At 40.5% G+C, this 144,179-nt stretch overlaps 1 protein-coding gene across 2 annotated transcripts; it reads left to right on the top strand.

Moving 5' to 3' along the window:
* The first annotated feature begins 12,786 nt into the window (after nucleotides 1-12,786).
* On the top strand, nucleotides 12,787-103,245 carry CHRM2 (cholinergic receptor muscarinic 2). 2 transcript variants are annotated; one of them, XM_077178321.1, is made up of 4 exons: nucleotides 12,787-13,121; nucleotides 13,375-13,531; nucleotides 94,519-95,951; nucleotides 99,162-103,245. In XM_077178321.1, exons 3-4 carry the CDS (start codon nucleotides 94,558-94,560, stop codon nucleotides 99,181-99,183), a joined length of 1,416 nt encoding a protein of 471 aa, XP_077034436.1. In that variant the 5' UTR covers nucleotides 12,787-13,121; nucleotides 13,375-13,531; nucleotides 94,519-94,557; the 3' UTR covers nucleotides 99,184-103,245. The 2 variants fall into 2 exon arrangements, with proteins under 2 accessions (XP_077034436.1, XP_077034437.1); XM_077178322.1 differs by having other exon boundaries at nucleotides 12,788-13,531; nucleotides 94,519-103,245.
* The last annotated feature ends 40,934 nt before the right edge of the window (nucleotides 103,246-144,179 follow it).

Genomic DNA, 144,179 nt, shown 5'->3' on the forward strand with positions numbered 1-144,179 from the left:
TCTAAGGCTGACTTCATAGAATCACAAGTTGATGTTCTGACACTTCTCTGAGAAATAAAAGACTTTTTTCAGAGTTCTCCTCTTCACAGGGAACAACAAGAACAACTTGTGAAACATTGATGGGTGCCACAAAATGAAATTGGCCTTCTCCAGCTGGTTTTAATTTCCACAGTAAGGGCACACACAACTTCCTTAGTCCTTTGTGAATTCATCTGCTTGAGACCCCATGTGTGGCCATTATTCCATGAGCTGCCACACACAGGGCAGCCTCAAGTGGCATCTGTTGTATTTACATTCAAATATTTTCTCAAAGGAAATGATAACCTGTAGTTCATGTTAGTTTTTTAATCAGAAGTCCTGGACAAGCACTTTCTCTTATAATAAATTTAGTTTTGCCAGATTTTAAACATTAGAAAAGAAGCTCCTTTGTTTAGAAAAAAAAAAGGAAAAGCAAGTAAACAAATAGGAATCTGTGAATGCAGCAAATTTCCTCTTGATTTTCCCTTGTACTGAAAAAGGAAAAAAAAAACAATTCAGATGTCCTGCCCAAAGTTTGGACAACCTGAGCCCAATGGTCTAAAATGCATTAGCAGACATCTAGAGCTTGGGATTTCTGCATCACACTGGCTGGCCAAAAAACTATGGCTGGCCAGTGTTGTGGTTTTAGCCTGGCAGTTAGTTTAGCACCACAGAGTCACTATCTCACTCTTTCCACCAACCAAAACAAAACAAAAAATAGGAAAAAAAAAGAAAACCAACTTTAAGAAGACAAAGCCTAACAATATAAGCAAGTGGTGCAAAAAAATCCAGTAACTCACAACCATCCAACAGATTCTCAGTCTGCCGCCAGGAAATGTCAATCCTGGCAAACTTCCTCTGCCACTGTATTTATTACTGAGCACAACACAGCTCAGTAATATTGGAATATTCCTTTGATTAGTTAGAGTCAACAATCCAGGCCATGTTCTCTCCCAGATTGTTGCCCAGAATAAAGAGTAGAAAAGGCCTGGATTCTGTGTCAGCACTGCTCAGCAATGACTAAAACATCCAAGTGCTACCAACACTGCTGCCATCACCCATCCAGAACATAGCACTATACAAGCTGCTATAAGAAAAACCAACTTTATCACAGACCAAGCCATTATTATTATTATTATTATTATTATTATTATGTGGGCAGAAACTACTCAGCAAGAAGTCCCAAATCTTCTTGCTCACAGACACACACAGAGGATGAAACATGATCTAGTGATATATAAAGACCCAGAAAGATTGAGCACCAAGGGTCATTCTTTGCCTGGACTCTTGTAAGTCAGTTGCTGCCCTTGGCTGCTGACTGAACTATCTTTTATGCACCTAAAATCTTAAACTTCTACAAGAAGACTAGAGGGCTTAGGTCCAAGCTCTGGAGTCTGCAGGTTAATGTTGTACAAACGAGTTCATTTTGCAGGGCTAGATCTGGTTGCTTATCCTTCAGAGACCCAGAGGATGGCTTGGGATGATGAAAGAGAGTTTTTGTTCTGTTACTGTTTCCCTGTATATTATTATTGCCTAGAATTGAAAAGATTTTGGTCCTCGTTCCCCAGCATGTTTTCTTTGGGCTCAGTTCAGGTAACAACTTGTACAAAAATCCTGGGATTGATATAAGGAAGTTTTTTTCTGGTATTGCCATTTTCTTTCTATAAAATCAAGCTCAGTGTAGATCTCAGATGGAAATCTCTGACAGAAAGGACCATTAGAGAACAACAGGAATTCTGTAAAATCTGCTTTAAAAAAGAGGAATAAGCAAAATCTCACACTACCACAGCTAAGACATTAAAAAATGACATTTTCTGATGTATTTTTCTTTCATTTTAAAGAACTGTATAAACAACATGATCTATTTCTGCTTACTGGTACAGTGAAAGGATCCTAAATCAATGAAACAGCTGTACAGAGATGTAATACTAATTATGAACATGAATCTAATGTTTATGAGTATTTGGCCATGTAAATTTTAACTTTGTTGAACCAGAGACATGAGTAGGAGGAACAAATAGCCCACCCATTACATGAAATAGATATGTGCCTCTCTGCTCCTGTCTTAATAATTTGTGCTGTGATATCTTTTCCACCTGAAAACTTCAGTTAGTAATGCCTGACACCCCTTTCAGGGGGATGATCACTGGAGTGAATTCTTAAAAGAGAAAAGGAATCCAAGAGAAAAGGAATCCAAGAGAGATCATGTCTTTAGTAAGTTCTTCAGGTTTTAAACAACTAAGTTGACAAGGCAAAGCCCAGATTCTCAGTAGCAGCTGCTCTGCTCAGCAGCCACACACAGAGTAGATATTCAGCAGTTCTGTCTGGAGCACAAGAGCTGTATAACCTGCACTTGAAGGAACCGTTCTGAAATCTGGCATCAAGTGAGTATCAAAACAATAACTCTGACTCCTGAGCTTATTCTTTACTTCATGAGGTCCAGGGGAGAACATAACATCACATTCAGGTCCTTTAAACCAACACTTTTGTGCAGAGCACTGAGCACTCACTTGGGCATTCTCATGAACTATTTTCATGAACTAACTGATGGCACCATTTTACAAAAGTTATCAATATCTAGGTTTATCTTGCATATGGAAATAGGCATGAAAAGGTCTTCTGTAATGGTTTACAGAGGTAGCCTTTTTACTTGGGCCAGTTTCTGTGCACAAATTCAGCTGCAATGCTAAGTATAATCTTTAAAAATACACTATACTGGGTTTGACAGTTCAGGTACTCAGGAATATCTTTTCTTGAGGAGACGAATCAGGAACAGAATATTAACAGTCTCAGCAGCTTATTAAGTTTGCACCAGAGAGGGACTTCTAAAGGTTCTAAAAAATATTGAAATGCTAATATTTCAAGTGGAATAATTGAATGCAAATAAATTTACTCACCATGTTTGTCATTAAGGTCAAAAAGGGTCTATCTATTCACTCTGGAAGAAAACACATACTTTCTTCTTCTTAAAAGGCATATACAGAGTTTCACAGAATCATCTGTTGTCTCTGCAAGTGATGCAGAAGGAAACTGTCTTAATAAATGCTATTCAGTTGTTGAAATGTGTGGTACAGCAAAGAAGAGTAAAAATTAAAATTATTTGGTATTTCTGGTAGAAAACATGGCTTAATGAAAGTCCCATTTGATTAAATAGTATTTGACCTAGCAGAAGTTCCACATGATAGCTTGAAATGTAAAAAATCCATGAAAGGAACAGGATTTTCAGCTATTTCTCATTCTAAGGATTCACAAGAGAATCAGACAGCCATGGATACAAATCTCTGTTCCTGTGTAAGATTGCCACATGCTGTGATCTACAGTCTTGCTGGATCACCAAACAGTATTAAGTATTAAAAATGTGACTGCAAGACACATTCTAAAAGTGCTCCAAAACTAATTTAGTTTGCTGGCTGAGCTTGACCCCACATGATTCATTGCTCTTAATAATCACTGCAGCAGTGTGGAACTTCATCTGAGAGCTTTCTCCTTCTAATTTAAAAGCTTATTAGAAAGGCTGCTTATACTTGATTTAATACCAGCTTGAGCTACAAAACTATTGTCATGAGAGTCTGTTCCTTCCAATGCAAATCAATTCAGCCAAAAACTTAATGCAGAGGAATGTGAAAACAGGTAATTGTAAGCAGTACAATATAGAAATACTGACAGAGGGTCTATAAATGTTGTGTTTGTTGAGTCAAACTGAATCAGAAAATTTTGTTACTGTTTTTTATTAGTATTGTCATAATTAAATATATCCTATTGACAAGAAATAACCTAAAACCATAGAGAGAGGCGAAGAATGGCTTCTTATTGCCATGTTTCATAGACACATTTCACTCTTTCTAGGTGGGAGTAGTTTTCAGCAAAATACAAAAGTAAATCCTCCAGGATGCTTAAGAATATATTGAAGTTCTTTTTGTGTTGATAAAGAAGATGAGGAGATAAAAAACATGGCAGGATTTTTAACTTCAATGGAATGACAATACTGGCTACAGTTCAAAGCTGCTTCAAGAAAAAGTATTTAAGAATAAAAAATTGAGTTAGGGGATATTTGAAGTGAACTGTTTCTAATCTTACCTTGATTTACAAGCTGAAGGTTGAGAAGCTGTAGGTGCACAGGTGATGTGAGTCAGTACAACTTCAGTGCAACTGCTAGAAGTAGGAAGAAGGGGAAGTCTAAGCAACTTCATTTGGTTGGAGTTTTATTCTTTTTCAAAGAACAAGCAGATAAGATAGGAATGATGTAATAAAGGAAGCAAGAGTGGGAACTTAGCACTCAAAAATTAGTAATAAATGAGTTTGCAAACTGGTTCTGACAAAGGGACTCCAGTAGCAGTTCAGAAGAGTGCAGTGAATTGAGAATGGGTTTTGTGTTGGGCTGGAAGCAATAGAAAAAGTGAAGGAAATTGAATGCATTAAAAAATTTGATGTCTGAACAAGAACACAGTTAACAAGCTCAGTGTTGAAAAATAAAAAACAGTAGATGCTGAAGAAGAAAAAAATATATGCTGTTGTATTTTTTTAAGTTTTTCAGTTAAACATACCAGTGACACAACTATAAAACAAAACAGGTTAACAAATGTGTGTTCAGAGCTTAGCTAAGTAAATAAGGCAGAAGAATGTTAAGCAACAAGGTTTATGTTGATTTATGAAATATTGGGCAATTATATTAGAACATTATACAGATGTTATACAGACCATTTAAGTGGTGTGGTTTCATCCAGAATAATATCTTTAATAAAATGGAGTTGTCTCAAGAAAGAGGCTGTAAAAGGGGAGCAGAAAGAGGGAAAAATAATTGCCATGAAGAAAGAAAAAACAGAGACACTTGGCTGAACAGAGGGCGAAGGAAAAAACTGGAATTCTAACCCTTCGAGAGTAGGGACATAAGAAAAAATACAGAAAAAGTAAAGATACAATGAATCATTCCAATCTGGGAATTTGCTTTTACAAGATGGGAAATCACTGGTTTTGATACTTCAGACAAAAACCAAAACATTGTGGGGCCATCAGTTGAGGTACTAGGTATCAACTTCAAAACCCATATAAGAAAATACTTTTTTCACAGACCTTTGAAGTGTAGAACATGTATTTATACTGTAGTTCTCAAAGCCAAGGATGACCTTGGCTCTGAAAACTTCCCAAGGTTCAAAGAACAGGGTGTTTCTAGATGTATTACCAATATCCTAAGTTACAAAATTTAATGCTAAGATAAACAGGAGAAGAGACAACAAAAAACATGCAGGAGAATTTATGCAACCATAATTCTCTGTGATTTGGAGGAGCCTTCTAGGAGGAGGCAGATTTTGTCATGTCTAAGTGTTAAACTGCTTGGCTCTTTCTGCAGAAATACCTGAATCTGGCCATCACTGGAGGAAGTTTGGCTAAATTTGCCAGCCTACAGATTGGAAATTCTTTCCTTTACTCATGCTGTGAGCCTGAGACAAAGGTAAAATCTTCAAGAGAAATTCAAGCTGTGAAGGGGAAGAAGTGAAGAATGTAGAAAAAATAGAACACAAAACTCAGGTTTAAGAGTAAAGCAAATAAATGGAAGATGTGTTTTTAAGGCCATATCTGCAGAGGACACTGGAGTGCAATGGTTCAGGGGTTGAAAACAGAGCAGGCACAACAACATGGAGCTTTATCTGACCCATAGAACAGATACTTATAGAATATTGTGCCTCATTGCAGAAACACCTCTGACACCTCAGGACTCCTGGCACTGTGTGGTGCAAACCCTTTGGTGAGGGTGTCACTCCCATCACCACCAGTGGGAGAAGGGAAAAGGCTAAAATAATGTCATATTATTCCTGAGCATAAGAAGTGATGTCTGCCCCACCACACAGAACAAATAAAGCTGCTTTCACTCTGGTTCAAAGCAGCAACTCACTAGACACTGAGGAGAAGGTGCTATCCAGCACTGTTAATGCTTGGTTTTAAATGGAATGGCTGAAAGGGTTTTGCTATTATTGCTTGAATTCTCATCCCAGCTGAGTGTGACCAACATGAAGTTAAGCCATTTAATCAGGCAATGTCTTTCTTCTGCAAGCATCGGTGCTCCAGTAAGTGACAAAAGGCACAAAACACAACATTTTCAGCAGGAGAAAACAAGAATCTCATAGAAAAATGCTCAAAAGGAACATAGAAGGTAAAGTTTCCAATACCCTCTCCCCAAAAGAAACTGAATTAATTTTCCTCTTTGGTTTTTTTTTTTTTGTTTGTTTGGTTTTTTTTGTTTGGTTTTTTTTTGTTTTGGTTTGGTTTGGTTTGGTTTTTTTTTTGTGTGTGTGTGTGTTTGTTTGGTTTTTTTTGCTTGGTTTGGGTTTTTTTGTTTTGGTTTGGTTTTTTTTAGGGTGGATCTAAGCTGCTTGCTGGAGTAAGCTTTAGCTTACTAAAAATCTTTTCAGGATCTCCTAGTTTAAGAATCCTGTTTCTGGATGTATGTCTTTCACATGAGCTTCAGATAATTTCATTCCTTGTGTGTGCTTGGGTGAGCAGTTATCAGTATCAGATCTGTGGCAGAATCAAAAGTTCAAAGGGGAGGTAGCTACAGAGTTACACTGCAGGAGAGCTTCCTGTGTGGGCTTGAGGGCTCAAAAAGCAGACAGAACCCTTGACTTCATGCCCTGGGAAGATGAGCTATTGGGTCTGTTTGTAAAGTAATGTAGGGGGAAAAAATTTCCCCCTGAACTGTGACCCTCTTTAAACCTCTTAATCGAACAAACAGTCCTTGGTGCCTCTTTGGAGTCACTGGAGCACACATAAAGCTGCCATCAGTCTGGCTGCTCTGAGAAAAAATTGTGTTTGAAATACTTCTTGGTCTTTTTCCCAGCTAATTAAAATTAAAAGAAGTGCATGGCCAGCCTGACACCTACTTTCCTGTGTCCACACATCATCCTTGTGTAAAACATGAGTGAAGTGGGCAGGTTCAGCAATAACTGAGGCTCTCTGCAGAAAAATTCCTCTTTTGCAGTTATACAAGTATTTATTTAAGTCTACATTTAGGAACTAGGAACATACTAGAAAATGAGTTTTCCTAGTGCTGAACTTCAGGTTACTGTGTTCTTCTGTGTGTTTGAACTTCTCCTGAAATATTCAGGAACCATCTGAATGCAGTCCTGACTAACATGCTCGAGGGGACACTGGGAGGTTGGACTAGGTGTCCTCTGATGCTTCCTTCCAACCCTCCCCATTCTGAGATTCTTGGACACTCTCAAAGGCACAATGAACTCTTCCTCATTTCCAGCCACTGCCTCCAGCTCGTGGGTACATGGAAGGCACAGAAACACCCTTCTCCAGCTGCCTGCAGGGAGTCATCCTCCAGGGAATGTGGGGCTCAGAGCTGGAGATGTGGCCTTAAGGGACGTGCAGCTGAATATTGGCTTGTGCTTGCCTGGACAGCAGCAAGACAAATACGAGCAAGGGACGTTTGTGCGAAGGGGGATGTGTCTCTGTGTCTGTGTGCACGGACTCATGGGCACAGGGACACACGGACACTGGAATTACGGACACGCCGGTGCCGCTCTCCAGGGTGCTGCAGGCACAGGCTCCCAACTCCTCCGTCCTCTTCAGGGTTTTCCCATTTTCTCCCCATTAGAGACACTTCAGGATATGAACCCCTGAGGTTCAGGTCAAGGAGGGCCTGGTTTTCTATGGCCAAAGTCAAGTAAAGCTTTTATGAGGCAGAGAATTCACTGCACACACCTGTACACAATTCAGAGAGAATTTTATGTAACTCTTTGCCTTTTAAGAGCTTTGTGTCACAGCTCTAAAAACAATTTAACTTACCATTAAAAACAAAATCATATCCATGTTTGTCCCCTTGTTAATGTTTTTTACCTCCTATATCACATAAATTTAGGCAAAATACTTCCTTCTTGTTTTCTTTTTCCTGAAACAAACATTTCTGTCTGTAATCTGATGTCTGACAACCTTGAACATATGCTATATCATGATTATCAGTCGTTGTCTTCCCAAATCTGGACAAAGTTGACACTGATTCTCAGCAGATATATTTTGCAGCTTGTTGTGCAACTTGTTTCAGATCTGCCCACATGGCTTACTGCAGCATTTGCAAGGAATAATTATTCCTACACAAAACAAACAAAAAAACCACCCAAAACCAAAAAACCTAACCAACAAAAACTGCAGTGAAGATCTGCAGTTGATAGGGGTTTATTGCTGGGATGATAACTACGTGCATGCTTATATTAAAAAGTGCTCCATCAGTTTTGCTGTGCCTAGCAGAACGCTCTCCAGATACTGTGCTTATCCTTAATAAAAGAGTAGATTTGATTTTCCAGTTCGCCACCTAGCTGCCTCACAAGAGAGAGGATCAGTTTGGCTCTTAGAATTAGATCCTGAGTCCCATCTAAGCCTGTTGGGAATTTCCACTGCATCCATTTTCATCTGATTTGAATAATTCCCAGTATGTTGCGCTTTGAGACACAAAACAAAAAGAGTATCATCATTCAGGGGAAATGGAAAAGAAAAGATTGATGATTTTGTATTGACCAGGCAGTTTAATGTAGCTGGTAGTTGAAAGCAGCACCCCTCTTTGCCAGCTGTTCTGGAGGACTCTAAAGTTTGAACTGAGAAGAAACTAAGATGTTCTTTGTTCCTTAGCACTAGTGAGATTCAAGCTACCATGTGTTAATGCTTCACTGCCTACCCTGGCAGATCTAACTGTGCTTTACAACTCTCCAAGAAATGCACTGCCCTAAACATAGCTGAGGGATTACACATCATTTTCTGTTAAAGGTTTGGCCATCAGTTTATTTAACTCATTTAATTTCCTCATATCTGTGTCTATTAAGAATTTATTTTCACATATTCTGGCTTGTTTTTTGTCTCAGTTTGGATTTGTTCCTTTCTTTCCTCTTTCTCTCTGTGTTCCATGCTGTCAGGATGATTTGCAGTTCCATTGTCCCACTCTCGCCACCATTTTCCCATCATCTTTCAGGCACCTGCCTCCCCCTTGCATTAAACCCAGCTATCCACTGCAAGGCTGGGAGTAAATAAATGTAGAAGTCCAAGGGCCTTTCACTATTTGCACTAAGAATCTGTTTGCCTGGTGTTTTCTTGCACAGAGAAATTAGGGCTTCATCCTGCTCTTCCCAGTCCTGTTTGCCTAAAACTGCTGGTAAAACCTCACAGGAAAGAGGTGCTCTCCATACACATGGCTCTCAGAGCCACTTCTTTCCCCTGGGAGGTGACATGTCCACCTCCAGCAGACAGCGGGGAGAGGACCACACCTCCTAAGGCAAATCAAGAATTTTGGTTAGCAGAGCTGGCTGTTCCCTGGCCTTGCTCTCTCAGTCCCCAAGAAAGCTGTGTGCTGGCTGGGAAACAGTCACCTAAGCCATGGAGAACATCTTGGGGGGGAGCTGAACAATCAGATCCCCATCCACTGGGCATTGGCACATCTAAGCATGCACCTCCCTGCTTCCCTCATCCTAGGAAATTTGGCAAGCAGGAAACAGCCCTGGCTCTAGGTGGACATGAAAGCTTCTGGGAGTGAGAGGGAAGTCAGTCTGCCCTTTTCTCATACCCTCTCTAACACCAGCCTCGTGGCAATGGGATGAAGCAGCATTCCCCCCACTGAGAAGAGAGAAATAGGAGCTGTGGGAGCATGGGGACCACCTGCCCAGTCCCTTATAGCCTCCCTCTCTCTTGAGGGAACCTTGAGCTTCTGCAGATATCTCTGTGACCCCCAGCTGCAGATGAGAGCTGAATCAGGGAGGGAGCTCACTCTAGGAATACAATAGAAAATGTCCCCTTGGAAGTGCCTGCCAGGGACACCACTCCTCTCTCTCCACCCAAGTTATGTATCCATGGGGACAGGGGACCAATCCTGCCGGGGCAAACCCCAACGAGGCAGCTCCACGCCGGGAGAAGGAGCCATTTGGGACACGTGTAGCCAGAAACAAGGAGAGCCCCCAGCAAAGTCTCACTGGAGATCACTGGGCATCTCTGGATACGGACGCGGTTTCCTTTGGAATAGCCTCCCTGAAAGTTGCTGTCTCCGCCTGCGCTCCCCGGGAGCGACTCCCGGTCCCTCTGCAGGGGAGGGAAGTTCAGCATGAGCAAACACGCGTTTCCCCACGAGCTTGCTTTTTGTTTCCTCCCAGAGAAGGGCTGAGTGCTTTGTTCTGTGGTTCCAGGACCAATTTAACCCCACTGCGGTTTAGAGCGCTGTAAATTACTCGGCTCCCTCGCCCTCCCTCTCCTCGCAGGAGCCGCGGCCGAGGGGCGTTTGGAGCGGCTGGGGAGTGAGGGGGATCGGGGAGAGGGATGTGTTTTAAACGTTTTAAGCTCAGAAGCGGCATTTTTTTTTTTCCCCTCAGGAGGCGTGTCTAGCACGTAGATCTATAAAGAGGAGAGCCGGCAATGACGGATGCTCTGTCAAACTTAAAAGGTGCCAATTACCACGGAGTCACCGGGTGCCATCACGATGTACCTGCCGAGGTTGATTGAGAGCCGGGCTCGGGGAGGCAGCGCTGCTCTCACGCGTGTCGGTGGCGGGGGGGAATCTCCGCTGACAAGGCACGGAGGAGGTGAGGGTTACACGCCAGGGGTTTTCAGGACCTGGCTTTTATTTCCTTGGGAGATCACCCTTGCGAGGAGGCGAGATGCTGGCCGCTCGGGCGAGGGGATGTCCCTGCAGCGATCCGTGACGGCCGCACGGCGCTGAGCAGCGGCACTGGGGAGCCCCCTGCAGCTGGGCACGGCCACCTCCTGCCTTCACTCACAGCAGCCGTGCTGCTGGAGCCATCCCCGCACCTCTGTCCTGTTCTGCAGCGCAGGGACACAGCCTGGGGAGTCCCCAAGACCGCCGGGGTCATCCCAGGGCAGGGACGCCCCCCGCTCCCTGCTCGCCGCTGTGGGAAGGGCTGAGTCGTGCTCGCAGCCGCTGAACTCTAATTAAATCTCCAGAAATAAACGTGCACAATCAAACACTCGCTGGGAGGGAAAGAATAACAATAATGATAATAATAAGGGGAAGAAGAAGAAGCAGGCGTTGTGACTTTTGAGGCTGCTGGCCATCCTGATTAGCGAATGTTAAAGTGTGTTAAGTGCCAAGGGCTCAGAGACAAGCGTGGGAGGTGCAGGGGTGGCCGGGGCTGAGGCTCTGTCTGGCAAAGGAAGGGACACCCAGACTGTGGAGGTGGCTGTCCCTTGCCCTGGCACTTGAAGTGAAGACAGCAATCAATCCCATGGGGCTGTGGCATGCTTATGGCATGCTTCCCGCCTCCAAATATCAAAATCAAATATCCAATACCAAATATCTGATGCCAAATTATCATCTGAGTGGCTGGATATCTGTCTTCCAACTCTGCTGTGAAGTCCAGGCAAAATTTTCTGTGAAAGCTGAAAAACCAAGGGGCAGAAGTCAGGTCTCAGGTGCCTTGATTTTCATGAAAAGCTCTAAGTAATCCAGCCCTTAAATCATGTGAAAGTGCTTTCACATAGAGAAACACAGCCTTGTTTACTGTACTTACACTGTACCTGTATAACACAGCTACCTCCAAAATTCAGAGCTCCCCATCTCCAAATTAAGCTGGTAGTAAGGAACAAAAAAGATCATTTAGTTCCAACTCCACTACCATGGGCAGGGACATCTTCCACTAGATCAGATTGCTCAAAGCCCCATCCAGCCTGGCTTTGGACCCTTCCAGGCAGTAGCCCTACAGGACTACCCTGAAGGCACATCACCCTCTTTGGGGTAAATCTACCCCTAAGACCCTTCCAGGAGCAACAGCTACATGCACATGAGTCATGTAGACAGCTCTCTTCCTGCAGCAGTCTCAGGCCAAGAAATATTTGGAGGAGTGGAGGTTGGAGTGGAGAGGAGGGGAGTGCTTGGGCTGTAGCTCCTTCAGCCTTTCAAGACAAGAGATGGGGCAGGGGAGGCAGCAGCCAAAAGCCTGGATTGCCTTCATGAAGTCCACTTCTCTTTTCTGCACTTAGCACTTCCCCCCTGCTATGCTTTGGACAATAGATGAGATGGGTTCCGCTCTCCTGCTTCCCACTCCGACAGCCCTATCCCAAGGGAAAAAGCAAACTTCAGAGCACAAATCAGTTCTGGTCCAGGAGAGAGGCAAATAAAAACAAAGAAAACCTAAAGATTTTTATATCAAGATTACATCCACAGAAGTGGCAAGTTTTCTTATACAAAATTAACACTTCTTAGCCTAGTGACAGTTAGTTAAAGAACAATTCTTTACACCCTGTGAGAATTAACTCTTGTTCTCAGAATGTACCTGTTTTCCCTTATTTGTCATTGTGCAAAATGTGCAAAATTTATTTGTCAATGTGCATGAAAATTTCAGAACCACAATCAGTTTAAGAAACTGAACTGGATTTAGTGTAACAACATTTTTCCACAATGTGTGGACCTCCGATGACTGCAATAATCTAAAAGCAAGATCTCCGTGTCTCTTTTTCCTCCCACATATTGCTTTTACACTTACAGCTATCAAGGAGTTGGATTAAAAGAAAAAACAAGAAAAGAAAAAATAATCAGAAATAAAGAGGAGAGTATTGCAGGGAAAGATGGGGAGAAGGTAATTGAAAAAACAAAAAAGTGGTTCTGATGTGCAAATTGTAGATAAAGACTTATGATGAGAAAGAGGGGAGTGCCTGATGAGGAAGACGGGAGAGTGTGTTGAGAGATAACAAGAACCAGTAATTTCTATTCAGCAAAGCCACCAAATCAGAGAGCGGTGCGATCTTATTGGAGGAGAGCCTTCAACAGCAACTAATCCTGTCATATTGAAAGAAAATTGTAAATGTTCTCTGCAGAAATTGCCTTCCCATTGCAGCTAATCGAGCCCACTTGGCGCTCGCACACATCACACACCCCCGCACGCCCTCCGGGCGGGCAGCGAGCGGACCCACAGCCGCGGCAGCCGGCAAGGACATCCACCCGAGATGCTCACCTAGGCAAAGCTTCCCTCGCTCGCCACCAGCCCAGCCAGGGCGGCAGCTCACCCTCACTTCCCCACCAGCTCTGGGGAAGTGTAAATTATTACCGGCTCACTCACGAGTCCCGGCTTCACCTGTTTTTAATTACTCCAGTTTTGTCTAAACCTTTAAGTCAGGTTCGATAGCACTATTGCTCTATATTTTTTAAATGTTATTTTTTTTTTTTTTAAAGCTCAGCTTGGCTGAACTGAAGCAGCGACTCCCGAGGGTGTGCGTGTATATGTGTGTGCCTGTGGGTGTGGGAGGGCGAGAGGGAGCGAGAGACAAAAACTCCATCAGCCCGGACAATGCCACCTCTCGTTTAAAGCTCCCAAGCTGTTATTCTTTCCCCGCACTATCACGGTACCGAGCGCTCTGTGTTTCCCCCAGCCCAGCCCCCCTGGCTCCTGGTGGAAGATATGGAAGAGGAAGATAAAGCCGCTGGCTGCGGGCGCTGACGGCGCGCAGCCCGCATGCCTCTGCCGCCGCCGCTCCAGCGAGCCGCTTGCAGCGGGATGAGATGCAACTTCTGCTAATTGGATCACAGGTAGGAAAGCTTTGCTTTTTACTGACGTTTCCCCTCTCTTCTTTTTTTGCTTTTTTCTTTCCATCTTCTTTTTTTTGGTCTTTTTTTTTTTTTCCCTCTTGGCTTTTCTTTCACGTCCTCTACCCTCCGCCCCTTCTTCGCCGCACCTAGGATTTCATCCGCTGCTGTCATAGGAAAGCTCCCGCCAAGGAAACAATGTCTAAGAGACGAGCTTTTGCTTCCTGGCAGAACAAGCAGAGCAGACCATAGGGAAACTTTTGCTGAATGGGTCACAGCTGAGCGGGCCACCGGTGAGAAGCAGCGAGAGGAGATTAGGCAAAGCGATTGTCCCCAGCACAGAGCCCTTGTCTGTCGAGTTTCAGTTGCGATATTAATCCCAGAACCGAGCCTGTCGTGGCATAGCGGGAGAGACACAGTAGAGAAACCTTCACATTTTTCAAGCTCCGTACACAGGGGGGTTTTATTACAAAAGCTACATTCCGACACAGGCTCATCTGCCGGGCTGCCGCTCCCAAATCCCGCTGTGACATGTTTGCCGGCGACTCCTGCAAAATGTCAGCGGGAGCGGGAGCGGAGCCGTCCCCGGGGAGCGGAGCCTGCCCGCGGTGCGCGCTCGCTGTCGGGCGGGACGGGGCGGGCGGGATCGGGATCGCTGCCCTGCGGGCCCAGGAGGGATGCGGGGTGCCGGGGAGGGAGCTGCCGGCGCTTCCCTCGCCCCCCGAGTCCCCGCTGTGCCCGGGAGCAGCTCCCGCTGCCCCATCTCCCATGTCCTGCTCGGGGAGGGGAGCGGGCTCGGAGGTGGGAAGGGTCTGGGCTTTCCCCGGCTCATTTCCGGCCCCGCTTCCCCGCATCCTTGCCCTGGCTTCGCTCCCTGGAGCAGGGAGCAGGGTGATGCGGGAAAGGATGGGCCGGGGCCGGCTCGTCCCCCTGTCCCGGTCCCGGCCGTGTCTCCGGGCTCCTTTTACTTTCGCCCGTGCACCACCATGGGGTGCTTAGGGCCAGAAGGAGCGAGCTGACACTGAGAGGGAACTCAGATCAAGCTGTGGGAGAAAAATTTCCACCCAGAAACAGCCCTGGGGCATCGAGGTGCTCGTGCAGCCCCACAATAAGGCTGTGTCGGGGACTCTGAAGGGACTAAGTGCTTTCTGCTTTCAGGGCACTTCTCCTGGCTTTGTGCCTTCCCACCGGGCTGCCCCGTGGCTTGGCGGCTGCCCCAGCACCAGGGTGATGGGGAAAGGCGGGCTGGGAGCTCCTCTGCTCTCCCCTGCAGGGCAGCCGCCCAGCCCCAGGGCCCTGATGCCAGGTGCTCCTGGAGAATGGCTGTGCCCGGCCCATGAGTGAGTCCTTACCCCTTTACTGGGTGAAGAACAAGGGACAATTCCTCCCACCCCTGTAAGATTGTTTATTCTTACTGTTTTGATTTGCTAAAGTTCCTCCCAGGGCAAGGAGATGGCTTTTCCAGCTGGAAATTCTTGTTGTAAATCTAGCCAGAATGACATCTATTCCCAATTTTATGTGTCAACCAGTGTGTTGGCACATTGGCTTGTCCTTGTCCCTTAAGGAAGATACTCTCTTTGCAGAAAGAAAAAGGCAAGGACAAAAAAAGGTCTAACCTCTGCTTGACAGCCTGTTCTTGCAGCTATTTGGTGGATAAAGCAAATCCACAAACTATAAAAAAGGATAAGGAAGGTTAATACAGGAGAGCAGAAGCATGCATGCTGTCTGCCTTTATGGTATTGCATCACTTGCAATCACAACCCCTGTCTGAATACACACCAGCTTTGATTGTGTGGTTTATGACCACCAGCTGCTCTCGGTGATTCATCTATAAACCTCTTTAAGCTACACAGAATACAGTTCCTTGTTCCTTTAGGATCTCTTGGAGTGTAAGTTTGGTTGAACTTCCCCTCTGCAGGAGCCTGGACTGTTTGGCTTTGCACCAGGAGAGTGAGAAGTGCAGTAATCTCACTGGTTTGTTGTGCCCCACTGAGCTGCCCCCTCAGCACTCTGATTTCTGCATTGTAGTCCACCTGGGAGCAAGGCACAATATATGGGAAGGGGGGGTCTAGGATATCCCCAACTTGTTTTGGATGGAGGGCAAAATTATAAAAAGGAGAAGTCATGCTTTTCTCCCATCCAAACCCAGGATTTTGAGTAGTGTCCTCTATCCTAATGGTTGTAACTGCATCTGGGCAGAGCTCAGGGAGGCCTGGACCATGTGTGATCAAGGATTTCCTGAGGAGATGGAAGGCACAGCTGCCTGGCTGTGCTCTGTCACATCCATCCAGGATGGAGACACAGACACTGAAAGGAGGAAACTGAGGCCATCAGTTAAAAACAGAATCTATAAACAAAACTTTTTTTTTTCCCTCCTAGGTGTTCAGCCCAGTGCCCGCTGCCACTTTGGTTGTCACCTCTGGGCTGAATCCCTGCGTGTATGTCATGGTTCTCAGCTACTCCAAATGCTTGCAGCCCGTTTGGTGTCTCATTCAAAAGTCTTTTGAGGACACCTACTATGAAATCCCTCACTGTTGTTAATATAATCCCAGGAGGTTGCTCTGTCCCACTTCACTCCTGTAACCCACTCACCCGTTCACCCAGCTTTCCCTTCTCCGCTAATATCATGACCTACATGCAAAAGATGTATTTTCTGGTCCTGTTTCCATAGCAATGCAGCACGGGGAACTCAGACAAGCCAGTAATAATGAAGCCAATTCCCTTTCTGTGAAATCAGGACCTCTTTGAAAGTTGAGTTCAGTTTAAGGCAAAGTAGGAAGCCGCGGAGAGTTTTATTTCCATCCCGGAGCCCAGGTCCCCGCGCCCTCTAGTGCCAGAGGCAGGCGAGGAAGAGCATCCCCGGGACCAAGGAACGTGAGGCTTCATAGCCAACTGCAGCGCAGGAAGACAAGCAAGTGGTGTGAGAAAAGGACATTCTTCCATTCTTCCCAGTGTCTGTTGCCAGTCAGGTCTGCTAAATCCCAAGCTGCAAAAAAGGGCAGCTAATGCTCAGTTGATTCAACTGATCCTGGTTTGGTCACTCGGAGATTATGGCTTGGGTGGGTTATACTGTGGAGTAAAACGTGGGAAGAAATTGAAGCTGGGAAGCTCAGACTATGTCTGACCATTTTTTTGGAAATTTTGGATCTCTCTGGATTTGAGCTTCGCAGCTTGAAGCCACTCTCAGCTAATTTTGAGAGATTTGAAGGCACAGAAGAGGATTACTCACTCGTGAAACTGCTGCCCTGACCTTCTACTGGCTGTTTAGGTGGGTGGATGGGATAGGCAACAGTAATCAGGCTAAGGAAAGCTGAAGGGGTTCAGATGCAGCTCATATGATTGACAGGGATAACTTTTCCACAAATGCTTGTAGCCTCAAATCTTAAAAAGCTTAAATTGTATGCTGGCATTTAATGTATGGTAGCATTAAATTGTGTGGTAGCATTTCAAGGCCTGTTAGCTCCATCTCAGAGATTCCCATCTCTAAGAACCAGGCTGCACAAAGAGCCAAGCACTGAGAACTCCTGAGGCTAAATGGGACTCCACGCACACCACCCACCCATCTTTTCCAGTTCCTCTATTTTGGCAAAGGTAGCTTTCAGTTTTGCCAGGGTCTCCACAGCTTTTCCTGTGTCAGAGCTGCCCAAAAAATACAGTTCCCTACTTGCTTGTCCACATCCCACCAGCTGACTGCCAAACACCTGTGCCTAGCAGATTGCATTCCCTAGCTCTCCACATTAAATCGAGGAGGGATCCCTTGCTGACTTATCCCACCAGCTTCCTACACTTCCCTGATTGAAGTGGGCAGAATTAAAAGTTGAGACCACTCCTGAAGTTGCATTAAAGGGCTGCCTCCTTTTCCCATACACCCTGAGCTTGCTGCTATGTTGAAATGCTTTAGGCTGTGGAGCTGTCAGTCGTTTTGGACTGCCTGTCCTACCTTATAATCTATATTATTACCTATGTCTAACACCATCTATTCCCCATAGGAAGGGTTATACATCAGTAGATCTTCCAAAGAATATTCTCTCATATAGCACAATTTGAAGTTCCAGGAGGATAGCATAGGGTGAAGTGAGTTTCATTTCGTTTCCATCAAGGACTTCTTAGAGAATGCTTGCCAATGCCACTAAGATGTGCAGTGGGATTTCAGCAGTTCACGTGCTTCATATATTTGTTTTTAAGGATATGATACAGGTTAAATGAAACCACATTTAGGGCTAGCTGCTTTGCTCAGAGTCTTCTGCATGTTTTCTGTTTGACAAGATGATTCTTTGAGTCCCATCATTCCAGTATTTCTTGAGACTCCATGGGCTAGATTTTGATCTTAATTACATTCTTTCAAATCAGGGATGCCTCCAGTGATTTTAATTGCGTCTGCTTTATTCTGGTGCAATTGAGCTCAAAATTTGACTTTCACAGAAACATAGCAAGTATTGTAATTAGAATATGCCAGTGTTTTGACAACTGTTCATGGAACAGCTCTGTTTCATCAGACTCTGCTGAAAGGGAAATGCAATGTGATAATGGGCATTGGGAATAGCACGGGGCACCTCTTGCAGTGATGGCAATAAAGATCTCTGTGAGAAGTCACAACATAAATAGGCGAGAAATTCTGTAAATCAGCATTTTCCAGGATTTCCCTAAGCTCTTAGAAAAGCTCTGAGTAAATGTAGGCATGTTTTCTTTGATTTTGGTTGCTTGTGTTTTACAGTTTGGTGTTTGGTTTTGTTTGGGGTTTTGTGGCTTTTTTTGAGAGAGGTATGAGACAAAAATATCTCCATAGGTCTTTCTTCTGAATCATTGTCAAAATTAGTGTTGGAAACCAAGGTGATTTAAAAGAATTTTCTTGCTTAGTGATTTCTCTGGCTCAGGATTTTCAGGTAGCCTGAGTATATAAAGATCTCATTATTTCTGTGCAGACAGGATGATCTTCAAACATGAAGATTAGATCCTTTTCTTTTGTAATCTGTTCCACCTCGTGAGAAACAAAAATTAGCAAAAATGATACATGGGGAAAAAAATAAGTTTCTGATATAGACCATAGCATTTTCACAGATTCCTGAGAAATTTTCTCTCAGCTTTGCAGTGAATTACTGATGTCTATTCTAAACTCATCTGTCTCATGCTCAGTCAATTAGAAAACAGAGCAGTCATATATTGAAAATTATTCATAACTTTGTTCATGAGTAATGGCAACAAGCTTATTCTGCTATTATTTCTGAAATCCTTTAAAGCAAGCCAGTGACCAATGATTTATTCATGAAAATATTCGCACGTTTCAAAACTTTCATGAATGTTAGCATGAATAATTAAGGGAATTTGTGTTATTTGTTCTCATTGCTCATTATTTTCCTATTCAAAAAGGCATCAGTCATCCACTTACAGAGCATTAGAACATAATGATTACAGTATTGGATCAGACAGGTGTTTTGTCTCATCCTGTAGAGTGTTTTGATCAATGTTGGTTACCAAAAAAGGCAGGTGTAGTTAATGCTGCCCTAGATATCTGCACTGCCCTCAGGTAAAAGGTTTTTATACCCATCAGCTTGGGTTTGCTCTCTACCCAGAGATCTTTTCCAAATGACAAAAAGATCTACTCACCTCCCTCCCCAGGTGTAAACCTCTAGAGATTTTAGACAAGCTGCAGATGTACTCACAGGCCAGATAAGCAGCTAATCCGGTTTTGCGTCCCAGTGAGTTCAGTACCTTAGTGATAGCATGTAGCAGGCAATTCAGTAGGTTAATTAAATATTTTCCTTGGAAAATCATATTCCAGACAACCTTTGTTCTATTTAAATTAGTTGTCTTTCAGTGTTATTGATACCTCTCTTTTATGTTAAATGAAAAGACCAACTGGAACAGCCAGTTCATTGTATAGGTGTCACTCATTTAATCCCCCATTAGAGAAGAAAAGAACAATAAAGTAATTTCCATTTTAACACCTCTTGCTCCTCCCATGCTAATGAAAGTTTGGGGTTGTTTGGTTTGTTTTTTTTTTTCTGACCACTGCTGTAATAGAGCAGAATAGGGTTGTTCACTGTAATGCCATAATGAGTGGCCACAGCTGGCTTAGAATCCAGAAAGGCTTCCAAATCTTTCACTCTACCTGTGACTGTTCTGCCTCAGCCAATATTAATTTCCATTAGCTACCCAAATGTTAGGTTCTCCCAATTCAATTAACATACTACAAAATACTTCATTTCTTATTCTTTTTTCCAAGAGCAATAATTTCAGTAAAGAAGTTCTACGTTCTTGGACAACCCGACTGATAATATTTTGCTGTGAAAAAGGATCACTCATGTGTAGCTTCTCTTTTCTCTTTCCTAACCAGCTTCCAGCTTGTAATAGTAATTTTCCTATTCTATCACAACTTAAATCTGTCAAAGAATTTAATGCAATATAGAAATACCTATATATGTAGGCTTGTCAGGTTGGTTTCTTGGTCTTTTAACTTGATGCTTCAAAGAACATATATCAGACAACATTTTCTTAAAAAATCTATGATTCTTTTTTATCCTCTCCTATATGTAAATCCAATTTTTGTTAGTTTCAGTCAATTAAGGTGGAAGTAGAATGAGGCTTTTCAGTATATAATACCTAAGATTAATCCTGTGCCTGTCCTAAAGATAGGTATGTTTGTTGCTACCCCCTGTCCTTCTGCAGCGTATCTGACTCCAGCAACAACTTGCATATTTTTGCTATCAGCACAGCCACTTCAATTTCAAATGCTTTCCAAACCCTTGCATATATAGCCATGAGGTCCTTTTGATATGCTGCTGTTTAGTTTATCAATTTGTTCCATTGTTTCCCCTTTCAGAGTTTCACGTTCTGACAGCTCATGTGCTTCCTTGTCTTGGAAAAGAAATAGGTCGAACATGGATATCAGCACAGCATCATTTGCACAGAAGATTTAACCAAAAAAATAATTCAGTACCTCTGCAAAGTCCTTTTCCTCATTAATTATTCCAAATAGTCCCTTGATGTGCAGTAGATCCCACTGGCTCCCTCCTGAACTGGCAGAATTTAAGAGCTTTGAGAAATGTCCTGCAGTTCCTCTCTCTGCACACACCCCCACCAGCTCTTGTCAGTTTGTGCATCCTTGATCCTCTTCATTTACAGCTGACATTTTGTTTGTGTTTTATTTTAACTCCCTCCCTTAGCCATGGGCTTCACCAGACATGAAGTGTCATTTCCACAAATGTGGTTGCTTGGCTCAAGCAACTTCTTGGACCTTCACATTTCACAACAACTTTTTTCCTGCCTTCCCTTCCAGTTTGCTTTCCACATGACCTCACTGAATCAGAAACTGTCTGTTGTTTTGAATCTGTGGATTTTACTTTCTCTTTTGTTCTTTTTTTTTTTTCGTTTTTAATTTCATTTATTTCTGCCTTCAGTACTTTTTAAGCAGCTCACTAATTATGAGCAGTTTGTCTTGCATTCTTAATGCAGTAATAGGTTTATTATTTTTCAATGTTTTGACTGTTTCATGTCTTCAGCTATTTAGTTAAGAGCACCTGCTCTTATGTTCTCCACTTATTCTGAAAATCCCTTAGGAATTGGTGGGGTTTTTTGATCTGTTGGTACCATTTGACTTACCAACACACAGGTGGGTGGACTCACTGATGGTTGGTTACAATTTTATTAGACATTTTGATACCTCTTTGATGTCTCTCCATAACAACCCTTTGAATACCCCAGACATTTCCTGGAATAAGGGTGCTAGTGCTTGACTAAGGGTGCTAGTGCTTTGTGCAAGCATCAGGCTTGAAGTAGAGAGGATATTTTTTCACTTAGCACACTGGACTGAGACCAAGCTGATCACAGATAAGCTCCTGACCATGCCACCCACCTGCTGCATGAGTTTTGACACATTCCTGTGGCCTGACACAAAGCCTGCTGAGGTCAGAGACCAACTCTTGTTACCTTGGGTAGGCTTTGGCTTGGCATCCTGAGGCAGGGACAATAATTCTTCCTGGTCCCATGACAGTGTTGTAGGGATTTGCTTCCCGCAGATTGTCAGATAGTGAAGTTCAGCTGTGGTGCTGCCAAATGAAAAAAAAGGAACAGACAGACTCCATACAGAGGGTTTTTCTTTGCACTGGAATGTTGGAAAATTGAGCCTTTAGGAGATGCTTAGTGGGAAAGTTTCTGTTCAGGAAAGGAGGATAAGCTAAAATGTTCAGTATCCTCCAACAAAAAGGTACTGAGGCTGCAGCTGCTCCAGACCTTGGTGAGAAGTAAAAGAGAGATGTTTTCTCTGCTGTTGCTTTTCCATGCTCAATCTGATCCCCTGATCCATTACTGGCCTCTTTCACCCACACAAATTTCACTTTTCTAGCACTGTATATTCAGCTGATGAAAGCTGTCAGAGCACGAATGACATGAAAGGAGAGGCCACCACCACAGAAAGTGCTATATTTAACCTGGCAATGTCATGCCTTCTCAGGATGACCTTGAGCCCTAACACTGAGAATTTAAACAGGGAATCTTGGTTGTGAAGCTTCTTCCTTTAGCCAAACATAGAAGGCTCTTAAATATGAAGAAAAGTGGGAAAGAAGTAAGGTAAAATAAGTTTTCCTTCAGCTTTTGACATTTGTGATAGCCAGCACACTTAACTGCCACTAGAAGAGTACATGAAGGGCTCACTGTTAAATTCTCATTAGAAATGTCTGTTTGATGTCTGCTAGTCATTTCCACAATCTGATCCACTGAGAGTAAATGTAGGGATTTTTACTGAAAGGTTTTGACATCAGAAGCAGTTTCCTGCAAGAAATACCCTACTGATATTAATTATTTTGCTATGTGCTTCAGTAAAGGGGAAAAATCCCAAAAGTACACAATTGGGAAAAAAAAGTAAGGAAGGAAAAAAGAAAGAAGATGAACAAAAGCTTTTGTTATGTTTTGTCTGAAGAAAGCCTGTAACTATCTCTCTCCCTTTCTTTAGCAAAGAGTGAGACTGTTTATCTCCTACTTTGAAGCACAGGGAAATGCAAAATAACAGGTTTAAAAAAGCCCAGGTAAGTCAGGCACTGCCATCCTTTCTGAATGACAGATTTGACAATTAATATTCCACATTATTGTCTTCAATTCCTCTTAAAAATCGAAGTAGGGTGTGGAAATTACACATGGCTAAAAAGATGAGGAGTCATTTTCTTGTTAGTACTTTCAGAAAGTAGTGACAAAGGCTGAGTTCCTGGTTTCCCCACAGGTTGCTGACATGGCCTTGGACAAGCTCAGTAACCTCCTGTACCTCAGCTTCTAACATGGAAATAGTATAAAAAAAAACATTTTCATTCTCACAAGCTTTGTCTGCTCTTCCTGTTTAGATTTTTAAAGTGTTTGGCAGCATTTCTGGAACAGTCAGCACTAAACCTGCCCTTAAACATACCTAAATTTGGGCATCCATAGAAAGAAATGAATTATATATTATCTTTCAAATGTTCAGTCGCTTTTTATTCCATCTGCAAATTATCTAATAGCATGGGCCTTTGGGGAGTCAGAGCCTTTCCACTGACCCCTGGTGTTGCTGGCACAGGCAGCTACACATGGGATGGTATCCCAATTTATGCTGGGGTGGTGGTACCACTGTGTGCTTGTTCCCTTTGCTGCCACACACTTCTGAGAGTGTGGGCACTTCTGAGCAAAGTGGGAACTCTGGCTCAGGGAGAGTTGCTTTTGTAGCCAGAATCATCAGGTGAGCCCTCTTCTCTGGACAATGCTCAGCCTGCTTTACTTTCTGTGCTCACCTGAAATTTTTTGTCCTTCTTGGCCAGGTTCTTACTAAAACCAAAACTACTGTAAGACACTAGGGAAAGTTTTCCTGAGGGAAAGGCAGGTGCAAAGCTGCAGAGAGAAAGCACTTAGCCCCACAAACCAGCAGCAGCAGGATTTACCCACTTTGGGGACACAGTGGCAGCCCAGATATCAAATGTGCTGCTCTTCAGGGAGAGTGTGATGGCGCTTGCAGGGGTCCCAGGATGAGGGAAGAGACGAGGATCTGACTCCATGTTTCAGAAGGCTGTTTATTATTTTATGATATATATTATATTAAAACTATACTAAAAGAATAGAAGAAAGGATTTCATCAGAAGGCTGGCTAAGAATAGAATAGCAAAGAATGATAACAAAAGTTTGTGGCTTGGACTCTCTGTCTGAGCCACCGGGCTGTGATTGGCCATTAATTAGAAACAAAAACATGGGCCAATCACAGATGCACCTGTTGCATTCCACAGCAGCAGATAATCATTGTTTACATTTTGTTCCTGAGGCCTCTCAACTTCCCAGGAGGAAAAAATTCCCAGGAGGAAAGGATTTTTCATGAAAGATGTCTGTGACAGGAGAGTCACAGACATTGGCTCTGGCTGCTGTGGACAAAAAGTGCAGTTTCTAAAGACTCAGTCCCACTGAAGACTGTCTGAATCACCTTTTCCTGGGGCACAGGCAGGCTGGGCATTCTCTCTCAAGGGGAATGTAGCTATCAGCATGTTCTGTGATGCTATGACTTGAATGAGCACCTTGCCCTCCCTGCACCTTTCTCTTCTCCACTGTTTAAGAGTGGGAACACCAAGTTTCCTCAGTGCAGGTCAGTGGGCAGGACCAGCTGAAGGTGCCCTGATTTTGTGCTAAGGATGACAGCATAACAAATGCCTACAGCACAACAGCAAAGGAAAAAATGCATCCTCTGTATTTTCTGATATTCTTTGGGTATGTTCAGGTTGAGTCAGCTAGGAGACTCAGAGACTTCTGACTGTACACCTTAGCAGGTGAAAAGTTCTCAATTTAACTTTTATTCCAGTTTGAGTAGATGGAACAAACAAAAAGGTCTTCAGCCCTTTCCTTCAAGGCAGGAGGAAGCTGTGGTTAAAGCTGTTTCTTAACCCTCTGGCAGTGGTGTTAATGCAATACAACAAAAAGAACAAGGCAAAAAGCCCAGGAGAGCTCTCCCTCTTTTTTTTCTTTAAGAACTTATTTCACACGAATAGCTCCAGATCAACATTTTATTCATTGTACATTATTGCCCCTTAAACAAAGGAACAAAATTAAAAACACAACCAGAAAAGAAGAAATTTTTTTGCAGCTGAACACATAGAGAAGAGATGATAACTAAACAAGAGGAATCACTTGCTTATTTTGAAGGTCTAATAATTCCTCATTGTTAGGGATCACAGCAACATATTTTTGTTGTGCTGACACCCTTATCTCTTCAACCTCCTGTGTTCTGCCATGAAGCCAGTTCCTGCACTGCAGCTTTAAGGAGTAATTATCACCCTTTCCTGGCTAATGATTCGTTCTTGTAGAGGCCACCTAGAAGCCTCCTGTGGTCGTCATGCCAACTCTCTGCCCCAGTCTTCTTTAACCCGCTCTTTTCTGCTGCAATGCTCAGCCACAGGTGGGCTCTGAGGGGCATTCGGGCTGTGCACAGCCCAGCCTGCTTTCACAGCATCCTGGACACTGAAAGGGCGCCCAGCATCACCGAGCGAGCACAGACGCAGGGATTTTAAAGGCTGCTGTCTCTTGCTCAGCCCGTGTTCCCTGCCATGGTGTGAGAGGATTAGGATGTGTGCTGAGTGGCAGAGCTCTCGCTGCTCTGCAGTGAGCCGCCCTGGGTGCTGAGACTGCAGCCCCAGCGGAGCCTGCTCCAGCCCTGTCAGCTGGCAGCACCTCGCTCTCTCTGGCACCAGGGCTGGACAAGCTCGGCTCGGGGGGTGCTGATGAGGCAGGCATGAAAGCAGAGGAGAGGTGCTAAAAGAGGCCAGCACCTCAGAGCACTCAGATGCACTTGGCTCTGGTAGGAGCCCAGGTGTGTTTCCAGCTACCCCTCAGTGCTGCTAAGATGTCAGTCCTTTTTAGAGGTGGAATCGATTAGCCAGAAAGTGAGAACATCACTGTCTTTGCTTTAAAGTGGTGGGCATGGCTCAGCGGGGAAAAGGGAGGAGGACTGCGTGTTGTCTGATCTCCCACCATTCCTTAAACTCTGAATTGAATTGCACTGCGAGGAAAATGAGAGCTGATCTTTGCTGAGATAAGCGTTCTCAAGTAAATTAACAAAACAATGACAGAGCTATTTGTGTTCCTGTAGGAAATTGTCATATGGGCTAGGGTGCATCCTGCAGGCTGAATGGTGCAGGAGCAGAACCAGCTGCCTCAGCTCAGGAATACTTGGGATTTGGTACAATATCTATTTTGTTTTTCTTTTGCTGCTTGCTGAAATGACTACCTACAGCCCCTCAAGGGCAAAAGAAAAAGAAATCTGTAAGAACCTCTCCATATTCTCCACAACAGAGTACACACAGTTGCTCTTATCACTATTTATACATAGATGAATATGTTATCTTCCACAGTGAGGAATGAAAGGATTAATTGGAGAAATAATCTGAAAATCAAATGCTTCTTTCCTTGATGTTTTTTAAAAGGATAGATTTTGCCAAAGCTGTGCCATGTTTATTTTTAATAGTCTATTTAATAATCTATTAATAATCTGTTTAATAATCTATTTAATAATCTATTTTTAATAACCTCTAATTAAACATCTAACCAAAGAGAGCAACATTTTTACAAAAACAAGTTAAAGATTGATTATTATATGGAAAGCAGTGCTCTGTTTTGGATTGGGAGAAGAGAGAAGAAACTTTCTCTCTTTGGTCTACATCCAGCAGGTTGAAAACAGAGAACTCTTCAGTTCAGTTTCCCTTTTACTCCTCCACCCTCCATACTCCTCTTCCTTCCAACATGCACTTCTCATTTCTCTTTTCAGAGACACAGCCTTGTCAGTCCCAAAATGACTTTGTCTGCTGTTTGAGTCTTTGAGTCAATGAGTTATGATCACCCATCCAGCCCCATCCACACACAGAGCTACTGATTTTCTTGGTTTTGCACATTCACTGCAGGAGCACCACGCTGTTTTGAGCAGTTTACAGTCTGTCCCTCCTGTGGGGTGGTCTGGCTGTTATCTCTGCCCTCTCAGCCTAAGGAAGAGGGGGCAGGACACAACAAGTTGTTAGGCTTGTGAGAGAAATTGTGTGTCTTCCCAATAGCCTGCAAGAGGGCTGTGTGAGGATGGGCTTTTCTAAGCACAGACATCCCCTCAGTCTGGGTCTCAGCAGTCACTGGTCCCATCAGACAGCTGATGCTTTCTTTTGCTTTCAGATCATTGAAAATAAAATGACCTATGCTGAACAATCTGTTAATTGTCATTAATTTGTCCACTGGATATTTCCCCCCTATATTTTAAATTGTACATCTGCAAGTGTGCTGGCTAAGCTTCACATTCTGATTAATAGTTTCAATTATTATGTCAAGGCCAAGAGATTCTTTAAAGCTTTTCACATTCAGTATTGAGAACTTGGTACTTTTTGTGTGTGACTGTTGACTTAACACATGTGAACCAGCTTCCCACCTCTAAATTAATGGTATCTGATATTTGTAGGCAGAAGCTGAAGGTGCTCTGGACAGGCTGGACAAGAGCTGCTCCCTTTTGCTCTAGGAATTGCTCCAGAGCAGCACAGCTGAAGGGAGAGATTGCAAACCAGAAATATCTTGGAGAAAGGACAAACCCAAAGGCATGGGCTGTTCAGCAGGGGCTGCATTTATTGTTCCTTGCCCCACATCAGATAATTATTGCAAATCACTGGTGGCTGACTCCATACCTCAGCCTGTTCTTGATCACATCTTGCAGGAGGATCTTTTGGTTCAATACCTGTGAACATAACACTGATCTGTTATGGTTTAGCATTATTCTGCATCATCCACATGCCTTTTTAAAGGCACTTGCCTTTAAAAAGATATTAAACTGCAGGTCTACACTGTGGGTAGTAGCAGAAACTCCCTTTGGGCATGTTTTCCTTGAGTACACCAGGACTGCTTCCACACAAGACAGAAACTCTGCTGCATCTTCTCCATCCTGGAAGAGGCATAGAGTTCAGTCCACTCCAAAAGTGCAAACCTGGCTGGCCATGTGTGTCCCAAGGAAAATGTGCGATCTTAAAATAGACTTGGCTTCCCTGGGGAGTTAATTTTTGTCTCTTTTTGTCTCATGGTCTCCTTCACTTCAGCATTGGCTGCTCCATCATCCCCTTTCTTGAAAACTTTGAAAAAACTTGCTCAGCAAGCAAAGGGATTCCTGTCTTATGACATTTCTGCTGCTTTAGCACTGCCTTTTTTTGTACCACCTGCTGTCTCTTCAGCTCATTTTAGGATTGAGGCAACTGCTCTTTTATTTGCTTTGGGTTGTATTTCACCACTGAACAAACACCCCAGAAATGTTTGTCACATCAACTGCTCCACACTGTGAGTGATAGTCCCTGGATCTGGCACAAAATACTAAAGGAATGAAATAGTATCTAGTCTGAGCAAAGACTGCAAAATCTTTCATTAGCTTTTCACCCACATTTGTTAGCATCTCCTCTTTTACACAGAAAACCTGTTCACACATGCTGAAAATATAGGGCAGCACATTTGAAAATATTTGCAAAGTATATTTTACTCAGTGACTTTCTTACTGTTAAGCAGCAGAATATGCACAGTTGCTGAACTAAGAAATGTAATGCATTTTTAAGAAGTATTGGTCAATCATGTGGAAATAGACATCACTCTCAAGTATGATTAAAATTACTCGTGGTATCTATGATTAAAATTACTAGTGGTATCAGACCTCATGTGCCTGATTTTACATTGATTACTGAGGTCAGAAAGCTCTGACCTCAGTAATCAATCAACCTCAGAGATCTTTCCACTTAATAAAAGGCTGTTGATTATTGAGGAAATTGATTTTCAAAGAATTAAATATAGCTACTGTATTATTTTATATGGTATTTTATAGTAAATAATAGTATTCTTTATTTACTACATAATTTATTATATATATATATATAAAAGTCAGCTTGTGATTGCTGTACTTTTGAATAGGGGCATTAGTGATGTCTGCCTACTTGGAGGTTCTTATGTTTCAAAAATGTCTCAGAGCCATAAAAAATGCCCAAAAAGAGCATGGGAGCCTCACAGGGCCCCAGGGACCTGTAAATAGACAGCCAAGTGTGATAAGTGGCAGGGTTAGATAAATTCTATTTGAGACGTCACTTCTAAAGAGTCTGTTCTTCATTTGTTGCACTTTGTTAGCAAAGCAGAGCTTCTAGAAATCTATTTCAATGCATCAGAGTAAACAAAAGCAGCAGGAAGAATAAATGTGTTCTGTCTAGTCTCATGCTGATGCCAAGGGGCCAGAACCCAGATGTCCTGACCCTGAGTTCAGCCCCATGCTCTTATTATTGGACTATAATTTTACATGAAGCTTTCTTTCTTTTCTCCTTTTATTTTTTTCCCCGGGGTGCTGGGGGGTGGTGGTACATTGTATTTGTTCACATCAGCCAAGGCTGAAGCAAAAATATTATGTATAATTACAGAGCAAGGCAGGCTCATACGTCACCCATCAGCATTGTCTCATGGCTGGTATTATTCTCTGTTCTTACTCACCCTCATGTCACTGCTGCCTCTCTTCCCACCTCGAAGGCTGAACTCCTCCTTCCTCTGACAGGATGTACAATAGCCAGAGCACTATAAATCAAAGCCTAGAATCAGGAGAATTAGAACAGATTGGAAGTGCCAGTTCCTCAAGAAGGAAAAGAAGGAAACAAGGCAGCAGGAGATCAGAAGAGTGATTGCAGCTTCATTACAAGGGCTGCTCTACCATCACTACAGGTTATTGCCTGTCACAAACTGTTTTTATTTCCCAGCTCCTGACTGGTGGAGATCTTGATCTGAAATAAATACCAGCCATCCACTTATTTTATAAATCTCCTGGCTGTGATCACATTTAATATTTACTTGTCACCATTTTTTCAAGTAAAATCTGATTTTATACTTTTGGTATCTTTATTGTAAAGCAGCAGCAGAGAGGTTGAGAATTACTGAGGAGCTTTTACAGGTCCATGTGCAGTGGGACTGAGAGGGAATGAACTCAGGCAGATCAAAAGGCAGGATAAACTGTGATGGGTCTTCCATGCAGTGGGATCAACATAAACTCCTTTCTTAATCAGGTCTGGACATTAATCATACAAGTGGTCTGCAATACTGAATTTTTAAAGCTTTCTTTCATTAATTTATTTACTAGTTAAAAGAAAAAAAAAAAAAAAAAACAACGAAGGAACCATCCAAAAATAATCTTATTCTGTAACATCAGGTTGAAAACTGAGGATTTCAACAAAATGTCATCGGGACTTTCAGATTTCAAGTAAAAAATGTCTGGAGCAGAAAGAGGTGAAGACAGTTTCTTCCCTGAATGCTGAATCTTTGCTAAGTGTTTGTGTTGAGAGCAGATCTCCATACTGACTTTTCCATGGGGGGCAAAGTCATCTCTTTAGGATAAATAATTTTTTTTTATTTTAAGATTCATGTGTAAAACAATAACTGATTTATTTTTTTTTAGCAATCTATAATTGTTAGACCTCCCATTTACACAGCCAGCTCAGCATGCCCAGGTTTGTTTTATAGAAGTTGTGTTTGGAGGTAACTTGAGCACCATTTGCAGCTTTGCTCACAAACTCATGGGCTGGCTTATCCTCCCTGTGCTCTGCAAGCAGCCAGGTCCTTGGGGTTATACTTTTTGAGTGGCTGCCATCTCTAAAGCATCCTCTGTGGTTTTAGTTTTAGGTTGAGTGAGTGTTCTTCTCCTGCTGACACTTTGGACGCTGTCACTCTCACAAGTGGTCCCTCAGAAGAAGTTAGGAGATTTGGAGGAGTAACAGGCATTTATTTGGGCCAGAACTGCAGCATTTGAGTCCTGAGTGGGAATGAGGAGCTCTCTGACTGTCTCCAAACAATGAGGGAGAGATGCAGCTCTGATTTCCCCCCTGTGTGCTGTAATTCTGCACAGGAAGGCTGCTGGTGGCACGGCACAGGAACTGTTCTTTCTGAAACATGCAGGATGGAAGGGCACCTGTACAAGCAGCAGAAAATCTGCAGGGAGTCAGGGTGGGCTCACTGTAAGAGCTGGCAGTGAGCAGTCTGCTTGGGTTTGTAGTTATGCATTTGCACTGCTCTTTACTGCTGAAGTTTTGTGCCCCAGTCCCATTAGTCAGGATTTTGACATGCAGCCAGTGGAAGACAAAATATTCACTCCTTATTTTAAAATAAGTTGTTTGAGACTGAAATGATCTGATTTTGGTACTTTAATGAAGTGTCCCAGTGCTGCTTTAGGTTAACATTTCATTGTCTGGATAATTGTCCTGAACAGAACAGGCTAAGCTGAAGTCTCATTGCAATAACAGGAACAACAAAAAAATAAAAATCATCAGGTTTGCTTCATGAACCTGTTTCTCACCTGAGATGTATTTTCAGTGTCTAAATGGAATTGAAGAGTTAGATTTCAGCTATGCTTCTCTCTATTGAAAGTCCAGATTTAGAATGAAGTATTACCATTTTAGTGATTTTTTTTTTACCCTTTCTCTTAACATTCCTTAATTAATTTTTAAGGCTCTGAGCTGACACCATATTTGCAAGCTTTCCATTTCCAACTGAGTCTTCTTTCTAAACAGTCTTACTCTTTCATTTTCAGTCTTTATAGTATTTCTTTATGTATTAAACTTCCTTATTAGTATATATATTATAGAATTACTGCTGTCTCTAATGAAAACCAGTATTTTAGAGCAGAGAGAGTTTATTTCTTTTCAGATTCAGTAATTTCCTATGCTTAAGAACAAGAAAAGACCTATTTGGAGAGGAAGATAAAAAAAGAGAACAGCTCCAACTGTCAGTACCTGCCATTTATTTGTATTAAAAAGCAATGACTGCCAAAAATTACAGAAGGTCAAGAAAGTTATTGCTTTAATAAATTTATTAAAGAAGTTTCCTCAGTAAAATATTTGATTTTCTATCAGCTAAAAATTCTAGTGGAAAACATCTGCATAGATTAAAAAGAAACAAAACAACAAAAACTACTAATTGCTTCATTAGAAATGCAAAAGAAAAAAAGAAATGTAAATCCATATTCTTGGGTTTCAACAGCTTGTTGAAACTCTTTGCCTTTAATTTCTTTCATTTTAAAACAAAGCTTTAAGAACTTTGCTGAGTGTTTTGGTTAATATTGTTTTGAGGGATCAAAGTACCAGCTCAGCAATGTGCAAGGTGTATGTGAAGAAACCAAATACAATGACAGATCTCATTAGTGGGGAAAAGGAGAATGAGCAGATATAAGCCTTAGGAGACAATGGCAATTCTATAAAAATATACTTTTCACTACAATGAGGTAGCTCACTACATGATAACTTTGTGACCTAAAAATTTGGGTTTTTTCTACAGGAGAATAGAATATGTATCTGGTTGGATAGGATCCATTTAAATTTGAATTTTTTTTGGTTGGTTGGTTTCAGTTTGTTTTTATTTTTCTTTTTTTGACTAGGCCATTAGGAGAATTTCTTAGAACAGACTTTGTTGGCTACTTTGAACAGAAATACTTTTTTTGTGCCTGCTGGGGGCTCTTCATGTGTTTGGGCCAAGTAGGCAAAGAGCAGGTTAGGCATGAGTTTGCAAGTAAACCTTGTTCCATATTTTCCTGTCAAAAGTACTGCAGGATGATTGCCTTTTTATCAATATCACCATCAAACATCAGTGTTTATTTGGGATGAAATGTGATCACAGTTTGTGGCAGGGCTTTGATTACCAGGCAATTCCTTCAAATTGTCACCTGGTTCAGTTTTTTTTACCACATGGAGACTTGGAGGAGCCTGGGCAATTCATGGACAGGACAGACCTCAGCACTGGAGAGAATAACACTGAGGCAACCTTTTTTGGGTAGATATATTAAAAAAATTCTACTTCATTAAAATTGTCTAGCTTACACAGTTTTTTTAAACACGATTCCAAACCAATTAATTGTGCCTCTCTGTTCTGAGCTAAAGTGAGCACTAATGTGTGTCTTATCTTTATTGTATGGAAAATATACAGGAAAATAAATGAAAAACATCACAATAGTTCCCAATATCTGCCCCATGGAGAATGCAATTTAAAGATGAAGGAAGGGATTTAGAAGACAACTTGAGATAACAACTGTACCCTTGCAGCAAAGCACAGACAGATCAGTTGACTGAGAAATGAACAATGTTAGCAAACAAAGATAGCTGTTTTAGATGAATGTACTGGGGATGGATACATCCCACTGCTCTAAGCCAAACTCTTGTTTGTCTCTTAAACTCTGCTTGGCTGTCAGTCATTTCTTCTCCAGCTGTCTTCCTCCTTACCCATTTTTTTGAAACTAGATTACATTTTTGGCTGAGGTTCACAAAGAGTTTGATTATGTTACTTAATTCACTAGTTTTGGGGTTTTTTTCTTTTTTATTTTCTGGGAGCTTTTGTCTGGTTTTTTGTTTGTTTGTTTGTTTGTTTGGGTATTTTTGGTTTTGGTTTTTTGTTTTTCTGTTATATTTCTGGTGCATGATCCTTTTCCATTCTTCCTTTTCATGTTTCAGGAGCTTGTTTTAATACTCATACACAGGGATTTTCCTGTTTTTTTCCTACCTCTGCTTTCTCTTTTCCACCTCCCCAGCTGATATCTAATTCCCTGTATGTTCATCTGTAGAGACATTTGCAGAGTAAATGAGATGGCACAATCTTATCCTCCCATCCTTTGCAGGCTCTGAGTGTCACAGAGGGAATTCTAAAACTGACTAAAGTAGCTAGAATTTGGTTCACAAATGCAGGGCTTGATTTTTATTTTACTTTTAATGCATTCTCTTGAAGGTACAGTACCAACTTAATTTTCATTTTCTGCCTCTCTTTTATTCTACCAGCGTGGAGGGCTTTGGGATTCCAGCTCCTGTCACACAGGGTGATTGAAAGAGACCAATCCCAGGATAATTTACAACTTGTTTGCCAGCAAAGCTGCACCAGCTTGGTGCATTTTCCATCATATCCACAGGTAGATGCTGGCAAAAAAGAGCCCAGCCTCAAACCCACTGCTATTTCTCACCTCCACAGTGCTTGGAGCAGGCTCACCCCAGTGTCAGAACCCTTGCATTTGTATTTCTTTTAAAAATATCTGGATAGGAGCAGAGGGTAAGAGCAGAGTCTCCTCCATGCTGCCAGCTACCAGTAAGAGCAATAATTTGAGAGGCAGCAGACAAAGAGCAGACAAACAGCCTCTGTCTGCCTGCTCCCAGCACCCTCACACCTGCACTGTCACCTACCAGCAGTGTCCCCAAATGCAATAATGCCAGGAACACTAAATCAGGAGAGACTGGCAATTGCAGAGAGACTTCAAAGGCCTCCTACATGAAGCACTTAATAAAGAGCCCTGCAGGGCAGCCTGTGCCTGGAGCAGACATGAGAGCCCACATGTGCCTGCTTCTCTTGTGCCATGGTGCCTTAGCAGAGCTCTGGAGCCAGGGTGCTTCCAGACTCCTGGGGATAAAACACACCCTTGTTTGTGTGTGCCTCTCTGAGCACCTCTGTGACCTGGCAGCTCACAATGTGCCCCAGCAGAGGTGGTTTTGGTCCCAGTCACAGACCCCTCAGATTAAAAAAAGCATCTTTCAGCTGTAAAGATAAATTATTCTCAAAACCCAGGCTGCTTTTGGAAAAAAATAAAAAAAGACAATTCTGTTCTTTATAATTTTAGCAATTGTAATTTTCTTTTTTTTTTCTACACTAGGAGATAATTTATAGACAGATTTATAAACAAAACCAGCAAAAAAAAAAAGGCACAAATAAACCATCTTATTCTTTTATCTTTCTCTTTATTGCTACTATTATTATTCTCTTCTTATTTTCACTCTACATATCTGTGTGGATTTCCTTGAAGTGTTACTGAAAAAGCTCCTGAAAGGCTTAGAAGAAGTAAAATCTTTAATTGGAAAGCCCTGCTTGCTGCTCCAACTCAGTAGCATTCTTCAGAAGGAGACTTTTCCTTGTTAATGCTGATGTTTGAACAGAAATCTTTTTGTCATCGATGGCTGCTTGCAGCTGGCATCCTTTTATCCAGGAGCAAGTCTTACACTTTACCCTGAAACTGCTTAGAAAGTAGTTCTGTCTTTTAATTGGAAAAGGAAAAGAGTTCACAAGAAAACTGGAGTTTGTGGGCAATATGAAAAGCCACACAGAATTACAGGAAGCCTTCAGCTGAGGAGAACAGCTTTGAGCTATGTTGGGAAATTACCTGACAGCTGGTAAATATCATTTCTATATGACACATTATTCTGCTTTTATTAAAGCAAGAAGTCTGGAAAATTACTTAAAGCCTGGCATAGCAAAAAGCCCCCAAAAAGTAAGGATAACCAAAATACCTTTAAAGAGTCTCTTTCTCCAGAGTATTACCATGAGGATGCTTTCTGTCAATTACCACCTGCTTTCTGACAAGATGCAAACTATTTCTTGGTATTACTTAACTGGTGCTGTGCAGTGCAGTTCTTCAAAGAATTAACATGAAGTAGTAGAAGCAATTGATATCTGCTCTGATTTTTATGTTGGTGCACACTGACCTGAGTTAAATTAATTTTTTTTTCCTGATTTTGTGTACTTTACTGGGCTGTTCTCTCCAGTTACCTCTGATATGCACAGCAGCCTGTTCCAAAAATACCATATTTCTTGGGAGCTTCAGTAGTAAGAGAGAAAATCATATTTCATTCCATTTACCTGGGAAAAATCAGTTCTTCTAAAGCAATGTTTCAACTGGTCAAAAGAGCAATCATCATTTTCTGAAAGCAAAAAGTAATAAACCCCTCATCTTCCAGGGTTTTATTCTGCTGGTGGTGGTTTTTTCTTTTTGTCCTGCAACATATCACAGCCCTTTAATGTAATTTTGTTTTCTTCATTTTAATCAGTTTATCCTTTAACTACAAGATTTCTCTGCCTGCCTGTCTTTTCCCTTTAGCTTTTAGACAAAATTATTACAAAGTAGGAAAACCAAAAGAAAAACAGACCAGACCAAAAAGTTGGATCTCTAAGCAAGACCATCTCAAAATGAGAACATCCTGCTGGAGATATTTCTGTTCTGAAAGAGCAACTTTCCTTTAAGATAAATGTCTGGTTTTTTTGTTTAGTTTGGTCAGTGTCATTTACAGGGGAATGGATCATACACTGTATATCCATTTTTCATGTAATGCATGGTGTAGTAAGCAGCATTTGAGTTTTATTGGGTGGTACTGCTGCCCCTTAGACTGTTCCTTCTCTTTGTGACCTGTCATGAGTGATGTGTAGCAGACTTACAGAACTTAGGAGCTTTCAGATGCTGGCAAAGCAGAGTGTCTCCCTGAAAATTAGTCTAATTTCCTGAGTTTGGCACTGCAGCAGAAACACAAGGCTGGGACACAAGAGAATGAGAAGTGCTCTCTTACCTTTCACTCTGACCAGTTTCTTTCTGGCATCATGAGTTTTTCACAAACACACAAACCTGCACAAACCCATTGCACAAACAAGCAAACAAACAAACACACACCAAAAGTAACATTAGAAATAAAACACCAAAGCCTTATTAAAGCCACTTTTCAGACAAGATGTAGCTGTCTATTAAAGCTTGTGCTCCGTTCTTAATGGATCAGAACCCTAGTGAAAATCTGACACCACGGTTACACTCCTGTGAAAAATTATCCTCCACTTGTGAGGACTGATGCCCTACCTAAAGCCCAGGGATAAAACAGCAGTATGAAAAAGGACTACTTTTCCCAGGCTAATTTTTTTTAATAATGTAAGAGATAGAGTGCAATTTGTGTAAATACCACGACTATCTCGAATTGAAGTTCAGCCTTTTAGTGCAAGAAATGGCTTGTGATGTGCTTGAGATTTTTCAGTGCTTTAATGGCTCATTCTTTGGCATTAAGCAAATGACTAGCACACTGAGGAGTGAGCTGGCGAGGAGTTAAAAATCTGAATGTGAAAGATAATCTCTTTTGAAAATGCCAGGGACAGCAAGGTGTTCCTTGGCCCATTTGATCAAGATTAAACATCCCATGTTCCTCACAGCAGAAGCTAAACTCATCAAAGAGGGAAGGTTTTGTAGGCAAAGCTCAGCAGGCTATTTGTTTTCAATGTATAATGGTACAGCCAGTAGGAGTCCTTTTCAAAGGGTTGTCTGATTTAAATCCCTGATGGGAATGACCTCCTGTGGACTGGGGTAAGATTGTCTCTTAGGTGAAAAAAATGGTGGTCTCTTAGTTTTCAAGCAAATTTCTCTAATGACTGAAGCCTCTGATATTTCTGTTGATAATTTTGGTAATGTTTTAGCATTCTGTCCTGTGCAGCACTCTTCAGGACTCAAATTCTCCTCTCCCTTTTTATGGACACATCTCATGAGCAAGTGTTTCAAAATAATGATCTCTTTATTGCATACCTTGGAGCAGATGAAACTTTTTCAGACTTGTGTGTTTTCTCTTGGCTTCTGCCACAGTGTTGTCATAGACTCATAGAATGTCCTTGAGTTGGGAGGGACCCACAAGGATCACCAAAGCCCAGCTCCTGGCCTCTCGGGTTTGCTGTGGCTGAAATGGCTCCCAAGGTATTAAAGAGTCTTTTCCCAGTCCTGCAGCCGAAGGAAAAATTGGGATTCCTTGGCTCTGGTTTTCAAGGCTGTTTATTTTCTCTCACCTATTACATTCTTTTTCTGACCCACTGAGGTCTGTCTGGCAGGTCAGTTCATGGCACACTGACCACCCTCAGGGTGGTGTTATCTTTTTATACTAAGAACTACGTGTACTTTATTTACAATAATTTTCCAATACCTATCACCTATGTTAGACAGTTTTTCTCTACTCTAAACCAATGCAAAAGTGGCACCATCATAGCAGAAGATGGAGGACAAGAAGAAGGAGAAGAAAGACAGGACACACCCAGATTCCTCCATCTTGCCTCTTGAACCCCCATTCTAAATCCCAAAATTCTACTTTTTCACCCTGTGACAAATTCGCTATCATTCTATTCAAACCCTTGTGGCTTGTAAATCTTCACACAAAGGTGGTAATTGTTTCCATGGGCTAAAATTAAAGGCACAGAGTCCTTGACTCTGTGCCAAGGTCTCTGAGCCCCCTGCCAGGATCTCGAGTCCTCCAGGGCAGCCAGAGGAGTGTCCTGGGTTCCGACACTGGCCCTGCATGGGACACCCCAAGAAAGACCCCATGTGCCTGAGAGCATTGTCCAGATGCTTCTTGAAATCTTCCTGTGATCACTTCTCTGGGGAGCTTGTTCCAGTGCCCAACCACCCTCTGGGTGAAGAAGATTTTTCTAATATCCAACTTAAGCCTTCCGTGACACACCTTGAGGCCATTCCCTTGAGGGGTCCTGTCACTGGGCGCCACAGAAAAGAGATCAGTGCCTGCCTCTCCTTTTTCCCTCTTGAGGAAGCTGTAACTGCAGTGAGTTTCCCCTCAGTCTCTTCTCCAGGCTGAACAGACCAAGAGACCTCAGTTGCTCCTTGTATGTCTCCCCCTCAATGCCCTTCATCATCTTTGGAGCTCTCTTTTGGATGCTCTCTAACAGCTTTCTATCTTTATTTTGTTGTGGCACCCAAAACTGCACCCAGGACTCGAGGTGAGGCTGCCCAGTTGGAGTAAAGCAGGACAATCACCTCCTGTGCTTATCAGAGAGCTGCTGGGTTTAATAAGGCAATTAAAGCAATTATAGAAAACTGTTCATCATTTCAGTATTTATTATAACTCTCGGATGGAAGAGGGCACGAGGCAGTATTTGGGGACAGGCAGTTTGCATGGTCAGTTGCTAAGATATTGGCTAATGTCAAAATTGTGTCTGAAATGATTGATTGTTCTGTCCCTTAAAAAGATTTTAGCTGCATGTTGGTCTTTATTTGTCTTCAGAAAAATGCTGGCCCTTAGAAGAATCATTTCATTTTTGACATACTGCAAAAACTATGTGACTCAGCAGAGTGAAATGCCCTGCAGACACCATATCCATCAGCAACTATTCATTAGTTCAATAGTACACAACACACAGTTCACATCAAATTAATTCTGCCCATTAGATAAAAATCTAGAAATCTCAGCTCACAAACAGTTGGATTGGGAGAAATCTTGTTTCCACAGGGGTCAAAGTAGATCTTCTTTCTCTCCTAGTGTTAGCATTCAGAAACACATAATCACATAAGTGATTATATGCAGGTGCTTTTATTAAGAGCTCTGGGTGTCAGGAGTATTCAACTCAAATCTGACTCCCACCATACATTCGAGAGGGTCATGTTTTTATATTCTATTGTTATATAACTTTCATGTTGATTATTAAACTTATATTGTTCTATTGTATACATAGATTTCAGTCAAGCATGGCTTCTCATGGTTCCCCCTTAAATTTCTAACATAGTTTCTCATGATTCTTCTTATGATTATACAATAATTATATTTAGTTACTAAACAATCACCACATCTAACAATTCTATCATTTATCATACTGCTTACGCAGGTGCAGTGATCTGAGAAAACACAAAGCCTAACATTTTCAAAGTCTATCTTTAACATTTTCCAGGGCTCCACTATCACTAGTTGTCATAAAATTTCATCATACACCTTTGTGGCCAGGTAGTATTAGACAGTATCTTAATACAAATTAAAATGAAGCAGCACAGACACGCTTCCCCAGAGATGCTAAGAGATATGAAAATTTTTTACTCTTGAGAGAAGCCTGCAACTTTATGAAACTGGTATCTGTCTCGATCAAGTCCTCCAAAGAAATTAGTGGAAATTTTTGACTCAAATTAGCTTTGAAAAGATTCTACCATGACATAAATTTTATACAAATATGAATTGATTTCTTTGACATTTCCCTTGGACTAGTAACTTTACATAGGCAGGAAAAGCCTTGACTTAGCAGGGCTTTCGTCTTATAACTTCCACCCAGGAACTTTCACTTGATAATTATAAAAATTACTGTCCAGAGCTTTCATCTTGTCTCTGCTGCATTCCCTCATGTTACTAGCAGTAATTACAGCAAAGTCTTCTGTAGCATTTTAGGGAAGCCCATGAGGCTGATTTACTGAGATTTTGGGAATCTCTTTGCTTTTATAGCCTTCCACTCGAGGTGTTAGAGCTCAACACTCCCAAAAATCATGCTAGATTCTCCATAATCAAGTGCTACTGGAAATGGTTTGCATTTTCATGTTATCTATCACCTTAAGGGAATAATAAAATATATTACCAACTGATTCAACTCCAGTACACTAAAAACTCTCCAATGCATCATATTCAGCACACTTCTGGGCTGAAATATGCCAGCTGCTTCAGAGTATTTAGTGGAATTACACCTTATCAAAGGGTAGGAAATGGAGTATGGTGTCCCATTGCAATGCCAGATAGAATTCTACATATTGAAATTTAATTACCCAAGTTGTATTAGGGTAGCAGTTCTCTATCTGCTTTAATCCAGCTCATTATCATTTCAGAGAATAGCACAATTGCTGGTAATTTACTGCTGGTGATACCAATGGTCTCTAGAGGTAGTTTTATCCAGCCCTTGTAATGTTAAAAGAGGCCCCAAACCGGAGCTGTTTAAAGGAAAAAGTGAAGAATAAAAGAAAATCTGCTTTGAGGAACGTCTTTCACATGCCTTTAAATCAATCACTGAAAGACTTTGCAGAAACAGACAGCTGAGATCTAATATTTTACATATTGTACATTAATAATATTTTAATATTATTTTGTACAAATTTGAACTCCAAACCAAAAAACCTCTAACAGTATTCGTGGCCTTTGGGAGGAATTGACTTTCTTAAAATTCCTCTTTGCTTTCTGAGGACGGAGGAAATCACAGATATGAGGTCAGCTTTTGATACCTGCAAAAGAGATTTGTCCTCTCCTCCGTTGCATCAAATTCTGCTTGGATGGGATCTGGACAGTGATCAGCAGGCACATTAAAGAATACAATATGAATTAATATTAAAGAATATAATATAATTATATATGTACAATCAGGAACATTAAAGAAACTTTGGAGCAGATCCCCAGCCAGGAACTTTGACAGAAGTAGAAACAAAATCTAAATATTTTCTGTGCCAATAAAGAACATTCCAAACTTTTTTTTTCCTTTTTTTTTTCTTTTTTTTTTTTTTTGGCACACTTATCAGTCTGCTCTGTTGTTGACAGCCACGAAGTTCTTAATGGTGGTGCAGTGAAATATGCTGTTATAGTGATAATATCATAAGGGAGACTGACAGAACACAACATCAATAATCTTTCCACAGTGCTTTAGCATCACTGCTGTCCGTCACCACTGCAGCATGGTTGAGGCATGGGCTGACAGTCCTACCTGAGCAGGGAATGGAGGCAGGAGAGGCAAGGGAAAATGAAAAGAGCACTGGAAGGTCAGACTATACATGTCATTTGCCTGTCACCTTCCTTAGTACATTTTGGCAGCTCCCAATCCCTGTTCTTTAAGGATCTTCTTGTGACAATTGCTTAAGTAAAACTTTATTCAGATTCATGTTTGATGGAAATGAAACAGGAAACAACAAATCTACAGTGCCATTACACAGTAAAGTGATCAAAGGGCTGCTGATAAGTTGTAGAAAACTTGCTGAAACCCAGCCTTGTAATTTAGTTATGTATCAGATTCTATGTCTTTTACTTACTTTTCCCTTACAGTTAGATCTTGAAGCATTATTTCATTCTGAGAAGAGCTGGTTTCCCTATCAGACTTACACACTTTCTGTGGGTTTACTCAGCAGCAATTCACACATTCCACCTGGGCTGTTTGAGGAATAATGTCTTACTAAGCAGGAACCCCATGTATTTCCCCACAGCAACTCAGGGAGTAATGTACTATTCACCATAAACTAAGTGTATGTCAGCAACATAATTTGAATTACTGTGCATAGATTTACTGTGCATTGAAATGGCTGTTGGCAAGTGCATGAAAGCAGACTAAGATTTCATTTGTCCTTTCTGCTTATACTCATTATTTGCCCCTGCGTTGACATCATCAGCATCTCTGCTGCAACGAAATTTAATGGCACAAACAGCATTGTAATTTGAAATAAAGCAGCAAGAACAGACACAGCCCTAGCCCATGTATTTTGACTCTGAGCAAAAAATCATGCCACTACATTGCAGAAGAAAATAAACACCAAATACATCCATTGCAGAAACCAAAAATTTCTTTAATTCAAATGCTTTCATGACAGTTATGTGAGACATCTTTGTAGGGATGAACTATGAGATGCAGCCATGATTTCTTTGCCTTAAGTATTCCTTCCTTGATACAGGGGAGTTTTCAAAACTGAATTGTCATTGGCATCTCTTTATATATATTTAGGAAAGTATATCAATATTAAATGTTAGATCTGCTTTTTTGTTCCTTTTTTAAGGTTCTAGAAAAAGGGAAGATTAGAGAGTAACTTTTCCTGTGCTGATGAACAGGAGCCTAAATGTGTGCAAGGTCTCTTCTTAAGCTTTTCCTGGGTTATCAGGCTTTTCCAGAGTCAGGTGGCTGTGTGTGCTTCTTCCCCATGAAGAGTGGTGGGGCATGCAGGAGTCTTGTCTTTGTGTCTTCTTTGGCCAAGAAATGCTGCCATGTACAGTCATTGTATATCAGTAGTGAATAATTACAGCCTCTTCCCCCTGAAAAGGAAAAAAAAAAAATCATTTAGGTGGCAGAAAAATTAATGGCAAACCTACCTGCCAACTTAAAAGTATTGGGGTTTTCTAGTGCCTGCTTTTCCATGTGTAGTTCACTTTTCTGTGTACAGATGCACAATTTATCCTCAGTCTTGCTCTCAAGGTCTGCTTCTCTATTCATATATCCATAACTTTAGAGATATCTATGGGATATGAAGTCTCCAGAAATTATCCCTTGGAGTGACTTTTTTTTTTTTTTTTTTTTTTTTTTGTAATTATCATTCAGTCAAAAAAAAGGTAAAAAAAGGAAAAAAAAATACAAGCACAGCTTAAACAGATTGCTTTTTCACAGGCACTGAAAAATTAAGAAAGCTAGGTTACAAATCAGTAGGGGAGATGAGTTCCAAAATAGATGCCTATTTATTCAAAATGTCCTGCTATCACTCCACAGAGAAGAAGGTAAAGAATATATCGCCACACAATTTAATCACCACACCGGTCAGCTGTTTGCATGAAATAATAATGTGGCATTTAGTCTTTCTGTGAACCTCAGCATACCTATCTGTAAAATGCATAGCATGTTGTAAAATTCATATAATACCTTGCAGGAGTTTTGTAAGGCTAGGCTAATTAATGTCAAGCAGTCAGCTGAAATTTGCTCTTTAAGCAAAATTAATTTATCTAAACCTTCATAGAAAGGAGATTTCGTAATACTTTCCTATAAAGGTCCTATAGCCATCATGCTGACTATTTATTACTTATACATCAAACCCAAAGTGTAGGAGAATAATGGGCAGGGCAGAAAGCTTGAAAATAATAAGTTGCAAGCAAGGTCTCATTAGAGGCACCAAAGTACAGAGTCAGTGGAGATAAAGAACAGTTTATGACACTGTGCTTGCACATTGGCACTGTGCTTGGAAATGGTAGAAAAATTTCTAAGACCACGATGATCACCGTAGCATGTACTCTTCCTTGGACATCAGCGTGGGATTTGAGGCTAGAAACACAATTCAGATTCTGCTCATCTTTGAGAAACACTGAGGAATGATTTCTTTGCCTTAAGTAGTCCTTCCTTGATACAGGGGAGTTTTCAAGACTCCCCTGTCATTCTCCATTTATTAATCTTTCTTGGCTGACCAGAACATTTCTCACATTGTTACTCACATTCTTCAGCATTGCTGCAAAACAAAGCAGCCACCTAAAAGACTTGTTCAGAGAGGGTTAGGACATGAAAGGAATCTCAGATTTTGTAATTCCTGATGGAGTTCTCCACCTTGATGCTCTAGTTGAGACAGAAGGTGCTGAGTATGGCAGGTGTAGAGAGAGTGCCATTTACCAAATGCTGAAAGGAAAGGTGTGTGTGACCTCTTACCCTTGTGTATTACACTGTACAATGGTGGGAAAGGGGTGCTGAAAAGGAACAAAGGAATTTGCCTGCTGTAGAAGAACTGGTAGAGGATTCAGCAATTCCCTGTTGGACGCGCTGAGGATGAGGATGAGGATGAAGATGAACACTGGGAGCAGTGCTGTCTTCATGAGTTCATGGTTCGACACCATGGATCTCCAGGTGGGTCAAGGTTATAGAGATACACCAACCTGGAGGACTCCATGCTGTCGAGCTGTTCATAAGCAGCGGAAGCCAATAAACTCTTCTCAGCCTGGTGGTTGTTTTCCCTGCCTGCCTCTGGAGCTCTTCTGGCTGCACTGTTTGACTCACTTTGGAGGAAATTCCCTGTGGAGAAAACCCAAAACCTTCCAGCACTGAGGAGACGGAGCAAACCATCTCTCTGTTGGGGACTAAAGCACAATCAATACTGATGCACAGCTAAGGAGATTTTGGTGTTGTTACCAAGTGAGAGCATGTGCGTGCACATGTCCAAAGTGGATTTTCTTCCATCTTGCTGTGAATGCTGCAAACTTTAATTCTTTGTCACAGGGAGAGGTGAATGGGCAGATGATGTTCTCTGTGAAAGCATTAAAGTAGTAAGTGGGTAACTGTCTAAAGCAAAGAAATCAGGCATGTTCTGAAGGGGTATGCCTACACTGTCAAAAATTCATGGGTATGAGGCCATTCTCCAACACGTGTGGATGGATGCCTTCCATCCTCAGTGAATACCTCCAGTGGTGGTAGCAGCTCTGAATTCAGGTTATTTATGATTCTTCTGAGAGAGGACAGCCTGAGCCCTTTCCCAAGCTCTGCATGAACCCAAATCTTGTTTAAGTGTTCTAGGCAGAGCAGGCTGTGGTTGGGCAGAGCATGTTACTCTCCCACTATGTCAGCACATGTGTGAGGGACAGCTTCTTCCTTTTTCCTGGAAATTTGAGCTATAAATGCTAGTGTGGATGGAAAGCTTTGAGGTCATGGGGAATGGCACCCTTACATCTATTTTTTGAGCCCACTTTCCACCTGGAAGTGTAGACATACCTATGGAGGATCATGTCTTCTGCATGTGTTTATGTACATTGATGTAATTCAATACTCAGTCCTTTGTGGTTCACTTGGGTAAAGCCAAGCCTTGTCATTCTGGGAGAGGGGAATTACCTTGGAGCAGAAGACAGCTGCTCAGGTTGAAGACCTTGGGGCTGTTGGGTCACTCACTTTTTGCCTGAGTGCACCAAGGCTCTTCAAGGATATTGACAATGGATTGTTACAAACCAGGAATTTTTGCTCTCAGGAATTGCCAGGGGTAAAGCTTAGGCTGTTGCTTACTGGACTTTTTTGTTTACTGTTTACTGTACAGGATTTCTAATTGTTTAGAAATTTTCTGTTTACTGTACAGGATTTCTAATTGAGGGTAGAATAGGAGGTTGCAAGAGAATAGACATGAGCAAGAGCTCTGTAAAGCAGGATACATCCTTATGCATGCTTCACTGAGCTGTGATTTAAGTATATCTGGTTTGCCACTGACAAGCAATCTAAAAGTGACGGGATTTTCAGAGACCTCTTTTGCTTTCCATAAGGCATTTCTCTTTTCCTTGGGGAAAAAAAAGAAAGGAAAAGAGATCAGGAGAGTGAAAGAGTTCTTTGGGAGATAAAATGACTTCCAGAGACAAACAATGCACCTGTATTATACAGTATTGGTTGTGACATGGCCGTGAGTTACATGGAATTACGAGCTCCCTTGCTCTCTGTTTGACCAGGGCTGTTTCATGTGTATAAATTGATACAGGACCCACAGCTGAGGGGCTGTTTTTCACCCTTTTACCTGAGCCCTTAGAGCTGTTGGTAATGACTGAGAAAAGTGGGGAGCTGATAATCAGGGAAGAATGGAGGCAGTGTATTACTCACTTCCAGTGCCCTGTTATCACACTGCTGAGCTGGCTGGGGTAACAGCCCTCTCAAAGCAATCTGCACTAGGGCCATTTGCCTCCAGCAGACAGAGAGCAAGAAAGCACATGGGCTATGACTTTTGTGCTGGTTGTCTAATGTCATGAAAGAAACTTTTTGAACTCCAAAGTGGCCAGGAATCACCAGATATTGTTACTAAGGAAAACCAGTTTGAATCAGGAACAAATGAATGCTCCCGCTTATTCAAAAGGGTTCTGTGATGTAGCATGTCGAATTTTGGCTGTGTGAGTGGATTATACTCAAGCAAATCACTGATGTTTTCAAAAACAAACCCAGTAATGCATAGTTTCATTGTCCTCAAACAACTCCAGGAGTAGAGTGGGACTTTGCTGAGGCCAAGGGGCTCCAAACCATCTATACTGATCTGTCTGGACATGCCCTTAGAGAGTAGGGTGTATTCATTGTCCTTGTTTTTCCCTTGTCTTCTGAAAAAGAAAATATGTTCCTATTCCCTCAGGTTCCCTTAAGAAACTCTCCACCATTTTTTATGGGTTTAGGGCTTTTATTCCTATGTTTATGGCTCTTATTTTTAGACTGTGATTGGTGCTGAACTGCAACACACCATGACAGCTGCTTATTCACATGTTTGTAGCTGTACCTTTAACTTCAGTTGCTCTCTGTCTCATTGCAACATCTCTTCAAAATGCAAACACGTTTAAAAAATAGATTATATTTTTAACCAAAGTGAAAAATCATGACCAATTTTCTTTGTTTATGAAATTTTGTGGCATATGGATGTTTGCTAGCAGGGTAGCTAGTCCCAGCTGGTGTGTTTATTTTGCAAAGTGTAAAGTGTACTGCAAACTGGCTAATCAACTTGTCCTTTTCAACCTGCTGATTTCATAAGAGTTATAAATCCATATTTCCCATTCTGGTGTGGCTGGATAAACAATGCAGCAGCTATTTGAGTCTGGGTTCCACAAGCTCCAAAAAAAATCCATCAGACTAATCCAGTTTAATATTGCACTGGGCATGGTTTGTAAATCTATGCAGTGTAGTGCACCTCAGTATGAGCTGGAATTTCCTTTTTCCTTTCCCTTCTTTAGTCATTTACACGTGGAAAGAGAAAGGAGTAGAGACAAGTGAAGGAAGTCTCATCTTCTAGCACCTAGGCTAAGAGAGTAGAGGTTTTGAGTTGTGCCACCCTCAGCACAGCAAGGGTTTCTGTCTTTCCTCACTAGTAGCCCAAGCCACTTCTTTTACAGGACACAAGCCAGCAATAACCTTTATTTTAGTGTGAAGGTTTCATTGGGCTCCTTTGTGATTCCTTTCCACAAACAACAAATATGGAAACATCTTCACCTCAACCCTGTAAATCTCCCCAGATCAGTCTCAAGGAAGATCATTCCTCAACAAGCATCCTTTAAAATGAAACCTTAGGGTTGTGCTCCCTTCCTTCCAGATGTTGGAATGTTTTGAGAACTGGAAAATTCCTTTCAAAATACTAGATGCTATCATAACCTGATTCACAGAACTGGGATTTTAAGGGAGAGAAACAAAATAAAAAACCCAAACATATGAGGCATTAAAATGACAGGATCTGGCAGTACTATATTTTGCATTTAATTTATAGAGGCTTTTAGGCTGGAGGGGAAGTCTTCCTAGTACTTTATTATTGTCATTTTTAGAAAAAAAAAAAAAAACAACAAAGAAGACCAAAAAAGGAGCGAAAAAACCCAAAAAAAGAACAAACCCACAAAGAAAAACACAACTACCAAAACATAGATCAACATTTCATCTTGGTAATTAATATTATTTTATTGGACAAGGAAATTAACAATCTCCTGAAGGATTGCATTAAGGTGAAAGCCAGTTTTAAATATGGATAGAACCTGTTCACCAGTTGGATTATTGCTCTCCTTTTCTTTTTATAGTTGCTTGAAGGATGTAGCCATCTCATTGCTTCCTTTTCTGCCCAGAGAATAGAAACTGTAACCATCCTGCTTGTGCCTTCCTACCCCTAATTACAACACCTGTGACCCAGATTCCTTCTTTGAGGGCTAGGTGACAGGAGAGATCCTGCATTAAATTCCCAGTTAATATCAGGCTGCTTGCATCAGCTCTGCTTGTTGCCCTCTTGAAGGCAACAGGATGAGCTTTCTTGTTTTCTGCATCAAAGATCTTCATTATGAGGCCCTCCTCAGCAGGGGCTTTTGATGGGCTGAGGTGGAACAATGCCATTAATGGTGTTGTGAAGCAACAGCAGAGCACAAATCTACACAATTAATGTAGCCCCAGTCTAAAGTGAGAAAAAGACACTTCTTGATGCCCATTATGTATGTGACCTTGAAGATTTCTGCCTAGTTTACTGATCAAGATTTTCTATTGTTAGCAGTGCAGAGCCATTACAATCTGGAAGAATGAGCTGTGCTCAGATCTGCTGTGTGCACTGTCAGCAGAATTGTCAGCTCTGCCTTAGTCACTGCACTTTTATTATAGGAGGGTTTAGGCACAAGGCTGGCTTTGCAGGCCTTGTAGACTCTCAGATTGACTTTTTATTTGTGCACTGAGCTAAGATGACAGAGAAACCTACACAAGGCAGCAAATGTGAACCAGAACCCTACTTGGTACTTTCACAGTGTGGCTTTTGTGTTTGCTACCAATCTTTGCAGTGAGGGTAAAAAAAAAAATCCCATTATTACTCTCTTTTGTTTTCAGAACTCCCTTCCAGCTCATTTCCACCAACTGTGAGCTCTGTCTCACACACGTAATGGAAAGAAGGAAATAACACCTTTAGCTTGAAAGCTTTCTAATCACAGGCTAGAGGACTGACATTTTACCTAACAATAGCCAAAGAAATCTATGTGCTTTAAGAGCCCTTTCTAATGCCAAAAAAGAAGCATAAAAATGAATAACAGCAGGAAAATGAATAATAGCTTTACTACTTAGTAGGCACTGAGAATTCCATAACACAGTTTTGATGATGTGTCTTTTCTTGAAGATTCACAAGTGGAATTTACCTAGTCCAGTGAGATATTCCAGTTCAGCATGGGATGTGGGATTCCTCCCAGTTAGGTTTCAAAATCCAGTTACAAACTGGCCTTCTAGTCTACCAGGTCTGACTAGTGTTCCTGTGTAGTGAAGTATCCACTGGTGGCACTTAATTCTATTCTACCATGGGGATAATGGTAGAGGAAGAGAGGGCAGATTCCCTTCTGGATTCCCTTCTCTGGGATGTTCTTTGCTGTAGAAGGAACCAAAATAGCCTTGTTAAGGTTCCTAACTTTCAGAACACTAAAATCAGGCCAACAGTATCCCATGGAAGGAGAAAGAAAACCACTTCTGAAGTCTGCTCTGCTTGTTGTTTCCTCTTTCCAGCCTCCAAACCCAATGCACTTTTGTTTCAACCAGAAAGGGTATCTTCCTACAGCCCTTGATATAAAGCTTCTGATTAATATGAAGAACAAGGAACAAAGGGTGAAATACCCCAGTGACACAGACATGGTGCCTCTTTCCCTTGGTACTTAAAAGAAGAAATGTTCCTTGTTGTCCTTCTCCCTTGCCACCTACTTTGTTGAGACTTCAGATTTTTCTGTGGAAGTTCTTGGGAGCAGATCCATTGAATTCAGCAGGATTTTTATCAGCAGGTGTGTCTGTGAAGAACTTGTTATGCATTCATTTGCATGCTGTCAATCATTTCAGTAGCCTCTGCTTTTGAAAAAGAAAATGTCTATGATCTGGGACCCTGAGCCTGGAACAGACCCTTACCCCCAGCACAACACAATGCTCTGCCTTAGGTTGTAAGGTACAGAGCAAGCTACTTCTGTAGATTAGGGGTTTTCCTGTCAAATAAAGATATGCCCAAAGTTGCCATGCCTAATTCCTGTTTAATTAATGCTGCCACTAGAGAAGCATTCAGTGTTTCCATGAAAATTCCCCTTGTACTAGACACTGAATAAACAGTGGGTTCTGACTTAGCTCCAGACAGCTTGATTCTTGAAGTTTCATAAATAAATTATTTTCAGAAAAAAAAGTAGATAACCAATGCTCCATAAAGTTACTGCTATCAATGATCTTAGTCCTCCTTTCCCACTTCATATTCTTTGTGTCTCTGGAATTTTTAACACGAAAACTCAGCATCTGAAGTGGGGGAAAAATGTTGTGAGGTTTTTGGTTTTGTTCTTGCTCTTTAGTGGGGGGTTTTTGTTTGTTCTGAGGTTTTTTTCCTTCCTTTTTCTAACTCATATTACTTTCTAAAACTACAACATACTGCACTATTTATCAATTACTATTTACCTATGTATAAATATTTCTGATCTGTCAAACAATTTCTTTTCCCAGCAGAAAAATTTAATTCCAAATTACTGAACCCCATATGAATATTTTACTTTGGTCTCATTTTAATTTAAAAAAATCTATCCAAGCAGAATTTCAGGCAACTAAATTTAGATTTCTAGTTTTGTTTTGAGTTGTTTTTTTGGTTTTTTTTCTGATGCCAGGCAACACAACTAGGGAGTGAATAATGCTCTCCTTTTTGCAGCGTACAGTTTTCAAAATACCATTGTGTAGTTTCCTTTCCATCTATCCATTTTCTTGAATCAGCCACAAGTTGTATCAGTGTTAAGATTTCAGATTTCTCTTTCTCTATATGGTTTTAAGTTATCTCAAAATTAAATTGCTGTAATATAAAATACTGCAGAACCACTAAAGCCTACAAAATTAGTTCTTCTGCATACCCTGGAACAGGTGAGCTGCATGTTACAAAGCCAGACAGATTTTAAATTACAGTGGAGTTCAGTTCCATGCACTTTCTTAATGTACATACACTGAGAATTACTGGGGCTAACAGCTTCTGTCCTGCTGTGAAGGATTGCTTTGAACTCCTTATTCTCCTGATAGCCTTTCCAAAATGGACATGTATTTGAAAGTAATGCCCAATTGAATATGTTTGCAGGTGTTCTGTCAGCAAAGGACTGAATCCTAAAAAATGAAAGTACTGAGTAGGTTTGTTTTACTCCGAGGTCACTCACCTTTGTTGCCCTGCCCTGTAAAATTTTATAAGTATTGGAGGCTGGAATCTGATTTCAGAATCCAAAGATCTGTGCAGGAAGTTTTACACCACTATTTGCATTCTTTGACCCATTTAATTCTTTATTTGATCTTGGCAGAATCATTAAGGGAGCCCAGTAGAAGCATGAAGCGACTTGATTTAGAAAACATACATTGATAAATGCTTGTATTTTTAGATTGTATGTAAAGACAAATGACTGTAAATAGAACTCCCATTAAGTCAAAAGGCATTTTATCTTTAGCAAGCTCTAATGTCAGTGTCTCAGCAACTGTAACGTGACACAGCTTCATTACACTCAATAGAAGGACAATTTGTTACAGTCATAATATTTCCAGCAGCTCAGAAACTACAGGGAGCCCTGTGCACAGAATTCTTCTTCCATTTGAATGCAAGTCATTTAGCTCACCTTTTAGAAGTTGGGTGCAAGTAACTTCCTCAAATTGTGTCAATATGGATTAAAAAAATTCAATTTTACCCATGCAGGAATATTTTTCCCCTCTCTCCTTCTTTTACAGTCAACACCACCACCGCTACATCTGAGAGTCTTTTACCACTGATTGCTCCAATTTGTTTTTTCTGAGCTCCTTCCAGAATTTTTAAGGGGAGGTGCATGTAGATTGTGTTACATAGCTAAAATTGTGTTACATACACTGAAATTATGAAAGAGATCTCTTTGCTTCTTCCCACAGATTCAGGTGTTATATAGGAGAATTCCTTCTTCACATGGAAGAATTCCTATTTTTTTTTTTTATATAACTTATCCCACTCTGATACAGAATGGTGCTGCTGCTCTGTGCATCATAGACATTCCCTTCACTAAAACTGTATGTGGCTTTTCTAGACATCCTTTAGAATGCCAAACAAGCTCCATTAGGTAAAGGTTAAAAAAACAGAGAGTAAAAATGGAAAAGAGCTATCAAACCACCCACTGGTGCATGCTCCTTCTTCAGGATTATCCTGCAAGCCTTGTAATGGTGTCCTGATCTGACATTTTAGAAATGATACCAGAAAGTGCTAGAAAGGGGCCTGTGATGCTTTTACCCTTACTCCATGGAAGCAGTGCTGAGGATATCTTAATTATCCTTGATAGGTATCTGTAAACCCTGATATTAAAGACCTCCATGGATGGAGATGCTACAAAATTCTCTTGGTACACTGATCCAACATTTAACTCTCTTTTTTAGCTAGAACCTTTACCTAATAAGGAATCAAAATCTCTTTTTCTGCTAGTCAAAGTAATTATTCCTTATGCCATTGCTTATGAGTGTAGAGAACAGTTTCTCATCATTTGAAACAGCTTTCTGAAATTCAAACTTCTCTAGAATGAAAAAATCCAATTCTCCCAATTTTCAGTCTATTGCAGGATTTCTTGACCTCTGTTCAGTTTAATTCTACTGCCCTGGACCCCTGATAATACATTTGGGAATTTCTGAAAGTGGTGTGTGAAATAGAATGTAGTATTCCAGCTGAACACTCATTATTGTAAGATGCTGAAATAATTATTTTCCTCAACTTGCAGATTTGCATGTTCCATAATCATATTTATCTTTTCATAGCAACACTGCATATTGCATCTTACTGATATGGAGATCTTTTCCCCAAGAACAATAGCCTCCATTTTTTGTTTGTCTATCTAATTTCCACTTCCTTCATGTAGGACTTTGGTCTTGCCTTAATCAAATTTTAATTTCTGATTCAATTTTTTTATCCAGTGTACTGAATCACTTGAGATTCTCATTCTTGTGCTAGTTGCTTATCATTCATACCCACATATTAATATTGGCAAAGCTTGTGGGTGATCAGGATGTTTTTGGGGAAAGATTATCAGCTTTGTGGAACCCCCTGTAGTTTGTCTCCACCTGGCCCATTGAGGGAAATGTGCTCATCCATGTTGTCATCTCAGCAGAGTGGTGTGGGAGGCCAGCTGCTGCTTTTTGGTTGGTAAATCAGCTTTCTAAAGAAAAGATCTATCTTTTCTATCCCCAGGATGTTGATGTGGGGTTTTGGTAATCAAAAAACACAGAAACCTCCAGAGATGTAATACTGTTCCTTGAAGTCCATCTTGCAGTGTAAAACACTACCAAACCATTTTTCCTTATTGCTCAAACCTCTCTATATATATTAATTTACCTCATTTTCATTGTAAATTAATACTCTGACAATTTTTCTTCAAACGTCACCATTGATAGAGCTTTACTCCTTCTCTGGTTCCAAATCTCCTCAATTCACTCAATTCACAAAAATATCTCCTTGAACAAAAAGCTTAAATTGTATTTAAAGTCTGAAAATATGTTTAATACTAATCATGAGTTCCAATTCAAAATTGCAGCATCATATTACACAGCTAAGAGGAAAAATCTCTTCCCCTCCTCTCATTCCTGCACTCATGAGGACAAATGACAAAAAAGGTGTCACTGTTCAATGTCTTCCATCAACATTCTTGCCACCAGTAATACAAACATATTCCTAAAATTTGACATTTCATTCTAAAAATTTTGCTGAATAAGTGCCTGCTTAAGTGTTTTCCCAAACCAGAGCTCAATTAATTTGTACTATTTTCCATCTGCTCCATTATTTCTTATAATATATTCATATTGTTTCATTTCTAAGCTGTTTATGTTCTTGAATTAAAAATTATGTTAAATAAAATTAAATGAAACAGCTCTCCTAGTAGCCACATTAGAGGATATCACTCCCCAGATCAGACATATCACAGAACTGTTATCTTTATTTGCAGTCTCTTGTTTTTTCTTAGTTGACAGACAGTAGTGCTCCTATTTAAGTCAGATGGGGTTTCTGGGGATAGCAGCATTTCATAGAAATCTACATTACATAATTTAATATAGTATTACATCACTTTAGAAAACAATTTGATATTCTGTCTCCTAGAGCATTATCTGCAAAATTAATATGCAGATGGAGCATATGATAGGGATGCAAATTTAAAAATCTATCTATTATGCATTTATTGTTAGTTCCTGCAGTTACTGAGCTGAGGGCTCTGGTACTCATTAAACACATTGTGATCTTCCAGGGAAACTCCAGGATGCTGGTGCACATAACTCAGAGCTGGGTTAAAGCTTCTCAGTGGTGACCAAATCTTGCTGCCTGCAGCCCAGAGGCAGGAGAAGGTGGAGCAAACAGGGATCAGTAGGGAGGGAGAGAGCCTGGGGAGAGCAGCCAGAGGCTGCTGGCTTTGTCAGGAGCCAGCACTGCAGCACTGCCTGCTCTGAGGTGCCTGGAGACAGCAGAGGGGGCATTGCCAGGGCTCTGGTGTTGGCAGAAGCAAGGCAGCAAGCCCTGAGCTGTGTCACTGCCCTGCTCATCTGACACTGCCCACGGCTCTGCCTGTCACAAGACTTGTCCCCAGGACTACTGTGACCAAAGGCTTGTTAGATCTGTACTGAGCTGCTTAAAACAGCACCACTTTTTGTGCAGGCAGGGTACCACCCAGATTCCATCAGAGGAAACATCCAGCTTTGCATGCAGGTGGCAAAACACAGGCCAGTGGTGGCACTGCTGTGATGTGCTCTGGCATGCTGGGGACGTGCCCTCACCCCCAGAGCCCAGCCCTCAGCTCAGGCTGTGCAGGTGATAAAGCAGTGCACCAGGTCTATTTATGACTGCAACCTTTAGAGAGTTTATTTTCAGGGCCAAGCTCAACAAGGTGATAACACAGTGGGGCTGCACCTCGTGGTGGTGGTGCAACAAGCCTGGAATAATTCAGTGTTTCTGTGCCATGTGCTGGCTCAGATCACTTACACACAGACAGCACAACACTGCTAAGTGCTCTGGGGGCAGCAGGCAGTCTCCTCTTACCAGCTACTATCTGATATTCATGCAGTAGTACACTCAGCTTTGCTTAAAAGCATTAGGATGAGCAGAAGCATCCTGAAGCACAGTGAGAAAGTGGGTTTTTAATTTTATTTCATGCTTCCCTCAATATCCTCTGTCAAGGTTCACTGTATAGCTTTCCTAGGGTAGAATTTATGGTTATCTGATGAATTTATGGTTATCTGGTTATAGATAGGTGGCAGAGCTCTGGTATTTAATGATGTGCCTGCAACATCAATTTTTTGTCTTTAATTTTTGTTAGCTTGAAAAAAGTCTAAAGAAAAAATCATTGGTCTTTGTCAACAGGCTCAAACTTTTCTTATTACACATGGAAAGAAGAAGGATATTCACTAGCTTTAGGCTACTTCCAACTATTGTGTGTCCAGAAACCACCTGAAGCTTCTGAAGCCTCAAACATGGGGTAATTCTACCATTCTGCACCTACTACAACCCCTGTACATATCCTGCAGGAAAAACCTGTGCCATTTCTGTAAAAGCTTCAGAACACCTCATTTGCCTTTTCTTGTGCCTTTCTTTTTCTCACTTTTCATTCTTCCCATTTTTCTCCCTTTTCCCTTGGTCTTTCTTCTAAAAAGAGGGAAGATAGAGGGTGTCCTCTATCTTCAGACACTTCCCCTTGCCTTCACCCTTTCCTGCCAGGGTTTCAGTCCTGTGCTGTGGATGGAGCAGATGTTCTCACAGGAGGTTCTGCAGACATATTGGAAACACCCAGAATGCTGTGTGGGAGAATCTCTCAGCTGCCAGTGCTCAGGACTGGGGATCCACTCATTGCAGTTCAGTTCTGAGAGCCCAGAGACTCCCAGACACTTCAGTCTCTGTCCCTAATTTTCACCCAGCAAGGCACAAACCAGGGACCCCAGGATGTTGATGTGGGGTTTTGGTAATCAAAAACCACAGAAACCTCCAGAGATGTAAATACAGAGTAAAGTTCCACTTGCTGCAGGAGAGCAAACCTGTGTTCAAACCCACCAGGCACTGCAGAGGCTTTCAGCAGCAATGTTTTTACTTTGCAAGGAGATTTGTATTCATTAGGCAGCCTCTAGGACCAGTGGTCCACTCTAATAAGTGTGCTGATAAAAGAGGTCATGTCCCCAAAGGATGTTTGATTGGGACGTGTCATTTCTCCTGTAAAAGATGATTACTATAGTCAGACACTGATTGTCTTCTAATATCCTTAAGGTAACAATCTTTTTAAAAAAAAGATAAAGAAATTACACTTCTCCTTCAAGGTTGTTCAGGACTGATGAAAGTTGTTGGACTGATGACTCTGAGAAACAAAAATTCCTCTGCTTCACTGCATAGGCATTGTCAGTGCAGGACAATTTTGCCTATTTAGCAGCACTACATGACCAGCAGGGTTCAAACCTGCATGCAGGGACAATCCTCAAAGTCAAGGATAATCTGACTTCCAATTCTCCTGTTCCATCTGGGATAGGGACCAGTTCCATATAAGCTGCATATGCTTCAGTCTGTAACCTCCATACAGCCCTTTGGACAGGGCATGGCCATTGGAGCAGACAGCCCAGCCAGATATTTAGTCCTAAGAGATTTCAGAAATGGGCATGGAGTGAGCTGAGACTCAGCTGAATTATCTCTGGGAGCCTCCCCTTGTCTGCACTGTGTCCCCATGTCACCAGAGTGGAAGGGACCCTCTTGTCCCCTCCTGGATGTTGTGGCTGTCCCACTGTTGAGGTGTAGGACCAGGCACAAAGCTGGTGCATGGGGAGGGTGCCCACCCTGAGGGTCTCAGGAGGAAAGGCCAGGGCAGCCAACCCTCACAGGCTTTTTTTAGAGGCTGTGGCACCTCCACACTGCCTTCACAAGATGAAAGGTTTTTCATTTTGCCCCCAGAAATAATGAGACCAAATGTGGAATCCGAGTGTTAGTAAGTGGCAGAATTGGGGAAAAGGTCTAGAAGGCAGAGGAGACAAATTCTTTGCTGATTCTTCCACAGAAGACTGAGCTGAGTAGAACACAGCCCAACAGAAAATATCAGGTGTAAATTATCATCCAACTGCTTATTTGAACCATGCATTATAATGTCAAAATTTAATTACTTAAAGACCAAAAAGTTTACTATACCAGCTTTCCTTGGTTTTGTGGGGTTTTTTGTTTTTGTTTGGGGTTTTTTGTTTTGTGTTTTTTTTTTTTTTTTTTTTGTTTGGTTTTTTTTGCTTGCTTGTTTGTTTTGGTTTTGGTTTTGGTTTTGGTTTTCCCTTTCCACTGTCCAGGAAAGTTTTCATCATTCAATTTTCAGGAGTATGATAGGATGAACTAATTAATCTCATTATGAGGTTGTGAAGTGTTCAGATAAAAGTGACACAAAACCTGTACAAAGCACAGACACCCATCTTTCTTCTGCTTCTTTCTTCTCATTTGCACCTTTGTCCCACTCCCAATTAATGACTCTACCAGCTTTGGAAACCTAAATTTTGAACTACCCTCACTGTTCAGTCTCTGGTTTTGTGTTTGTTTTCTGCTGTTTTCTGTTTGTTTGTTTCTGTACTGCTTTCCAAATCTAGATGCTTTTTACTGCACCATTCTACCAGTGCAAATAACAGGGACAGTTTAGAGTCTGATGGCCTATAGAATAATTTTCCATTCATTTTTCTTCAGTGATGTTTTTATTTCTTTCCTAGTACTGTATCATTTTGAAACATATCCAGGCATTAAACTGTAACTAAATTCTATGCTTCAACATGTGTGGACTTTCTGATAGGATTTCTTCCTCAGACCTGCCACTTTTCTGTTCTTAAGAGGGGTAATTCACAGTTCAGTTAATAATAGTTAACATTTCCTTCCCTCTCCCTCTCAAATGATTTCCTTGTCTTGTGCAATTTTATGAAAGCAGAAGGATTGTCCCTTTTGTTTTTGCTCCTGAATTTCAGATATCTACTTATTTATCTACTCCTACTAGGTTTGACTGGACAAAAGATGTTAAAACTCCTATCTAAAATAACCACACTATTTCTAGTGCTGCACTTTGGTAGCTGTCCTGATCTTAACCACACCTCATCAATTCCAATTACATCTATTTATGAGTGGGCATTACCAAGATTTCTGCTGCTATAAGTGATGGATTTCCCCAGTTGTATATTGGAATTTTGCCAACAGACTTGGCAGAGTGTGAGGTTGCCACAACTGGTAGGGAAATCATAATGGAATTTAAAAGAATTTCATTGTATTTATTGTCAGACAAGAGAGGAGAAGAAAAAATGGCCAACTATAATATCACTCACAAATTCTCAAACAGAAACATAAACTTTTTTTGTGAGATTCTGTTTCTCAAATATCACCATTCAAATTCTGCAATCAGCTGCTCCTTAGTGACCTTTTATCTTGAATTTTATGCAGCCTTGAAACATTGGCATTGCTGCTGCAGAGAGTTTGCAAAATGCTTGTCACTGCCAAGATATTTTGCCCCCTGTGCTTCCACAGTAGGGGCTCAGCCTCACTCTCCTAATTCCTAAGCCAGAATCAGCAGTCAGGTTGTCACTCACATCACATTTACCTGCCTCTGGCAAGAAGACAGGAGCAATGTTTTCTTTGAAAATTTTCTACTGCAGTGTTGCCAAATCTTAATTAGCTGGGACAGACATCTTTCATTTGCTTAAACAAATGAGATTCCTAATGTCAGATTGGGGCATACAGACTAAGGACAGGGAAAACAATGTAATTAGGTCTTTAATCACACAGGTTTCTAGAGGAAGGGGTCTGTTACCAGAAATAGTAAGTTTGGGTATGATTGGGCACCACACATCTCCTAGGGCATGGCTAAGAGCTGCCTCTCCCAGGCATCACTGCTTATTGAAAAGAAAATTCTTTGCCTTCTTTAGAGCTGGTGTTGGTTGCAGCCACATTTTCTTTGATGACTTTTGGGGTCACATAAAGGGACAAAGGAATCAACAGTTTACTTATGATGAAGCCTAAACTATAAGTTCATTTCATCAGCCTTATATAAAGATTGACCCTGATGTTCAAATAGTGTTGTTTCACCAGAGCACCACAGGGCAGGACTTTGGGCAGAGGTGTCCATCATGTGGGAAGGCAGCAGGGCTCCACATTCTGGAGAAAGCCCCTCTGTATAATTCATATGGAAGGAAAAAGCCAAGATTATGCTAGAAATTGCAAGCAGAAAGCTGCTTGAACTATGCCAACCCTGCTACCCACCAGGATTTTAGGGAAAACTGGCAACTGAGAGGATTGCACAAAGGTAAAGTGTGTGGGACAAGCCCCCTACTGCTAGAAATGTTATTAAACAGGGTTCAGATATGTCTTAATCTGTGTATTTTAGTGTGTAGCTTCTCCCTACCTGACCAGCCCGTGTGGGTTTAAGGTTTGAGAGCTGAGAATAATTTCTTTTGGAAAAACAGGGAACTCTGTTCTTCACAGGGAAAGGGTTTCTTCCTCACAGTTCTCTTCCACCCTTGTATTTTCTGGAAGGGGATTTCAAATACACAGACCTAACATGCCAAGCAAACTCCATAATTTGCATTATCAAAATCCTGAATTCTGCATCTTGGTGAATATTTAAAAAATAATAGAAACAGAGGTATTTTCAATCAAATTTAGTGGGATATTTTCCTCCAAAGCTTTGTTTTGTATGGTCATTTGTTTTTCAAATATATTTTAAAACAAAACTGTATTTTTTTACTCTTGTAAACAAGAAATTTACATTAAAATTTTATAAATTCTTATATACATCTAGAACATTAAAATAAAACCTGCAATAATTCTTAAAATTACTTCAAAATACTTTCTGAATGCATACAGTAATTCTGTCATAGCAATATCCAAGGTCTTTGTCCCTTCTTGAATTCTTCTGTTCTTCATGACCAATGAATATTTCAAAATACCATAAATATTTCATTTATTGTAAGATAGCATTTCTTATAGTATGAATATCAATCGTGCAGAAACGTGACTAATACAATTATTTTTTCTGAAGAGAAGATAACCTGCAAAATACACCTTAACTGTTGCAGACACTTAATAAATTACAAATGCTTAAGCCTTCATAAACCAGAACTGAATTTGACAATTACTAGAAACAGTGGAATTAGCATGCTTGCCTCTGTGACACTGGCTGTGTAACTCTTCTGTTTCCCTAACACTGTCAAGAATCCAGCTGATATATTTTCCCTTCTTGACCGGCTGAAGTCTCTGGAATTGTACTGAATTTTATTATTCAAGAAACTTTTGCAAGTGTTGATTGTATTTTCCCTGACAAACATGAAACCAGCCATAAACAGTGATGTCAAATTGTCTTAAGAAATCAAACAGTCTGGAAGAGCAGTTCAATCTTTTGCATCTTTAATAAGCAGTGTAATCATGCAGAAACTTTTTACTTATAAAACACCTCTTAGTTAGGTTCTACAAATTTTCTTACATCTGAAGACATGCCCTAGGGTGCTTTAAAGTGCAAACTCCATGTAGGAGATGGTGTGCTGTTCTCCTTATGCTCTGTTAACTTTGTGGTCTCATTAGTACCATGTGGCAATGTAAAAGAATATATTTTTGTATTGGATATGTGATACAGAGGATTTGATCTCTCATTCTTGCTCTCTGATTACACTCTGTGGTTTCTCTGTTCTAAAGAGCAGATAGATGTCCATGCAGGGAGTGTTTGCTGTGGACAAGCCATGCAGATGATTAACCTTGGCACTGCCCCATGTCTCTCAGTGTAAAATTTTCACTGAGCAGATTCGAAGTAAATCATCCAGCCCACTTCACTTAATAATGCCTCTTTAACATGCTCTGCAATTATATCATTTGTGCTGTTGAGCTTGGCCATTTTCCTTCTCAGCTATTCATTTCCCCCCAAGGAATGGCAGTTTAGCAGGCATTTCCAGTGACATAAGTGGTTAAATGAGGCAATGAGTTAGCTTACTGACCACAGGATTCCTCTCTTACAGCAACCACAGCAGCCAGGTGTCATATTCATTTCAGGAGGAACCTTTCTTCCATCATAACCACTTGGGAAGACTGGTAAAGCTGATCCCTTCCCTGCAAATACAAAACAGGAGCTGGACAGAGAGTTCCATGTGTTATGTCCCACTCTGGCTCCTCTGGTGTATCCACCCAGCAGGTCCAGCAGCAGCAGTGCCCAACATCTGGCACAAGGCACCAGGGGGATGCCCAGCTTACCCAGGAGCACCAGCCACCCGTGGCTGTCCCACTGGGCTTTGCTTTTACAGCTTCCAAATCCCTGACAACAGACTGCAGAGAATGCCACAAGTCCAAACCTCAATTTTTACAAGATTCCTACATATTTTGATGAACATTTTGATGAACGCATTCTCTCCCCTTCCTGCTGTGGGAGCTGTCTGCATGAATTGGAACACAAAACTATTCTTGTTTCACTCCACTCCAATTCAGACCCAGCTCCTGACAATTTTAGGTCCCTGGCAGGGTCATGGTATTTTATCCTTGTGCTCAGCTGGTATTCCTTTTCTGTGGGAAAGAGGCTTTCCTTCCCATCCTGCTCTTCTCCTTCTCTCCTTTGCTGTTTTATATGGTGTGATCATTTAAAAAATGAGTTTCTTATACAGCAGAGGTGTTCAAGGAGCTGTAACACTCCTGAACCACTAACACCTGACTTTGGGTAACTTAATTGCTGGTTCATTTTTGCAATGACCAAATTCAAAATATTTTGAAATTTACTGTTAGGTAAAGACTACCTGCAATTCATAGCAAGACAAATTACCTTCTTGGACAAGGAATGCTGACAGGGATGTTGCTACTAACATTTTCCAGGCAAACTGCAGTGAGGCATTCTGGTAGGATGGTTTTCATACCAGATCACATTTGAAAACAAGTAGTACCTTGTGATTCACCGTGCTTCTTTTCTGTCACTCCACAGAGTCACATAATAGCTCCATAATGTCAGCAGCTAGAATCATAGAGGAAAAATAGTTAATATACTTAGCAGGGTTCCTGAATCAAAGGCATCCTGGCCTGCTAATAGCTTTTTGGCTGAGTTTCACTTCTGTAGGAACATTTAAAGGGTCCTAGTTCAGTTTCAACACAGAATAAAAACCAGTAAAAAAGCTGCCCCCAAACAGAATGGTTTCCTTCTGAGAAGTGGGATATATCATGCCAGATAGAGACCCTGTGCACAAGAAATGGATGCAAGTGAACTGAAATTCAGGGAGTTTTATCTGTTTTGGGATGGGTTTCAATCCTTTTAGCACGTGATTAAGTGCAGGATCAAGTACAAGAAGTGGGATAGTCAAAATATTACTTGGTTCTAGGGAGGCATTTCAGATAGCTGTAAAGAATGCCTTTATCAGTGCATAAAGTAACCTCTGATAACAGAGTCAATGATTGGAAGTAGAAGGCAAAAAAAAAGAAGTCAAGAGGAAATTTAATAGAGTTTAAGTATAAGCAGATATAAACAAGCCAAAAGATCAATAGGAAGAGCAAGGAGAGGAGATCAAAATTTATTTTCCTGTGATCTAAATCAAAGGGAAGCTGCATTGAAGAATGTTAAGGCACAAATACAGGAGTGGCTAAGAAATCTCTAAATGTGTAATAGGATTCTTCTTGTAACATATTCTTACCTATAGAGGTTCCCTTAACCAGAAATAAAGATAGAAGAAATTAAATATGCAGGGAGGGCAATTGCATGAACAGGAAAGATACAAACATGCTCAAACCTGGGTTCCAAAATGTACTCTGTCATGGGCTTTCTAGGCTTTCCTTTGGAAAAAGTTATGAGCAAAATTTTCTTATTTTTATTTTAATTCACACCAATTGTAAAATAGATTGGTGTCCTCACTGTTTATCCTCAAAGGGAGTTTCTCAAGGCAAATTAACTGTAATGGGAGTCTGCATCTGTCACCTTTCTTCTCCTCTTCAAGGAGGAAGCACAGACAACAAATCTCTTTTATACCAGCCTTCCAGCCATGGAAAGTCCTCTGAGGGGACACCAAGCACACAAGCTATTCTAAGACACTTCTTGTCTGTGGCTGACCATGTAAATTAAAATGCTGCAGCCATCAGTAAGGTTCTGATGTCTTCCCTTACCCTGCTGCAGAGATTTCTTGGTGAGAAAGAAAATGTAGCCCTCTGTGATTTTATCCCTTAATTACTTCCCTATAATAAGTTAAGTTTTAATTCAGACAGTAATATTTCCTTTCTTCCAGCCTATCTATCTAGTTGATAAAGTCATTGAGAGGGAAGAGCTTCCTTCTTCAACTATTCAAGGGCAAGATGCTCAGAGACTGACATAATTGAATTAAAGCCACAATGCAGTTATACTGTTTTCTCTGAGCTGGTGACTTTGCCCTGAACATTTTAAAGGAACACACTCCAGGACTGCTGGGTCCCTGATCCCAAAACAAAGAAGTTCTGTTCTGTCCTGAAACAGATTTAAAAAGTGCTGCCATTGGTTCAGACAAGCAGAGTGTTGAAAACTGCACTCTCCTGGTCTTTCATGTGTTTAATACAATTTTCTACAGGCACCCTGCACTCCTCACCTTGTTGCTTCCCATTAGGTTCTGAAGTGTTGATAACACTTCATGATGGTCAGGACAATCATGCAGTGATCAGGCAGGGTGGGTTTCTGTGCCTTTCCTCCCCTCTGTGCCACCTGTTTGGAGCAGGTGTGCTGTCTACATCCATTGGAGACCCAGATTAATCTCTGTTACAATCACTGTTTGGCCATGAACTCAATAACCTGAAAGTAATTGAAACTTGGAGAAAGTTGTGGTTGTGAATACAGGAGAACATTCATGAACTGCAACTCCTTCTCAATAACATAAGCTCGACTTGCAATTATAAAAAGACTGGGTTCATGTGGGATTTTTTCCTTTTGTTATTTATCCATACTTGAAAATACCAAGAGAGGGGACATGAGGACTATTTTAATCAAATTAGTCCAAAAGCAGAATAAATAGGAACTCTTAGAAATATCAAACAAAGAGGTGATGAATAGTTTAAAGAATGAGGCCAGCTACTTTTCAAATTCTGGTAAACAAATGGAGATCAATCCAGTAAATTAATTTCTACTCCATTTTATTCCAGTGTGACAAAATAAGTGATTTTCATGAGATTTTTCAGTAGGATTTTTTACCAAGTTTCAGAGAAATTCAATTTATCTTCAGTGAGAATTTTGAGCTCTTAGATGTTTATCTAAATTCAATCAAGCATGTGGAGGGTCACTTGCTGCAAATACCACCAAAAAACTTCAAAACAAAAGTTGATTAAAGGTGCATAAAGGTCACCTATGTTACCCCACTTGAGTGGGAGGGTAGACAAAATGACCTCCAGAGGTCCCTTCCAACCTCAACCATTCTGTGATTCTATTATTAATTTTTTAAATTTTGTTATCCTAATCTCAGTTTGGTCTTTAAAAAAAGGTGCAATATTTACTCTTTTTTTTAAGTTCAAGTATCAGCAGTGAAAACCAAAGAGACTGTAATTCAGTGGTCTGGCACCTTCACTGGTGATGCATTACTGTGTGCCACGATTACTTGCGTGTTCATAGAGTTTGGGTGCAGCTTTATTCACCAGAAGAGTTGGAAAAATGTCCAAGCATGGCAGCAGTGAATGGCTGAAGAACAGAATCCATGTTATCCCTTGGTGCAGCTCCAAATATGCCTTGTCTGATGTAACCCTTCAGCTGCATTTTCTGCCACAGATCTCAAAAGCCAAACTCAGCAGATAAAATATGTCTCAGCTGGGTCTAAGCAGGTGTGAAACAAGGCACAGTGGATGTTATTGATAAATGCAATATAAAGCCCTTCTCTATGGTGATTTAGGCAAAGAGAGCACAGGATTTGGATATTAGGTGATCTTCTGCAATACCATTAGAACAGTATGTCCTACTCCACTCTCATCCCTGCTCCTCGTGAGAGCATGCAGAAGTGTCTGAATTCACTTGTATGGATTTACCAGTTGCAATTGTGCAACTTTTCACTCCTAGACAGCTGACAACATCACCTAATTGAAACAAACAATCTGATTTCTTCAGCCAAAATATTAGCAGCAAGTGTATAAGAAGCCATCCTTGCAATGTGCTTGCAGAGAAACACTGACTTTCATAGGATAATTCAGATGACACCTGTGATGGTATTCACAGAGGTCTGAGGAAGAGGGAAGAGATGAGGCTTTGACTCCATGTTTCAGAAGGCTTGATTTATTATTTTATCATATATATTATATTAAAACTATACTAAAAGAATAGAAGAAAGGATTTCATCAGAAGGCTAGCTAAGAATAGAAAAAGAAAGAATGATAATAAAAGCTTGTGTCTCAGGCAGAGGGTCCAAGCCAGCTGACTGTGATTGGCCATTAATTAGAAACAACCACATGAGACCAATCACAGATGCACCTGTTGCATTCCACAGCAGCAGATAACCATTGTTTACATTTTGTTCCTCAGGCCTCTCAGCTTCTCAGGAGAAAAAATCCTAAGGAAAGGATTTTTCATAAAATGTGTCTGTGACAGACACCTACCTGAACTCTGCTGTTAAACATTTTCTGGAGATTTGCCTGTGGATTTTATGATAACTGACAGTCTTTTGTGCTCCCATTAAGCTCTTGTTTTAAGAGTTCCTTGAAACTGTTGTGTATGAGCCCTTAGGCCTCTCATCCTAAGGCAGAAGAAAAGTGGGGGGAAAGGCTTATGGGCCTAGCTCAAACAAATATTTGTGTTTTGTGATGAGGCTGCCCTAAATCTACCTGATTGAATATTCAAACTGGAAGAGCATCTGAACATCTGTGTTCTCAGTGAAATGCACAGGCACACAGATGATTGGCACCATGAGAGCCACAAGAGCACTCCTGGCCCTGGCAGGTACCCAGAGCCCAGGGCAGCAAGCAGTGCTGGGCTGCTGGAATCAATGTAGCCACAGGCAGCAGAAAATAGGAGCAGCAGACATTTATTTCCAGTATGGTCCCTGAAAAAAGACACTTCAATTGCTGAAGAGTGATGCTTTGAGGAAAAGGGTCTGATCCCTGTATCAGCACTTCTTCAGGGATTCCAGAATTTCCCCTTCTCTCAATATCCCCTACCATTTGCACAACCGAAAACTCCAGAGCTCAACAGCAAAGAAATTTCAAACTGCTTAATCTGAATAACCACTGAAGAGAAACTGCAGTAATAGAGAATAGAACTGCTGCCAGGAAAATGGAAACATTTAAAAAGAGAAGCCCTAGGAGCAGAAAAACAGCTTTGGTGCGAACTGTGTTGCAAAGGCCAGCCCTCCCCTGTGTGGTTTTAGCAATTCAATTAGAAACCTTTACAGGTTTAGTAGCTGATTGTTAAGCACACACCTTCAGCCTGCAGTGCCTGCTGTTGACAGGTTCTGTATATTCAGGATTTCTCTGTGGCTGAGCACACAAGTGAGCCCAAAGCTCTCACCCATTGAGAGACACAATGGGTGCCCACACCTCATCCCAGAGCAGGAGAAGAGAAGGAAAACAAGCCTGCATGGGAATTAAAACCAAAGGGACCTGCCCTCGAAGGAGAATCTGTCTCCTCAGGTATATTATTGTGTTTCTGGGGTAAGGCTTCAGATCTGCTTTTTTAGCATTTGAAATAGGAACAGCAGGAAGGCAAGCAAGAAGGACACAATGAGGCACTCTGGGTCTGGGATTGTGGTTGTCCAATCCAACAGGTAGCAAATTTACAGTGTTTTCTTCAAGTAAATTCCCACAGAAGAGAATTTAGCTTGAGTTTGGACCATAATAAAAAGAGATTTGTGAATTCAGCTCTGATTTTGAAGGAGGAGGGACATTAATGGTCTCCTAAGTATCTAGAGATTTTAATTAATTCTGATAAAACATTCCATAAGTGGCAAAGCATCCAGAGATATGTTTGCTTTTAACAGAGCAAGAAGTGAGGTACCAGGACTTGAACTGTGAAAGTGTGAGTTTTTCACTTGTAACCTATGGCAGAATAGGTCTTCATTTCTAGGTCTCATTGCTTTCATTTGAAATGTGACAGTTAAATATCTCAGAAAATCCAACTGCAACCTTATATTTCACCCAGTTTTCTCTGAAAAGTCTAGTTTGATTGAAAAATGCTCCATATTTCACAAAATAAGATATGAGAGACAATGAGTAGGAATCAAGCATTGAATATGTTTTGAAATATGAAGTCTTGTTACTTGGGTAGAGCTTAGCACAGCACTGTTTACACCACAGTTGTTGAAATTCCTGTAACTTATTATGGGTTACCCTAGCCTTCACCAGCTCCCTTAGACTGACTGCAAAATCAATTTTAACCTATCTACCCCACGCAGTTTCTGAAGAGCTTTCAAAATTGATATTTATGAAAGGCCATTGTATAGGAGTGATTTTCTAAACTGCAATATATTGCAATATTCCACAGTGTTGTCAGTATGGGCAACTAAAGGCAAACCACAGGAGTGCAGTTGTACTGACTTTTTCCAATTACACAACCAGTGAAGGGGGATAGAAGCAAGGCAGATGAACACTTCTAATATGAAGTTGGGTAACCCAAGAGGATTGAAAGGTGAATGGAAGGTCAATGTTAATTTAAAATATAAAATGTCTTCATTATGTTATTTCTCTGTGCAGTTTGGTAACTTCTAAAAGTACAGCAGCTGCAGCCTGAATACGGAGTAAATTAAACACAAAATGCTAATGTAGCTCACTCTGTGGCCACATTCTTCACTCACTGCTGCTTTAGTTTCCCTGATCTGACATCCTCATATTTAATCACTAAAAATGCAAAATCCAGTTCCACTTTCTCAGATGGCTCAGGAGGGCAGCACATGGTACCCATATTCCTGTGCTCCATCTGGTGCCAGTCCCACTGGTATCAGCACAAACTTGCCACTTCCAGTAGAAGGTTGCCTGGCAGCATGAAGAAATTCAGGGGTTCATGCAGGCCAAATTTAGGGAGAAAAAAATTGAGGTGGAGGTAAAAAAAGTTTAATTAAAATATTAAATTTTTGTCAGAAAAGGCAGAAGGCAGAAGGTCAGTGCCATTCAATGAGACTCTGTAAATGCATAGACACGTAGCCTCTGCTGTTATCAGCCATCGACTTATAGGGGATAAACCTATTGTTTGTAGGCAGAAAAAACACACATGACAATGTCTGACAAAACCCTGGTTCTCCTTTCATGTCATCACAAAATCTAAAAGAGGCATTTATGTCTAACTTGGCTGACAATTCTTCCCAATGACTCCTGAGAGCCAAGCCTGCAGTGAGGATGGGAACACCACGGGCTCCCTGCCTTTGGTGGCAGAGATGAGATGGAGCCCTCAGGAAATCTGAAAGGTGGCATGCATTTTCCCACACAGCTCTCTCATCCAAATAAGCCAAGGTAATTCAAAGAAAAAAAGTTAACTTGAACATTCAGTTTCATCAAATTTCTTTTTTGGTGGCATTAAAAAAAAAAAAAAAAAAAATCAAGCTATTCCAGTTCCACAGATGTTTACCTGAAATCAAAATGAGGATTTTCCTTCTATTAGGTTTTAGGCTCCATTTCCAGACTTAAACAAGCTTTTCTCTTCTACTTCCTCCCATATTTTATTAACAACTACAGCAAATAAAAGAGCACATAATTTATCAAAAATGTTTTCATGAAAATGAAAAATAGAAGACATTAAGAAAATATGTTAAACAGCATGTCAGAAATAATCTATGGCCCAAAATAATCAAATGAAAATAAGTGAATTTCTGAGTTCATACAGAAACATGTGGTGTCTTTTTAAAATAGACATCTCTTCAAAATGCCCCTCCTCTGGCACATTTCAGGAAGGGCATTTTCATGCATGTGCTTTCATGAATATTCTATATGCCTTTAGTCAACCAAAAGAGAGTCCTCTCAAAGATTACTTCTTTCTTCTTTTTTTTTTTCCCTTTTCTTTTCCGGAAAATAGACAGTAGGGGAGAAGCTATCTAAAATCTTTTGAATTAATCTTTTCCTTAAAAATCTAGAAGATAAAAAAAAAAAAAGAAACTCTACCACAAAAGAAAACAGGATGTTTTCCCAGTAATATTAGTAATAGAACATTACAAATAAACATTTCAATCAAAATAAATCCCAACACTAATATATCCAGTTGTCAGAAGTATTGCACAAATTTTTGAATGCCAAACACATCAGCCTTTTGAGATTAATAATCTTCTTTTTGGTCAAGAAAGAAAACATTTTGTAGTCCAATATTTCCACACTGAGATTGTTTTCCACTTTCTTTTATGTGCAAATAGTTGAGATGTCAAAATTTCATCAGTGTGGGCTGAAAATAAATTAGTAATATTTCCTACAGGGAGACAATTCAATTTTCCACATTTGTCTGACTGAAAAGCTATTCAGACCAATGTGTGTTTTTATAGCATGCAGGCTTTGAAGTACCTGAATACCCTCAAGTCCTGTTAAGACTTGGTTTATGTTCTTTAAGACTCTTCACCTCCATCCTCCAGCTCTTCTCAGAGCCCACACTCTCAAGGAAAAAGCTTTCCCAAAGAGACAGTAAGGCAACAGAAATAATAACTGCCAAACCTCAGCATAAGATTGAACAGATAAATGGATTACTGCCTGCAATATTTGCTCTTAATTAGCTGCAATTATTAGCACCCTAATGAAGTCAATAGGCTAAAGGGAAATACAGAATTGGCAAAATTAGCTGATGGAAGTGGTTAGGTTAGCCAAGACAGAATATGTAAGGTTCTAATGTACTCCTAAATAATTACATTATGTACAAAGTTGATAAATGTAATGGGCAGTCTCAGGTGCATCCATGTACAAACATCAGCTTTAAAATCAAAGTAACCTTTTTAAGGAAAGAAAAAAAAACAATTAAGGTTCTCTTGTTAATGAGAAACATAAAACTGAAGAGGGAGAAAGTGAATAAAATGAAGAGTTAAATGTCTCATCCACAGTGGTTTCAGCCCTCTTGTCTTTTGTTTCAATTATCTTGTCTTTAAGAAAGAAAAATACAGAAATATGATGGTCTAAAGACACTGAGGAAACATCTTTCCTCCTCCCACTGAGGGAGATATTTTACATCATTCAGTGTAAGAAGGAATTGAAGATGTTAGGAAATTTTTTTGGCAAAGAGAATAGTTATATCAATCATGACAGAGTTATAAAAATTAAATTAATTACATTGGGAAGGCTAAATAGAGCTAAATAGATATGTCTGTCTACCTTGAGTTGAATAGCACAGGATGCATTAATAGTCAGCAAATGTACAGCAAAGGAAAGAAATAGTTTCATGCAACATTTAATTGAATTGTTGCTTCTCACTGCAGGGAAATTTTACTGACACTAAAAGCTTGGCAAGACTAAAAAATGTTTGTGTTTGTATGAATTACATCTTGGATACATGCCTGCGTTTTGGAGCTACTGTCAAACAGGGTGTATGGGTGGAAACCTGGGGCTTGGTCCCATTACCTTGGTAGTGTGTGCAGAGCTTTTAGGATGGGAATTTCTATTCCCTGTCCTGTTTCCCTGACCTCACCACTGTGACTGCCAAGAGTACTTTCTTATTGGCTTTAAATGGTAGCAGAATAGAGCAAATTCTAGAAATCTCACATCTTGGAATTCCTTTATTTAGTTCTTGCTCTGACACATTCAAGTGGCAACCAGGGTGACAGAAAAAAATTTCACCATTTTTTGCATTCACCAAAGGCCAGGTAAACACTTTGTGTCTTATTTTTAGTCCTTCAATACAAACTATCTCATCACTATGAGGACTCTGCAGTCTATGATGCTATGATAACAGTGACAAGAAAGGAAATAGAATTGTTTATATGGTTTATCCCATTTTTTTTGTCTTTGATTCTCTAATGTATTTCCTACCATGCCATATTGTTAGAAGATAAGCCACCAGTAATATAACAGCAGTCATACATAAAAGCAATACTAAGTTTGCACAGTGAACAAAATAATTTTGACAACATTTATCAAATGCTGTTTCATACAACATAAAAATAATAATACTTGCATAAGCAGAAGCTGAGCAGTATAGTGATCATTAACCCTGTTTTGTCTTACAGAGTTTCCCAGGGGCTCAATCCCAAAACTATTAAAACATCGTTGAAAAAATTCCTTCTGGCTTAGTAAACTTGGATTCAGCTCCAGGAAAAAAAAAATTTATTACATAACTTTTTTATTTGATGAGAAAGCCAGTTTTCTGTGTTACTTATCAACCCCAGATGCCATTCATTTACACTTCTAGTAACTTATACTTTGTAAATATTGTTTGGGAAGCTAGGGAGAAATGCCTGGAGAACACACGCTGTGCTGGAGAACATCTACCAGGGGGGAGATTTTCTGCAGTGGGTTAGCCCTGCTGATTTGTGTCCAGTGGCACTCTGTAGTATTGCCCCATATTAAACTTCCATATAGCGAGGAGTTAATGAAAAGTGAGATTTGTCCTATCCTCTTTTCTATACTTGCTGTTTTCTAGGAAGGTTTTTCATTTCCAAGCCTGGTCTCAAGCAAAAAAATTGCTCTCCTAAGTTCTGTGGTGTTCTGATACTTTTTGTTCTTATCTTGTCTCACTTTCTTCTTGCCTTCTGGAAATACAGCATCTGAACCCAAGTGCAATTAATAGCAAATAAATTTAGACTTGGAAAAAATCTTCACATGAAACTGGGGAAAGAAGAGCACTCATCTCCTGTGATATACTTCTGACAAAGTATAATTAAAATATTTTCATGCTGGCTTGCCTGCTCCGTCTGCCTTTCATGAATGATGAATTCTATCAAGCTATTATTTGTCTACACATTGTGTGAGGAAGGATTAAACCACTGAAGTGTTCAATATCAGTAAATGATCTGGAACTCCATAAAAACATCAATTATTATGCAGTTAAAGACATCTCAGAGGTCTCTCAGGAAGCTGGTGTTTTGTCCTCATTCCTCTGGTGATGGAGAGTGAGGATGGCTGTCTCCAGGGACAAGGCATGTGCAACTAAAATGTAAGATACAAGACTGTGCAGAAAGGAGGGGGATTTTCTCAGTTATTTATTAGGATATAGTAGAAGAAAAATGAAGCCTAAGTCAGTGCAGAAAAAGGTGCTTTACTTATATCTCAGAAAAGATGGGCTCCTCTGCCTAAGCCCCTCCATTTTGGGCTGACACGGTGCAATGGTGCCACGTCCTGAGGTCAAAAACCTTTGAGGATTTCTGGTGAAGCAATCAAAAAGACTGTAACTGTGGGATTCACATTCTCTGAACCTGAGAGAAGCAGTCAGAGAAGAAGATAAAAGAATGATCAAACCAATTCTTATCTCATTGGCTGCGTTTGTGCCAAAGTAGAATGCAATATGGAGACTATTTACCCAAAGTGATGGTGTTTTGTTTCCTTGGCCTATCAGGGCCAAGTGTGTGTGTGTGGGGACTGTCAGCTGACAGTCATGAGATTGTGGGCAGTTGAGTTGAGTTGAGTTGAGATGAGTGCTTGTGCAGATTCAGTTTAGATGTAGTGTAATATAGTATAGAATAATACAGTATAATAAAGCAATTAATTAGCCTTCTGATATCCGTGGAGTCAGATGCATCATTTTCTCTCCCTCATGTTGGGGTTGCCTTGCTTTCCAATATGTAATTCAATATGGAATTAATTTGAATGTATTTGTGCTTGGTTGAGAGGTAGGCAGCCTGAAAACATATTGACTAAAAAACAAATCCCTGCTCAAAGCCCCACTGTCACTTTTTCTTTTTAGTGGTAGGGTTCTGCTAACTTCGATATAGCTGTGCCAATTTAGAGCCAAAGAGGATCTGAAATATCAATCAGGCACCGTTCCCAAAGTCTTTCTCCTAAACAAAAAGTTTGAACTAAAGCAAATAATATATTTGCAGTGTAGAGATTGCATATAAGCCTCAATGAAATTATGATATACAAAAAATACTGCTGGTGACCTTAAATTACACAACAAAATGACAGAGGACATCTAAAAATTAATTCTAACTCATTAAATGCATTGCTCACTTAATGAATGATTCATGATTCGTATTGCTCAAGTTGCCAAACATTACCTCAAATTATAGATTGGGCACATCCTGTCAGCAGTATTAATAATTGCAATTATGTCAGTGTAAGTACCTTCAGATACAAAAGCCAATACATTATCTTCTCCAAGCCTTCCTGCCTCACCCTCAGAGCAGGAGGGTCCCTGAAGCACATAGGAGCACATTTTATTTTTTAAAATAACACCATACTTGGGAGATCTAAAGGTCTAACAAAAGCTGAAAGATGTTCATGTTCAGAGTTGATCTCGGTACAGCTTGTGATAGCCAAGTAGAGTTGGACCATGAAAACACAGGACTTGCCCAGTGAGTTTCTAATCTTTCCCCTGCTTGTGTCCATTAGAGCTTCAAATCTTATCAGCTATTTAGGAAGCTCCTAAACAAACAGCAGGATGAATAGCTGTAACTAGGAAAAAAAAAAAAAAAAGACAAAAAAAGTCTGTGTAAGTTGTACTGCTTAGAAATTGTGGTGGAAATCCAGCCACAGAATGCCATCTCCCTCTGCAAGACTACATACTCTTGCAGACTTGTATGATGAAGGTTTTACATGTACTTTTTGTGAATGTACACCTTCAGTCCTGTTTAAATGATAGTGAGACCACAAACCACTCTTGTGGCAGTGAGCTCTGCAGCCACACGTGCAGCATGTGAAAATCCAGCTCCTTGTACCAGATTCACACCTGTGGACTTTCAGATTTCTCTAAAGTGCCCTATTTGAGAGGAATGGGGCAAAATAAGCTTTGAGTTCAACTTCTATCTGACACAGAGTGCACTTCATGTGATTACTGCATCCTCTCCTTTTTCTCTTCAAGCTAGACAGTGGCAGTCTCTGATGTCTCAGTAGGCCAGCTAAATTAACCTTAGCAGAGACAGAAGAGGTAAAAGACCTTTCTATCTGAAATGTTCAGAGAGAGGAATCTTAACCCAGGATAGTCTTTATACAGCTTGGAACCACTTGCTTAGAATACTTTGTGGTAAATACTGGAATGAAGCTTTTCTTTCCCTTGCAGTGAAATTGTTTATTTATTTAGTTACCTACTTCTTGGAAAATACACAGCATTTAAGGTAACTTTTGAGCTAATAAAAACCATAATTGTACCAGGATATGAAAAGATGGATGTAAATTGGTTATGGATCTTTTATAGCAGGGAATTTTTCATGACTCAACAGAAAAACAAGAAGCAGGAAATCTATTTCTATAGTGAAGCACAGAAAGTCTCTGCCTGCTGTAGTGACAGGATTAGAAGATATAAATATTGTGGAGTCGTCAAAGCATCTGTTTAGGATTTCAGATTAACTAGGTGGTTTGACTGGAGTTTCTATAATGTGTTAACCGGAAAGGTTTATTGAACTTTCTAGAGGTAGACATGATTTACTTTCTTTAAGTGCAAAAAAAATCAAGGCAATCTTTCTTCATGCTGAAAGATTGCAGAGGGTAAAGTCACTTTGCTGCTTATTGAAGTAGATACTGAACTGCCATCACTATATTCACTGACCTTTTGTCTCAGTTTGAATCAGGGTGAGAAATTGAGCAGCTGCTTTCATATAAATTACCACTATAATCTTCTACAATAACATGCTTGAATTTTTCTCATTTCTTTTTTTCCCCCCTCACCTCATGAAACAGCTTTTTCCTTCCCCAGTGAGTGTTCCTACACTAGAGGAGTACCAACAAATTTACACTGCTTGGTTTACTCGTGGGTAAATTCCATTTCCCTGAATCTTCCCTCTGTTATAGTGCCACTCACTACACACTGCTTAGATTGTACCATATCTCTTATTCTCAACCCTGAATCTCTCTGATATTGCCCTGGCATCTCAGATAAATGATGCCTAGCTGTCTGACATATTCCAAGGAAGGCATTTGTGGGCTGTCCAGTTGCAATCATCTATTCCACAGCAATGATACAAAAAAAGGCAAAAACATTATGGGGGAACCCTTGTATTTTTGTGAGACAGTATATTTGCCATGAGTGGGCCACAGCTGGATCTCTCCAGCCCCAAGAGAACATGGATATAGGCAGGTTTGTCTTGTAACCCAGCACAAGATGAATGGGCAGCATTAGGGGAATGACAGGAACAGCAGAACACAATAAAAAGCAGCAGCTCATGAGGGAGGCTGGCTGGTCAACTTTATTGCCATGCTCTTTGCTTCCCTCATTGCAATTATAACATCCTTGGCTGTTGTTTTTTTCCACATCAGGTTGCACAATAATTTGTGGAGGAGAGATGAGACAAAGATGAGATATTGAAAGACTCCCTAAGAATAAACTGGATAACAAAGAATAAGTGGCACAATTCTTTGGCAGGATGGGGGTTCATGCTCCCCTCAGCTGCAGCTGAGATGCTTGGGTTGGAGACTAAGAGAGAGCAGAGAGAGAGATTTCAGGTGCCTGATTCAGAGATCTGAAAAGCCAAATGACTGTGAGAGAACCTCCCCATCCTCATTCACTGAAGAGCTGAAGGTGAGTCTGCTAACTTAGGTGCCCTTGTTAAACATCAGCTTCTATAGGTGTGAAAACTCTCCTTCACTGTTCTGTAGTAATTAATCAGTAAATCTGTAACCACCACCAGAAGCCAGGTATTGAACTGCACTCTGACACATCCTGTGTGTCCTGATACTGGCATGGCTTTTATTCCTATCCAATATATTCTGGATATTCTTTTATTCCTCTCCAATATTCTTAGCAGAAATCTAGTAATTTTTTCTATTGAATATTATAAGATTTGCCAGGAAATCAAAAAATAATAGTTAAAAAATTATACCCCTCTGAGTACCCATACTTTGAATTCTTTCACGGAATTCAAAATAGGTATCATAATGTACAATTTCTTGTGAGGCATGTGAAAACTGTGATTTTCTTTAAAGCTGTGAGCTTCTCCATTTAAAGCACACTTTCAAGTGGTATTTCAATTATCTGTGATGCCATGAAAGAATGAAATCATCTAAGTATCATAAAGAAGATTTTTTCTGGATTCAAGACAGCCTTTAGAAAGTTTGCATGAGTGTTTTCAGAAGGAACAGCCAAACATAAGGAGACTTACTCTGTAGCCAAAGGGTAACCCTCTGACAAGACCTTTCTTCAACACCTTCTAAGCACCAAAGCCCTTCAGGTCTCAGAACTTTCTCTTAAATTTCCTGAATGTCTACAACACTGGAGGTAAAGATTAGCAGGAAAATAAAATACCCGGCAGAATGTTTTTCAGAAGTTTGTTCCAGAAGGAAAGACACTTTCTCCAAGTAGAAAAGAAAATTAGCATGAGAAAAATGCCACTTTGAAAGCAGCCCTGCAGAGTCATCAAAACTTAAATAACTTATCTTTGTTAATCTCCTGGGAGCACAGCAAACGACAGAACAGAGAGAGACAGAGCACAGCTTAGTGGATACAAGTGATGGAAAACACTGTGGTATGCATCAAACAATCTTTAGAGGAGAAAATGTGTTTGGAATATTTTCAGCACTTTCATTTCAAATGGCATCAGAGAACCAGTTAGGGAAAAGGATGAGTTAATGAGTCAGAATGTATAGATATTCCAGGGAGTTTTTCTGTCACTAGATTCACTGACAGAAATTTTAAAGCAAAAGAGAGGTGGTTATGATGACACAGTCTGTCTGGTATCCATGAGGCAATAATATATAACACTTGGCAATATTATGTCTTTCCAGATTAGTTTAATATATAAAGAGCTTGATGACAGTTGGAGGTGGTGGGCTTCTTTTTTATTCTTGCTATTTTTGGTGAAACTACTGAAAACCTTTCAGGCCCTTGCCAGATTTTATTATTAGAGCTGGGGCTGTAATAATACTAATAACTTGCTTATTTATGGTTTCACTGAATGTAGGAATGGAATAAGGATTCACTTACCTTCGGCACACAAAGATGAAAGAGAGGGGGAATTATAAGAATGAGTCACTTATCATTTAGCAGTCTCATTTGAGCCAGTTCTACCAGGCTTCCACCAACTTCATGGTATCATTTCAAGGCTTTGATCCAGGTTTTAGCTCAGCTCCGCTGCATTTAAATGAATCCTCTTATCTTCCCTTTTTCCTTTCTTAGACACTGCTTTCTCCTTTCTCTTTGAGCATTGTTGTAGCTCTCCCTTAGCCAAAGCTCTGTGTGTTTATGTGGAAATGCCTGCCATCAGTGATGTGCCCCAAAATCCCACCACTTCCCAGCAACACAGGCTCTGTGTAAAAATGTGCTTTAAAAAACCCCAGTGCTCGCCTGGTTCATTTCCTGTAAACAGACAAGAAAATGAAAAGGTGAACAAGCCTCCAGGTGTCCTCCATGCCTTGAACTGTGGCAAGCCATGAAGTTATAGACCAGCTCTGATGTCTTGGCCTGCCTGTTGATTCCAGAATTGCTCTGAGGTGAGTGAGACATCACCTGTAGATCTTTGAGCTCTGAGTTTCAAAATAAATGGAAAATGAGAAAAAAAAAATGGATAGACAGGAGACTTTGAGGTCAGGGATGATGTGCTGTGCCACACATGCCTTTGAGGTCAGGGATGATGTGCTGTGCCCATTTTCCAGGGATGGACAATGATTGCAGAAAAGTTCAATCTAAGTCATTGTTTTATGCCAAAACCCTGTTCCTTCAAAAGCTCTGTGTTATCATGTGCAATATCATAATCACTTCTAATGTAACAGTTCTGCCACAACACATCCTTCTACTTTTATTTTTCATACTCAAGTATTTTGCAAAGTATATTTCTGATATGGCAGTCAAAAAACTGAGAATGCTGATCTGGCTGGGTTGTAATTAGAGCTGGACTAATTATAGGGGTAACTTCACAGAGCATCAGTGAACTGACTATTCTTTAAATGGACTGAACCTCTATACCCTCATCCTCTTCAGCAATGGATGAACAACAGAACCTCCAAGTTAACAGCAGAAATAATGACCCAAAGAGTCTGGCTACCTTCCTACAAGCCTTTGAGTTTGAACTGTATGTGGTTGGCACACTTGATACTTCTGTGCTGAGCCTTTACGCTGGAAAATGAATCTCAGCTGCATCATCATTGCAGACTCCATTCATGTCAGGGTTATTATGCTCAGAGAGGAAGCAGCTGCTCCTTCCAGACCTGCATGCTTGGGATCAGAGATGGACAGCTGTCACCATCACCAGTAAAAGCAATTTGGAGGGGAGGCAAAAGATATGTATCACATAATGGAGATGGAAAGACTTAATGCTGTGTGATCCTGCTATTCCACAGTTCTGCCAGGACCTGCTAAAACAGGCATTTCTCTTGCTTATGAACAAGGCAGCACTTGTTTGGCAGACAGTGCAGGGCTTGAGACCTCCTCATGTGATTCATTACAAAAGCTACGTGAACTTGTGGTAGGGCAAGAACAGAAATATGGGGTAGGGGCAAACATGGAGCCTGATTCACTCGTGCTTCACTGTTAATGATTCCACTGATTCCATTTTGCCTTGGAATGAGCTGAGGTATGCACCTGTGGTGAAATTTTGCCAGCATACAGCTTTGCTCTCATTAAACCTTTCTCCAGGAAAATGCTGTAATCAGGGCAGATTTTTAAGATCTGATCTTTACTCCTCAAGCTGTTCTCTGTGGGCCCTTGCATCCATCCTCAGGGTCTCTCTCAGACCAGCTGCAAAGACTGCCTAGTGGTCAACAACAGGTCAGAGCTGTAGAAATCAGCAATGGGGCAAGGGGGCTCTCTTTCAGATTCCCTGGGTCATCTCAGCTTCAGCTCCTGGGAAGCAGCAGATTGCAAACTGCAGGCAGGTGACTCCTTTTGGACAAACTTTAGGGCATTTAATTCTGGTGCAGAGCAGATGCTGACTTAGAGTAAGAAGCCAAGCACTTGCATGATGCTGGTTCCTTTTTGTCTCCATTGTGCTTTTCTCACAGACTGTTTTCTGCACGATCATGTGGGTTGTTTTCATCATGTCTGATTCCATATTAAACAAAGGTATTCGTGTTCCTGCTTTCCTGATCCAGAATACCTTGGAACTTCATGGCATATGCTAGAATCACAGAAATGTATATTAATTCATGTGAATACAGCCTCAGGAAGTCTCCACTCCAATTTCATACTCAAAGTGGGGTCAGTGTTGAGCTCAGACAAGTTTGCTCTGGGTTTTATCTGTTGTGTCTTCAAAAACTTCCAAGGATGGAGTCTGTACACAAATCTGTGTCCACTGCTTTGCTGGTGTCATAGTGAAATTCTTTTTCTTTCAATGTCATCAAAACCTTTTGTCTTCTTTCTTTCACCCTCCCACTATACACCACTATAAAAAGACTGGCTCCATCTTCTCACTAGATTCCCTGTAGGTATTGGCAGGCTGCTACCACAGCCATCTCTTCCTCAGGCTACACACTCTCACTGTCCTCAGCCTTCTCTCGCAGGTCCCGTGCTTCACTCTGTCTGACAGGACATCCCTTGTCATTGATCTTGGACATATCAATGCTCTCAAACTACTTTCCAAGATGCACCAGTTACTGAACTAAAGAATTTTTTTAAAAATTAAAAGTTTCTATATCAGAGATACTTCTGATCTGCTGGACACAGACATCCCTGGACATGCCCTCTGTTTCATGGCCGATGGAAAATCAGGTGATATCCAAAGCAATGGTTAAGAGCCACTGCCCCTGAAGTGGTAAAACTTAGGAGGATCAGGGCAGCAAGCAATGTGAATAGAAAGAGGAAACACCATTTTTATCCCAGTGGTGATTCTTATCCCCAGCCTTGCTGCCCTAGGGAATCCTGTACCACTTCAGCTGCTCTGTGTGGGTTCAGTGACTGAACTGAAAGAACCAATCTTCTGTCCAACAGTTCTCTAAGAAATTTCCTGTAGTCTCCATTGATTTTCTTTTGAGAGGGAGACATATATAGAGCATTGCTTTTTGCTTTCCTTTTACACAGAGAGAGCTTTAATTAGTGGCCTTTGTGTTAAACTGTTAGATGTGGCCGCCTGTGGTATCTTGAGGTTATTCACATTTGTAAGTGTTTTTAAATGTTGGGTCTAAGCCACCCAGAGATTTTACAGCAGGGGGAAATATTCAGTTGCCTTGAAGTTTTTCCATTACCTTAAACCACAGGAGTGGCATATCGGTGCTACAGAAAAGCAGTATTTGTACTAAAAGTCTTGTACTAATGTTTCTACTGGAGGAAACTTTTTTTTAGGAGGTGGGAGGACAAATATGGGGGAGTTCAACTTGTTTTGCTGTTATTTATTTGTTCCTTTGTCTTATTCACTTAATGGACAAGACATGAGTAAAAATAGTGATGACTTATGTCTATTTTGTTTTGTTCACTTGAACAAAAAGTCTGAACACTTGCCCATGGCAGTCATATAATTTCCTTACTCTCCTCCTGTTTGTACTATGATGACCTTGTCTTTGCCTTTGTCATCCCATCCCATGACATCCCAGTAGCTCTTCTCACTGCAGCTTCTCCCAGAGTTTGAATTTCCAATTTATAAAGGAAACCTGTTGGCCACATCTCCTCCTCAGAATAGATGAATGAAAAAGAAGGTATTTTATTCCTCAGTTGTTCTGCTGATTATCCAATCATCATAGGACAATTATACTCTTTTTTTTATGACGATTCTAGTGGTCTCTGCCATTTACACAGTCCTTTTATCAGGTAAGGCTCCATGTTACTTTAGGAACTTACAATAGTCATATCCATGAAGATCCATTTGGACATAAACAGGATGGGTGAACTGCAGCAGGTGCCTAAAAGTAGGGGAGCACTGTCCAGAAAATACACCTGGAAAAGCAGCCTGCAAAGCAGAGCTGTGTACCTGCAGCTCCAGAACATCAGAAACTCATTAGGTTCCAAACCTGAACCCAATGTTATACTTTGCAGATTTGTTTTTCAAGATATATATGCCAATAACCTGGCAACAGTCACAGCCCCAGATAGTTTTGCATGGCCATGTGCTAAAGAGAGAAAAGAGAAATATTGTCCTTCAGAAGAAGGAAATGCTTGGTTGGGCACTCTTAATGTTACAAATGGGTACTGAAGTCAGAGTTTTCTCCTAAGTGATGAATAGCAAGGGTGAATCCAGGACAGTTTACAGCAGGGAAGAGAAGAATATGTTTCTGGATCTAATAAAACAATGAACTAGGACTAGTCCCCAGACACCAATCCTGTTTCTTGCCTATTTCATAGAAAAGTCATGAGCCTACCAAAAGCAACAGAAATTTTGCCATTGGCATACACAGGGCTTTTGACCTATTGATTTTTTTTCAGAGCAATTTACCATGAGATTTCAGGCTCTGAAATTGGAGTGTGGATGAGTAATGTAGCTTGTACAGTGGAGCCCTGCTCTCAGCAATCTCTGAAGTCAGGCTTCCAGGGCCAGTGCTGATGTGTGGAATTTCACAGCTCAATCCAGGAACACTCTCTAATATCCTCCCAGTGATTGCTGTTTTGTCGACCAGCCTGATATTTAATTAATTCTAAACCTGCACAAAAGTAGTGTGTGTGCAGAGCAGATGAAGTGAATCTAGCACAAGCAAATATTATCTGTGTATTTTTGTCAGGAATAGATAGCTCTGTTAGCTACAGAGGGAGCTCAGATTAATTCTGTGAATCTCAAACCCAAACAATATAGAGAAGCGACATAAAAACACTGTGCATTCCATGGGTGTGCACTTTCTAACAGAAACACTGGTTATTGTTGATTAACACACATAATTTTGATCATATTGGATTTATTTTTCTTTGTCTAATATTCACAGTTCGGCCCAAACCCCTTGTGCACACAATGACAAGAAAAACAGACAAAGAGGAAAAAATGCAATGCAGATCTAGCATGTTGAGAAATATATTAGTAAAGAATGAAAAAGATAGGAAATAATGAAACTACAGCAGAGCATAAATATGTATTCTATACATATACACATGGAGAGAGATTATGCTTTGAAGGCATTATGAGCTTTTGATTTTCTATCTATTGCAGAACAGACCCATTTTAAGGAAGCAGGAAAAATGATAACTTGAATTGTGATTACCTCTAACAAAATTTTGTGTTTGCTGGAGTGGTTGCAGTCATTCTTGGTGAAAAGAATTGTGATTTGTCCTCCTATTTTATTGTCAAATAAAAATACGAGGACAAAGGAGAAAAAAAATCTAAGGTGAAGTACTAAACTACTTGACATTCCCCATCATTAATAGTACTACTTTTGTCAGTTTGCTTATAAGTGTCAAAACAGCTTCATGAAATTTCTTTTCAGACAGAGAAAAATCTCAAATGTGTCTTGTCACTTCCTGCATAGAGCCTTGCAAAACCAAAACTTCTGGCACACTTATTCAAATTCATTGCAAAAGCTTTATTTTTATCCTGACCCTAACAAAGACAGGTAGAATGAACCACTTCCTGACCACAGAAGGACAGTGTGCATCACAAGATTTAGAAAGAGAAGCTAGGAAATGCATGATTTTTTCCTCTTTTTACTACATTTTCTTTATGCTCATCCAGATACCAGAACAAGTTGCATCACCATTTACTTGCTCTCAAACATTACCCAGTACTGAAAGAACAAAAAGTATCACAAGTCATGTGCTGCAGGGTCATAACAAATTTGCTAGAATGCCTGAAACACAAATTTCTGTTTGAAGTCCATGTGTGTTTACATGGGAGCTGAAGTCATATTGACTCTGGTTTTCACCAGACAAATAGCATCAGATTCTCACTACCTGATGTAGAGAAACAACCCCCCTTCACCTGTGAGGATTACAAGGCAACATGAAGAGATTCTTCCAGAGAAAGTGTAAGAGTTCATCTCTCCTAATCTCTCTGCCATACCTGTATTTGAAAATAGCTTTGAACTGTGTTCTTATGTTCAGTTATATGCAGGTTGTGCAGAGGCATGGGGGTATGAATTTAGTAAATCACAAGATTCGTTTCTCTTCTTACCAGATATAATTAAATTATTTGTGAATTCCATCCTTTGGATGCTTGATTCTCTTTGCAAAGGTGATGCAGTGCAAATGTGCTATCATTGAAATGCTTTTGGTGGGGTTAAGAAAGCACACTATCCCTTGAATTACAAGGTCTGAGATCTACAAACTTTATACAATTAGGAAGAGAATAAACGCCTATGTCAGTGGTAGGTGGGTTGGATAGGATTTGTTTAGGAGGACCAGAATCATTATGAGTGGATACAAAATTATGAAAGATCTCTGTGAATAAAATTTACATTTTTAAATGCTCTTTTACAAAATAGTAAATGTACAGAAGCAGATAATTGAATTTTAAATTACGTTTTCCAACCCTAACATTAGAAAGATTAAGAGGTTAAACATTAACCTGACTGTAAATCCCTCCACTATGTCTTTCTACAAATAAGAGTGTCTGCATTTTAATTATTTGGTGTTGTTCAGTGCCTCGAACATTCAATGGGATTGCATTGCATGTCACAACAGATCAAGAGCAGAGCAACAAACAGATCCAAACTAATTAAAAACTGGAAAAAAAAAAAAAAGTCTAATCCTACTTTAATATAGTTTTATACATACTAAAAAAACCAAAAACCAAACCCAAACAAAAAAAAATGCTTTAGAAATTTCATTAAAGACATTCAGGACTTTATCTATGTGGAGGACACTGATGTTGTAGGTAACATGTTTACAGCCTTAAAAAGTATTGAATTTAGAACTGAACCTCATTTACACTAGGCAACAAGAAAATGTCATGATAGTGATTTGCCTACAGCCTGAAAGGGCACCAGGAGCCCTCAGAGATTTTTCTGTTTACTCTGTGACTGGGTCTGCAGCAGGGAGCAGCAGTGCTTTAGCATGTGCTACTGCTGGAAGGGCTAAAATGAAAAACGGGGGGTCACTGTCTTGGACATCAGCTTGACCCAAGGAGCCTGCTTAGAGAATGGAAAGTCATTTGCCTGCTCTTTGACCAGCCCACTCTAAGATGAAAGCATCACACAGCTGTTTTCCTTCTCACTGCCAGGGTTTTCTTGTGGTTTTTGTATAGAAAGAATGGAAAAATAACCCACTGAGAAGCAGTTATACCAAAACGTCTTAAGCCTGTTATATCATGAACAGAAAAAAAGGGACAAGCAGACAATCTTTTTCTTTTTTTTTCCCTTTTCCCTGCAAACATTTCCTTTCAGCTGCCCCTTTGAAGTCACAGGCTTACAGCGTGAGTGACTGAGAGCAAGGAGCTGTGAAATGAGCCTTTGAGCCACCGATCTCTCAAAGAGTTTCACAAGGAGAGTACGAGTGGGGAACACGACATCTGTGAATCAGTGTGGGCTCACTGAGGCTTCCTGCAGCCTCTGACTCTGAGACAGGCACAGAGACACAGATCTCAGCAGGGGAAAATCACCTCCCATCCTCATCCCACCTTCCCACCTGGGTTATCTCACTTCCCCTCTGGACAGTGGCTGGGTTGGTGTGACCAGCTTATGAGGAAATAAGTACATACTAAGTACACTGGAATTTCTGATTATGGAAGAAGACTATAATTTTTTGGAAAAAATAATTTCTATCCTTTTCTTTGAAGAGGTTATGTAAGCCAAGTCTCAGTTAATGGCAGTGGATTTGAGAACTTAAATATTTGAATGACAGTTGAGGTGAGATTTCAGAACTTCAAGTCACTTCAGTGTTTCCACAATACTGCTCAAAGTGCAAGGCTTGAAGAAAGGTTACCCTATCTCTCTGTGGCCTGTCGTGGGATAATACAGACAGGTACTGTAACTGGGGTCAGTGAGGAATTCTGACTAAAAACAGGCATTAAGGGGTGACAATTTGAATAGCCTGTGTGAATGCTCTTGCACAAGAACTCTTTTTCTTGCCTTCTTCTAATCAACTTCTTATTATTCATGCCTCAGTCTTGTTCCTATTTTTCTCTCTCACATGCACCCCATTTATTATTTTCTCTTGCCCCACATCCTTGTATGTCTTTCTCTAGGTATGCTCCTGTGCTCTTCAGGTAGGTTTGTGCTGTGTGGAGGCACGTTGCAATGCAGCAATCACTGCTGCCCTTGCATGGCACAGTGGAAGGGATTTAATCTCCAACATGACACTTCAGGACACAGCAGATTGATGGAGGAGATTGTTCCCTAGGAATGCTGCTAGATACTATTCCTATTTAATTTTACTTCCTGTAAGTTTGCTTTACCACAAAGCCCCGATTTAAAGAGTTGTTATGCAAAGATGGATTTAATTTCAGAGAAGTGGACCACTGCAGAAGAATAGGGTAAAGTGAGACCCCAGAAAATGAAATATATTAGTCAGTAGTCTTTTTTCCTTAGACATGTGTGCTGTGGAAAGGTGGTCTGAGATGTAGAAGCAGAAACAGGAAACTTGCAGGCAGTAACAGATAAGTCTGCCAAAGGACAGAGAGTAATGCACAACATAACTGTGGAATTTCAGGACTGTCACAAAAAGAGTTTGAGATCCTCAACACCACAAATGGCAGAAGAGCTGATTTTTCAGCAAGTCATTATACCAACAGTTGTGATGAAGCTGACACGGTGCTTCTGCCACAACGTAAAAGAGGTTCCCATGTGGTAAATACAATGACACGGTCTCTGAATTTCAAAATCAACCTCTTTCTCTCTTTTAATTAAAAACTCATATTTGAAATTTAATGGAATGTGCAAGGGACATCAAATACATTCATCACCATCGTTCAGAGGAAATTTTGTGTCACACAGACTTCATTGCTAAAGTAACAAAGTGAGTTTGTGAAGTTTACAGATCTGTGCACAAAGTAATGGCCTGCTCTTCTCCATCCCGTGCTAGTAAATTCCCCTCAGGTTTTTAATTTTTTTGGCTTCAAATAATCCAGTTTATCCTTTCTCAAACCCTGTGTTTCAAATGTTCCCATTATTTTATTTTTGGTCAATACTCAAGAGTGGTCAAATTCTGATGCAAACAGACTTTACAACATCTCCTTAAAAGCCAAAACATGCAGAGAGCTTGAGAGTATTTGCTTATGAATTTTAGTCTACCTGGCCCAGTGATGATTAATATAATTTTCACAGCAGGTACATGGTCAGAGACAAGTCCCTCAGTTTCCTATTACTAAGTTAAGCTTGCTAAACATGACATTATTTTTTAACAGAGGCTTGGTGAATTAATGCAAAGCTAAGGTATTTTACCTTGCTAAGGGTAGCTGCAGCATGTTAGTACCAATATCTGGACCCATGCATCAGAGCCAGCTCTAGACACAGATTTGTTAAACCTGTAATAGAGTCAAAACACAATTAGTCTGTAGCTATAGTCTCTGTAATTAAAGTTGGTAGCAGTCATATAGTGAAACACAGCACAGAGACTTAGGGAACCTACCCTAATGCAGCAGCTAGTACTAAGTAAGGTACTAAATAAATCTTTCCTTTCTTTGGCAAGGACTATGTGATCTTTGAGGTTCGCTGTTCAAAAAAGGAGAGATGATTGTGCAGACCCACACTAAACAATCACGATTGTGATCAACATATTTATAATTAGCTATAGCAAACACTTTATTTTAGATTTTTAAATGTTGTTATGAGTATTTTATTAGGCATTGCCTCTCTTTCCATCTTTCACAAACTTTTCTCAGACTGCAGAATGAGCTTGGAAATATAGATTTAGAAATCTATATTTAGAAATTTAGATATCACTGCTTTCTGGTAAGGAAATGACCTAATTAAGTTCCTTCAGTATTTCACTGCTTCAAATGCAGTCTGCATCAATACAGGCATTAAAAAAATAGCTGCCCTCTCAGAAACAAGTTTGAACTTCTGTTCAATATATGCTTAAATCCTTGCAAAGAATTTGAGCCATTCCCTATTGTATCTGAGTCACCATTCTTTCCTGTGCTTTTAATCTACATCCTAGGTAAGCTATTAATTAAGATGGAATATGTGTAAAAAGCCCCAGAATTTATGGAGACAGATTTTCAGGCTCTTGAGAATTTCATGTAAGACTGACCATGATGGTGTTCAAAAGAATATTAAAAGCATTTGCTGAGTAAAAAATAAGGTAGTTTCCAAGGCAGATTTGAGGATTATCTGATAGATATTTGTGAGTGAATAAGAAAATCCCATGCAAAAGGCAGGTACTTACACCATTTACAACCTTGGGAAAAGGAAAGATTTTCTTTAGTTTCAGTAAGAGTCTCTTTGGGCTCTCATATGTTAATATTCCTGTCAGAAGCCCTACTCTGACTCTGTCTGATGAACAGAGTGAGAGTCTCCATGGGTTTATTCATGATCCCAAAAGGACTTCTTATGTCTTGGAGGGATTTGCAGATATTCACGGAAATATCACAGAACCTTTTTTGGACTCACTGGCAGGTTGAGGGGGTTAATCCATGGTTCCTTGAGAGACCCTCCCTGTACTGAACTGCAGTTCTCTGGGGTTTTTTCATGACCAATATTCCTACAGGCTCTTGCAAAAAAAAAAAAAAAAAAAATTAAGCCAGGAAAGAAAGACTAGAAAGCCTGAGGTTTGGGTTTGTTTTTTGGAGGTTTTGTTTGTTTGTTTGTTTGGTTTTGGTGGGTTTTTTTGGTTGGTTTTGTTGGGGTTTTTTTTGGGTTTTTTTTTTTTTTTTTGTCTAGGGAGGTTGGTTGGTGGGTTGGTCTAGGCGGGGATTTTTTAGGTTTTTTGTTTGTATGTTAAGTTGGTTTTAGTCAGCCTTCTGATCCCTCTCCTCTTTCACCAGCTTCACCACTTGTCAGTCAGGGACTTTGAGGAGCTCTCATAACATTTCTGTGTTTAACAGCACAGGTGTGATAGGTGATCTGAGGATAATGGAGTACTGTGCCTCCAATTTGTGCTGGGCTGCAGAGGGACTATTTAACTCTCACCACACTTTTCCTTCAGAAGAGATATCCTTGAACCCAATGATCTTCAATTCAATCTGAACAGAAGCCTCAGTAACTCTTCTGCTGACACAACCTTTCTCATGGCTGAGGATAGGTACAATTTTATTCTGAGTTCTAGCATGACTATTTTAACTAAAGTGCTTGAAGAAGATAGTTATAGTCAGATAAAACTTGTTTGGTTAATGGGTGTGAGGAGCTTCAGTAAACTTCCAGCAGCAGTGGTGCAGCACAAGGCAGAAAGGAGAAGTCAGTTCCCGAAATCTGTCACTTTGATGTCCCTTTTATATCTCTCCTCTAACCTCTGCCAGCAGAAATCAGTATAGGTGCACTGATGAAATGTGTGTGCCCCCAGTTTTTACCTTTTGATGACATTATCCACTCTTTCAACCCATTTATGGTGCTCTATGAAACAACTTTTTGAGTTGGGTCATGCCCAAATTGTGACTAAACAATGGTGGTTGCAGTGAATGAATTCAGGCCTTAGCACATGTTTCTGTGCACTGGCTGCCCCAGTCTAACTGGATCACAAAATATTGTGATTTGGAAGGACCCACAAGGATCAACAAGTCCTGCTCTTAAGTGAATGGTCCATCCAGGGACCAAAACCACAACTGTGGTGCTATCAGAACCATGCTCTGACTGACAGAGCTTATCCCAGGTCATATACTTCTTCATCCAGACTGCTTGCTCCAGGAATATTCAACTGTAATGGCTTCAGCTTTTTGTCAAATTATATCTCTTCTCATTGATTATATTAAAATTTAAATTGCAATAAAATGTGGATCTCCTCTGCCTGAGAGTTTAAAAAGTTTTTAAAATATTTTTAAGCCATTCTACTGCTGGAAATGACTGTTTTATGTGGCAGCTGCTTATCTGTGCCTCTAGATGGAGATCCTATCCATTTAACTCAGCCCTCTAGAGAAAGCTGTGGGATGCTTCCATTTTGCCTTTCATACTCCAAAGAATAATTATTTCTTTTTTCTCTGATTTCTCTGGATTATAAATTTATTTTGATTTTAGAAAATAGATATATTTTACAGCTTACTTGAAAAAAAAAACCCCAAACATAACAAAACATAAAAAATGCTCTTCTCTAGCTTTCAACAGCAAGAGCATCCCTAACTATTTACTTTGCCTCAAATGTAATGCTGAAACCTTCTGCTTTAATATTACCATTCTGAAAACTCCCTCTACTGTGCAAGCACAAGCTGAGGTGCACAGGATTGCAGGTGGGACTCAGAAGGAATTACATGGACCATTGTACTCAGTCACTTTTGTCATATGGATTAATCTCATGGTTCCACAAGAACAGAGAGGAAAACCTTCTATAGCTTCACCAAGAGAATTGGTTATTTTCTCACTAGTTTTGGACCAAGTTTTTTTATTATAATCCTAGCAAGAATAAGGAGGCATGTATTCACATTATCATATTATTATTAGAGAAAATATCTTCTCTATTCCAGGAGATAAAAATCTCTTTTTGTGGATCAAAACCAGTTAGACTGAGCCATGTGTATTAAGCATATTTTTCAGGTTTGCCCAGTGCAGTAGGATGCAAAGTTTAGCTTGTAATGGTATCAGCTGCCCAAAGACAGAATGCAAATTCTTGATTACACAGGTCCCAAAAATCAAAAACATATCTGCAGCCAAACCTATACTGACAGTAAGGTAATATTTCATGTGCCTTAGTACCAATGGGTGACTATCACAACAGTGGCAATAGTAATAACAGTACCAATATATTAAAAATACTTTGTTATCAGATCTTTGAGGAAAAATTACCTTTTAAATTTTTATTTATTTCCCAAAACTAGAGAGATTATTGTTTGTTTGGTTGGGGTTTTTTTACCATGCTGTCTACACTTCTACTTGTGTTATATTTAATATCAACAAGTTGGGCTCATGACACTATATTTACTTCTATGTAGTTTTTCTATGTTCCCTACAGTTTTAGCCTGCAAGAGCAGCAGTGTGCAAGTTGCAGTTTACAGCTTTACAAACCCTCAGACCCCAACGTGCCCTGAGGCAGCATTTTGGTGCCAGCATTGACACCTACCCATTTACAGTCCCCTGCTGCTTTTGGAGGAATATTTTCATTTTTGCCTTGTTTCAATTGTTGCTTGTGGCACACTGTTGGTTTGTTTTTTTCATATTTTCTGACTCTGATCTACTTGCTGTTTCAAGATCTGTGCAGAAATTTTTAATTTTGCCCCTAGGCATCCTTCATAATTAGATGGGGAAAAGTAGATCCAAGCAGGCCCACACAATATCTTTTTTGTAGGACATGTGTTGATTGAGATAAACAAAAGTGCATGAAAATGAAAAAAAAAAAAAAAACAGACCACACCAAGACAGTAACACTTAGCAAAGATGATTCTAGTTTCAAAAGGATTGCAGAAGATAATCCATGTGGTGAAGATTTTAGTCTTCAGGTGTTTGGGTATTTTCTGAAATGCATTTTTACCAGAATTCCAGACTATATATATATATATATATATTCTCTCTTAAAGTATGCAATAAATTCTGGCTAACAGACCTAGCATATTTATCACAGATTAAGGGATTTTATTTCTCTCTTTTTGTTTTCGCACTGTAAGTTTAAAATGGTACCAGGAAGAAATTTAGAATCAAAATCAATTCAGCTCAGGACAAATATAATTTCAGAAAAAAATAATTCCATTATTACTACAGCAAACATCAAATCTATTTTGCATAGGTTTGGGCTGAAGAGGAACTAGATTAAAAAAAGAAAGTTAAAGAGGTATATTTCCTTCTGCTTGAGACTTGGATGCTTAGATGTGCCCTCAGAATGGGAATGCACATACATTCTTGGGTAATCCTGTTTAAATCACAAATATAACTCTCAGGTGCTGATCATTTTTTGCCTCTTTCATGTCTTGACCTTTATATGGTTTCAGAGAATTCAAAGAAGACATTAAATCCTTTAAATTCAAATCCATAAAATTTAACTTGTCAAAATGCACAATACAGAAGAAGAGTTTGTCTAACAAACTCTGACAGGCGTGATGCATCAGCCATTTTTTTTCAATATACCAAACATTTCTGTAGTCTGTTTTGTGGCAGATGTTGGAGATATATTTTAAATTTAAAATTACAATGTTTGCTACAAAATTTGCCTGCACCAAATGGAAGTGTTCCTGTCAGGGTAAGTGGAAAGCACAACTCAGCAGGATGCAATGCTTAAGTATGCCCCAGCTCTGCCCTAAACTGTTGCCCAGTCAATAGAAGGGAATGATTTTCAGTACTGTGAGTTCTTCAGAGGGAGGAACTACTGCACTGGGAATGTTTCCTAAGTACATCTCAAATATCAAACAATGAATTATTTTATAGGTGGACTTCTTGGCTTTGTACATTTTCTGTGCAGTGATTATGGTGTTTCCACTCCAAAAAGTCACATATATTTTGAAATATATTTCAGAAAATTATCTCAGTTGCTTTTAAGGTCACAAGAGACATTCCTTGCCTTTTCTGGCTATTCTCTGTTCAGCAAGAATGCACTTAGTATAGAAGGATAAATTATGGTAGCCCATGGGAGTCAGTGCCATATTGTGCAACTCACACAAACACCCATGGGCCTGCAGAGGAGAGCTCTGTTTGTTCAAGAGTAAGATCTGGTATTTCTCACCCAGGAGGTCAGATTACCTTAAAATGCCTCTGCCCCGTAGGTCTGCCTGATGAATCACATCTGCTCCCATAACAGCAGCCTCTCCAGCAGGAGAGATGGGCTCTGTGGCAGGACAGAAACAGAAGCAGTGCACAGGCAGTCCTGCAGCCACGATGAGAAACAGAGCCCTCTCTGCGCACCCGGTGCCAACCTCTCAGAATCTCTGCTGCTCACAGTGACTCTGAGAGATGTACAAGCCTCTTTTTCCCAGCCTGGCAGTCGAAGAAGGAGTCAGGATTTTTCTGTTCTCATTCTCAAGGTTGTTTATTATTTTTTATCTGTAACATTCTTTCCCCGACCCGCCACAGGTCTGTCTGGCAGGTTGGGTTGAGGCACACTGACCATCTTTGGGGTGCTGTTATCTTTTTATACTAAAAACTACATGTACTTTATTTACCATAACTCCCCAATAACCTATCACCTATGTTAGACAGTGAGTTTCCACCTTAAACCAATCCAAAAGTGCCACCATCACAGCAGAAAATAGAGGCTAAGAAGAAGAAGGAGAAAGGCTGGACGCACCCAAATTCATCCATCTTGCCTCCTGAACCCCCATTCTAAAAACCCCAAAAATCTACTTTTCACCCCGTGACAGACTAACTATTATTCTACTTAAACTTTCTTGACTTGTAATTCTTCATATAAAGGTGGTAATTTGCTCCATGGATCAAAATCAAAGGCACAAGGGTCTTGGGCTCTGTGCCAAGGTCTCTGAGCCCCCTGGCAGGGGCTTGAGCCCTCCAGGGCAGCCAGAGGAATTCCCTGGGTTCCAACCCCAAACCTGCTGGAGCCAGGAGGAGGGAGCCCAGAGCATTGCAGGGGCTCTTGGGTTAGGGATCTTGCACACCTCTGCCTCTGCATGAGTTATTTTAGTGCCCTGAGCAGTGACCATGTATGTAAGTGGAAATCAGAATTGTCTCTCCAGCCCTACACCCTCTCATCAACATACACAGCAAAATAGGCTTCACTTTACAATCACACTGATGCAGGCAAAGGGAAGTTTTCACTGGAGCTGGTGACAGCAGATGTTCCCCTGTACCTCAGAAAGTTGTGACTGCCCTTGGAATTTGCAAAGCTACCAGCCTTCTTAAGGGCTGGAAAGTTTCGTGCAAAAAGAGGGAAGAGACTCCTTTGCTCTGCTTCCATTCATGTTAACACAATGAAATCCTATTCCTAGCAAGTAAGATTAGCTTTTAGCTTTCATCCATCTCCTTGCATCCCACAGATCCCCATAAAATCAGGGGAATTGTTACTGAATTGCCAATATTTCCAGTGAAAGTGGGTAAAAATTTCACCTGAAAAGACTCAGGAATAAAGTCAGCTGGGAAATGGTAATCTTGTTTCACAAGTTTCAAGTTTTTAAAATTAATTTTGTTCTTCAGTGGAATGAAAACAGAACTTCTGAACAGTTTTTCAAAAATATATTGTAGAGAAACACCTGTTTCCTTATAACAAAGCAAAATTTTTTCATCTCTAATCCACTCTCACTCATTTCCATTTTGCTCCCCCACTCACTTTCTGTCACCAGAGGTAGCTGCAGAGCACCAGATCATGAACCTTCTTCAGCTGATTTTTTTTTTTAATCAATACATCTCTATGCATGATTTTTCCTCTTCATTAAAAATGCATTCTGCTAAGAATGTTCATAAACAACTCTGCTTGGGAGGAATTCTTAGCTTGTCCCAAAAATTGATGCCTTATGCATCTAACTGGATAACCAGCTGCTCAGCTGTGAAGCTTTGGGAGAAAAATTGACTGGGAATTGCTGAAATGTCAGTCCTATGTATTAAAGGTGTCCTGTCAATGTTTTTGCACAGAGTAGAAATTCTGCTACATTCCACTCAGCCTAATCTTAATGTACAAACCACACACTTAACTGAAGCATTCCTCTTCCTCATTCTGTTATCTTGAACCGGATCTCAAGGATTTTAGTGTTGTACCTGTAAATAGATAGCTAGAAATAAATGTCTGTCAAGCCTTATGTTCCTCTATTTATTCATGTATTCACTTCAACATAGAATTGGCAAAAAAATTTTAGCTGTTTTTGACAGCAAAGGCAAATGCATGAGCCCCACCCTCTGCCAGTCGTATTTCTCTAAGTATAAATTTCAATATTACAAAGTTTCCTCAGACAAAAAACCTTTTACCCTGGTTTAGCATTTTGACTTTTCCACAGAGACAGGCTTGCTTATTTTTCCCAGAGTTCAGAAGGGGTTTTGCCACTGTGCTGACATTTTGCATCATCCTCTTTCTTTTGCATCTGGAAAAAAAAAGAGAAAAAAAAAAAAAAGTGCAGCTCTGAAATGACAGTAAAAATGCATTTTTCCTTTGAAGTGACATGGACTGCATATGTCTGTGCATCAGCAGGCTAGTCAGAGGGACCAGAGCAGAATTTTCTAATCCCTGGTACAGGGGAGCCATACATTGATGATTTCTTTGTCTTCCTTTGATTGTACCACCATGTTTAGAGACTTCTTCTTAAAGAAGTGATGCCTTATGCATGGGGGGGGGTGGGGGGAAACAGCAGAATATTGTAATTAGGAAAAAACTCTAACTTCCCTGTCACATCTGGCCTTCATGCTTCAATAATCCCTTGAGCACAGCTCATAAATAATGAGCACTCAGATGCTGTACAATTCTAATGCATTCTATTGACTTCCAGGGGATGCACAAAAGGAGAGAATATATCCTGGAGGCAAAAGCATACACTGTTTTCTTAGTTTTCTATCAAATGTGTATCACTAGCAATTTAATTACTATTTATTGAGCACTGCCAGTAGGGTATAAGGAGCACAAATAGAATTGCTATGTGTAAACAGAACTGATTTTTATCTTTTTCTTTATTTAGCATTACCCTGCTGTCTATTTCAGACCTTTTGTTTTAGCTTTATGTGATGCAGATTAAATAGATTGTGATTTGAAAAATAATGGGAAAAGTGCAATCAAGCAAGCATCAAAAGATAATACCATGTTTAAAAAAAACCCCAAACAAACAGCAATGCCTTATCAAGGTACAAATACTCAAAAGTAAGTAAAAAGTAACTTTAATCTTACTGAAATTGAAAAAAACTAGAAATCAAATATGTATGCAACTAACTAGATAGGTAAATGATCAACTGAGGTGAGTTTACAAACTTTGTTAAGTTCAACAGACCCACCCTATTTTGTTTATTGACAGACTAATTAGTTTGATGAAGTGACAAAATCTTTGTATGTGCTGCCTGAAAAAGGAACTGCAGGGTAAGAAAACTGGGGGGAGATATGATAAAAAACCATTCCATAAACCTCACAGAAGCATGCCCAGGTGGAAAATTAAAGACAGAAACAGAGATCTCCTTCCTGTGATCTGCCTCTCAGTAGATCACAGCTTCACTTTGGGTTATAAGAATATTACACACTCCAGTCCAGACTTTTTATTTGGAATAGAGTTTGAAATGAGCAAAGTGAACTATTTTTTTAGCAAGAAAGAAAATAATATGCAGGTTCAGTTCCAAAATATTCAAGTCAATATTAGTTTTTAAAAATAACAAAGAGAAAAATGCATTTGAGAACTTAATGTAGTTTTCAGTCCAAAAGTGTGCCTTTCTCACATATTTTAAGCTAGCCTATTGTTCTATTATTCCTAAACTGTACACTGTGTTTCCTTTAGCCAAAGCTGACTGGTTTTTCCTGAATACATCTTCTAGCTTTAAACTTTTGCCAAGTTGTGTTTTTTTGGGATGCATTCCTTAAAGGCAAAGGGACTAACTTCCTGATGGTATCTGTTTTCTTTTCTTTCCTCTGCAGGTTTAAGTTGTAACTGGGTATCTTGTTATCAGAAGCAAAATGAATAACTCAACGTACATAAACTCTTCCTCTGAAAATGTGATGGCCTTGGAGAGCCCCTATAAAACTGTTGAGGTGGTGTTCATCGTCCTGGTGGCAGGGTCCCTCAGCCTAGTCACCATAATTGGGAACATCCTGGTCATGGTGTCAATCAAAGTCAACAGGCACCTCCAGACTGTCAACAATTATTTCCTGTTCAGCCTGGCCTGCGCTGACTTGATCATCGGCATCTTTTCCATGAACCTGTACACCCTGTACACTGTGATAGGCTACTGGCCCTTGGGGCCCGTGGTGTGTGACCTCTGGCTGGCTCTGGACTACGTGGTCAGCAATGCCTCAGTAATGAACCTGCTCATTATCAGTTTTGACAGGTACTTTTGTGTCACCAAGCCCCTGACGTATCCCGTGAAGCGGACCACCAAGATGGCCGGCATGATGATCGCAGCCGCCTGGGTGCTGTCCTTCATCCTCTGGGCCCCTGCAATTCTCTTCTGGCAATTCATTGTGGGAGGAAGGACTGTCCCAGACGGGGACTGCTACATCCAGTTTTTTTCCAACCCTGCTGTCACTTTTGGCACTGCCATTGCAGCCTTCTATTTGCCCGTTATCATCATGACTGTCCTTTACTGGCAAATCTCCCGAGCCAGTAAGAGTCGGATAAAGAAAGGAAAAAAGGAAGCTGCCCAAAACCAAGAAACAGTTTCCCCCAGCCTTGTTCAAGGTAAAATAGTGAAACCAAACAACAACAATATCCCGACCAGTGGGGATGGGTTGGAGCACAGCAAAATTCAGAATGGAAAAACCAGTGAGGAGACTGTGACCAATAACTGTGTTCAAGGGGAGAAGGAGAGCTCCAACGACTCCACCTCCATCAGTGCGGTCGCTTCCAACTTGAAAGAGGATGAAGCTACCAAAGATGCCAGACAGGCTTCTGCCTCCCAAGACCATGTCAAAGCAGAGAACTCCAAGCTGACATGCATCAGGATAGCCACCAAGTCCCAAAAGGGGGACTGCTGTGCCCCTACAAACACTACCGTGGAGATCGTTGGCACAAACGGGGAGGAGAAGCAGAACAGCGTGGCCCGGAAAATCGTCAAGATGACAAAGCAGCCAGCCAAAAAGAAACCACCCCCTTCTAGAGAGAAAAAGGTGACAAGGACGATTCTGGCCATCCTCCTGGCCTTCATCATCACCTGGACCCCATACAATGTGATGGTGCTCATCAACAGCTTCTGCACATCCTGCATCCCCGGCACTGTGTGGACCCTGGGTTACTGGCTCTGTTACATCAACAGCACCGTCAACCCCGCCTGCTACGCGCTCTGCAACGCCACCTTCAAGAAGACCTTTAAGGACCTTCTCATGTGTCATTACAAGAATATAGGAGCTACAAGGTAAAAATGATAATGAAAATGATTGTGGAAAGGGTGGAAAAGTTCCAAATTAAATTTAAAAAAACCCTTTGATGCTACAGCACTTTATGGTCTTCAATGGAATGTGCAATCCAGGATGTTAGTGGAAGTACTGATAAGGGGCATCAGCTGTACCCCTGAGGACTACACTTTAAAGCATTTTTTTAAATAAATGAAAATAAATCTTTGGGACACAGGGATGTTTGAGATATAATTCAAGTGTGTGGACTGGAGGCACAGTTCCTTACTTTCTGAGAGTATTCTGCAGAAGGGCTTTCAAGTCTATGATTTTTGGTCATTCTGTGTAAAATACTTGTTCTTTCATTCTCTTTTTCTTGTTTTTTTTTTCCTGTGTGTGTTTATTACGTCTTCATCCAGGTAAAAAAAAAAAAAAAAACAAACCCAAATTTTAATAATAACTGTGTGGAAGAGCCATAGGAGTTTGGAAGATCATTGCATAATCCAAATCAATCATGGCAGAAATTTTCTAAAGCTCAAAGTTGTCTAAAGCTGTTTTGCCACTGTCATGTAAGATGCTTAATGTTAGGTAAATCATGATGGAAGTTTTTTATGTTGTTTATAACACCACCATTTCCAAAACCACATCAGTTCTGAAAGTGTTCTTATGCACAACATGTAATCATTGTATATTGTTCCAAGTCTGCTGCTTGCCCCATCCCAGGGGCTTTTGTTCTGTGACTACTTCACCATGTCAAGATCAAAGTGAAAAGACTTGGTCTCGTCCAGATATTGCTACATGCCAAGACTTCTTCAGCATCCATGTAAACCAAAGCTTTTGAGACGATTTTGTTCATTTTATTCGTCACATGACACCAACCTGTGGATTTGTCTTTTACCTTCATCAGCCTTTTCTTCCTTTCTGTACCTTACTTGTCCAGGGCAAGAATGAACATCAAAAGAAGCCGTAAATTTAAAGGTCTCATCCAGTGGTGGCCACCATGGTGGCCATGGGTCTCAGCTGAAAAATAGAAAGATTATTACTAAAAAATGAAAAGCTACATCCATTTAAAGTTGGATGTACAGATGAAGAGGTATGTTGAGGCTTCACAGAATGAATAGTTAATATTAGATGACCATGCTCTTAACCTGTCAAAAAATAATTTTATGATTAATTTATTGAGGTAAAGAGTAAGATAGACTGACATACCCACTTGGATCAAGCTCTGCTAAGCCCTTAGTGTGAAAATGGGGTCCTTTCTGGGTGAATCCTGCACAAGATGTTTGCTTTTTGGAAAAATATTGGTCACGTTGCCTTGTACTACCTGAGAGCCATATTTTGACTGTAAGTCAAGGGGTAACACTAATAAAAATGCAGACAGGAAAACTGTGATTATAGAAAAACAGATACTAAAATAGTCTTGATGGGAGTCTGGCAAGGGTTAAGTTCAAATATTTTTTGTTACTCTACTCTAGGTGAAATTTAGATCATTTCTGCCTGACAAAGAATTTCGTATTCCAATATTTGATATTTACTGTAGCAAAACAAAACATTTTGTGGACAGGTCAGAGCGTATCAGATTATTGAAAACAGATTGTCTGGGAGTCATGCACAATTTATTTACCTCCTTCTTAGTACCTCTAACTTCCAGGCCCTAACAAAGGTACATTTATATGTTTTCTTACCCAAAAAGAGCATAGACAGTGTCCTGAGGATCTCTTTTCTGGAGTGAGCACCACCCACAAAACAGGACACAAATTGATTTGGTTATTTCATGCTACAACTATAGAATATTCCAAAATAGCAGCCTCTGAGATTACAGAGAAATTAATCTTGCAGAATTAAGTTTTACATTTGACAAGCTTAATGGAAGACAGTGTCAAAGCACTCTGCTATCATGACAATTTTCATGTTTTGCAGCACAAGTTCCCAGCAGAAAGCGAAAATGAGCAGGATTAAACTGCAGTAAATTAAGGCCATGTTAAATTCCGGATTAACATGTTTTAATATGAAGTCATTGAATTTATACCCCTAGTGATTTCATCCTAATATAACTGTCTACAGCCAGGGATCTAATTTTGCAACCCTCACTTGACTTGAGTCATATCTACTATCACTGTTTTAATCTTCCTGCTTGTAAGGAAGAATAACTAAATGACAAAGCTTGCCAAAATGTGCACTGCTTGCCTTTTAAAACTTCATTCACATTTATCTTGACAGGTCAAAGGAAGGACTTAACACATTCCTAGGTTGTTCAGTCTCTTACAGTGTTAGAAAAATCCATATAAAATCCCGAGATAGAATAAAATCAAATATGTTCAATTTCTAAATCTGACTTCTTTAGAAAAGTTTCATAAAAGAAACACACCTGCTTCTTTCTTTCAGCAAGTGCTGTGGGTATCAATAGCACAGGTACTCAAATTGGGAAATAATGGTTTGTATAGCCATACTTAATCTTTTAACTCTGGTTTTCTGGCAGGCCTGCAAATCCCTTATTCTCACATTTGAAGCCATCACTTGTTCATAATGAATTTATCAAACAGATAAGGACACTCCTACAGGTTAAGAAGTGTGACAGATAGATTGCAATTATAGTCCTTCATCATGTGATATGATGACACTCAAAATACCACAGAAAAAAAAGTATTTTGGGGCCAGCATTCATGAAAAAAAATACAAGCAAAGGAAAAACATAATTTAGAAGTTTTCCAGCACTTTTCCCTACCACCACCATCACTTTTGATCTCGAAAGATGCTTTGATTTGTGTTATAGTATATTTAAAAGGCTTGCAGGACACAATCCTCTGTGTTTCCACCCTGTAACAGTTTATGGTACATTTACATTTGAAGACAATTAAACAGTGTAAAAATAGATGACATAGTGCACCTATGTATGGATCCACAGGCATGCAAACACACACCCCTACACGGTTTATATACATGAAAAATAACCAACTAATATTCAAGATATTGCATGGAGCCGTGTCTGCCTAGTGTGCATTGCCAGCTGCTGGGAGGTGCAGAGCCAACACTTACTGCACTGTCTCACCCCTCCTGAAGGCAGAGAAGAGGCAAAACGTGCCCTCAGATTTTGGGAGCCTCTTGGGTCTTCAGGTGCCTGTGGCTCAGTAAGACAAAAATGTGCTCATGGTCCAGAACCGCAAAATAATTTCTTCTTGAATATCCTTTGAGCTTTCATGTCTTTCCTTTGTGTCCCAAACCATGTTCACCAGGTTTCACTTCCCTCCTGAGTGATAGATCTGCAGGATCTAGATGTCAGTCTTGAAGAGCAGCTCTCCCTGGGTAACCTCGGCTTCCCTGGCTGTCACCTGCACCCTGAGGTCCCCAAGGTGGCCCTGCTGCTGGAGCTGCCTCATCTTCACCTTCAGCTTGGCCAGAGGATCCCAGCAGCACATCCACGCCGTGTGCTGTGCTGGCCGCTTCTGTCTCACACAGAAATCCAGAACACTGTGCAGGTGACCCATGAGAACAAAAAGATAAAGCAAAAACATCCCAAAAACAATAACCGACAACAAAAAATTGCAGCTAGAACTTCTTGCCCCCTCCTTTTCTTCCTCTTTCATTATTTCCAGAAAGAGGCAGCCCACAGGGAGTGATTTGTGTTGTCATGGGACAGCCCTACCTTCATGCTCCAGGAAGAGAATGGCTACTTGGAGATGCATCAATCCAGTGGGCAACTTTTCTGAATATTAAAGATGTCTGTGGTCAAAGAGAAAGGAAGAAAGGAAGAAAGAAAGAAAGAAAAATAAAGAGAAAGATAAAGAAAAAAAAGGAAAAGGAAAAGGAAAAGGAAAAGGAAAAGGAAAAGGAAAAGGAAAAGGAAGAAAGAAAGAAAGCGAGAAAGCTGAAGCAATGTTTAAAATCTGTTTTCCAGTGAGAACAAAATCTAAGAAAAACTTGTCAGCATTCTTTCTGTTTGAGATTTTCATTTGATTTATTAGGAGTCATAGGATCTATGGAACGATAGCAAAGTATTTGAATGTTGCCTGATGAAAGGCAGTCCAAAGACAACAAACACATCTATATAGGTCAGATTGCTTTATCTTGCTTTCTTTCATTGGGTTTTTTTGCTGTACAAAAGCTCACAGGGATGGGAGTGTTCAAGTGGACCCCAGAGATCAGTTGTTTGGCATTCACAAAGCATGAAGGGGACAAAAGCAAGTGCTAAATCTATCAGCCCTCTACTTTATACTCTTCTGGTGGAGAAAACCGTATTGACAAGAAGAGGTGCCTTCAAGAAGTGTGGCTGTGGTGAAAGCAGCCCACACACCACTGAAGAGACCCTTAAACTGGCCCAGCAGCTCCTGGCCTCTCATCCAGGGATAGGAGCAGGAGGGCAGAGAATTTTTTTTTTTTTATTTTATCTCCTTATGGATTTGAATGTGTCCATCTGCCTATGGGACTTGCTAGCAAACTCACTGTCCCCTTCCCCAGTTTTGACTGATTTTGATCTCTGTTCTTCATTCCTATGAATGGGACATTCCTAAGTTTGATTGAGTGTTGCTGCAGGACACAGCTCCCAGTTTCTCCTTTGGTGCTGGGGTGGCACACTTTGAATTTTTCACCTCTGCTGAGAGTACCTCTCCTTGCCACAAAATTAATCATGGCAGTGGACTAGCAGGACTGAATAGGTAAAGCATCCTGACAGCAACGTGCTGGAAACCTGACATGATGCTGGGGGCAGGAGTGGAGCAGAGCCATGCTGATGTTTTTTCTCTCTCCCCTAAAAATACTTTGGAAAAATCTTTATTTTTTGACAAATTGTAGAGTTTCTGGGGACTAGAATATAAAGTTTTACATAAAAAAAAGGGCAGGGAAACAAACTCTGGCCCTGTGCATGGGGGTGTTTGCTGACAGTGAGTTTGGAGTTTAATAGTCCCAGATGACAGCAGTGCAAGTGGTAAAAATTAAGAGGCTTGAAAGGAGTTAGCTTTTCTTTCACTACAGACACTTACAAGGGTATGATTTCTATACAATATTCCTTTTTCAGTTCTGGTATGTTACAAAATGCTCTAGACTTTTAAGAAATCTTTCTTTTTTAAAGTTTGTAGAGAACCTTGCCTTGAAGGAACCTCAGAGATGGTTTTCAATTTTCTGTGGCCTCTCTTTCTCTGCCTGTTTTTGCTCTTCTGCCACAGATTTACTAAAAAGCTTTCCTCCTTACTTTAACAAGTGCCACCTGTGTTACAGCTACAGGCTTGTAGTTTCACTTGCCTTTCAGGCACTGTGAATGCTGGTATTTAACCTCTCTAACCCCACCCAAAAACTGCCTTCCCTAGCACACAGCATCCTCCTCCACTGAAGCCCAAGTTACTGTGTGGGCTGACAAGTTCCATAAATCCTTTCTGCATGGGTTTTAAATTGGAAGTAAAACAAACCCTCCAATGAAACAAAGCCAAATCAGTTCCTTTGGTCCCCAGTTGTGTTATCTCTGTGTTAGGCACAACGGCGGATAATGTCCAAGAGTGAATGTGCTCATAGTGAGATATCATGCTGCCACATGCACAGATTAATTTTCTGCTCTGTGCAACAGAAAGGCAGCCCTGCCTTCCCTTGAATCCCCTTTCATTCATGAGCTTACTGGCAGAGTATTCACTGAGAGCCCAAACCTAAGAATGTAATTACAGCAAGGCCGAGTTGAACATCTACCACAACCAATGCAATTATTTCTCCTATATTTTTACTTCCCTCCTTTTGCAATGGCTTCTTTTGCTGCACTGTGGAGCCAGTGGGTTACAGGAGCATATCAGTCCTCCCAGGCCTCATATTTCAGAGTACTGGGTAGATTTGTTAAACACATTTCATTCCAGTGATAACCAAATAAAAGAAAATAAATTCTGGTGTCTTTTTGCCTTCCAAAGTCCTGCATTACCTGAAGAGTGCCATTCAGTAACTACTCTTTTTGGTCTTTCCACTGTGAGTTTCTTTTCTTTTCTCTTTTTTTTTTTTTTTCTCTGTATCATACTTGCCAAGAAGCACACAGAAACCATTTGAAACCATGTTGTGAAATGTCCCAAAGTGCTCTGACTCTGGCAAAAGCAGCTCTGTGTGGTACGTGAGGCAGTGTGATCACAGCCCGTGTCACAGTGCCCTTGGAAGGAAGAATTTATTTAAGATATTAAACACCGAGTGTTTAATATCTGTGCTGACTCACCTGACAGCACTGGAGAGAGCACAGGGAGACAAGGTTGGTGTGTTCTTACTGGCAAAGGGACTAGCAAGTCACAGCTGGATTGCCTTTCTGCTTCCCCCAGCTCGTGGAGGCTTCAGGGAAGAGGTGGGGATTTCTGCCCCCTCTGGAGACTCTCTCTCCACCTCCACTCCAAAGACAGCCCTTCCCTGAAGCACACCCTGGCAGCAGTGGCAGGAAAAGTAATAAAAACACTGGTGGGAGTGCCATGGCTGCCAATCAACAGACATCCTTCTATCCTATCCCTTATCTCTGGTGCCACTTAGCTGAGGTGGTTGGCAAGAGATCAGCAATTTGTAAATACCTTTAAATAGTGTGTTTTAACATGACCAACACCATATCTTGACTGTGTAAAAAATAATACAGTATGTGTAATACTATCCAGATAAGCTTATAATGTAAATATATCTACAATGAATGTCAAATTATGCTTTGAGCTCTATGTATGAGGAAGAACCTCATCTCTTCTTGAGATCTTTTTTAACTTAACAATATGAAAAACTTGTTATTCATTTATATATATATATATGTATTTTAAAAAAAAACCTGCATTCTTTTCTTCAAAAGAAAATACTACTGCAAGAAAGAAGGAATGCATTACATGTATGTGATCTCCAAAATCATGTGGTAAAACCAGGAACTGAGAATCTTACAAGCAGGGGACTGGTCAAATTCTTGATGCCGTACATTTGATCTCATATAAATAAGATAAGCACAAGTTTATGGTTAGCTGTGTAAAGCTGACTCACTTGATTATATATACATTATAGATATATATTTATATATGCTGTATAGATATACATATATTATACACAACATTCATACAGTGGAAGCAAAGTTTGATTAAGTTATATTAACTGGGAATTTGGATGTAATGTTGTGTTCCATTTGGAGGAAAAATGTCTGTGTTATTCAGCAGCATTTGTTATACAAGATGAAGAAAGAAGGTACTTCATCAAAACAAGCCGTGAAGGAATAAGATTATGAGGGTTTGAAACATTTTGGAGAGACAAATAAAATTACATGCAATATATATGTATGTACTTCTGCTGAGTTGTATTCCTAGTTAAAGCATTGCATTAAACAGAGAATTATAATAGTAAAAATGTGTTTGTATGTGGAATCTCTGTTTATTTAATCTTTCTTCTGACTGAACTACTCTGTGAAATGTAATGGTGATAGATGGAGAAAAATGGTTTTCCTCCAGTAGCTGCAGGCTGAGAATGTCTGTAGTAATCAGGAAAAAAAATTCTAAGCTTATTTTCCCTGACTTCCTTGGCCAATGTGAAGTTCAAGAAGGATCTCAAGTGCAACTCCACATTTTCTTGTTTTGTCCACATCTTTGTTCCTCCTTCAGAAAATATCACTTTAACCACAATGTCCCTTGAACATTCTGACAAGGGCTTCCAATAGAACATTCCTCCAGATATTTCTGTCACCCAAGTGTTGAAAAGCAATAGGTAAGATTCTTTTGTAGCTGTCCTGTTATATTCAAGCAAAATAAAATTTTAACTTTGAGGGGAGATGGCACCACTAACAACCAAATACTTACTGAGCTCCCTTTGCCTTGTGAATGCAAACCTGTCTGCATGGCATGCTCAGAAATAATCTAGAAGAAGAGATAAAGAAATAAGGTGCATAGTCAGCTTCTCAGGGTCCCAGGACATTGTTTCACCCCCACTTCAGAAGCAGACAGGGCTCAGAAGCAGCAAAGGGATCCAGTGGTGGTGGTGACTGGGGACCATGGCTGCCCAGGTAAATCTGGATTTTGGAGCACAGTCAGCCTATCAGTTTGACAAGTGATTGAAGGGTAGATCTCTTGGGCGTGGTGCATCAGCTCTGTCTGGGTCAGGATACTTTTGTCCACCTGCTCCAAAAAAGACATTTTAATAAAGTGGCCTATGTTGGCTTCCTTTTCCTAATTTTTCCTTCTAAAATTTGAGGATCCTCACTGTTTCCAGCTTTACAGGACTTTAAACCTGTCTCAACCTCTCTGCCAAAGACTTTCTGCCTCTGCCATTTGCTCTACTGTTTCTTCAGCCCAAGCTCACCTTCAGCCATTTCACCCTTCCTCTTCACCTCTCCACAATGAAAATGAGAAAAACCAGATTTTCACCTGCTTTTGTCTCAGAGAAATCAGATAAATTGGTGTTTTATAATACATTTATTTACTTGTACTTGTCCTATATCTAAGCCCCTTTGCACCCTGCAGAGCAGGGACACTACTGATAGGCTGCAAGGTGGGAAAATTTTAAGGGGTAGATCCTGATGGTCAAAAGACATTTGTAAAAATTACAACAGAGACACAAGCAGGTACCTGAGATCTGTTTTCCCAAGGCACAAGTATATTCAGCATGCACATTTCTTATTTATACATGTATTTCAGATCCACATTGCAGAAACACATAGCTAAGGCTACCTGTAAATTCAGAGCACTGATGCTAAACTTTTGTTTGTCTTCCCACACATATTTTGAAAACTTTTTTTGCCAGTGCTGATTGTACACAGTAGAAAAGATACATGGATATGCCAGATTACCTGCCAGAGCCATTCACTCACACTCACAGTTTCACCACCAGTCTGTGAACAAAGTTACCTTTTTCTTTAAGAGAGTAGAATTATGCTTAGCACAATAAAAATGACCACCCCAATCTTTAAGTACAGACAGTAATATTTGCAGTTAATGTAATATTTAATAATGCACATCATCTCCCCTCTGGAGAGACATTTTGAGACAATGCCACCAGGCCAGAAGTTTCTTTATTAAGTGTTTCTCTTTGAGGCCATTTATTAGCAGAAAAAAATTAGGTAAAGTGTAGCTACCTACTTCACCCTGAGTTCTGGGAGCACTCTAAGAAAATCAAAACAGAGAAATGCTGCTATTTAGTTAATCCATTACCACTGTCTCTAGCCCTTTGCCAAGCATTGAATGCCCCATCTAGACATGGGAACCTACTTGGCAGCACCAGGACATTGACACCTTCTTCTCCATGGAGCTTGCCAACTTCACTTCTGCCAACACACAGAATGAGGGAAAAGAATAAAATCAGCAAGACTGATATCCAAGAATTGGAGAGACAAAAATACCCCTTTCCTTCTGCTCTCAGTCATTGTTCTGTCTTGCCACCCTCTCCTTCCTTGTTTTGGTTCTTCCTCACCTGCCTCTGACAAGTCTCATCCACCTCTCCAGGTTTCTCTCTCTCATTAACAGCTTGCTAAAGATGCTAAATAAATCACTACAAAATCAAAGCCTTTGGCTTAAAAATGCAAAGCAATGTAAGAGGGAAATAGATAAGAAGGAATGCCTCAAAAAACTCTGGAGTTAATTCATTTAGTTTAGGAACCAAAGGTTTTCCCTGACTCCCCCCATAATCCCTACTATCATTTTGCCTGCAGTTGAAAAACACTTATAAACAGGGCTGAGCAGAGATTATTAAATCCATATGGCACAGGAGCAATATTCCTAAACAGAAGCATTGCCAATGGCAGCTGCACCAAATCATTTTCTGGAACTAGAGACACAATGGATCTGTGGTTTTGCAAAATTCCTCCTACTAAAATGCAGCCTAATGAAAGAATAGGGAGCAAGGTCAAAGCAGTTAAATCTCTCCAGCACAGACCTACCTTAGCTCCCATTACAGATGGGAAGACTAAGCAGTGCCAGGAGCAAAAAGGAGCAAGAATTCTGTAAAAGTTGCACTATTTGGGACAAATTAAGATATTCTGGGGTTGTCTAGCTGGGTTGTCATTTTGGGTAAGAAGAGCTAAGCTTCTGTCAAGTTTGAATATCTTTCAACAAGGAGGGTTAGGCTTCAGCATTCCTGCCAAGAGATAAGGATGAGAGCAGAATTCAGTGTATACAGGCTTAGTTATTAAAATAGTGGATGTTCAGGATGTTCCACAGAAAATATAAACAAGACTTATCAAATATGGACATCAAATCCCAGATTCTGTTATGCTGTCTTTCTAAAATGAAAAACAAACCAAAAGTTTCCAAGTGTTTTAATTGGTATATTTTCCATTACAGGGAATGTAATTTCCTTGTATGGAAAAAAGTCACCATAATTTTATAAAAGGGAGGGTTGAAGTCTTCTGTTCATGCTGAGAAGACATGAACTAGACAACTACAAAATGATGGAGTTGGTTGGGAACGTTCTAGTGAAACTTTTTCCTGCTATAAAATTCTGATTTGTTAATTTTAGGTTTTTTTGGGGGGGGGTGTGTGGAAGTGGGGTGGGTAAAGCAAGACAAGACTGAGGGGAGACCTCACTGCAGGTGAAGTCTTACAACTTACAACCTTACAACTTCCTCATCAGAGGAAGAGGAGGGGAGACACTGATCTCTGCTCTGTGGTGAGCAGTGACAAGACCCAAGGGAATGGCCTGAAGTCGTGTCAGAGGAGGTTTGGGTTGGATATCAGGAAAATATTCTTCATCCAGAGTGTGATAGGGCACCAGAACGGGCTCCCCAGGGCAGTGGTCACAGCATCAGCCTCACAGAGTTCAAGAAGCATTTGAACAATAGTCTTGGGCACATGGTGTGGCTCCAGGGGATGGTGCTATGCAAGGTCAGGAGTTGGACCCAATGATCCTTGAGGGTCCCTTCCAACTCAGCTTATTCTGTGATTTCAAAGGAATTCCTGGTTTTGAAATGCTCTAGGAAAAAAAAAGGGATAAGTTTTATGGCTTATGCACAGCCTTGAGCAGTGGCCAACCAGAGGCATGCACCAGGCTAGAACAAGCATACGCAGGTTTCCATAGCATTGCACAGAGAACAGGAATGACCACGATTTTTGTTATGGGCAAACTTGGGTCATAATCCAGAGCAAACAATCAGCATGATTATGCTTTTATGAACACCTATAGAACACCTGCTCCTCTAATGCCTGGGAGCCTGCAAAGAGGAATATGTGCTCTAAAAGAGACAAGCTACAATACGTGTTAATCCCTTGGCAGACACAGTTCAGAGTGGAAAGGGCTGGAAAGTGAAAGTCAATGGTGTTTGCAAAGAACAGTGAAGCCACAGAGGAAATGAGGATGAGGCATGTCACGCTTCATCTGCCAAAAGTAGGACATCCTCCTAGGGGCAATGTAGAAACATAATTTTCCCTTATTTAAGGAACCTTATTTAAATGGGTTGAAGGCCTCTTTGGATACAACTTTTTCTGCCTATACTGATGATGGGGAGAGTCAGGGTGATGGGCTCAGACAACCCTCTTTTGAACAGCTACATCAGACAAGATGCTCCTCAGTCCACAAGTGCACAGCCCTAGGGCTTCATAGGTTTTGTACATGCAGCTGTAACAATAATTATAATAACTGGTGCTATGCTGGGAAAAATGAGGCAGGGGAGGAAAGAAGAGAAATCCATTATGTAAAGGTGCAAACTACATGGGGAGAAAATAAAACGGATTGGTTCTTATGCCTTTGCTCTGTATTCAGGAGTGTCTTTTGTTCTGGGAGAGCATGTGGTTCTTACAGCAGCAAGTTTTGCATGTCCTTGAGCACAGTAGAGCCACCTTTGAGCTAAGTACCCTGAGGGCATGGGAGAACAGCCTTCTTTCCTTACCCTGGGTGCAACGGTCATGGCTGGCATGGACCTGCCCCTCTCATCCCTCTCAAAGGCTCTCTTCATGAGAAGAGAACAAAGCAACAAGGCAGAGAGCTCCAGCCTGGTGCAGTGGAGCTGGAAAGGGCAGAGCAGGACTGTTCTGTTAACAGGATCTGACATCCCCATCACGTTTTCTCCTCTCCATCACTCCCTATCAGGATGCACCCACTGAAGGTGCCAGGAAAGCCACTTCACAATAACATCACCCCACATGAATACTAACCTGAAGTGAGAGGAGCCTTACAAAGGGAACTGAGAACCTGATTGCAAAGGCCCAAAGTGACAATCACTCAAAGGGCAAGGAAGGGACAGGCAGTAGTTTACATGCACTCTTTCCATTTCCATCCACCCCTCCCTCTCTAAGTCTGCATTTTGTAGAGAAACTGATCTGGATTCAATTTCCCACAAGTTGCTGCTCTTCCTGTTATGCTGGACACAGGTTGTGATTGTGATGGATAAGCAATAAATATACTGAATAAAAAAATACACCCTTGGCTGCTAACTTGCCAGAAGAAGCCTTGAGACTGCGGTTTTCACTTTCTGGTTTAAAGTAATTTCCACTGCACACCCTATCTCCTGCTCTATTGCCTTTTGCCTATTGTTCCAGGAAACCTCCTCCAAGGGCCTTTCTTTCTATCAGGTTATGGACTTAATCATGGAACAGTAATTCCTCAGGGGGCCAGACAGTGCTGATTACCTTCTTATAAGATAAAGTTCCCCTCATCTCTAGGGAAGTGCCTCGAAACCACCTCCAATTTCTCCATGGCTAGGAATGATCCCAACCTGTTGATAATGAAATATGTTAATGGCAGTGGGTACTGCTGCCCCAAAGCAAAGCACTTAGAGGAAGAACCGAGATGAAATTCTGAATTTATAGAAAGAGCATTATGAGTTTTATCTTTAATTTCTTCTGTTTTTCATCAGGCCAGTAGCTTATCTGAAAATAAATTCAAATTAATCTTCAACTCAGAGCAAATACAAGCCCAGTAACCATTTGTGAATACATCTCACCCATAAATTTGTCAGTAAATGATTCTAGAGTGAATGTGGCAAAGGGAGCGACGGAGGGGTGTAGTATTATACCTGTAGTGACATAAGCATCAGAAAAGCAATTCAAAACTAGAAATGAAAAATTCAGCAAAATTAAAATTTTATTTAGTACTATCATTTATTCTTTGTGTATGTCATGGTTTTTCTTAATTATTATATGCATTTCTAAATGATGCTGTAATAAATAATGAAATTCATGCTCTGTATAACATAAAATATTGAAAGCCATTTTCAGGATTTCTCATTACATGGAAAGTTGTAGAAACAAGCTTTTGTTCCAGGCTTAAACAAACAAAATAATAATATCCTAGTTTTCCATGAGTTGGAAAACTATTTCAATGTTCCTACTATTTGTGTGTCTGCCTCATGAGCATATACACAGATGTACAACTGAGAAACCTGAAGGCCAGGATGTTGACATTCTAGATATCCCAAAATCGGGCACAGAAGCTGAAGTATAAACAACTATTGTCTCTTCAGTACAAATACATTTCTGAATATTTAAAATTTGTATTCAACCTAACTGTGCAGTGAGGGTGGTTTGAGCAGAGCAAAAGAAAAATCTGCTATTTTAAACCTCAGAAATTTGAAAGTGAAACAGTGAAAGGCAGTACTTTTTCAAAATCTGGGTGGGGGCTTTTGCTGTCCTGATCAGCTCCTCAGCTGGGAGGAGGTGGTGCAGCATCAGCCCACAGCCTGTCTTTCCTGCCTGGTACAAACATTGCTCTCCAAACACCTGGGAGTGATCAACTCCTGTAAGAGTTTAGGCCAGCTGAGCAAGGGCAACAAGAAGGGAACTCTCTTCTCTCCCTGCACATCCTGGGTGCCAAATTCTCTCTACCTCTGTCTCAGGAGCAGAGCTCTGTGCATTGATCAGCGCAATGCAGCTGTCCACCCATGTGGTTATTAATGGCTAATAAACAGCTCGAGCACCCACGAGCTGCATTTTTCTTAGCACCAGCCTGCAATCAATTAAACAACCAGAAGGGCTCCAAGAGGTGCCATCAATTGCAGAAGTTATTACACTCAGGATGTTTCAGTGGGAACTCCCACACAAAGCCATCAGGTGTCAGATGCTGCTGTGTGTTAATCAGGAGCTGGCAGTGGGGTTGGGGCCCCTCGTGGGCACTGCCTGCTGCAGAGTGGCTGCTGCACAGAGCCCCCAACTTCCCTCTGTGCCCAGCTACCTGCATTGCCTGCTCTGTGGCCCTTGGGAATAGGAGAGGAAATTGGAACAGCTTGAAAGAAGCATGGAGAACAAAGCACTGAAAACATTATCTGTGTCTTTGCTCCCAGGAGCAAATCCTGTTTGCTGGTCGAAAAGCCCCAAATATTGGGTGCTTTCCAAGGGAAATATGAGGAAACTTGAGTGAGAAAATGGGATACCATTTTCAGTGCTTCAACAGCTTGCTGTTGGTGTATGTGAAAAAGGCAATTGTAGCAAACACAATGCAAATAAACCTGATTTTAAGACCAGTCCAAAAAAAAAAAAAAAAAGGGTTTGATATAACATTTATGTACAGAAAAGAAAACAAGACAAGACTTATTTTCCTGGTTGTTTTTCCTAATATTATACAAGCTGGGGTTTTTTTCATAGTTTTAGCTAAGTTCTGCAGTGTAAAGCAACTTCCATCCTGGCTTTATGACATCCCTCATACTGAGATTGTAGTGAACAAAGCAGAAGAGAAAGTTGATTGACTTCAGGTCACTAGACCACAGCAAGGAGACAAAGTAAGCTAACACCTTCAGCAGAAGTCAGCAATACCTACCAGGTCTCATTTCCCCTGTGCCCACTCTTCTGACATAAGAAACAAAAGTTTCAGCAGAAGTTATAACACAGGAAGACAACAAAACATTCCTCAGATACCCAACTCTTAGCCATAAGGACACAGAAACAGCCATACAAAATGTCAGAGAAAAACACAAATGAGCTAAGAACAACTCACACGGTAGCTGAGCAAGGACTCTGAGTTTGCAAGACTCCCTGTGCAGTGACAGGAGCAGAGGTAGAGGAATAAGTAGAGAACAGGTAAAACATCCCCAGTGGCTAAAGTCTTGCAGCTGCATTGCTAGAGCTGCCTCTGCCTGCAGAGTGCTGTCCATGGAGGGTCTCTGTTCATCCACAAGATCTGCTGGGATTCAAAAACCCATAAACAAATGTCATTGTGCCTATCCATCCCAGTTTCAGCCAAGACAGAGTTAATATTCTTCTCAGGAGCTGTTACAGTGCTGTGGATTTAGAATAAGGTTGTTAACACACTGATGTTTAAGTTGTTGCTAAGTAGTGTTTACCCAAACTCAAGGACTTTTCAGAAAGCAGGTGCAGAAAAGCTGGAGGGGATCATATCCAGGAGAACTGACCCAAAATAACCAAAGGCATGTTCCACAGCACAGAACATCCTGCTCAGTACATGAACTAGGGGGAAATTGGCCAGGGGTGGCAATCAGTGCCCAGGGACAGGCCAGGCACCAGGTGGTGATCACTTGAATTGTGCCTTTCTTGGGTTTTATTTCCCTCTCTCTCCTTTTCACTACAACTATTAGCATTTTTATATTGTATTTGCTGGGTCCCCCATGGCAGGAAGGAATGATGAATCTGACTCCATGTTCTCAGAAGGCTAATTTATTATTTTATGATACTGTATTATATTAAAGAATACTAAACTAAACTATACTAAAGAATACAGAAAGGATACTTACAGAAGGCTAAAAAAAAATAATGAAAACTCGTGACTCTCTCCAGAGTCCTGACACAGCTTGGCCCCAATTGGCCAATGAGTGAAAACAACTCACAGCAGAAACCAATGAAACAATCACCTGTGGGTAAACAATCTCCAAACACATTCCAAAGGAGCAAAACACAGGAGAAGCAAATCAGATAATTATTGTTTTCATTTTTCTTTGAGGCCTCACAGCTTTCCAGCAGAAAAATCCTGGGCAAAGGGATTTTTCCAGAGAATGTGAATGCCACATTGATATAATTGATATTATTTGTATCATATTTCGCTTAGTTTCAATTATTCATCTGTTCTTATCCATGAGTTGTCACTTTTTTCCCAGTTCTTGTCCTAGTCCTGCAGTCAGCAGGGGCTGTCAACAATGTCTCCTCATATCTCCTGGCTGAACTTTTCCTACTTCTTAAGAACTGCAAGTGTGGAACAAAAGAATGACTCCTTACCTGCTGGGTACCTGCTGCTAGGATACTCAGCTGTGGCAGATGATGCCTGTGGGAGCTTCAGATATTGCTAGGGACAACTGTGATCACTGACGTTCCCCCTTTTTTTTTTTTTTTTACCAGTGCTCTAAACTGAAAAGTGGCCACTCTGTTGAGCATTAAAAAAAAAAACCAAAGAAACCCAAAAAAAACCCAAAAAAAAACCACACACAGAAACAAAACAAACAAACAAAAACAAACAAAAAAAGCCAAAAAACAAACAAAAACACAAAACAAATAAAAAACCCAAAAAAAATTAATATTTTTTCTGAATCTGCTGCTCTTATGAATTAAATGGAAATGGATATTTCAGCCTTGTTGGACATGACAGACAGAGATATGAACCAAGGCTTTCTAGTGGTTGACCAAGATTCCTGGGCCACTAAAGTATTGCTTTAAGGCTAAGAAACTGACAGCAAGTTGGGAAAAAACTGTACCTAGAAATACAAACTAGAGGAAAGTGTTCAGCCTTCTCAAGCCCTGTTTTATTCCTCACTGCCTCCAGTTAACCAAAAAAAACAGCTCCTTCCCCGCAAGCAGCTCTCAGGTCTTCCTCTCCAAGGCACTCAGCTCCTTACAAACGGAGACTTTCAGTGCTCTGTAACAAAAGGGAAGCAACCAAAAGGTCTGGCATTGAGTCCCCAGCTCCTTATGTGACTCTGAGTTTGATCATTAAGTGGATGGATGTTTGGAAGCTCTACATCTGGAGACATCCTATAAGGTCCATTCCTATTCATGACATATAGTGGGGGTAACTCAAACACAATGGAATAATTACAGCAATAGGCTAGAAAAGAAAGCTGCCCTTTCCTTCAGTGTTGGAGAAAGCAGAGTATTCCCCACAGCACATTCATGCTCACAAATGCATTTGCTGAAGATGATGGTTGCCTGCTGCTTTATCAGAGGGAAATGCATTGCAGTGATGAATCATTCCCATGGAGGAGCTTCACAGGCAGCTCTTCCAGCTGGGACCCCAGGCTGTCACCCACGATCCTCTGTCATTTGTGCAAATGGTCCAGGCTCTTCAAATCAGGACCCAAACTGGTTCATTCTCTCCAGCTCTGGAACTGCTCAATGCAGTAGATCGCCACTTGTTGACTGATGCAAGATGACAGAATTCACAGAATGACCAGGCTGGAAGAGACCTTCAAGATCATTGAGTCCAGCCCATGCCCCAACACCTCAACTAAACCATGGCACTGAGTGCCACATCCAATCTTTTTTAAACACACCCAAGGATGGTGACTCCACCACCTCCCTGGGCTGACCATTCCAGAACTTTATCACTCTTTCTGTAAAAAACTTTCCCCTAATATCCAACCTATATTTCCCTTGGTGCAGCTTGAGACTGTGTCCTCTGGTTCTGTCAGTGCTGCCTGGAGAAAGAGACCAACCCCCCCCTGACTACAACCTTGTCTTGGTTTGGAAAGACAGGAGTCTGCTAAGGAAGGCAGAAGCCTCCCCTGAAATGGAAAATGTAAACCCCCTCCTTCTGAATTGCTATAAATCTGAAATTAAGGGGCTCCCAGGCAAAAATATGGGAGCAGGAATAACAGTTCTTTACTAGGGAAGAAAATAAATTTTAAAAAATAAACAATGCAGTAAACTAAAACAACACTGACAGAGTCAGAACACAACCTGCCAGCCTGTTGGTCAGGGATCATGTAGAAGGGTGTAGTCTTCCTCTGAAGATCCAGCAGAAGAGGCAGCTGTTCCTCTGGGAAATCCAGTGAAGAAGCCACTCTGCTGCCCCAAAATCTCAGATTATATCCAGTTAAGAATGCTTGGCCCCTCCCCCTGGGTGGAGCATCTCCCAATGGGATGATGTAATTTCATCAGTCACGCAGTGACAGTCAATGGCTCATTAACAGAAGATCTCTCCCTGGAGGGAGGATTGGTTTATGGAATAGAGAAGGAAAACTGCCCAATGAACAGAAGATAACTGCCCCACCTCTAACAGATGGCAAATAGAATTCACATTGCCTTGCAATCTAGGACAAACCTCCTTTCAGGAAATTGTGGAGTGATAAGGTCACGTCTGAGTCTCCTCTTCTCCAGGCTAAACATCCCCAGCTCCCTCAGTCATTCCTCACAGGGTTTGTTTTCCAAGCCCCTCACCAGCCTTGTTGCCCTCCTTCCCCAGCCCAGACCAGCCACCCTTCTGGGTAACTCTCCCCAGTTTTTACACTGGGCATGGCATTCTGTGGTATGGAATATCCCTCTGGTCACTTCAGGTCACCTGTCCCTGCTGTGCTCCCTCCCAGTTTCTCTTGTGCAGCTCCTCATGGGCAGAGCATGAGACATGGGGGAAAAAAGTCGTTGATTTAGGAGAAACATGACTTAGCAAAAACCCCAAAACATCAGTGTGCTATCAGCACCACTGTCATTCATCATTGTCAGAATCCAAAACACAGCACTGTAAGGAGAAGAAGCGAACTCTGCCCTGACTGAAACGAGGACACAAATGCAGTTCTGTAACCTGATCCAACAGCTGACCACCAACACAACGTAGACTAATGAGAATTACACAAAAATAGGTCTGGGAGCTGAGATGATAAATCAGCTCAGGTTTCATCACTCAGCAGTATTTCTTGAAAAAAAATTGAGCTCTTAATCACACGCAACCCTCCCCAGGCCTGTCCTTCCTCTTTCCTCTCCTTCTACCTCTGAGCTTTCACCTTCAGGAAAGACTTTCTCCTTGTGCTCAGGGCCACAGGCTTCTGAAATACTGGAGATCCCAGTGGTGATTTGTGCAAGAGGCTGCATTTGAACATGAGTTCATTTCCTTCTAGGCAGGAATCTTCCTTGAAACCAAGCTTCAGGGGTTATTGGAAACCTGTTCCTTTTTAGGACTATCTGTAATGAAATGCCAACACAAATGAAGGTGGATTCTGAACCCTTTTTCTCTTCTGAAGACACAACATGCAAATTTTATGTAAGTAATAAGATGAGGTGATTACTGCAGTCATCCAGCTGAGACGTTTTTTAGATGTCACTATTTCTTGTAGAAATAAAGTGATTCAGACAGACACTCAGACAATCAAAAGCACATACTGAACCTTCTTTGAAACTTAATCCATTTGCAAGCTTCTCATTTTACACTAAAGGAAGGAGTGATCAAGGAACTGCATTTTTAACAGTGTGTTGGATTCACCACGTGGTAAGAAAGCATGAGGGATGCCACTCTACAATGCCATCTCTGTGTTTTTAGGTGCACAACTTCTACATATCCCTGGGAGCTTTCCTCACCTATGGCATGCTTAGTAGGAAACAAAGAAAAAAATATTTTGAAAGCAAATCATCAAATATTTATCGTTAAAATCTTCTCATAACCTTTGCCTTTAATCTCTGTGGAAACATTCATGAATACAGGGGGCTGTCCCTTAAAATAGAATTATAGATTTCTCACCAGAAAAAGAGTGAAACTGGGCAGGATAAGCTATTTCCTGTGCTGAAATCATCACTAATACTGGTGAAATTCAGCATTTGTGTTCTCTTTTAGCCAGCTGTAATCCTATTCAGCAATGAGGTGGTCTGATACTAATTAGCTTTCATCAGCTACTTATCTGCCTTTATCATGGCAATTTGCTACTCTTTATTAACCATAACTACTGAACATCCATATAAACAAGAATATACAATTTTTTTTTCTGTCATCTCTCTAGAACTAAGACTGCTACTTAGAAATCCTCAAAGGAAAAAAGAGACATGTCAACCCAGGGCTTGCATGCCCTTCAGTGTGAGGAAATGTACCAGAGTGAGAGTTCAGATTCTTTTCTCAAATTCCTAACAAACATTTGAGCTCAGATGATAAGGCATAGATTCTTTTAGTGGTGGGATAAAGAAAACACATATTTGAGTCAAGCAGAGCTATTTGTCAAATTTTTGTCAAACATTATACATGGGGAAAAAAGAAAGTAAAAAATTTAAATGAAAAATTGAAACATTTTAAGGAAAATGTAAAAAAGAAAGTAATATATTTGAAAAATTACCTACATTATAGTTTAGTAAGTGAAAAAATTAAGGAAAGGAATAGAAAAACAAGTCCTGTTTCATTTCAGTAGATTTTAACAGAATATCTAGTGAGAAAGCATTTTGTTTGACCTAGTATTTTTTATTATCATTAATTTTAGATTACCTTATGAGGCAGAAAATAATTGCAAAACCTTAATTTCAAAAGTCATCTACCCTGACCTTCTGCAGAAGAGATACCATGAGTTACCATCCAGAGATTCCTACTGCAAGTTCAGAAATTCCGCCTGAATTACAACTGGTTTTATAGAAAAACTTTCTGCTGAATCTTGAGACATTTTAAAAATAATCCTGATTTAGTGACAGCTTTGCTGGCTGGTATAATCAATTTCTCTTAAAGGTGCTTCAGTGACTGAGTATTCTTAGCTTAAACATTTGCCATTGATTTCTGTTCTGCATTCGAGTAGCTTCAACTCCCAGCCATGAGAGCCATTTGCAGATTTTTATACTTTCAGAAGGTTAAAATGTTGTCTCCTAGTAAATCTGCTCCTCTCATAGGCACTTATCTACAATGAACAGGCACCATTTACCTTTAAAGGTAAACGAAAAAGACATTTTACAGTAAAAAAGATTTTCCAGGACTCCAGTATTCCTTGTAGCTCTTTCCTAGACTTCTCAGTTTGTCAATATGCTTTTAAAAATATGAAACAGAACTGACTGGGAACACTGTTTTATTTGAAACACCTTTCTCAATGTAAAACAAAGCTTTCCATGGAAACACGTGGATTTACAGGAGATTAGACCAACAATGCAAATATTTTCTAGGAACGTGGCTGATACATGTACAAATCATCCAAGTTCAAAGCAGGGGTCTCAAATCTTTAATTCTGGTAATCCAAGGGTGTGGTGGTGTTTGAGGGTCCCCAGGACGAGGGAAGAGATAAGAATCTTGACTCCATGTTTCAGAAGGCTGATTTATTATTTTATGATATTATATTATGATATGATATATGATATATGATATTATAAGAAAATTATGTACTAAAACTATACTGAAGAAAAAGAAAGGAGACATCAGGAGGCTAGCAAAGAATGATAATAAAATCTCGTGACAGACTCAGAGAGTCCGACACAGGTGGCTGTGATTGGCCATTAGTTAAAAACAATTCACATGCTGGGTAAACAATTCTCCAAATCACATTCCAAAGTAGCAAAACATGGAGAAGCTGAAGCTTCCCAGCTTCTCAGGAGAAAAGATCCTGGCAAAGGGCTTTTTTATAAAATATCACAGTGACACAAGAGATTGACCCAATACCAGCAGTGCTCTGCATTGATTGTCCCCAGTTGGAGTTATTGCACTTTTTGTAACTCACTGAAGCTCAGTGGACCCAAACTGAGAAGATTGCAGTTCATTGTGCATTGCACAAGAGCTCTCCTGGCACTGCTCCTGGCATAAAATCTTGGGCTCAAATTCCTGACCTAAATCCAGCAAAGCAGACGCCCTCAAACCTTGACCCATGTCCAGGTGGGATGACCACCACCTTGGGGGTCCTGAGGGACTGTCCAAAGGGACACACATGTCCAGGCCCTGCTGCAGCACTCCCACAGGATGGGATCTCTGCCATGGCTGGGAAAAGAGGTGCCTGTGGCTGGGGACCATCATGGAGCTCAGATGCACCAGGTGCCGAGGTGTACCCAGGCTCCAAGGCACCCCTGGAATTCAGGACACTCAATCCAGCCACTGAATTTAAGTCCACAGTGTCCCAGGGGAGTGAAAACACTGCTTAGCACAGGCTGCTTTGAATGCCTTTGAGTTCTTTAGCTTTCACACAACAAATATCAGACAACTTTGGTTTGCAGGGCTAAAAACAATGACTGTGCCTTGAAACACCCAGCAAAACCCAATTCCTGCTTTTCAGATCTGGTTTACTTATAAAAGCTGTGTCCAGTCTTGGTGCATATGGGGTAACAGTGGCTCTGCTTGTGGTTGATCTTTATTTACACAACCAAGGACTGCTCAGGCTCTTGTCTTGCTAATACAGCATCCTTAGAGCTCAGGTTGCAAAGATTGTTCACCCTGATCCTTCAGCCCTTTATCTCAATCCTAAGCACAGCCTTTATCTTGCATAGGTAAGGCCTAGAATTTCCATTCCTAGATGAGCAACCTTGCATTTAGCTGTATTACAAAAACATGTGTTAGCTGTTCAGCTGGGCCCCCTGTGCCATCACCAATGGGCAGCTTTGGGAAGTTCCCCCACACCTCATCCTTCCAGCTGGAGACAAGGCTTCTTCCACAGCTGCTGTGGCTGAGGGAACAGTGCAAATGGAAAGGGATCAGGACAAAGAGCATGTGAACAGGAAACCCAGGGAGACCCAGAGAGATTTGCCCTTACTTGCATGTCAAAAGGCAGCTCCAATTATTGCCATGAAGATTTCTAGCTCTTAATCACCTACCACCTATCTTTTCCACTCAGGAAGACCAGGCCTCTGAGAAATGTGGAGCATCCCACATCTTCTAAAGTCCTCTTTTGCTCTGGAACTTGACATTAACACTATTCATTCCTCCTGCTGCTTCAGTTCCTCACACAGGCAGGCAGTTTTGAAAGCAGTCACAGCCTTCTCCCTCTCTCTGTGACAAGAAACAAAAAAGCAGTCCAGACAGGAGATTTTTTGTGTCTGAAAGGAGGGTCTGCCTATGTTTTCCCAAAATACAGATATAATTACTGTGCCTCAGGCAAAGAGAAAGAGGGACAGAGAAAGAATGTGTGCCTATAGGCACATAGCACACCAAGTCCTGAACAATTCTTTTAGGTAAAGGCATTTTTCAGCTGTTGCATGCCCCAAATCACATGAGAGCCAGGTTCTTATTTGTCTCAAGCATAGATTAGCATTTAAAGTTTGGTGTGGATTTTTTTATGACTATCCAACTTGTGCAGTACTTGTTGCTAATATAGAGCAAGTTTCCCAGAAGAATGTTAGGGAGCAGTGAAGTGACTGTAGCCCAGGTAACATGGGTGTAGAAAAGCATCTCTTCTGTTTGACATGTACTTTATGAAATTCTAGTCACAATTTCCTCTCTACACAGTGCAGCTTTTCAAGGATGTACACAAGTAGTCCTGTAGGATTGTACCTTGTGCATGCAGGTCTCTGTGGAGTTTCTGTTTTCAGCACAGAATCCCCCTGGCTCATTTTGTCAGAGCATGGTGCTAACAACACCAAGGTTGTGGCCTTGATCCCTGCATGGGCCATTCCCTGCAGAGCTGGGCTTGATGAACCTTGTGGGTCCCTTTCAACACAGAATATTCTGTGATTCTGTGACACAGTAGAACACTTGTAATTTGTCAGCTTGAAGGACTCTTATCAGTGTCTCTTTTCCCTGTTTATCTCTGAATGCACAGGAGGCTTATTCACACCATATTTTTTTCCCAAAAAGCAAACTCCATCCCTTAAGAGAGCAATCCCTGAACCATTTACAGTGCTGCTGACTCCTGAATTATCCCTCCATTTCAGAAGACAATAACTTTCAATGTTGGGTGGGGTTTTTTTGCTTATAGACACCCAAAAAGTTTTTCCTGGAAATGCAGCCTCCTCCAAAGTTCATTTTTGCCAGATACTAACAAGCTGTGTTTTCTCCTCTGCCTTTTTGTTCATCTCCCCTAAGCCAATAGAATTTCAGGGCCAAGAGAGCCCAGCCAGAAGGAGCAGGGTTTATCCCTGCATGGAAAAGCATACTGTGAGTAAACAGGACAATGTTTCCAATAGATACAAGGGTTGTGATTACAGGTTAATCCAGGCTATCCCAATCTCTACTGGTTAAACTGTTACACTTTTCACTTAAATATGTTCCTGCTTAGTTTTAGAGATCAAATTTTGAAGTGTTGATATTTGGGATTTTTTTTTATTCCCACAATTAAAATATTTCTATTCAACCTTCTCAACACTCTTACCCTTTTACTGTAGTGAAAGCTCTATCTCTTGGTTTTACATGTTTCTTAATACATACAAATAAAATTCCCAGGGAAAACAGATGGCTTTTATGAAAGAAATATTTAAAGGAGAGAGCTAACATACCCACAAAATTATATTTCAACAGGAAGATTTTCACCAAATAGAATTGTTTCTTTTAAAGGGAGTGATATGTTCTTGGTCTCACAACCCACTGCACATGCAAAGAGATCACACAGAGAGCTGTACCTTCCCTGAGGTGGTGGTCAGAGGGAAGAACTTTGATGAGATGCCTGGAACAGACACCTGGACAGCTTAGGCCAAACAGGAGAGGCTCCCTTTCCCCCCTTTCACAAGCCCAGCCCTGTAACCCCATGCCCAGCAGTGAGGGGCCACAGGCTGAGGCTGCAGCTACACTGGCACAACATCATTTCTGCAGAACAATCAGCATCATGGCAGATTAGCATAAAGCCCTTCTCTTTCACAGAGTGGGGAATTTCTTGATTACCATAAGCTGTAACCTCATTAAACTATCACAAGGAAAATAATATTTCTGACATTCCCAGTGCTTTTGGGTTTTTAATTCGCTCATCCTCAGCAGGAGCAGTTATGGAGAGCGTGGGAGGACAACTCCTCTTAACCAGAAGCAGCCTTCAAGGGCAAACAGCTCTGATCCAGGCTCCTGAGGAAGGGGGAAGACACAATCCCCAAAGGAAGGAAATCTTCAAAGGCTAGCATCAAGATTATTCTGGGAAAAAGCAAAGTGTGTTAAACTCAAGTCTAACATCCCTTTTTTTCCCCCTCAATTTTCAGCTCCTAAAACAGATAAAAATGTAAAATGAGATTATTTTTTTTCTTTTTTTTACTGAGGTACTCCTTTCAGACTCCTTTACAAACAACCCCCAAAAGTGGTACTGACAATGCTGCAGAAAATGAACAGTGTGTGAGTCAGGCTGAATACAAAAGGTGGGTAAAATTCTGGCAACGTTGTGGAAGGTGGGGTGGCAGCAGAGCAGTGGAAACACTCCCATGGCAGCTGAGCAGCTTGCAGTGCTCCTGGTGTCTGTGGAGAGCAGCACTCCAGCTGGGCTGAACCAATGAACCCTGTTTACTTCAGGCAGCTTGTTCCAAGCTTGCACAGAAAACAGGTGATGGCTTAGGGAGAAATGTGATGAATTTTAAGTAGGAATACAAGTGCAGGTCTTCCTCCATTTAAAGTAATGCCTGGCTGCTCTTTCTAAGCACTACATAAATTATTGGGCAGGCTGAGCTAAGGAGGGGGTGGAATCCAGCCTTGAGGTAGTTCATTTCCTCCAGCAATGCTCTCCTGATCAGTGGGACTAGATTAATATCAAACAGGAATTCCATTTTTAGAAAATACCTTGTTTTCATTCTGCACTGGATGAAAGGCCAGAACTCTGTGAGATACTCGGTGAAATCAGAGAGGTTGTGCTCCAAGATGTTCAGGTCCCTGCTGCTCTGGAATTTGCTTCATCCCAGGCACAAGCACCACACAGCAAGCTGTAATGTCAGTCTCCACAGGGTTATCCATTTGGCAGCCCTGCACATTCCTTGCACACGCAGCAGAATTCACTTCTGAGCAAAAAAGAGCATGAACCAGACAGGTTCTGTTTCTCCCACATGTTGACATTAGCTGGGAACCAAGAGAGTTCAAGTAACCCACCCCAAGCAACTATAGGAGATAAAAAGAATTTTTGTTTGAAACTGTAATGCAGTGACTAAATAAGCAAATAGTACCTCATCCATATCCTGTCTCACAGAGATATGAAGGGTTTGCAGCCAACAATTACACTGAAAAGTGCATGTGATATGAAAGATTATACAATGTAAATGTAAAGATTCTTTCCAACGAATTTAATTTACTAGGGCAGAAACCTTACCCAAGCAACTTAAATTCTTGAGCTAGAGTCACAGAGGTATTTTTAAGGTATTAAAAGATGAGAATCTGTTCCTCTGCTGAATGAGCATGGGATTAATAGAAGGACAGCATTTTCCCCATGGTGGTCTCTCTTTTATTTTTATTATTTGCATAAACTTTTATCAATAAATATCTTATTTAAGGTGGCAAAATATCAGAGGCAATTATCTTATTTGAGGCAAGTTATAAAATTTACATCAGCTGCTTTTTGAACAGACTAAACTCTTCTGACCTGTGTCCATAAAGTGTCCCAGTTATTTAACTTCCTAATATAGTAAATTATTCTGGCCTAAGTGGCCACTATTGTTTCCCATTTTTGCAAAATTTCTATCACCATTTTAATCTTCTATCCATAATGATTTCCATACATTATTTCCTACACTGCCCTTTAGAAGGTCTTACACTTTAGAAGGACCTACCAAAAGTCTTAGTATTGATTGATGGCTTTACTAATGAATGCATTTCTTTGACCAAAGTCTGCTCAGTCTGATGTGCCATCTTGGCAAATCTTCAGTACACTGCAAGAAAAAAAAAAAAACAACACATAAACAAAAATTTCTCTGCTCTGGAAGATATATCTCAAATAATGTTTATTCCTATGTATTTACAAATCATTAAAATAATGCTCTATATTCTGCTTTAGTGAGGCTTTGAATTTTTAAGTAAGACAAAAACCCAGACAGAAATAGCACAAACTTTTTAAAACAACTTGGTAACTCAATGAATGCTTCTAATCAGCAGCTATGACATTTCACTTGGAATTAGTGAGCTCAAAGTATCCAAGCCATGTCCCCTCTAGGATCCCTTGGGGCTTTTATTGTCCTACGTTTACACAATCCAAGAACAAAACTGTCTGCCCTCAAGTCATCTAAAAACCATTTTGGGGTTAACATGTGATTTTGCTCTTTGTGCAGAGTGCGTTGCATGAATTCAATTGTGAATGAAAAATTAGTCGTATTCAAATTCCAAATAGCCCACAGGCCTTGGCTGGCTTTTCTTTGGTCCTTTCCATTAAGCAATTATGAAGATTTCAGAAGCTCAGTTTTGGGTAAGAAGTCAGCTCCTTATCAATTAATGAACTGACAGTGAATCAGCAAGGTACATGCATTTACATTGTGGGGCTGAGACCCTCAGGTAATTCAGAGTAAGGGCAGAGAATGCTTCAACTTCCAGCTTCCTCCAGCACACTGAACAAGGACTCATACCCTGGAAAAACAGGAGTTATTTACCTCTGTTATACACTGAACATGCACCTAAGTCTAGACTAGGTAGATGTTATACCATATACTAAAAAGGAATTTTTGTGTCCTTTTTGAACTGCTGTAAATAAATTCTGCTTCAAGACAGAAATGCTAAGCCCAAAAAGACACATTTTACATGGACTGGGGGTCATGCCCTGCACTGGGCACACACCACAAAGGACTCCTGCCTGCTAACCCTTGTGGGGAGCTCAGCCCCACACAGCTGCTGCCTCACATCCCAAGTGGGATAGGGAAAAATTATAGGAGTAGAAATGAGAAACCTTGTTGGCTGAGATAAAGACACTTCACTTGGTAAAGCAACAGCTGCACACCTGAGCAAAGCAAATTAAGGACTTCAACCACTACTTCCCATCTGCAGGCAGGTGTTTAGCCATGGCAAGGAAAGCAGGGCTCCTTTGCACCTAAGCAGTCAGGAAAGCTAAACACCAGCACCCTGAATACCCCATCCTCATTTCTTCCTCCAGATTTAATTTCTGAACACAACATCATATGGCATGGAATATTCTTCCATGGTCAGCTGTCCCCACTGTGATCCTTCCCACCTTCTTCTACCTCCTCACTGACAGGCAGTGTGAGAAGAAGAAAACATCTTTGATCCTGTCCCTGCATTCTCAGCTCTGTTCTGATCACAAAACCCAAAGAGCAATGTAGAAGCTACTGTAAAGAAATTTTTTTTCTATATTTTTTAAAGTTACTGGCTGAAATGGAATATAGAGGCATACAAACTTTGATTCAGTGGTTTAATGTTATGTTGTGGATGCCAGGCATGGTTCCTGATTCTGCCTTGCCTTGCATTTTCTCTCCACACTTGTGAGAGGGAAAGTGATAAATTGAGATTATAAACCTGAGCTATTTTCCATTGGAAACACAGTCATGTCATGGGAAAGCACTGTGAGCAGATGGTTTTCTGAAGCCAAACACCACATAGGTGTGAGCTACTCAGGCTGCCCTGCACAATTCCTCCATCTCAGACCTGTCCATTTTCTGCCCCAGAACAAGACAGGGACTGGGCTGCTTATGCTACAAACCCATCTACTGTGTCAACACTGAGGCTGCTGGAAGCAATAATTCCTTTCCAGATTTATTAGAAAGATTGAAACCACCACCACCTTCTTCCCTAGCTTTCTTTTTTCCTTTACTGATGATTTGAGGGAGAACTCAAATACTGTTCTTTGCATGCAGTCAGTCACTGATTAAATGCAGTCACCTCCCTCTATGTATGTCCACAGTCTTTTAATACATTTACAAAAGTGTCACACAAAACAAATATTAGCCCTAGGTGACAGAGGAAAGGAAAATAAAGTTTAGCAAAATAAATGTACTTATACTCATGGGTCCCAAAGACTTCTCCTAGCTTATTACAAGATCCAACAAAATCTAATGAAACTTCAAGAGGATTTTAGAAAACAATCATCATGCTGTTACTCTGTGGATAGTCTCAAAAGTATGAAGCTAACAGAGAAGGCACTTGAAAAGAAAATAAAACATCTCTTTTAAATTGAGTGTGCTAAATGTCACAAAGCCAGTAGGAGTTTCTTATTTCCACTAAAGGCAGGAAGAATGGGAAACATATCTTTGCTGATAAACAACCCTGGTGCTAAAGCAAGTGAGATAATTACAGGTACACTTGTCTTGGGGATGGCACATGCCATGGGGGAAATGAAAGACATTGAGGTGTCCCAGCTCATTCACACCTGTCTTCTATATTTCTGGAGATCATAAATTACAGGAGCCTACTGGGAAAGGGCTCTCTAAACTCTTCTTTACTTTCCCTCTCTCCTTAGGATATTGCCAAATCCATACAATGCTATAACCCTCTTTCAAATCCTCTCTAAATGTTAAAAAGTTTCCCCTAATAACACTGACATGATAAAGTCTAGCACTTGCCTAATTGCTCCTCCCTGTGTGGATATTAAATCTTGAAGGTAAGTGATAAGATTTTATACATTCATGGCTACTGTGAAACAGGGAAACCTTTGCTTGCTCTTACATAGCATATGTGTGTGTCTATATATTGTGTTTGTGCCTATGTAATGTGTATCTGTGCCTATATATTGTGTGTGCGTGCCTACATATTGTGTATGTGTCCCTATATATTGTGTATCTGTGCCTACATATTGTGTGTGTGTGCCTACATATTGTGTTTGTGTGCCCAGAAATTGTGTATCTGTGCCTACATATTGTGTATGTGTCCCTATATATTGTGTATCTGTGCCTACATATGCTGTACGTGTGCCTACATATATTGTGTATCTGTGCCTATGTATTATCTGTGCCTATTTATTTTCTGTGCCTATATATTGTGCATGTGTGTCTATAAATTGTGTATCTGTACCTATATATTGTGTATGTGTGCCTACATATTCTGTATCTGTGCCTATATATTGTGTATCTGTGCCTATATATTGTGTATGTGTACCTATATATTGTGTATGTGTGCCTGCCTATAAATTGTGCATCTGTGCCAATATATTTTGTATGTGTGCCTACATACTGCGTATCCATGCCTATATATTGTTTATGTGTGCCTATATATTGTTTATCTGTGCCTACATATTGTGTATGTGTACCTGCATTTTGTATATATTGTGTATCTGTGCCTATTTTGTGTATGTCTACCTATATATTGTGCATTTGTGCCTATATATTGTGTATCTGTGCCTATATATTTATTGTGTATGTGTGCCTATATATTATCTGTGCCTATAAATTGTGTATCTGTGCCTATCTATTTATTGTGTACCTGTGCCTATTTGTGGACACAGCCTGATCCCTGGGTTTCAGTGTGGGTCTCTTTTTTGTGGCTTACATTCCCAGCAGGTTGTCTGGTGGCATCTGGTAATTTATGAATGTTTATTTAACGTGCACTAAAATTTTCCTGCAAAGATTGCCATGGCCCTGATGTGGTTGCTGCCCACAGGAATGCTGCAAGGGAAAGGCAGAGCTTGTTTCCAGTGTCAATTCAGCTGCAATAAAACTGCTTTCACTGTCACACCAGAGAAATAAATCTGAAACTTGTGGCTGCTATACAGGTTATTATAAAATAAGTCAGTGACACTTTGACAAATTAACTGTATTCATTCTTGCCTTGCACTTGAGCTGCAGAGGACTTCAACTTCCTTGAGATATATAGGAGATAACAAGGTGGAATAATTAAATATTATCAGGTAAAAACATACTGTGTGGCTGAAATCCATCTTCACCTTCAGGGTCTCCTTGCATGACATCTAAATTAAGTCAATTCCCAATCAATTGAGACAAAATTTTTTCTCACTGCAGAATCTAAGGATCAGTGGGTACCACTCCATCAGGACACAACAAGGATGATGTTTCAGAAGCATCTCTGACCTGTTACAGCCTTTCCTCACCACTGTACTTGTTTCAGGAGTGGATTTCCAAGGACGGAAGGACAGACAGCATTTAGGATGTTGTGACACATCCCTCTAACTCTACCATGTGCACTCTCAGTGTAATGACATGCCCTGACACCTTGTAAGAGATCACAATCAGGGAGTACAGTAATTGTGCCAAGACTCATTAAGAGAATTTATGAAATCAGAAATTTGAAGTCATTGCAGAGATTAATTCAAATTAGAAGAGTTCTAATAAAAGCTAGACTGATACAGATGATGGATAGCTAGGGGTTTTTTTCCTCTCACAGTTTCTTGTTCTGTTTCTTCACTCTCTTAGTTAAAGTCCAGTTCAAATCATTGAAGGGGGTATTTGTTCAACAGACTCTTAAAAATATTATTTGGAATTTCTTGTTAATTCAAATTATTTACCTTTTTGGGGGAGAAAGAGTTCTAGGTGAGTGAGAAATAAGAAGCATGTTTATGTGTAGCCACTAATTTATCCATGCAGCATTTCAAAGATGGAAACACTGAGTATGAATTTTTGCTTTTATCCACAACATAGAAAATTGGAAAAAACAAACAAAACAGAAATCCTGCAAACATTCCTTGAAAAAGCAAATTTTCCATTTCCCTAAGAAGGGCCAACTGGGGTGGCAAAAACAATATAATATGAATATGTCATGCTTTTTTTCCACTAAAGGAGATATTATATGAACCAGCACCATCATGAGTTTAGTCATAGCATTTTTCACCTTGAGATTTCAGAACACTGCCATTATTTATTTTTCCATTGGGTTCATCCTCAAGCTCTTGCTGAATATGCACAAATAAATTCCTGCCATATATATTCACCTTAAACAGCAACAGTTTAATTGCTCTGGTCATAAAAGACTTTAAATCAACATTAACAAAGAAGTCATGCTTTCATTGCAAGCATTCCTCAAACAAAAATACTACAAGCATTCAAGAGCAGTAGCCCAGGCAAAATTTTGAGGTATAGAAAAAAAACAAAGGAATTGTATGGACCTATTTCATCTCCAAAACAAAAAGCAAAATTTTAGACCATCCTGGGTGCACTTTGCAGTAATTTAAAAGCCAGAAACTTCTCTACAGTCTACATAAACATTCATAAATCAGCAAAAGTGTGGAGCTGGGGTTGCCCTGTGCAGAGCCAAGAGCAAGACTCGATGATCTTTGTGGGTGTTTTCCAACTTAGACTATTTCTCAGAAAAGGACTTTGTGCCTCTTTGCTCACAGAGCAGAGAAAAGCTGGATAATGTCCCTTCTCATCAAACTGTAGCACATGGGAGAGCAGGACCAACACTAAGGATTTTACACTATTTCAATTTGTTGCTGGTGTCATGAACAGAATTTGAAGCTGCTAAACACTGCATTCCTTTCCTCTTCCTTGTTCTGCTTGCATCCTCTCTCTCACTTCCTTTGGCAGTTGCTTTATCCAGAGAACAGAGAAACACTTACCCAAAGCTGAAACAGCAGCAAAAAGCATTCTCTCATCCTTTAAACAAGCCATGTGTGCTGCTGCTGTTTGTGGCTGTGACTGCAGATGGAGCTGCCAAGGCTTCCAGCATTTTTCATAGCATCATGAGGCACTGATGACAAAATATCACACCTAGGAGACTGGGAGAGCCCTTCCCTGGGCTGTCCACCTCTCTCATCCACCCCTCTAGCTTGCATCTAAACATCTGCATGAGGAAATTAAGACAGACTTTTCTACACTTTACCCCCACAAGCTGGTAATTAGAATTTGATTTTGGGGCACACTAAGAAAAAAAAGTTAAAATAAAGCCCAGTCATCAATAAAAATTCTTCAACAAAAATGAGCGACGGCTTCCTCTGTGAGCATTTCCTCACAGACACATCCATAAATAATCCCAGTGTGCCACTGTGACAGTCTAGTCTGGCCAAAAGCACAACACAGATCACATGATTTTCAGGACTGAATTATCTCTCTTTGGACAAGCATGTTCTCTGTGGAAGAACAATAATTTTTAGTGCCACATTTTTCAAGAATGAAGAATCAGTCACAATTCAGTAGAAATTCATTCACGGTTTAAAATATGTTTCACATTTTAAGAATTGTCTTTCAGAAATACCATTTGCAATGTTCAGGTTACTAGATGGCTTCAAGTTCAGAAAAAAAACCAACAAATATTCTTTTTGCAGAACAGAACATATTGCTTTCTTAGAATTCTTTTTGTTTATTATTTTGAGGTTTTCAGTATTCAATAATACAACTCTCAGACTGGCAGATCTGTCTGAGCTTCAGTGTGTTTGAGGTGTATTTTAAAGGCCCATAGCAGTTTTGCTTTTCCTTCAGTCTTTGCACCACTTAGAACTGAGAACAACATATGTATGCTGTCTAGCACTCCCCTGAAGGAACCTGGAGTGATGGGAATATTTTACCTCCCAGACAGTAGTAAAAGCTTCTTCTTCTTCTTCTTCTTGCAATAAACCCTTGTTTGACCCTGCATTTGATGCCAAGATAACATCTTGCTAAGGATGACACAAGCCCAGTGTAATTTTTCTTCACTAGAAGCTCAGGTGCAGTCAAAGGAGGAGATGGCTTCAGACAAGGCAAGATTCAATTTAATTGTAAATATCTGTAAGATTAGTGTGAAATAAATTGGTTTATGACCTATGATTAAAAAAGAGATAAAATTTCAATTTCTAGTTTGGCCCTTGATCCTGCTGTCTGGCACAGACACACATTTGTGGGCTCCTTATGTATATTGACCCCTTAAGTCAATGACACAGCACAGCAGCAGCCCTTTCCATCCATTTCATAGGTACATTTGGTTACCTTACACCACATACTCTGTACAAGTATACTAAATGCAGTCAATATCAGTAATTTTGTAGACTGAAAAATGACAGTGAAGAACTACTGCATACACTTATCTATTTCAGATTTTTAAATAGACAATTTTTTGTCATGTTGTATTTTCCATACAAAGGGGGAAAAAATCCCACTTTTTTACCATTGCAAGTTATTTTTCTTCCAGTTTAATGCTTGCCTCTTTAAAGGGAAGTTTTGGAATGTTAAAAAATGTGAAAAATAGAGTTTTTGCAAAAATTTTAAATAAAATATAGCTCCTCTGTGGCAACACTACACAGCTTTCTCAAAACAATTACACTAAACAGGCTTACCTCTCCCAATGCCTTCTAATATTAGAAGGCATTGACCCAAGAAAGTGATTCCAAACCAAGGGTATTGACAACACATTATTTCAAACAGATAAGAGAACTAACTGCTGAGCTTTGGTTCAGCAAAGGATCTTGTGAGAAAGTATCTCCAGCTCAAGAGAAACTGAGTGGTGAAATTTTTGCCTGGGGAGCCCAGGAGGCCAATGCCATGTAGGATCCAGAGCAATTCAATTAATTTAAGCAAAATGACAACCAAGCCTTCTCCAAAACTTGGCCTTTATCAGAACAAGGGATGCAGACAAGATGCAGTCACTGTGCTCTTCTTCACAGAAGAGAAAATATTGTTACCTCTAATGCAAAGAACTAATAATTGTTTGGAAACCTTTCAGATAGGAACATTTGCAAGAGGAATTCAGTGTAAATCAGACTGATGGTTTTCCTCTGCCACCTCCCACTGTCACTGGCAGTTGTTAGTGACAATGAAATCATCCAGCAGATGTTGTATTGCTTTAAACCCTCAGAGCTACAGTGCTACACCATGTACTTACAACATTTTAACATCACTGGCATGATTTCCATAGCTCTTCATGGCACAGTGCATATCCACATGCCCACAAGTCCGACAGAAATCTCATAGGTTTATTTACCCACTGTCTTGTAAAGTGAGTGAAAATGTCAGCAAATGGAAGAGTAGTGGCTACAGGTGACTGCAAACAGCCCCAGTTTAAGTCCAAAATTTGTGCACTACAAGGATTCACCAAGGATCATGTTCAAGGCATGGTTCTAACAGAAAATACTATATATTCTTCACAATATTTCCAAATGGACTTAATTAACATCTCAAGGTGCTATCTGTCTTGAAACCCAGCACTGCTTAAATCATGTGTTGTTTTCTGAACGATCCTCTTAAACACTCCTATAGTCCTTAGGTTTACTGTCAAAGCTCCTTGTATAGGTAGATATCACCAGAAGATCACCCTTAGAGGAAGAAGTCCTCCAAAGGATAAAATAGTTGCAGTAGAACTCAAGCCTCAAGTTTTATTTCACCTCCTAAGACTGTTTCTTTTATTGCTTTCTTTTCTACTTTTCTTCCGTAAATGAGTTATTTTCTTTTCATCATATTTCTTGCTACTATGAAAGTTCCTTCCTTCCTTCCTTCCTTCCTTCCACCACTTCCTTCCACCACTTCCTTCCTTCCCATAGCCACATTTAGTACTGATTCAGTCTGGAGGATTTTATGGTCATGTAGACCAGGACATGACTTTGAAGGTATCACTGTGAGGGTTTATCATTGTGCTCTGTGGGCCACAAGGTATTAAAAGGCACAAATGCCTGAGGCTGGGGTAGCTTACATGGCACAATTCATAATAAATGATAGCCTGCTTCTAAGGATGAACTCATTTAGCTTAGCTGGCTGTGAGTTTAAAAATAATTATAAATAAAAAATAAACTGACATACTGTACAGCCAAAACAAATATTGGGTAGGGAACAAAACAGCACCATATTGCCTGCAATTCCAACACTTTCTGAATTGACTTGAGATTACTTTTTTTCAAACAAACACCAATTTTTTCCCTTTTGGAAATAAAATCAGTTAAGTTTCTTGTCTTTCCTCATTACTATTTGCTACTATTGCAACAGCATTGCTACTAGCTACCATCACAAAACTGGGCTGAAGAGCCTGTGCCAAGAGGCAGATGAGGTATTTCCCTGTGCTGGGAGTGCTGTGCTGGAGCCAGGCTTGCAGACAAGGGGAACCAGAACTGCTGACTGATCAGATGGAGGTGGGACACACAGGCAAGACTGCTGACAGCAAGGGAATGTGGCCAGAAAGTCTCTGACTGGCAAAAAAACCAAGTGGACCCACCTATGGGCCTGTACAAGCTCTTGATCCAGTTCTGGTTTTTCCTGTCTCGTTCTCTTTTTCATTGCAAAGGATTTATCTTCCTTTCTAAACAGATGAAATCAAAACCTGAAAGAGAGGAATGATCTTAAAGCAAACCCTCCTCTATTTCCTGAAGGCGAGATTTAGTAAAACCAAAAAAAGTTATGAAAGCAAATCAAGCCACTACTAAAAATCTGTACAGTTGCATGAATAAATATTATTTATATTGATTTGGCCAAAGCCAAAAGTGCTTCTAAATTGTCAAAAGCCACTTCATAAATTCTCTGTTGAACTTTCCTCTTGCTCCTTCATTAATACCAAGTCCACAGTATTCCTGCTAGATTAATTCCTCCTTTTCTTTCTGTAACTATCCTGCAAAGGCTAACATCAACAAGGTAAAACTGGCAAAGAGGATCCACATCTATAAATTTAATTTAGGAGTGCTTAGTCTCCCAGACATGATCCTTCCCTAGCACAGAGTTCTTAGATTTTACCTAAGTTTCAATTAACTGGACTTTCTTCTTCTGGTGCACATGGAAAATGGATTCTGACATATTTATTGTACAAGAAACTTCCTCACTGAGGCTGGCTCCTCTTGGACCACACCTGTTAGTGTTAGTAGGAGTACCACAGCTGTAATTTATTGCTGGTACAAATGAGTAAGCCCACAGATTTACTCTCTGGAGGAGTATTTGTTTCCATACTGTTGCCTTTGGAGATGGCAAAGGTTGGTATGGGACAGTTCCTTAAACCTTCTAATCTGACCCTGCAAAGCCATATTTGCAGTGGGGATTACTTTTCTGTTCCAGCTGGATAAGACACCACAGTTGTTAGACCAGCAGTTCAGACATTTCAGGTAACCATGAGGATACAGCAAACCTCATTAAAGCCTTAGTGCCTCCTTCTGAAATGCTGACATCTCAGAGATCAAAGACCCTAGCAGGATATGGTCTCACGGTCTCAAAGCAGTAGGATTTCCACTTTGGGAAGCCCCTATTTGTCCACAATCAATTGCTGTGTGTGTTTGTGTTGTCCCTGCAGTGATGCCAGCCCTTGTGCACTTTTCAGACTCTAATGTCAGCTCTGCCTTCCATCAGCTATGGAAAGGTGGCTATCCCTAATTCCACCCATAACAGCAACTTGCCAGGCCTCACTTGCTTAATGGACTTGCAAAATGCACACAGCTACTGATTTCCTTCATTTGCTGTCAAAACTAAGGTCAAAAATAACCTCAGGAGACCCCAAACTTGACCTTTTCAAAATTTTATGCTTGTCAAATTTTACTGCAGAGGATGAATTATCAATGCCAGCAGTGGGAGAGCAATAGCTCAGTGTGTACAATGCCTCACACTGATTCAGATAAAGGGATGTTTGCATGTCAGCACAGAATCAGAAAAGAGGGTGATCTGTCAGTGGTGCTCACAATAGACATGACAGCTCCTGTCCAAAATGGACCTATTACCATTAGCATTGCCCTAAATTCATTCTTCATTTTCCATGTGCTAGAGCAATGAGGCACACAGGAAAGTAATGCCATCTGTATTGCCTCCTACTCCCCTACAATAATCTTTGCTTTTAAAAGATTGTTACAGGCTCGATTCATTGTGGGAAAGAATTGAGAATTGTGCAGGAAACCTATTTTCCCTCAGGGAAGAAGTGGGACATAATAATTTATAATGTTAAGGAATGAAATTATGTTTTTCTCCTTTCTCTTTTTTTTTTTTTTTTTAGTTTGAAAGGTTAGAAAATGCTGTGGAGATTAATAACATCACTGATATTAATTACAACCCTCCAAAATACATATTTCTACCATAAGGAGGGAGTATTCTCAGTGGGAGATTATTCTGGAGAAGAGAAATTACTTAGGAAATAGCCATGCCTGGGTCAACTGACAGAAAGCAATTATAGCCTTTTCCCAGCATGTAGGAAACAGGCAATAGTATAATTGACTCATTGTACTTTTTGAAATAAACCAGTAAGATAATGCACAGAAAACAAAACTGTGAGAACTTGTGTCAAATTAGTCAAATCCTGGGAAACAAAATGATAGCAAAGAAATGCATCAAGACTTAGGTAGGTACAAAGACCCTGACATCAGTAGCAGATTAGACAGCTAGACTGACACACCACTTATAAATAATGATGCAAATGTACTTACCATACATAGCATGTGAAAATATTTCACCTCTTGATCCCACCCTCAGGTGTTACATATTCTGTTTACTCTGGACATGCACATGCATGAGGGAAGTGACACAGATATTTTATAAACAGTCTACACATGTGCTCCATGTGATACAAGCACCCCTGCAGTAGAAATAGAATATAATTTCCAAAAAGAGTTACATTATGGACCTAGAAAAAAGCTCATAGATAGGGAGAGGCTGTACAATGCTGAGAATCTTTTTAGAGTTCAGGATTAATATTCTATATCACAGACAGTCTGGAATCCATAATCCATTTTTTCAGTGTATATTCATAGAGCTAGCAAAACAGTGAATGTAAATTGAGGCATTACTCCACCAGTTTTTGTTGGCAGGCCAGTGGCACCTGCCCTGGAAAGTCAGAAGGTGAGTGCATGATTTAATCTGGAAAAGGTTTCAGCCAAACCAGAATTCCTTTCCTTACCATAACCATTTTATGCTCATGCTCAAACAGAAAGAAAAAATGAGGGAAAAAATAAAGGAAGTAAACACAATATGACTCAGTTTGCAGCCACTGCAGTCTCATCTCAGTGTATACTTCATGGTTTGTGGCATTTAATTATGTGTCTAGGGCTTTGATGGTCATTTTTAAAATATTAGTACAATTAAATTAAAGTGTATAGTTATACTGACTGATCTATGCTTCTTCTGTACTTTGTATTTCCTGCAAAGTTTTTAGACCACAACAAAAATGCATTTTTTGTCACTAGTGGAAATAAGTGACGTTAAATATTGTCTGGAGAAGGAGACCAGTGATTTTCAATTAACATTAAATAGGAAACTGTTTAATATCAATTGTTATTAAATGGGCAAATTAGCATTAAATTAAAGCTAATAGCGTGGGCAAAGTTTTCCATTAAGCAAGCCAATATTAAGTGCATTCAATCTTTTATGGTATCCACTATTCTGTTTCCTCAGCTGAAAGATGTTTCTGGCTAAATAGGCATTTATCCAGTTTATGCCCCTTCAGCTACCAACTTCATCTGATCTCTATTATAAAAATTCAGTGGATAAAGCATTCTTGCAAATTTTGATGGCCATTAATTCTATGGCTCCTGCCAACTAATTGTCCTCATTTTGAACTTCCTCTTTGAGCTTCATCTCACACGTACCATTAACTACTTTTTGCTGTTCCACAATGAGGAACAATGAAATCATCATGTTTGATGATTCTCCAGTTTAGATGAAGGCCAACTGCTGATGTTAATGAAACAGTACTGCATAGGGAAGAAACAAATGCAGAAGAAGGCTTGATATTTAAAAAATTCTCAGAACATAATCCTCATTTATAGGAGCTGGTAGCTTCTAAGATTCAGGAATCCTTTTTTTTTTTTTTTAATGAGCAGTGTGTGAATCAAAAAATGGTCATGTTAGGACATGTATTTACTTTCTACCAGCTAAATAATAAATAGATGTTGAGTTGCATGGTGGGAGGGTAGATGCCATGAGTTTTACTCAAACAGAAAACCTAGGAGGAATATATGTGTTGGACCATATCTGAAACCTACATGTTTGGAAAGAGATAAGAGAGTACCAGACAAGCCTGTACCTCTGAGATTCTGAAGCTCTTCTGAAGACTTGTTTGTTGGGTATGTTAGGATACAGCTTGAATTATTCATAACCAAAAAGACATGGATTTTTTTTAGCCACTGGATGGGCCTTAAGTCATAGAGTGAACAAGACCTCTTGGAACTCTGACTCCCATCTCCTGTTGTCACAGAGTCCATGTTCTTAAACTCTTTAAACAACTTTATCAAACTAACTTGAAAGCTAGCATGGCAGTCTCACAAAAGAAGTAACTGTGGCTTCTTGAGTTAGGAATTCAAATATCTTCCCAGAAGGCTTCAAGAGACATAGATGGTGTATTAATGAAATCAAAGCATAAACATACTTACATTTTAAAAGAAAGTTTTCCTTTTTCTCACTTAAAGATGGGGTGTTCCATAGCCTAAAATGTATTTTTCAGTGAGTTTTTGAAAGCATTCTGAAACGTTCCCACATAGGTGAGCTTGTTTACCTGCAATAAGAAGCAATTCTCGCCATCTAAATGTATAAACATTTAGTCTTGCTGAATTGTCTCTGGAGAGAAAACAGAACTGCATTATAGAGGAATTTTGTGCAAAACAACTTGTCCTGTGTTTGTGAAGTGGCAGCATGTTAGAAAATTGGTGCGACAGTTTGATGGGTTTCCATGGAAACTGCTAGACTTGAATGCATGGGTGCACAAGCAAGCTTGCCAGGTGCCCAGGATTGGTTCAGAGGAAGGAAAAATCACATTTCCATGACAGCCATAGATTAGCTGAGCAAGTCCCTTTCCAAAGTGATGTACTTGCAAAAATAGATAAGCGCCAACCAGACTAAAATTTGTTGGCGCTTTATAGAGCAAACTGTGTAATTTGATTCCCCCTTGAAAATGGCCAGATTGCAGTTTCTGCCCATTGAGTGTTTCACCCAAGAGGCTATGGTCTTCTGCTGCAAGGTAATTGTATGGGGGGAAAAAAAATTAATAACCCAGCAGGTAGAATGAAGAAACCAAAACTGAAATGGAAGAATTATTCCCTCGAAGATAGCCACACAAGCATTTCTGACACCAGTGAGATATGTAATAGAATAAACCAAAAATAGGGCTTATTTGATAATCCTCTACATTCATTGCACTTGTCTGCTGGGCTGTTTCTAAAAATCTGGACATAACTAGGCCATCAGCTACTGCAAATCACTATTGCTTTGATGAAATGAGTGTAATACTGAAAGCTTTCTTAAACTGGAGATATAACAGAGTATTCTTCAATGGGCAGATATAGGTTAGGACCAGGGAAAAGTCTGAACTCTACCTGGTGCCCCCTCTGTGCTTTCTCATTGTGAGTCTGCTGGATTGCTTTTTCATCTACTCTCTGAGCACAACTTTTGACTATCAAGCAATGCAAATACCAGAATGTCACCGTCACACCAAGAGAGAAAGGTGATGAACAGTTCAGGAGATAATGGCAAGAAGGCTCAGACCCCTAAAAAATTGTGTAAGAATATTCTTTGGGACCCAAAAGGTAAGAAGCCTTTCAGATGCCTCTTTAAAAAGATTAGTGGTATCTGAACAAAATCTCATAGAAATCAATTCACCAGTTTCAGCCGACAAGGAATTTAGTTTTATATACAGGGCAATACTCAGGGAGGAGAAAAATGGGCTGTATAGAGGACATGTAAGAGGAATTATAGAGATTTTGAAGTACCTGGACTAAGTCCAAAGAACACAATGCAAGGGTAAAAACTCAGATGTTTTGCTGTTTTGCCTAGATCCATGAGTTTCTTGCACAGTTGGAAGTGAAAATCTTGCCAGTACAAAAGACTCTTCTAGTACTCAGAGTTTCTGAGAAAACCAACTTTTCAACAGACTGCCTTCAGGTATTGTGCTCTGGGAAACAGCTCTTGTGTGTGCACACTCCTGGAGGATGGAATTACATCCTTGGAGCTTGCTTCTCTGAAGGGAGTCTGCATCCAGGGAAGTTACAAAGGGTAACAAAGACAACTCTGTAACTTACTGAGACCAAAGAAACCTTACAACTACTTAGGCTTATTCCTACAGGAGCCAGTAAGTCACCAAGGTGTCCATCAAGGCATCCCTGAACAAAAGCTAAGGACTTTTATGAATGGACCCTCTGAGCTCTGTCATTGTCCAGAAGGGCTACTCTTACACAGCTGTTACATAAAAAGATCAGATTTTGGATCACTATAACTATCAATTAAAGCCTCACCTATAACAAGTCCAACTATTTGGAACCATTTTTTTTAATGGATCATTAGGCATATACATAAAATGGCTTTTTACCCTCCTCAGCTACTGTGAAGACTATTCTTCAGTCACTTAGATTATTCATTAAATTCAAATTTAGAGGTCTGAAGTACTACCTGTATGGATTTACCTGTGGTTCAGCTGAATGAAGTCCCAACACAGTCACTGGAGGGCTTTTCCATTTGTCCACACACTGCTGTTTCAGTCATCCTATGGTGTCTTTCCCAGCTTTCATTTATATGCTGAGTAGCACAGGGCCCCTTTGTGTCATGTGTGGTACCTGCCAGTGCAATTCAAGTACCTTAAAAGAATTTCTGCTGGTTAGATATTTATAAAAAACCTAAATAAAACACTGATTTTCCTCTGATTAGGATGGAAACTCATGCACCCAACTCACACAAGATCTCTCTTTCATATTCCTAGTGCAGGTGTCTACAATCTGGAGCTGAATATCATCCTCACTTCTGTCACGGTGATATTTTCTGGAAAAATCCCTTTGCCAGGATTTCTTCTCCTGGGAAGTTGAGAAGCCTCAGAGAAAAATGTAAATAATAATTATCTGATTCACTTCTCCTGTGTTTGGCTGCTTTGGAATGTGGTTTGGACATTGTTTACCAAGAGGTGCATATTGATTGGTTTCATGTGAATTGTTTTAACTTAATGACCAATCACCATCAGCTGTGTTGGACTCTGAGGGGTCAGTCCCGAATTTTTCATTATTCATTCTTGTTAAGCCTTCTGTCTGCATCCTTTCTCTATAGTTTAGTATAGTTTTAGTATAGCATAATATAATATAATATAATATAATATAATATAATATAATATAATATAATATAATATAATATAATATAATATAATATAATATAATATAATATAATATAATATAATATAATATAATATGTCTTCTGAAAACATAGAGTCAGAGTCCTCATCTCTCACCTCGTCCTGGGGACCTCACAAACGCAACACATTTCCAGCCTCTCTTTCTAAACCATACATAATCCTTATGGGTCTTTATCCTTAGCCACACACCAAATGGTATCTCCAGCATCAAGTGTTCATGTCAATAATAAGTAATTGTTTAAAGAAAAAATGTATTCCACACAGTAGTTTCCTAATTTTGTATGCATATAGCTTTATACTAATTCAATTATACCTGTGTAAGAAGACCAGGAGCAAAAAGATTAACACCAATGCTCAATGAAAGACTCTGCCCAAACATTCTTTTTTAAATCCTCACTTGCTGTTTAAAGTACAGTTTCTTTCCAGAATCTGTGAATCTTAAAGAAGTGGGGAACTGCATCTACTCTAAATGTTGATCTCAGCCTTCCTGACCAGCCCAGCCAGGAGTCCTTCAGAGGGGTGGCTGCTGAGACACACTGCTCCTGCTGCCAATGGGCCACTGGTGCTTTGGGAGCAGAGGAGGCAGGTGTTACCACCACACCCAGGACAGCTGGCAGAGCTACAAAGCAGCCTGTGAGCCCCATACATTGCCCAGTGTGCTGAGCACTGGGCAATGTAACAGCTTCAAAAAAGGCACAAGGAAGTGTTCGTTACACGAGTCCATTAGAGCACGTCGTACTTCTCCGCTCTTTGGTTTGACTAAATCACAGCTTCAGGATAAAATGATGGGACAAAAAGAACCTTGTACAAATTTATTTGTATAATGGCTGAATGAGCTGACTCTAGGAGAATCTTGCATGTTCGAGCAATGTTTTATTTCTGGCTTTTCTTGACACTAATTCTATCTCTGGCTTCCTATAACACATAAATGATATGGAAATTAAAGCATGAGTGAAGATCAAACAAAAAGTCACAGTACTTGAACACTGTTATTTTTACTTTCCTGGATGAAGTAATTTGTATTAAATTATGCCAACTAAGTTACCCTAAACAAATGCCAATGTTGAAAACTAAAGACACAATATTGGACAACAAGATGCTGGCTAAAGGATTTGCTGGACATTTTTCAGTTAATAAGACATATAAATATTTCCATATTTAGAAGACAAAGTTCAAATCAGGAAGCCTCAAGGTACAATATTTTTGAAAAGGAGCAAATATACAAGCTTTCAGTGGCACCCCATAACTTCCCTTTTGTTTACATGCGTGTAATGCTCACTATAGTTCTTATCTCTCTACTGATAAGAAGCCTTTGCCAAGCAGAAGACTCACTAACTTACCTCCTCTTAGCTGCAAATGACATCCTGCAATCCTTTCAAATTTATCAGAAAATAGTGGTCCCATAATGATGTTTGAATATAATAAGTGCTTGTTTTACACTGGATACAATGATTCTCTTTGTGGAAAAATAGTATCATAAAAGTACATGAACATAAAAATTATGAAGACAAGTAGAGAAACATGAAACAATTCTGGAAAAGTACATTTAACTGGGTAGTGGGCATCTGAGTTTCAAGATGTTTAAACTCACATAGCACATATTCTTACAAATTGTTATCCAAATACTGCAGTCAAATGAAAATATCTCAGTATATAATGCCATTCCCTCAAGTTTTGTACAGGATTACTCAAAAAAGATCCTCAGAAAAGGTTTCCACAGGCCTGGAACATGTTTTGAATTTAAGTTCTACACTTTTCACTCATACTGAAACAAGATACTGTAAAAAAATAACTTTGGCCATGTGACAGCAAACTAATGAGTCCTATGAATAATGCATGAACCAGAGTGATAACATTCTTGGCTTTAGTGGAACAAGACAGGAATCTGGTGAAGAGCTAAAACATGTCATGGACTACTTGCAAGCCCTCTTTACTTTCTAAACTGCTCCTCAGCTGTTTTGGGTGTACTTCACAAGATAAAACAAACACTCCCAGCTGAAATAGTCATCACTTCTGCAGATGTTGGGGGATTTTCCTTCTGGGAAGAAGTGGACTCATAAGGTAGGAGCAGCTTGTATTTTCATGGAAGTTTCACTTGGAATGCAGATGCTATGTTGTGAACTGGTAACCTGAATAAGGGACACAGATGTGCTCAGTGTAAAATGTACATTCAGTTTGTCTGACCTAATTCTCCAGTGTCAGCCACAGCTGAGGTACCTCAGGAACAGAACAACCACCACACCAGGAGCCAGCTAAGGACTTGCAAATCCTCTTCATTATTCATTATAGAATTATGCACATACTTTTGGAGTTTAACCAAGCAACAAATAGATGCAATGGTTTAAAACAAAATCTATACTTACATGTTGGCATGTCCTACAAGTCTTCCAGAACTGGGCCCAAAGCCAGTAAGAAAAGTTGCCCTCACCAGGGACCCGTGCTCTGGTGCCGCTTTTATAAACACGTGTAGCATGAGTTGGGAAAATACATTTCCCACTGTGCATGAAGACATGGCTCACTTCTCAGTAACACTTCATAACTGTAGGCTGTTCAATTAAAGCTTGACTCCAACAGGATTCTTTTAGATTGGCTCACTGCATCCCTCAAATTCACACAAGCATTGGGGTGCTGGCTGGACGGGATCTCTGGATGACTCTGTCCTGTCCCACATAGGAGGCAGGGCTGTGTCCAGCACTAGATCAGATCAGCTGTTGCTTTGCCTGGCTGAGTCCCAGGAACTTCCAAGGACAGAGAGTCCCTGTACACTCTGGGTAACCTGTTCCAGTACAGCACCAACCTCACATTTGTGGAAACCCAGGGCATTGGGAATATTTCTCTGTCTGCTCTGGGATGCCCTGACCCCCAGGGGAGGCACTGACTTTGACCCTCATTCATGGAGAAAGTTTCCCAGACTTCAAGCTAGACTGGAATCCACAAAAATGTGAAATAGATCATAGAGAGTGGTGTAGGTGTATCACTTGGTGAGAAATTTAGGTCTTGGGATTTTTAGTATGCTGTGGATGGAAGCAAGATGGAAGGCACAGGGTGTTGTCCTGGGTTTCTTCTTCATGCTTCTTTTACCTTCTTCATGGGTTTGGGTGACATTTTGTAACTGGGCAGAAAAGTCTGCATTGGGGTCTCTGTGGGATCAGTTATTGGGTTAAAAGGGAAAATAATCTAGGTGTCAGTTCTTAATTGGAGAGTTTAGTCTTAAAAGACCTTGTAACAAGAGATTGTTGGCCATTTTGTGCCTTCTAATGAAAAGCTGCAGAACTCACGGTTGTGAGACTGTTTTACTGATAAGAAATAATAAACACCTGAATCTGAACATGAATTAGTGTCTCAGGTGCCTTCAATCCAGACCCAGAAAAACCAACAACTAAGACCCCCACGCACAGTGAAGAAAGTTTTTCCTAATGTTCAACCTGAGCCTGCCAAGCTGCAACGTGTGACTTCTGTCCCTTTTTATACCACTTGTCACTGCTGAGAAGAGTTTGTCTCAGGCAAGTTTCTTTGGATTGGAACTTTGCTGTTCAGCATGTTAAACATTCCCCCATTTTAGCGCCATCTGCAAATTTGCTAAGGGTATGTTCTGTCCCCAAAGTTGAGAAATTAATGTTAATACAAGCTACAGGAATTAGTACTGATTAGAGTACTGATTTGAGCTCCCATAGCTCATGTGAGAAAATTGAAATGTCCCAGTCAGGATTTCTAGTTCTCAGGAAACATCCAAGTATGGAATGCCGGAGTCCCCAAAGCAGAAACATCTGCTGAAGAGTTCTTGCTTGTTGCAGCACATGTACTCAGGATGAGTGCAAAATGAAGACAGAAAAAGACATGCTTAAAAAGAGTTAGTGACAGCAGAACACTAAACTGACTGATAAAATGTGGATGAGAACCAGCAGAGTAGACAGCATTTGCCATTTTCATTTGTCTATATCAATTTTATCTATCCTCCCCAATGCACAACATATCTTTTGGCACCTCAGAAACAGAAACTGAAAAGTTCGCAGCATCTATTTCTTTAGCCACAGGTTTCTACACACATGTAAGGAATCAGTTTTTCACTACCAGGACAATGCAGGTGAATGATAGCTGATGATCTCCTGCTGGAGAAAGTGTAGATTTCTAGGGACCAGGCTTAGTCTGCACTCAGATCAAAAAGAAAGCAAAGCACCGCTTGTGCTGTGTGCAGCCTAATGTTTTCTTAGAGCAGTTTTCCTCATTTATTCTTCCTTTCTCCTCTAGAAAAGGTATCCAGCAGGCTATTTGCACTTAGCACAGGAGATTGCATTGCCTTAGATTAGAAGATATCTCCATTTTGCTTGACCCTACCTTTCACATATTTTTTCTGAGGACAAGAAAGCTTCAGTGTGCAGTATCACATCACATCTTTGTTGCAGTTTGGCCATGGCAAGGGAAAGGAATATTTGAGATCCACAAGAAGGCAGTTCCTTTCAATAGAACTAAAAACTTACATGTCTCCAGAAACAAACTCATACATTTTTTTTCTTCTGAAAGAGTGTATTAAAACTTAAAAAAAAGGTCCCTCAAGCCTGAATGAGAACTTGGTGAGTGACCAGGATTTATTGTCAGGGAACATGTTGATCCTAACAGAGCAAGCCTCTTCTGTGCCAAAGTCCATCCGGAGATACGCTTACATAGCTTTACCACCAAGAGGCTCCCATGCATTCTTTAACAACCCCTAGGACTTGAAAATCACTTTTCCTCACGTTATATGTTAGCCTGTGACTCTGCAGGACCACTGAGGAAGGACTGTCTGTTCCTCTGGTGACACAGTATCAGATGTTTCCCTGGGTCCATCACTGTCCACTCTGCACTTGCCTGCTCAGAGCAGTGGCATAATCTGCCCTCCTTGCACTAATAAACAATTAATCCACAGAAGTGGAATAGCTACAGCCCTTGAGATTGTTCCTCCATTCAAATAATCTGAATCATGCAGAAAAACAGTTCACTCTCTGCTGTTAATCAAGCTTATTTAGGCTCACACATGCTAGTGTTATAAATCACCTGACAACAATTTGCAGGGGAAAAAATTATCTTTCCTCTACTCTCCTTTCCCTTTCTAAACCTGAAATACCTTTTGCAAAGCATCTCCACTCAAGCTATCTTAAAAGGCTCAGTGAGCACCTGGAGGGAGAAGAAGCATGAAGTGATCACAGTAATTTAGTCTCTTTTGTTAAAAATTTGGCCTTCAATAGAAAGCTTTGACTACCCTTGAGCCCTACACATCTTCCATCAGAACTAGAACTAGAAAAGCATTTTACCACAAAGAGCAAACCCAGCAGGAAGTATCTCTCCTCAGGATGATGTTTTGCCTTGCAATTCTGAGTCAAGGAGAACCTGAGAACGTCTCCCTGGCACCAGGAATGCACAGATATTTACTCTCCCCACATATGGTGTCTTCACTCATTTTTCCTCCACTCATCCCACAGTGTGCTGCCAAGCTGAGCAATCCTCCCTTGAAGAGAAGAGCATTTACTCAGGTGGGAATTGCACATGCAAGCAAGAGCTCACTACCAAAAGCAGCCGTGCCAAAGGGTTGGTTTACACTTGTTTTCACTCCAGGCTAAGCTGGAAGAGCAGGGCACCTCGTGCACTCCAGCTGAAGGGCAGGGGGAAGCCACCCACCTCCTCCAGGCCTGTGCCTCACCAGCTGCTGCTAGAGCAGGCTTTGTGTTTTTGATTTGGCCTTTGCCACCAATTTGTACAAATGATTCCTGAGCTGAGTCTCTATAATGCATGAACTCACAGGTCCATTTCCTCACAGGTGTGTGCTCAGCAGACAT

This window comes from Agelaius phoeniceus, chromosome 5 (genome assembly GCF_051311805.1).
Source record: "Agelaius phoeniceus isolate bAgePho1 chromosome 5, bAgePho1.hap1, whole genome shotgun sequence".
Taxonomy (NCBI): domain Eukaryota; kingdom Metazoa; phylum Chordata; class Aves; order Passeriformes; family Icteridae; genus Agelaius; species Agelaius phoeniceus.

What these genes read in the sequence shown, in the direction of transcription:
- CHRM2 (XM_077178321.1), top strand. Translation starts at nt 94,558, where the DNA reads ATGAATAACTCAACGTACATAAACTCTTCCTCTGAAAATGTGATGGCC. An exon ending in AAGAATATAGGAGCTACAAG is followed by an intron (nt 95,952 to 99,161) that starts GTAAAAATGATA and finishes CATGTTCACCAG; the next exon opens with GTTTCACTTCCCTCCTGAGT.